The sequence below is a fragment of the Homo sapiens genome, chromosome 9 (assembly GCF_000001405.40).
Source record: "Homo sapiens chromosome 9, GRCh38.p14 Primary Assembly".
In the NCBI taxonomy this organism is placed as follows: domain Eukaryota; kingdom Metazoa; phylum Chordata; class Mammalia; order Primates; family Hominidae; genus Homo; species Homo sapiens.
The window spans coordinates 60,523,820-60,667,998 of NC_000009.12; positions in this window are offsets into that span (position 1 = coordinate 60,523,820).

The following is a 144,179-nucleotide window of genomic DNA, read 5'->3' on the forward strand; positions in this document are numbered from 1 at the left end:
GTTCTGGAACTCTGTGTGAGGGACAAAAATTCAGACCCTCATAGCAGTGTTCTGGAATCCTGTGTGAGGGACAAATATTCACAACAGGAGTGTTCTGGAATCCCCTGTAAGGAACAAACATTCAGAAGCTCGTGGCACTGTTCTGGAATCCTATGTGATGGACAGACATTTAGAGCCCAACAGCAGTGTTCTGGAATGCTATGTGAGGGACAAATATTCAGACCCTCCCAGTAGAGTTATGAAATCATATGTGAGGGAAAAACACTCAGAACCGAGAAGCATTGTTCTGGAACCCTATGTGAGGGAAAAACTTTCAGACCACAGCAGGATTGTACTGGAATCTTATGTGAGGAATAAACACTCAGAGCATGGCAGGAGTGTTTTGGAATCCTATGTGAGGGACAAACATTCAGACCCTAGTTGCAGTGTTCTGGGATCCAATGTGAGGGACAAACATTCAAACAACAGGGGTAGTGTTCCATGATCCTATGTTACAGACAAACATTCAGACCCTTGTTGCAGTATTCAGGAATCCTATATTAGGGAAAAACATTCAGACCCTCGTAGCACTGATCTGGAATCCTATGTGAGTGACAGACATTCAGACAATCATAGCAGTGTTCTGGAATCCTATGTGAGGGACAAACATCCAGACCCTCATAGGATCGTTCTGGAATCCTATGTGAGGGACAAACATTCAGACAATCGTAGCAGTGTTCTGGAATACTATGTGAGGGACAAAAACTCAGACCCCAGTAGCAGTGTTCTGGAATCCTATGTGAGGGACAAATATTCAAACAACTGCGAGAGTGTTCTGGAATGCTATGTTACTGAGAAACATTCAGTCCCTCGTCACAGTGTTCTGGAATTCTATGTGAGGGAGAAACATTCAGAACCCAGCAGCAGTGATCTGGAATCCTATGTGATAGCCATACATGTAGACCCCAGCAGCAATGTTCTGGAATCCTATGTAAGGGACAAATTTTCGGACCCCAGCAGCAGTGTTTTGCAATTCTATGTGTGTGACAAATATTCAGACCCTTGTAGCAGTGTTCTGGAATCCTATGTGAGGGACAAACACTGAGAATCTAGCAGCAGTGTTCTGCAACCCTATGTGAGGGACAGACATTCAGACCACAGCAGGAGTGTTCTGGAATCCTATGTGAGGGACAAACATTCAGACAATTGTAGCAGTGTTGGGGAATCCTACATGAGGGACGAACATTCAGACCCTCGTATCACTGTTCTGGATCCGAAGTGAGGAACAAATATTCAGACCACAGCAGAGTGTTCTGAAATCCAGAGTGAGGGACAAACTTTCAGACCCTCGTTGCAGTGTTCCGGAATCCTACGGAGTGACAAACATTCAGACAATCATAGCAGTGTTCTGGAATCCTATGTTAGGGAAAAACCTTCAGACTCAAGCAGCAGTGTTATGGAATCCTATGTGAGAAACAAACATTCAAACAACAGCGGGAGTCTTCTGGAATCCTAAGTTACGGACAAACATTCACACCCTCGTCACAGTCTTCTGGAATTCTATGTGAGGGAGGAACACTCAGAATCCTGCAGCATTGTTCTGGAATCCCATGTGACGGACATACATGTAGACCCCTGCAGCCGTGTTCTGGAATCCTATGTGAGGGACAAACATTCAGAACCCAGCAGCAGTGTTCTGGAGTCCCATGTGAGGGACCATCATTCAGACCATCATAGCAGTGTTCTGGAATTCTGTATGAGGGACAAACATTCAGACCCTCATAGCAATGTTCTGGAATTTTGTGTGAGGGACAAACATTCAGACCCTTGTAGCAGTGTTCTGGAATCCTGTGTGAGGAACAAACATTCAGGCCATGGTAGCAGTGTTCTGGAATCCTATGTGAGGGACAAACAAAAACAAGAGCGACAGTGTTCTGGAATCCTATGTTGCAGACAAACATTCAGACGCTCGTCACAATGTTCTGGAATTCTATGTGAGGGAGAAACAGTCAGAACCCAATAGCAGTGTTCTGGAATCCTATGTGACGGACATACATGTAGACCCCAGCAGCAGTGTTTTGGAATCCTATGTGAGGGACAGTCATTCAGACCCTCGTAGCAGTGTTCTGGAATTCTGTGTCAAGCACAAACATTCAGACCCCCATAGCAGTGTTCTGGAATCCTATGTGAGGGACAATCATTCAGGCCATAGCAGGAGTGTTCTGGAATCCCCTGTGAGGAATAAACGTTCAGACAGTCGTAGCAGTGTTCTGGAATGCTATGTGAGGGACAAACATTCAGACAATTGTAGCAGTGTTCCATAATCCTATGTGAGGGACAAACATTCAAACAACAGCGGGATTGTTCAGGAATCCTATGTTATGGACAAATATTCTGACCCTCATCGCAGTGTTCTGGAATTCTATGTGAGGGAGAAACACTCAGAAACCAAAAGCAGTGTTCTGGAATCCTATGTGATGGACATACCTGTAGACCCTAGCAGCAGTGTTCTGGAATCCTATGTGAGGGACAAACATTACGACCCCAGCGACAGTGTTCTGGAATCCTATGTGATGGCCAATCATTCAGACACTCGTGCCAGTGTTCTGGAATTCTGCATGACAGACAAACATTCTGACTCCCGTAGCAGTGTTCTGTAGGCCTGTGTGAGGGAAAAACATTGAGACCACAGCAGGAGTGTTCTGGAATCCCCTGTGAGGAACAGACATTCAGACCTTCTTAGGAGGGTTCTGGAATCCGGTGTGATGGACAAAAATCTAGACCCTAGCAGCAGTGTTCTGGGATCCTATGTGAGGGTCAAACATTCAGACCCTTGTAGGAGTGTTCTGGAATCCTATGTGAGGGAGAAACACTCAGAACCCAGCAGCAGTGTTCTGAAACCCTATGTGAGAGACAAACATTCTGACAACAGGAGGATAGTTTCTGGAATCCTAGGTGAGGGACAAACACTCAGAAAACAACAGGAGTGTTTTGGAATCCTAAATGAGGGACAATCATTCAGATCGTCATAGCAGTGTTCTGGAATTTTGTGTGAGGGACAAACATTCACACCCCAGCAGAAGTGTTGTGGAATTCTAAATGAGGGACAAACATTCAGACCCTCGTAGCAATGCTCTGGAATAGTGTGTGATGGAGAAACTTTTAGACCCCAGCAGCAGTGTTCTGTAATCCTTTGTAAGAGAAAAACAATCAGACCCTCATAGCTGTGTTCTGGAATCCCATGTGATGGACAAACACTCAGAACCCAGCAGCAGTGTTCTGTAACTATATGTGAGGGGCAAATATTCAGAACACAGCAGGATTGTTCTGGAATCCCATGTGAGGGACAATCATTCAGACCCTCGTGGCTGTGTTCTGGAATCCTAAGTGAGGGACAAACATTCAGACAATCATAGCAGTGTTCTGGAATCCCATGTGAGAGAAAAACATTCGGACCCTCCCAGCAGTGTTCTGGAATCCTATGTGAGGGACAAACATTCAGACAAACGTAGCAGTGTTCTGGAAACCTATGTAAGGGAAAAACATTCAAACAACACCGAGATTGTTCTGGAATCCTATGTAACGGACAACCATTAATAATCTCTTCACAGTGTTATGGAATTCTATGTGAGGGAGAAACACACAGAACCCAGCAGCAGTATTCTGGAAACCTATGTGAGGGACTCACATTCAGACCACGGCAGGATTGTTCTGGAATCCTATGTGAGGGACAAACACTCGGAACACAGCAGGAGTGTTTTGGAATCCTATGTGCGGAACAAACATTCAGAACCTCGTGACAGTGTTAGGGAATCCTATAGGAGGAACTAACATTCAGAACACAGCAGGAGTGTTCTGGAATCCTATGTGAAGAACAAACATTCAGACCCCCATAGCAATGTTTTGGAATCCTATGTGAAGGACAAACATTCAGACAATGGTAGCAGTGTTCTGGAATCCAATGTGAGGGACAAATATTTAAGCTACGGGGAGGGGGTTTCTGGAATCCTATGTTACAGACAAACATTCAGAACCTCGTCGCAGTGTTCTTGAATTCTATGTCAGGGAAAAACAGTCAGAACCCCGCAGCAGTGTTTTGGAATCCTATGTGACAGACACACATGTAGACCCCAGCAACAGTGTTCTAGGATCCTATGTGAGGGAAAAACATTCAGACCCCGGCAGCAGTGTTCTCGAATCCTATGTGAGGGGCAATCATTCAGACCGTCGTAGCAGTGTTCTGGAATTCTGTGTGAGGGACAATCATTCAGACTGTCGTAGCAGTGTTCTGGAATACTAAGTGTAGGACAAACATTCAGACAATCGTAGCAGTGATCTGGAAATCTATGTGAGGGACAAACATTCACACACTCTTAGGAGGGTTCTGGAATCCTATGTGAGGGACAAACATTCAGACAATAGTAGCAGTGTTCTGGAATCCTCTGTGAGGGACAAACATTCAGAATCCAACAGCAGTGTTCTGGAATCCAATGTGAGGGACAAACATTTAAACAACGGGCGGGGGGCGTTCTGGAATCCTATGTTACAGACAAACATTCAGAACCTCGTCGCAGTGCTATGGAATTCTATGAGAGGGAGAAACAGTCAGAACCCAGCAGCAGTGTTTTGGAATCCCACGTGACGGACATACATATAGACCCCAGCAGCAGTGTTCTGGGATCCTATGTGAGGGACAAACATTCAGACCCCAGCAGCAGTGTTCACGAATCCTATGTGAGGGACAATCATTCAGACCCCAAGGGCCCCAAATATGCACTTGCAGATTCTACTAAAAGAGTGTTTCCAAACTGCTCAATCAAAAGAATGGTTCAACTCTGTCAGATGAATGCACACATCAGAAAGAATTTTCTCAGATTGCTTCAGTCTAGATTTTATGTGAAGATATTTCCTTTTCTACCATAGGCAGCAAAGTGCTCCAAATGTCCACTTGCAGATTCTACAAACAGAAGCTTTCTAAACTGCTCGAGCAAAAGAAAAGTTTAACTCTGTGAGATGAATGCACACATCACAAAGAAGTTTCTCAGATTGCTTCTGTCTAGATTTTATGTGAAGATATTTCCTTACCACCATAGGCCTCAAAGCACTGAAAATGTCCACTTGCAGATTCTACAAAAAGAGTTTCAAAACTGCTCAATCAAAAGAAAGGTTTAACACTGTGAGATGAATGCACACATCACAAAAAAGTTTCTCAGAATTCTTCTCTCTAGTTTTTATGTGAAGATATTTCATTTTCCACCATAGGCCTCGAAGCATTCCAAATGTACTCTTGCAGATTCTGCAAAAAGAGAGTTTCAAAACTGCTCAATCAAAAGAAAGGTTTAACTCCGTGAGATGAATGCACAAGTCACAAAGAAGTTTCTCAGATTGCTTCTGTCTAGATTTTATGTGAAGATAATTCCTTTTCTACCATAGGCCACAAAGCACTCCGAACTTCCATTTGCAGGTTCTACAAAAAGAGTGTTTCCAAACTGCTCAATTGAAAGAAAAGTTCAACTCTGTGAGACAAATGCACACATCACAAAGAACTTTCTCAGAATTCTGTCCAGTTTTTATGTGAAGATATTTCCTTTCCACCATAGGCCTCAAAGCGCTAAAAATGTCCACTTGCAGATTCTACAAAAAGAGTTTTGAAACTGCTCAATCAAAAGAAAGGTTTAACTCTGTGACATGAGTGCACACATCCCAAAGAAATTTCTCAGAATTCTTCTGTCTAGTTTTTATGTGAAGATATTTCCTTTTCCACCATAGGCCGCGAACCTTTCCAAATGTACTCTTGCAGATTGTACAAAAAGAGAGTTTCAAAGCTGCTCAATCAAAAGAAAGGTTTAACTCTGTGAGATGAATGCACACATCGCAAAGAAGTTTCTCAGATTGCTTCTGTCTACATTTTATAGGAAGATATATCCTTTTCTACCGTAGGCCTCAAAGCGCACCAAATGTCCACTTGCAGTTTCTACAAAAAGAGTGTTTCCAAACTGCTCAATCAAAAGAAAAGTTGAACTCTGTGAGATGAAAGCACATATCACAAGGAAGTTTCTCAGAATTCTGTCTAGTTTTTATATGAAGATATTTCCTTTTCCACCATAGGCGTCAAAGCACTAAAAATGTCCACTTGCAGATTCTACAAAAAGAGAGTTTCAAAACTCAATGAAAAGAAATGTTTAACTCTGTGAGATGAATGCACACATCACAGGGAAGTTTCTCAGATTGTTTCTGTCTAGACTTTACGTGAAGATACTTCGTTTTCTTCCATAGGACCAAAAGCGCTCCAAATGTCCACTTGTAGATTCAACAAAAAGAGTGTTTCCAAACTGTTGAATCAAAATAAATTTTCAAATCTGTGAGTTGAAAGCACACATCACAAAGAAGTTTGTCAGGATTCTTCTATCTAGTTTTTATGTGAAGTTATTTCCTTTTCTACCACAGGCCGCAACATGCTCCAAATATCTACTTGCAGATTCTACAAAAAGAGTGTTTCCAAACTCCTCAATCAAAAGAAATGTTGAACTCTGTGAGATGAATGCACGTGTCACAAAGAAGTTTCTCAGATTGCTTCTGTCTAGATTCTATGTGAAGATATTTCCTTTTCTAGCAAAGGCTGCAAAGCGCTCCAAATGTCCACTTGCAGATTTTACAAAAAGAGTGTTTTCAAACTGCTCAATCAAAAGAAAGGCTCAAGTCTGTGAGATGAATGCACACATCACAAAGAATTGTCTCAGAATTCTTCTGTCTAGTTTTTAAGTGAAGATATTTCCTTTCCACCATAGGCCTGAAGGCGCTCCAAATGTCCACTTGCAGATTCTACAAAAAGAGAGTTTCAAAACGCCTCAATCAAAAGGAAGGGTTAACTCTGTGAGCTGAATGCACACATCACAAAGAAGTTTTTCATATTGCTTCTGTCTGGATTTTGTGTGAAGATATTTCCTTTTCTACAGTAGGCTGCAAATAGCTCTAACTGTCCAGTTGCAGATTCTACAAAAAGAGTGTTTCCAAACTGCTTAATAAAAAGAAAGCTTCAACTCTGTGAGATGAATGCACATATCACAATGAAGTTTCTCAGAATTCTTCTGTCTAGTTTTACATGAAGATATTTCCTTTTCCAGCTGAGGCCTCAAAGTGCTCAAATTGTCCACTTGCAGATACTACAAAAAGAGAGTTTCAAAACTGCTCAGTCAAAATAAAGGCTTAACTCTGTGAGATGGATGCACACATCACAAAGAAGTTTCACAGATTGCTTCTTTCTAGATTTTATGTGAAGATATTTCCTTTTCTACCATAGGCTGCAAAGTGTTCCAAATATCCACTTGCAGATTCTACAAACAGAGGCTTTCCAAACTGCTCAATAAAAAGAAAAGTTTAACTCTGTGAGATCAATGCACACATCACAAAGAAGTTTCTCAGAATTCTTCTGTCCAGTTTTTATGTGAAGATATTTCCTTTTCGGCCATAGGCCTCAAAGCGCTCCAAATGTCCACTTGCAGTTTCTACAAAAAGAGAGTTTCAAAACTGCTCAATCAAAAGAAAGGTTTAACTCTATGAGATGAATGCACACATCATAAAGAAGTTTCTCAGATTGCTTCTGTCTAGATTTTATGTGAAGATATTTCCCTTTCTACCACAGGCCCCAAAGCACTCCAAATGTCCACTTGCAGATTCTACAAAAAGAGTGATTCCAAACTGCTCAATCAAAAGAAAGGCTCAACTCTGTGAGACGAATGCACATATCACAGAGAAGTTTCTCAGAATTCTTCTGTCCAGTTTTTATGTGAAGATATTTACTTTTCCACCATAGGCCTCAAACCGCTCCAAATGTCCACTTGAAGATTCTACAGAAAGAGTTTCAGAACTGCTCAATCAAAAGAAAGGTTTAACTCTGTGAGTTGAATACACATATCACAAAGAAGTTTCTCAAATTTCTTCTGTCTAGGTTTTATGTGAAGGTATTTCCTTTTCTACTGTAGGCCACAGAGTGCACCAAATGTACACTAGTAGGTTGTACAAAAACAGTGTTTCCAAACTTCTGAATCAAAAGAAAAGTTCAACTCTGTGAGATGAACACACATATCACAAAGAAGTTTCTCAGAATTCTTCTGCCTAGTTTTTATGTGAAGATATTTCCTTTTCCACCATAGGCCTCAAAGGGCTCCAAATGTCCACTTGCAGATTCTGCAAAAAGAGAGTTTCAAAACTCCTCAATCAAAAGAAATGTTTAACTCTGTGAGATGAATGCACACATCACAGAAAAGTTTCTCAGATTGTTTCTGTCTGGTTTTTATGTGCAGATATTTCCTTTCCACGTTAGGCCTCAAAGCGCTCCAAATGTCAACTTGCAGATTCTACAAAAAGAGTGTTTCCAAACTGTTGAATAAAGAGAAATTTTCAAATCTGTGAGATGAAAGCACACATCACAAAGAAATTTGTCAGATTGCTTCTGTGTAGATTTTATGTGAAGGTATTTCCCTTTCTACCATAGGCCACAACATGCTCTAAATATCCACTTGCAGATTCTACAAATAGAGTGTTTCTAAACTGCTCAATCAAAAGAAAGGTTCAACTCTGTGAGATGAATGAACACGTCACAAACAAGTTTCTCAGAATTCTTCTGTCTAGTTTTTATGTGAAGATATTTCATTTTTCCACCATAGACTCAAGAAGCTCAAAATGTCCACTTGCAGATTCTACAAAAAGAGTGTTTTAAAGCTGGTCCAACAAAAGAAAGGTTCAACTCTGGGAGATGAATGCACACATCACAAAGAAGTTTCTCAGATTGCTTCTGTCTAGATTTTATGTGAAGATATTTCGTTTTCTACCACAGGCCACAAAGCACTCGAAATGTCCACTTGCAGATTCTACAAAAAGAGTGTCTCCAAACTGCTCAATCAAAAGAAAGTTTCAAATCTGTGAGATGAACACACACATCACAAAGAAGTTTCTCAGAATTCTTCTGTCTAGTTTTTATGTGAAGATATTTCCTTTTCCACCTTAGGCCTCTAAGCGCTCCAAATGTCCATTTGCAGATTCTATAAAAAGAGAGGTTCAAAACTGCTCCATCAAAAGAAAAGTTTAACTCTGGGAGATGAAGGCACACATCACAAAGAAGTTTCTCAGAATGCTTCCATCTAGTTTTTATGTGAAGTTATTTTCTTTCCACCATAGGCCTCAAAGTGCTAAAAATGTCCACTTGCAGATTCTACAAAAAGAGTTTTGAAACTGCTCAATCAAAAGAAAGGTTTAACTCTGTGAGATGAGTGCACACATCACAAAGAAATTTCTCAGAATTCTTCTGTCTACTTTTTATGTGATGATATTTCCTTTTCGACCATAGGTGTCAAAGCACTAAAAATGTCCACTTGCAGATTCTACAAAAAGAGAGTTTCAAAACTGCTCAATCAGAAGAAAGGCTTAACTTTGTGAGATGAATACACACATCACAAAGAAGTTTCTCAGATTGCTTCTGTCTAGATTGTATGTGAAGGTATTTCCTTTTCTACTGTAGGCCTCAAAGCACACAAAATGTCCACTCGAAGTTTCTACAAAAAGAGTGTTTCCAAACTGCTCAATCAAAAGAAAAGTTGAACTCTGTGAGATGAAAGCATATATCACAAAGAAGTTTCTCAGAATTCTTCTGTCTACTTTTTATATGAAGATATTTCCTTTTCCACCATAGGCATCAAAGCGTTAAAAATGTCCACTTGCAGATTCTACAAAAAGAGAGTTTCAAAACTCCTCAATAAAAAGAAACGTTTATCTCTGTGAGGTGAATGCACACATCACAGAGAAGTTTCTCAGATTTTTTCTGTCTAGATTTTATGTGAAGATACTTCATTTTATTCCATAGGATGAAAAGTGCTCCAGACGTCCATTTGTAGATTCAACAAAAAGAGTGTTTCCAAACTGATGAATCAAAAGAAATTTTCAAATCTGTGAGATGACAGCACACATCACAAAGAAGTTTGTCAGAATTCTTCTGTCTAGTTTTTATGTGAAGATATTTCCTTTCCACCGTAGGCGTCAAAGCACTCCAAATGTCTACTTGCAGATTCTACAAAAAGAGAGTTTCAAAACTACTCAATCAAAATGAAGGTTTAACTCTATGAGAAGAATGCACACATCACAAAGAAGTTTCTCAGATTGCTTCTGTCTAGATTTTATGTGAAGATATTTCCTTTTCTACCATAGGCTGCAAAGCGCTCTAAATGTCCACTTGCAGATTCAAAAAAAAAGTGTTTCCAAACTGCTCAATCAAAAGAAAGGTTCAACTCTGAGTGATGAATGCACACATTACAAAGAAGTTTCTCCAAATTCTTCAGTCTAGTTTTTGTGTGATGATATTTCCTTTTTAATCATAAGACTCAAAGCACTCCAAATGTCTACTAGCAGATTCTACAAAAAGAGTCTCAAAACTGCTCAATCAAGAGAAAGTGTTAACACTGTGAGATGAATGCACACATCACAAAGAAGTTTCTCAGATTCCTTCTGTCTAGATTTTATGTGAAGATATTTGCTTTTCTTCCATTGGTTGCAAAGCGCTACAAATCTCCACTTGCAGATTCTACAAAAAGAGTGTTTCCAGACTGCTCAATCAAAAGAAAGGTTCAACTCTGTGAGATGAATGCACACATCACAAGGACGTTTCTCAGAATTCTTCTGTCTAGTTTTTATGTGAAGATATTTCCTTTTTTACCATAGGTCTCAAAGCGCTCCAAATGTCCACTTGTAGATTATACAAAAAGAGTTTCAACACTGCTCTATCAAAAGAAAGGTTTAACTCTGTGAGATGAATGCATACACCAGAAAGAAGTTCCTCAGATTACTTCTGTCTGGATTTTATGTGAAGGTATTTGCTTTACTACCATAGGCCGCAAAGCGATCCTAATGTCCAATTGCAGATTCTATGAAAAGAGTGTCTCCAACCTGCCCAATCAAAGCAAAGTTTCAACACTGTGAGATGAACACACACATATCAATGAAGTTTCTCGGAATTCTTCTCTCTAGTTTTTATGTGAAGATATTTCCTTTTCTACCATAGGCCACAAAGTGCCGCAAATGTCGACATGCAGATTCTACAAAGAGTGTTTCCAAACTGCTCAATCAAAAGAAAAGTTCAACTCTGTGAGATGATCGCACACATCACAAAGTAGTTTGTCAGAATTCTTCTGTCTAGTTTTTATGTGAAGATATTTCCTTTTCCATAATATTCCTCAAAGCTCTCGAAATGTCCACTTGCAGATTCTACAAAAAGAGTGTTTCCAAACTGCTCGATCAAAAGAAACGTTTAACTCTGTGAGATGAATGCACACATCACAAAGAGATTTCTCAGACTGCTTCTGTCTAGATATTATTTGAAGATATTTCCTTTTCTACTGTAGGCCACAAAGAGCTCCAATTTCCACTTGTAGATTCTACAAAAAGTGTGTTTCCAAACTGCTCAATCCAAAGAAAGATTCAACTCTGTGAGATGAGCACATGCATCACAAAGAAGTTTCTCAGAATTCCTCTGTCTAGTTTTTAAGTGAAGATTTTTCATTGTCCAACATAGACCTCAGAACGCTCCAAATGTCCACTTGTGGATACTCCAAAAAGAGTGTTTCAAAACTGTTCAATCCAAAGAAAGTTTTACCTCTGTGAGATGAATGTACATATCAGAAAGAAGTTTCACAGATTGCTTTTGTCTAGATTTTATGTGAAGATATTTCCTTATCTACCATACATAGACCACAAAGCGCTCCAAATGTCCTCCTGCAGATACTACAAAAAGAGTGTTTCCAAACTGCCCAATCAAAAGAAAAGTTCAACTGTGTGAGATGAATGCACACATCACAAAGAAGTTTGTCAGAATTCTTCTGTCTAGTTTTCATATGAAGATATTAACTTTTTCACCATAGGCCACAAATTGATCCAAATGTCCACTTGCAGATTCTACAACAAGAGAGTTTCAAAACTCCTCTATCAAAAGAAAGGTTTAATACAGTGAGGTGAATGCACATATCACAAAGAAGTTTCTGAGATTGCTTCTGTCTAGATATTATGTGAAGATATTTCGTTCTCTACCATAGGCTGCAAAGCGCTCCAAATGTCCACTGACGGATTCTACAAAAAGAGTATTTCCAAACTGCTCAATCAAAGAAAGGTTCAACTCTGAGATGAATGCACACATCACAAAGATGTTGCTCAGAATTCTTCTGTCTAGTTTTTATGTGAAGTTATTTCCTTTTCCACAGCAGGCCTCAAACTCCTCCAAATGTCCACTTCCAGATCCTACAAAAAAAGAGTTTCAAAATTGCTCAATCAAAAGAAAGATTTAACGCTGTGAGATGAATGCACATATAAGATAGAAGTTTCTCAGATTGCTTTTGTCTAGATTTTATATGAAGATATTTCCTTTTCTACCTTAGGCCGCAAAGCGCTCCAAATGTCCACTTGCAGATTCCACAAAAAGAGTGTTTCCAAACTGCTCGATCAAAAGAAAAGTTCAACTCTGTGAGATGAATGCACACATCACAAAGAATTTTCTCAGAATTCTTCTGTCTAGCTTTAATGTGAAGATATTTCTTATGCCCCAATAGGCCCCACAACAGGCCTCGAAGCCCTCCAAATATCCACCTGCAGATTCCACAAAAAGAGTGCTTCCAACTGCTCAATCAAAAGAACGGTTCAACTCTGTGAGATGAATGCACACATCACAAAGAGGTTTCTCAGAATTCTTCTGTCTAGTTTTTATGTGAAGATATTTCCTCTTCCACTACAGGTCTCAAAGTGCCCCAAATGTCCACTTTCAGATTCTAGAAAAAGAGAATTTCAAAACTGCTGAATCAGAAGAGAGGTTTAACTCTGTGAGATGAATGCACACATCACAAAGAAGTTTCTCAGATTGCTTCTGTCTAGATTTTTTTGAAAATATTTAGTTTTCTTATGTAGGCCACAAAGCGCTAAAAATGTCCACTTGCAGATTCTACAAAATGAGTGTTTCCAATCTGCTCAATCAAAAGAAACTTTCATCTCTGTGTGATGAACACACACATCACAAAGAAGTTTCTCAGAATTCTTCTGTCTAGTTTTTATGTGAAGATATTTCCTTTTCCACCATAGGCCCCAAAGCACTACAAATGTCCACATGCAGATTGTACTAAAAGAGAGTTTCAAAACTGCTCAATCAAAGGAAACGTTAACTCTGTTAGATGAATGCACACATCACAAAGAAGTTTCTCAGATTGATTCTGTCTAGATTTTATGTGAAGATATTTCCTTTTCTCCCATAGGCTGCAAAGCCCTCCAAATGTCCATTTTCATATTTTACAAAAAGAGTGTTTCCAAACTGCTCAATCAAAAGAAAGATTCAACTCTGTGAGATGAACGTACACATCACAAAGTAGTTTCTCAGAATTTTTCTGTCTAGTTTTTAATTGAAGATATTTCCTTTTCCACCATAGGCCTCAAAGTGTTACAAATGTCCATTTGCAGATTCTATAAAAAGAGATTTTCAAAACTGATCAATGAAAAGAAAGGTTTAAGTCTATGAGATGAATGCACACATAATAAAAAATTTATAAGGTTGCTTCTGTCTAGATTTTATGTGAAGATGTTTCCTTTTCTACCATAAGCCACAAAGCACTCCAAATGTCCACTTACAGATTGTACAAAAACAGTGTTTCCAACAGCTCGATCAAAAGAAAAGTTCAACTCTGTGAGATGAATGGAAACATCACAGGCAATTTCTCAGAATGCTTCTGTTTCATTTTTATTTGAAGATATTTCCTTTTCCACAATAGTCCTGAAAGCGCTCCAAACATCCAATTGCAGATTCTACAAAAATAGTGTTTCAAAACTGCTCAATCAAAAGAAAGGTTCAACTCTGTGAGATTAATGCACACATCACAAAGAATTTTCTCAGAATTCTTCTGTCTAGCTTTAATGTGAAGATATTTCCTACTCCCCAATAAGCCCCACAATAGGCCTCAAAGCCCTCCACATATCCACCTGCAGATTCCACAAAAACAGTGCTTCCAAACTGCTCAATCAAAAGAAAGATTCAACCCTGTGAGATGAATGCACACATCACAAAGAGGTTTCTCAGAATACTTCTGTCTACTTTTTATGTGAAGATATTTCCTCTTCCACTAGAGGTCTCAAAGTGCCCCAAATGTCCACTTTCAGATTCTAGAAAAAGGGAGTTTCAAAACTGTTGAATCAGAAGAGAAGTTTAACTCTGTGAGATGAATGCACACATCACAAAATAGTTTCTCAGATTGCTTCTTTCTAGATTTCATGTGAAGATATTTCCTTTTCTACCATAGGCTGCAAAGCTTTCCAAATGTCCACTTGCAGATTCTACAAAACGAGTGTTTCCAAACTGCTCAATCAGAAGAATGATTCAACTCTGTGAGATGAACACACACATCACAAAGTTTCTGAGCATTCTTCTGTCTAGTTTTTATGTGAAGTTATTTCCTTTTCCACCATAGGCCTCTATGCGCTCCAAATGTCCACTTGCAGATTCCTGAAAAAGAGAGTTTCAAAACTGCTCAATCAAAAAAAGGTTTAACTCTGTGAGATGAATGCACACATAACAGAAATATTTCTCAGATTGCTTCTGTCTAGATTTTATATGAAGATATTTACTTTTCTACCATAGGCGACAAAGCGCACATTATGTTCACTTCCAAATACTCCAAAAAGAGTGTTTCCAAACTTCTCAATGAAAAGACAGTTTCAAATCTGAGAGATGAACGCTCACATCACAAAGAAGTTTCACAGAATTCTTCAGTGTAGTTTTTATGTGAAGATATTTCCTTTTCCATCACAGGTCTCAAAGCGCTCCAAATGTCCACTTGCAGATGCTACAAAAAGAGAGTTTCAAAACTCCTAAATCAAAAGAAAGGTTTTACTCTGTGAGATGAATGCACACATCAAAAAGAAGTTTCTCAGATTGCTTCTATCGAGATTTTATATGAAGATATTTCCTTTTCTACCATAGGCAGCAAATCGCTCCAAATGTCCACTTGCAGATTATACAAAGAGTGTTTCCAAACTGCTCAATAAGAAGAAAGGTTCAACTCTGTGAGATGAATGAGCACATCAGAAAGAAGTTTCTCAAAATTCTTCTGTCTAGTTCTTATGTGAAGATATTTATTCTTCCACCATAGGTCGCAAAACGCTCTAAATATCCACTTGTAGATTCTACAAAAAGAGTGTTTTCAAGTTGCTCAATCAAAAGAAAGGTTCAACTCTGTGGGAGGAATGCACACATCACAAAGAAGTTTCTCAGAATTCTTCTGTGTAGTTTTTATGTGAAGATGTTACCTTTTCCACCATAGGCCTCAAATCGCTCCAAATGTCCACTTGCAGATTCTACAAAAAGAGAGTTTCAAAACTGCTCAATAAAAAGAACAGTTTAACTCTGTGAGATATATGCACACATCACAAAGAAGTTTCTCAGATTGATTCTGTCTAGATTTTATGTGAAGATATTTCCTTTCCTACCATAGGCTGCAAAGCCCTCCAAATGTCCACTTGCAGGTTGTACAAAAAGAGTGTTTCCAAACTGCTCAATCAAAAGAAATGTTCAACTCTCTGAGATGAACGCACGCATCACAAAGAAGTTTCTTAGAATTCTTCTGTCTAGTTTTTATGTGAAGATATTTCCTTTTCCAAAATAGGCCTGAAAGCACTCCAAATGTTCACTTGCAGATTCTACAAAACGACAGTTTCAAAACTGCTTAATCAAAAGAAAGGTTTATCTCTCTGAGCTGAGTGCACACATCACAAAAAATTTCTCAGATTGCTTCTGTCTATATTTTATGTGAAGATGTTACCTTTTCTACCATAGGCTACAAAGCACTCCAAATGTCCACTTGCAGATTCTACAAAAAGAGTGTTTCCAACAGCTCAATCAAAAGAAAACTTCACCTCTGTGAGACCAATGAACACACCACAAGCAAGTTTCTCAGAATGCTTCTGTTTAGTTTTTATTTGAAGATATTTCCTTTTCCACAATAGTCCTGAAAGCGCTCCAAACATCCACTTGCAGATTGTACAAAAAGAGTGTTCCAAAACTGCTCAATCAAAAGAAAGGTTCAACTCTCTGAGATTAATGCACACATAACAAAGAAGATTCTCAGAATTCTTCTATCTAGTTTTAATGTGAAGATATCTCCTATTCCACAATAGGCCCCACAATAGGCATCAAAGCCCTCCAAATATCCTCCTGCAGATTCCACAAAAAGGATGTTTCAAAATTGCTCAATCAAAAGTAAGTTTCAACTGTGTGAGATGAATGCACATATCACAAAGAAGGTTGTCAGAATGCTTCGATCTAGTTTTTATCTGAAGATATCTCCTTTTCCACCATAGTCCTAAAAGTGCTCCAAATGTCCACTAGCACATTGTACAAAAAGAGCATTTCCAAACTGCTCAATGAAAAGAAAGGCTCAACTCTGTGAGATGAATGCACACATCACAAAGAAATTTGACAGAATGCTTCTGTTTAGTTTTTATGTGAAGATGTTTTCTTTTCCACCAGAGGCCTCAAAGTGCTCCCAATGTCCACTTGCAGATTTTATGAAAGGAGTGTTTCAAAGCTAATCCAACAACAGAAAGGTTCAACTCTGTGAGTTGAATGCACACATCACAAAGAAGTTTCTGAGAATGCTTCTGTCTAGTTATTATGGGAAGATATTTCGTTATCCACCATAGGCCTCAAAGCACTCCAGATGTCCACTTGCAGATTCTGCAAAAAGAGTGTTTCAAAACTGCTCAACTGAAAGTAAAATTCAACTCGGTGAGATGAATTCACACTTCACAAAGAAACATCTCAGAATCCTTCTGTCTAGTTCTTATGTGAAGGTATTTCGATTTCCACCATAGGCCTCAAAGCGCCCCTAATGTCCACTTGCAGATTCTACAAAAAGAGATTTTCATAATTGCTCAGTGAAAAGAAAAAGTTAACTCTGTGAGATGAATGCACATATCACAAAGAAGTTTTTCAGACTGCTTCAGTCTAGATGCTATATGAAGATATTTCCTTTTCTACCTTAGACAGCAAAGCGCTCCAAATGTCCAATTTCAGATTATGCAAAAACAGTGTTTCAAAACTGCTCAATCAAAAGAAAGGTTCAACACTGTGAGATGAACGCACACATCACAATGATGTTTCTCAGAATTCTTCTGTCTAGTTTTTATGTGAAGATATTTCCTTTTACACCATAGGCCTCAAAGTGCTAAAAATGTCAAATTGCATTTTCTACAAAAACAGAGTTTCAAAACTGCACAATCAGAAGAAAGGTTTAACTCTGTGAGATGAATAGACACATCACAAAAAGTTTCTCCGATTCCTTCTGTCTAGATTTTATGTGAAGATATTTTCTTTACTGCCATAGGCCACAAAGCGCTCCAAAGATCCACTAGCAGAATCATCAAAAAGATTGTTTCCAAAATGCTAAATAAAAGAAAGTTTCAACTCTGTGAGATGACCACACAAATCACAAAGAAGTTTCTCAGAATTCTTCTGTCTAGTTATTATGTTAAGATATTCCCTTTTCCAGGATAGGCCTCAAACCGCTCCAAAGGTCTACTTGCAGCTTCTACAAATGAGAGTTTCAAAACTGCTCAATCCAAAGAAAGGTTTAACATGGTGAGATAAATGCATACATCACAAAGAAGTTTCTCAGATTCCTTCTGTCTAGATTTTATGTGAAGATATTTCCTATTCTACCATAGCACGCAAAGCGCTTTAAATGTCCACTTGCAGATTCTTCAAAAAGAGTATTTCAAAACTGGTCTTTCAAAGGAAAGATTCAACTCTGGGAGGTGAATGCACACATCACAAAGAAGTTTCTCAGAATGCTTCTATCTAGTTTTTATATGAAGATATTACCTTTTCCACATTGGCCTCAAAGTGCTTGAAATGTCCACTTGCAGATTCTACAAAAAGAGTGTTTCCAAACTGCTCAATCAAAAGAAAGGTTCAACTCTGTGAGATGAACACACGCATCACAAATAAGTTTGTCATAATGCTTCTGTCTAGTTTTTATGTGAAGATATTTGATTTTCCATAATAGGCCTCAAAGTGCTCCAATGTCCACTTGCAGATTCTACAAAAAGAGTGTTTCAAAGCTGCTCAATGAAAAGAAAGTTACAATTCTGTGAGATGAATGCACACATCACAAAGAAGCTTGTCAGAATGCATCTGTCTAATTTTTATGTGAAAATATTCCCTTTTCCACCATAGGCCTCAAAGTGCTCCAAATGTCCACTTGCAGATTCTACAAAAAGCGTGTTTCAAAGCTGCTCGATCAAAAGAAAGGTTCACGTCTGGGAGATGAATGCACACATCACAAGGAAGTTTGTGAGAATGCTTCTGTCTAGTTTTCATGTGAAGATCTTTCCTTTTCCACCAGAGACCTCAAGGCGCTCCAAATGTCCACTTGCAGATTCTACAAAAAGAGAGATGCAAGACTGCTCAATGAAAAGTAACGTTCAATTCTGTGAGGTGAATGCACACATCAAAAAGAAGATTCTCAGAATTTTTCTGTGTAGTTTTTATGTGAAGATGTTTCATTTTCCACCATAGACCACAAGATGCTCGAATAGTCCACTTGCAGATTCTACAAAAAGATTGTTTCAAAGCTGCTCAAACAAAGGAAAGGTTCAACTCTCTGAGATGAAGGCACATGTCACATAGAAGTTTTTCAAAAAGCTTCTGTCTTGTTTTCATGTGAAGATAATTTCTTTTCCACCATGGACATCAAAGTGCTGCAAATGTCCGCTTCCAGATTCTACAGAAAGAGTGTTTCAAAGCTGCTCAATGAAAAGTAAGGTTCAACTCTGTGAGATGAATGCACACATCACAAAGAAGTTTGTCAGAATGCTTCTGTCTAGTTTTTATGTGAAGATATTTCCTTTTCCACCATAGGCCTCAAAGGGCTCCAAATGTCCACTTGCAGATTCTAGAAAAAGAGTGTTTCAAAACTGCTCAATGAAAAGTAGGTTTATACTCTGTGAGATGAGTACACACATTACAAAGTTTTTTGTCAGAATGCTTCTGTCTAGTTTTCATGTGAAGATATTTCCTTTTCCACCATAGACCTCAAAGCGCTCCAAATATCCATTTGCAGATTCTACAAAATGAGTGTTTCAAAACTGCTCAATGAAAAGAAAGGTTCACCTCTGTGAGATGAATGCACACATCCAAGAGAAGTTTTTCAGAATGCTTCTGTCTAGTTTTTATGTGAAGATATTTTCTTTTCCAACATAGGCATCAAAGCGCTCCTAATGTCCACTTGCACATTCTACAAAAAGAGTGTTTCAAAGCTGCTCAATGAAAAGTAAGGTTCAACTCTATGAGATGAATGCACAAATCACAAAGAAGTCTGTCAGAATGCTTCTGTCTAGGTTTTATGTGAACATATTTCCTTTTCCATGATAGGCCCCAAAGCGTTCCACAGGTCCAGTTGCAGATTCTACAGAAAGAGTGTTTCAAAGCTGCTCAATCAAAAGAAACGTTCATCTCTGTGACATGAATGCACAGATCACAATGAAGTTTATCAGAATGCTTCTGTCTATTTTTTTTGTGAAAATATTTCCTTTTCCACCATAGGCCTCAAAGTGCTCCAAATGTCCACTTGTAGATTCTACAAACAGAGTGTTTAAAAACTGCTAAATGAAAAGAAAGATTCAACTGTGAGATGAATACACACTTCATGAAGAAGTTTGTCAGAATGCTTCTGTCTAGTTTTTATATGATGATATGTCCTTTTCCACAATAGGCCAGAAAGTGCTCGAAATGTCCACTTGCAGATTCAACAAAAAGAGTGTTTCAAAGCTGCTCAATGAAAAGAAAGGTTCAACACTGTGAGCTGAATGCCCACATCTCAAAGAAGTTTGTAAGAATGCTTCTGTCTAGTTTTTATGTGAACATATTTCCTTTTCCACGGTAGGCCTCAAAGCTCTCCACATGGCCTCTTGCAGATTCTAAAAAAAGAGGGTTTCAAAGCTGCTCAATTAAAAGAACAGTTCAACTCTGTGTGAGATGAATGCAAACATCACAAAGAAGTTTCTCATAATGCTTCTGTCTAGTTTTGTTGTGAAGATATTTCCTTTTCCACCATAGGCCTCAAAGTTCTCCAAATGCACACTTGCAGATTCTACAAAAATGGTGTTTCAAAACTGACCAATCAAAAGTAAGGTTCAACTCTTTGAGATGAATGCAGACATCACAAAGTAGTTTTTCAGAATGCTTCTGTCCAGTTTTTATGTGAAGATAAGTCGTTTTCTACTATAGGCCTCAAAGCACTCGAAATGTACACTTGCAGATTCTAAAAAAAGTGTGTTTCAAAGCTGCTCAATCAAAAGAAAAGTTCAATTCTGTGAGATGAACGCATGCCTCATGAAGAATTTTGTCAGAATGCTTTTGTCTTTTTTTTTTTTTTGTGAGCAACAAGGCTGTTTATTTCACCTGGGTGCAGGTGGGCTGAGTCTGAAAAGAGAGCAAAGGGTGATCGGATTATCATTAGTTCTTATAGGTTTTGGGATAGGCAGTGGAGTTAGGAGCAATGTTTTGCCGGCAGGGGTTGGATCTCACAAAGTACATTCTCAAGGGTGGGGAGAATTACAAAGAACCTTCTCAAGGGTGAGGGAGATTACAAAGAACTTTCTTAAGGGTGGGGGAGATTACAAAGTACATCAGTTAGGGTGGGGCAGAAACAAATCACAATGGTGGAATGTCATCAGTTAAGGCTATTTTCACTTCTTTTGTGGATCTGGGACGTGAGGAGTGCCTCTGCCCGGCCGCCCCATCTGGGAAGTGAGGAGCTCCTCTGCCTGGCCACCCCGTCTGGGAAGTGAGGAGCGCCTCTGCCTGGCTGCCCCATCTGGGAAGTGAGGAGTGCCTCTGCCTGGCCACCCTGTCTGGGAGGTCTACCACGGAGGCCAGACGCAGTGTGGGGGCTGGACGTGGTGGCTCACGCCTGTAATCCCAGCACTCTGGGAGGCCAAGGCGGGTTGATCACTTGAGGCTAGGGGTTTGAGACCAGCCTGGCCAACATGGCAAAACATATGAAAATTACAACAAACCAACCAACCAACCAACCCAGCAACAACAAAACAGGTCTACCCTGGAGTCATACTCTAAGTTTTTCTATTTTCCTCCCTTTCTGATCCTTTATCCCACTTTCTTTTTCTTCCTCTTCCTTCTCCTTCTTTTCAAAGACATAGAGGATTGAGTTATTATCATTGATCAATACAAAGTCCCTCTCTCATTTATTTTCTTTCATTCCCACCCCCCATTTCTATTCCCCATCTTCCCATGTGCAACCTTCCTAATATGTTTGATATGCTTCTTTTTGTATATATTTTTAGAAAATGTTAAATAAAAAAATTTTTTTAAAAAGCCCTGCAAAGGCAGGAAAGCTGAACTGGCTGCTGAGCCCCTTCTGGTTGGCCACACAGTACCCACACCTGTAGCCCCTGGACTCCTAGTGTGGGCTAAGGTGGAGTGGACCCTCTGGCTTGGTCACAGCACAATGGGCCACCTGGAAACCATCCAAAAGAGAAGACCTACCAGCCCGTGCCCAAGGTGCAGCTGCCACCTGCACATCAGGCACCAGCAGCAATGGCCAGACCATCCCTGATTCTCCATGCCATCCCCATCCCCGCCCCAACAACAAGTACTCCCTGACAGGATGCTGCAGTAGTGGCTGTCGGGAAGTCGGCTGGGCAGGTGCATAACGATAAAGATAGACTCTCAGCCCCATCCCGATGGCCACGATGTGCTCATCCCCTGGCGGCTCCTCAGCCCTATCCTAGTGGCCATGGAGTGGCATGCAGGCAGCAGCCTTGGGAACCCTGATTGCCCCTCCTCACACGTGCCCATCACAAGACTTGGGCGACGGGGAGGTCAAGTCAGACTGTGGCCACAGCGGCACCACGAGGCCAAGAACCGGCACTCAGCCTCAACGCCATGGATGCAGGGTGCCAAGTGCCAGGTCCTGCACTCTGGGCATGGGTCAGGAGCAGCTGGCAAGGGCAGCGCAGCCTGTCGGGCCCTGGGGCATGGCCGGCCGCAGCTCCGGGAAGCCACTGCAGCTCTGGGAAGCCACGTTGGCCCACAGACACTGCAGCTGCAGCCGCCACCAGCACATGGAGCAGGGGTCGCTGAGGATTGGGAATCCGTGACCAGGCGAGCGCCTCCAGCCGCGCGGACCCCGGGGCCAGCCCGGCCTCAGCAAGTCAGGTAGTCTGCGGCAGGAGCGCCGGGCATGGGTTTTGGCCCGCGGTGCAGGAGGCATGCACACTCTGGCCAGATGGGCGGTGCACTCAGGGCCCAGGAGGCCATCCCAGGGGAACCCCGCCAGCCTCTGCCAGAGCCCGAGCTGCAGCTGCCACCTGCAAGTGGTGCACTGGCTGCAGCGGTGGCAACCCCTGATCCCATCCTCCCACCTCACTTCCATCAGCGCAGACCCCACGGGTGACGTAGTGACGAAGTAGGGCTGTGGGCCCAGTGGCAGCACCAGGCGGAGAAGCACCACTCAATCCCATCCCTGGGCTGCAGAGGGCCCAGCGTGGGGGGCTCCAAGCATCGGGAGCCAGTGGAAGAGGAGAAGAGCGCGTGGGCGACAGTCAAACAGGCCCTGGGGCAGGGTGTGCCTCATGCTCCAGGGAGCCCCGCCAGCCCGAGGCACCTGAGCAGAAATCGCCGCCTGCACTGGGCGCCACGAGAGAGTGTTAGGGCCGTTTCTCCACCTCGGGCCTGTTGCGCGGGGCCAGCTAAGGTGCACATGCTCACTGGTCCTAACCATTCTGTTGGGCATTTCTGCTGAGAGGCGGGCAGTGCTGAGTCTGTGCAAAGGTCCATGGGCAGACTGCATTGCTTGTTGTTGTGCTTCGGAGGTGGCGATCCCCGAAGGTGAGCTGAAATATGGCTGGAGCGTTCCCAGGCTACAATTTGCAGTGACAATTATGGAAGATGAGCCGGAGTGGTGGCCCACCCTCAGGGAGCACTTGTGTTCGGATGGCTTCTCATTTCCCCAGTACCACATTAAATCATCTCATCTGAGGAGGATCCACAGAGCTGTCTTCTGTGGTAATCTGGAGAAAGTGAACTACCTTTGTCTGAGTAGTTGTCGACCTTGTTTCCACATTAACTGGCTGTTTTGTTGTGGCTGCACTTCTGTTTCATTACCTTCATCTTGCAGGACGGAGTCTTGGCTGCAGACTCAGCCTGTACCTCACCCGTCTCCCACCGACTCTTGGTACTGGCCATGGCCATGCTGGGCAGCTCTATGGAGGCCTGGTGGGCTACCTTGGGGGTTCGGCCAGTGGTCCTTTCACAGCTGGGGAGTGGAGCCTGGGCCTGCGGTAGTGCTGTGCGCCTCCCGGCACCTGCGGCGGTGCTGTGCACCTCCCGGCGCCTGCGGCGGTGCTGTGCACCTCCTGGTGCCTGCGGCGGTGCTGTGCCTTTTGTCTACTTTTTATATGAAGATATTTCCTTTTCCACCGTAGGCGTCAAATTGCTCCAAATGTCCGCTTACAGATTCTACAAAAACAGTGTTTCAAAACTGATCAATGAAAAGTAAGGTTCAACTCTGTGAGATTAATGCACACATCACAAGGAAGTTTGTCAGAATGCTTCTGTCTCGTTTTTCTGTGAAGATATTTTCTTTTCTTCTATAACCTTCAAAGTGCTCCAAATGTCCACTTACAGATTCTCCAAAAAGAGTGTATCAAAGCTGTTCAATCTAAAGAAAGGTGCAACTCTGTGAGATGAATGCATACATCTCAAAGAAGTTTGTCAGAATGCTTCTGCTTAGTTTTTATGTGAAGATATTTCCTTTTCCACAATAAGGCTCAAGGCGCTCCAAATGTCCACCTCCAGATACTACAAAAATAGTGTTTCAAAACTGCTCAATGAAAAGTAAGGTTAAACTCTGTGAGAGGAATGCACACATCACAAAGAAGTTTGTCAGAATGCTTCTATCTAGTTTTTATTGTGAAGATATTTCCTTTTCCACCATAGGCCACAAAGTGCTCCAAATATCCACTTGCAGATTCTACAAAAAGAGTGTTTCAAATCTGATCAATCAAAACAAAGGATCAAATCTGTGAGATGAATGCAAATATCACAAATAAGTTTGTCAGAATGTTTCTGTCTAGTTTTTATCTGAAGCTGTTTCCTTTTCCACTATTGGCCTCAAAGTGTTCCAAATATGCCACTTGCCAATTCTACAAAAAGAGTGTTTCAAAACTGCTCAATGAAAAGTAAGGTTATAATCTGTGAGACGAATTCACACATCACAAAGAAGTTTGTCAGAATGCTTCTGTCTAGTTTTCATGTGAAGATATTTCCTTTTCCACCATAGGCCTCAAAGGGCTCCAAATGTCCGCTTGCAGATTCTACAAAAAGATTACAAAGCAGCTCGGTAAAAAGAAAGGTTCAACTCTGTGAGATGAATGCACACATCAAAAAGAAGATTGTCAGAATGTTTCTGTATTGTTTTTATGTGAAGATATTTCCTTTTCTACCATAGGTCTAAAAGCTTTCTAGCATCCACTTGCGGATTCTACAAAAAGAGTGTTTCAAAACTGCTCTATGAAAAGGAATGTTCAACTCAGTGAGTTAAATGCAAGCATCACAAAGAAGTTTCTGAGAATGCTTCTGTCTAGTTTTTATGTGAAGATATTCCCGTTTCCAATGAAAGCTTCAAAGCTATCCAAATATCCACTTGCAGATTCTACAAAAAGAGTGTTTCAAAACTGCTGTATCAATAGAAAGGTTCAACTCTGTGAGTTGAGTACACACATCAAAAAGAAGTTTCTGAGAATTCTTCTGTCTAGTTTTTATGCGAAGATATTTCCTTTTTCACCATAGGCCTCTAAGCGCTCCAAACGTCCCCTTACAGATTCTACAAAAAGAGTGTTTCAAAACTGCTCTATGAAAGGGAATGTTCAACTCTGTGAGTTGAATGCAAACGTCCAGAGGAAGTTTCTCAGAATGCTTCTGTCTAGTTTTATGTGAAAATATTCCCGTTTCTAACGAAATCCTCAATGCTCTCCTAATATCCACTTGTAAATTCTACAAGAAGAGTTTTTCAAAACTGCTGTATCAAAGGAAAGGTTTAACTCTGTTACCTGAGTACACACATCACGAAGTAGTTTCTGAGAATGCTTCTCTCTACTTTTCATGTGAAGATATTTCCTCTTTCACCATAGGAGTCAAATCGCTCAATATGTCCACTTGCAGATAATACAAAAGGAAAGTTTCAAAACTCCTCTATGAAAAGGAATGTTCAACTCGGTGAGTTGAATGCAAACATCACAAAGTAGTTTCTGAGAATGCTTCCGTTTAGTTTATATGTGAAGATATTCCCATTTCAAAGGAAATCCTCAAAGCTGTCATAATATCCACTTGTAAAACCTAGAAGAAGAGTATTTCAAAACAGCTCTATCTAAAGAAATGTTAAATTCTGTGAGTTGAGTACACACATCATAAAGAAGTTTCTGAGATTCATTCGGTCTAGTTTTTATGAGAAGATATTTCCTTTTTCACCATAGGCCTCAAAGTCCTCCAATTGTCCAATTCCAGATACTACAAAAAGAGTGTTTCAAAACTGCTCTATGAAAGGAAATGTTCAACTCTGGGAGTTGAATGAAAACATCCCAAGAAGTTTCTAAGAGTGATTTTGTGTTGTTTTTATGTGAAGATATTCCCGTTTCCAATGAAATCCTCAAAGCTATCCAAATATCCACTTGCAGATTCTACAGAAAGAGTGTTTCAAAACTGCTGTATCAAAAGAAAGGTTCAACTCTGTGAGTTCAGTACACACATCACAAGGAAGTTTCTGAGAATTCTTCTGTCTAGTTTTTATGGGAAGATATTTCCTTTTTCACCATAGGCCTCAAAGCGCTCCAAGTTTCCATTTACAGATTCTACAAAAAGAGTGTTCCAAAACTGCTCTATGAAAAGGAATGTGCAACTCATTGAGTTGAGTACACACATCAAAAACAAGTTTCTGAGAATGCCTCTGTCTAGTTTTTATGGGAAGATATTTCCTTTTTCACCATAGGCCTCAAAGAGCTCCATGTGTCCACTTTCAGATACTACAAAAAGAGTGTTTCAAACCTGCTCTATGAAAGCGAATGTTCAACTCTGTGACTTGTATGCAAACGTCACAAAGATGTTTCTGAGAATGCTTCTGTCTAGATTTTATATGATGATATTCCTGTTTCCAATGAAATCCTCAAAGCAATGCAAATATCCACTGCAGATTCTACAAAAAGAGTGTTTCAAAACTGCTCTATCAAAAGAAAGGTTCAACTCTGTTAGTTGAGTACACACGTCACAAACAAGTTTCTGAGAATGCTTCTGCCTAGTTTTTATGTGAGGATATTTCGTTTTTCACCATAGGCGTCAAAGTGACCCAAATGTCAACTACCAGATACAACAAAAATAGTGTTTCAAAACTTCTCTATCAAAAGGAATGTTCATCTCTGTGAGGTGAATGCAAACATCACACAGTAGTTTCTGAGAATGCTTCTGTCTGGTTTTATGTGTAGATATTCCCGTTTCCAACGAAATCCTCAAAGGTATCCAAATATCCACTTGCAGATTCAACAAAAAGTGTGATTCAAAACTGCTCTATGAAAAGAAAAGTTCAACTCTGTGAGTTGAGTACACACATCACAAAGAAGTTTCTGAGAATTCTTCTGTCTAGTTTTTATGGGAGGATATTACCTTTTTCACCATGGGCCTCAAAGAGCTCCAAGTTTCCACTTACACATTCTACAAAAGGAGTGTTTCCAAACTGCTCTATGAAAAGGAATGTTCAACTCAGTGAGTTGAATGCAAGCATCACAAAGAAGTTTCTCAGAATGCTTCTGTCTAGTTTTTATGTGAAGGTATTCCCGTTTCAAATGAAATACTCAAAGCTGTCCTAATATCCACTTGTAAAGACTACAAGAAGAGAGTTTCAAAACTGCTATATCAAAGGAAAGGTTTAACTCTGTGAGTTGAGTACACACCTCACAAAGTAGTTTCTGAGAATGCTTCTGTCCACTTTTTATGTGAAGGTATTTTGTTTTTCAGCACAGGTCTCAAATCACTCCAAATGTCCACTTGCAGATTTCACAAAAAGAGTGTTTCAAAACTGCTCTATGAAAGGGAATGTTCAAGTCTGTGAGTTGAATGCAAACATCACAAAGAAGTTTCTGAGAATGCTTCTGTCTAATTTTTATGTGAAGATATTCCCGTTTCCAACGAAAGCCTCAAAGCTATCAAAATATCCACTTGCAGATTCCACAAAAAGTGTGTTTCAAACCTGCTGTATCAAAAGAAATGTTAAACTCTGTGAGTTGAGTACACACATCACAAAGAAGTTTCTGAGAATGCTTCTGTCTCGTTTTTATGTGAGGAAATTTTGTTTTTCACCATAGGCTTCAAAGCGCTCAAAATGTCCACTTCCAGATACTACAAAAGAGTGTTTCAAAACTTCTCTATGGAAAGGAATGTTCAACTCTGTGAGTTGAATGCAAATACCACAAAGTAGTTTCTGAGAATGCTACTGCCTGGTTTTTATGTAAAGAAAATCCCGTTTCCAATGAAATCCTCCAAGCTATCCACATATCCACTTGCAGTTTCTACAAAAAGTGTTTCAAAACTGCTCGATCAATAGAATAGTTCAACTCTGTGAGTTGAGTACACACATCACAAGGAAGTTTCTGAGAATTCTGTCTATTTTTTATGCGAAGATATTTCCTTTTTCACCATAGGCTTCTAAGTGAACCAAATATCCACTTACAGAATCTACAAAAAGAGTGTTTCAAAACTGCTCTATGAAAAGGAATGTTCAACTCTCTGAGTTGAATGCAAGCAACACGAAGAAGTTTCTCAGAATGCTTCTGTCTAGTTTTATGTGAAAATAATCCCGTTTCCAATGAAACCCTCAATGCTCTCCTAAAACCCACTTGTAAAATCTACAAGAACAGTGTTCCAAAACTGCTCTATCTAAAGAAAGCTTCAACTCTGAGTTCAGTACACACAACACAAGGAAGTTTCTGAGAATGCTTCTGTCTGGTTTTTATGGCAAGATATTCCTTTTTTCACCATAGGCCTCAAAGCGCTCCACGTTTCCACTTACAGATTCTACCAAAAGAGTTTCAAAACAGCTCTAAGAAAAGCAATGTTCAAAACAGTGAGTTGAATGCAAACATCCGAAAGAAGTATCTGACAATGCTTCTGTCTAGTTTCTATGTGAAGATATTCCCGTTTCCAACGAAATCCTCAAAGCTGTCCTAATATCCACTTATAAATACTACAAGTAGAGTGCTTCAAAACTACTGTATGAAACGAAAGGTTTAACTCTGAGAGTTGAGTACACACATCACAAAGTAGTTTCTGAGATGCTTCTGTCTACTTTTTGTGTGAAGTTATCTCCTTTTTCACCATAGGTCTCAAATCGCACCAAATGTCCACTTGCACATTCTTCAAAAAGAGTGTTTCAAATCTGTTCTATGAAAAGGAATGTTCAACTCTGTGAGTTGAATGCAAACATCACAAAGAAGTTTCTGAGAATGCTTCTGTCTAGCTTTTATGTGAAGATATTCCCGTTTCCAACGAAAGCCTCAAAGCTATCCAAATATCCACTTGAAGATTCCACAAAAAGAGTGATTCAAAACTGCTCTATCAAAAGAAAGGTTCAACTCTGTTAGTTGAGTACATACATGACAAACAAGTTTCTGAGAATGCTTCTGTCTAGTTTTTATGGGAAGATATTTCCTTTTCACCACAGGGCCAAAGCGCTTCTAATGTCCACTTCCAGATACTACAAAAAGAGTGTTTCAAACCTGCTCCATGAAAGGCAATAATCAACTCCGTGACTTGAATGCAAACATCACAAAGACGTTTCTGAGAATGCTTCTGTGTAGATTTTATATGAAGATATTCCCATTTCCAAAGGAATCCTCAAAGATATCCAAATATCCATTTGCAGATTCTACAAAAGGACGATTTTAAAACTGCTCTATCAAAAGAAAGCTTCAACTCTGTTACTTGAGTACACTCATGACAAACAAGTTTCTGAGAATGCTTCTGTCTAGTTTTTATTTGAAGATATTTCCTTTCTCACCATAGGCCTGAAAGCGCTTGAAACGTCCGCTTGCAGATACTACAGAAAGAGTGTTTCAAACCTGCTCTATGAAAGGGAATGTTCAATTCTGTGACTTGAATGCAAACATCACAAAGAAGTTCCTGAGAATGCTTCTCTCTAGATTTTATATGTAATCCCGTTTCCAACGAAATCCTCAAAGCTATCCAAATATCCACTTTCAGATTCCACAAAAAGAGTGCTTTAAAACTGCTCTGTAAAAAGAAAGGTTCATCTCTGTTAGTTGAATACACACATCACAAACAAGTTTCTGAGAATGCTTCTGTCTGGTTTTTATGGGAAGATATTTCCTTTTTCAACGTAAGCCACAAAGCGCAACAAATGACCACTTTCAGATACTATAAAAAGAGTGTTTCAAACTTTCTCTATGAATGGGAATGTTCACCTCTGTGACTTGAATGCAAACATCACAAAGAAGTTTCTGAGAATGCTTCTGTGTAGATTTTATTTAAGATATTACCGTTTCCAACGAAATCCTCAAAGCTATCCAAATATCCACTAGCAGATTCTACCAAAAGACGGTTTCAAAACTGCTCTATCAAAAGAAAGGTTCAAACCTGTTACTTGAGTACACACATCAGAAACAAGTTTCTGAGAATGCTTCTGTCTAGTTTTTATGGGAAGATATTTCCTTTTTCACCATAGGCCACAAAGCGCTCCAAAAGTCATCTCAAGATACTACAAAAACAGTGTTTCAAACTTGCTCTCTGAAAGGGAATGTTCAACTCTCTGACTTGAAAGCAAACATCCAAAGATGTTTCTGAGAATGCTTCTCTCTAGATTTTATAAGAAGATATTCCCTTTTCCAAAGAAATCCTCAAAGATATCGAAATATCTACTTGCAGGTTCTTCAAAAAGAGTGTTTCAAAACTGCTCTATCAAAAGAAAGCTTCAAATCTGTTAGTTGAGTCCACACATCACAAACAAGTTTTTGAGAATGCTTCTGTCTAGTTTTTATGGGAAGATATTTCCCTTTTCACCATAGACCTCAAAGCACTCCAAATGTCCGGTTCCAGATAATACAAAAAGAGTTTTTCAAACCTGCTCTATGAATGGGAATGTTCAAATATGTGACTTGAATGCAAACATCATGAAGAAGTTTCTGAGAATGCTTCTGTCTATATTTTATACGAAGACATTCCCGTTTCCAACGAAATCCTCAAAGCTATCGAAATATCCACTGGCAAATTCTACAAAAGGAGTGTTTCAAAACTGCTATATCAATAGAAAGGTTCAACACTGTTTCTTGAGGAGATACAGCATAAACAAGTTTATGAGATTGCTTCTATCTCGTTTTCATGGGAAGATACTTCCTTTTTCACCATAGACCTCAAAGCACTCCAAATGTCCTCTTGCAGATACTACAAAAAGAGTGTTTCAAACCTGCTCTATGAAAGGGAATGTTCAACTCTGTGATTAGAATGCAAACATCACAAAGTAGTTTCTGAGAATTCTTCTGTCTGGTTTTTATATGAAGATATTCCCGTTTCCAATGAAATCCTGAAAGCTATCCAAATATACACTTGCAGATTCTACAAAAAGAGTGTTTCAAAAGTGCTCTATGAAAAGAAAGGTTCAACTCTGTTTGTTGAGTACACACATCACAAACATGATTCTGAGAATGCTTCTGTCTAGTTTTTATGAGAAGATATTTCCTTTTTCAACATAGGCCTCAAAGTGCTCCAAATGTCAACTTCCACATACTAAAAAAGACTGTTTCAAACCTCCTCTATGAAAGGGAATGTTCAATTCTGTGAGTTGAATACAAACATTACAAAGAAGTTTCTGAGAAGGCTTCTGTCTACTTTTTATATTGACATGCCCGTTTCGAAAGAAATCCTCAAAGCTATCCAAATATCCACTTGCAGGTTCTACAAAAAGACTGCTTTAAAACTGCTCTATCAAAACAAAGGTTCAACTCTGTTAGTTGGGTACATACATAACAAACAAGTTTCTGAGAATGATTCTTTCTAGTTTTTATGAGAAGATAGTTCCTTTTTCACCATAGTCCTCAAAGCGCTCCAGATGTCCACTTCCAGATACTATAAAAAGAGTGTGTCAAACCTGCTTTATGAAAGGCAATGTTCACCTCTGTGACTTGAATACAAACATTACAAAGAAGTTTCTGAGAATCCTTCTGTCTACTTTTTATATGGATATTCCCATTTGCAATGAAATCCTCAAAGCTATCCAAATACGCACTTGCAGATTCTACAAAAAGAGTGTTTCAAAACAGTTCTATCAAAAGAATGGTTCAACTCTCTTACTTGAGTACGCACATCACAATCAAGTTTTGAGAATGCTTCTGTCTAGTTTTAATGGGAAGATATTTGCTTTTTCACCATAGGCCTCAAATCACTCCAAATGTCCACTTCCAGATACTACAAAAAGAGAGTTTCAAACGTGCTCTAAGAAAGGGAATGTTCAGCTCTGTGATTTGAGTGCAAACATCACAAAGAAGTTTCTGAGAATGCTTCTGTCTAGATTTTATATGAAGATATCCCGTTTCCAAAGAAATCCTCAAAGGTATCCAAATATCTACTTCCAGATTCTACAAAAAGACTGTTTCAAAACGGCTCTGTCAAAAGGAAGGTTCAACTCTGTTACTTGAGTACACACATCACAAGGAAGTTTCTGAGAATGCTTCTGTCTGGTTTTTAGGAGAAGATATTACCTTTTTCAACATAGGCCTCAAAGCGCTGCAAATGCCCACTTCCAAATATTACAAAAAGAGTGTTTCAAACCTGCTCTATGAAGGGAAGTGTTCAAATCTATGAGTTGAATGCAAAAATCACAGAGAAGTTTCTGAGAATGCTTCTGTCTTGATTTTATATGAAGATATTCCCGTTTCCAACGAAACCTTCAAAGCTATCCAAATATCCACCTGCAGATTCTACAAAAAGAGTGTTTCCAAAATGTTGTATCAAAACAAAGGTTCAACTCTGTTAGTTGAGGACACACATCGCAAATAAGTTTCTGAGAATGCTTCTGTCTAGTTTTTATTTGAAGATATTTCCTTTCTCACCATAGGCCTGAAAGCGCTTGAAATGTCCGTTTGCAGATACTACAGAAAGAGTGTTTCAAACATGCTCTATGAAAGGGAATGTTCAGTTCTGTGACGTGACTGCAAACATCACAAAGAAGTTCCTGAGAATGCTTCTCTCTAGATTTTACATGTAATCCCGTTTCCAACGAAATCCTCAAAGCTATCCAAATATCCACTTTCAGATTCCACAAAAAGAGTGTTTCAAAACTGCTCTCTAAAAAGAAAGGTTCATCTCTGTTAGTTGAATACACACATCACAAACAAGTTTCTGAGAATGCTTCTGTCTAGTTTCTATGGGAAGATATTTCCTTTTTCAACATAGGCCTCAAAGCGCTCCAAATGTCCACTTCCAGGTAGTGCACAGAGTGTTTCAAACCTGCTCTATAAAAGGGAACATTCTACTCTGTGACTTGAATGAAGACATCACAAAGCAGTTTCTGAGAATGCTTCCGTCGAGATTTTATATGAAGATATTCCCGTTTCCAAGGAAATCTTCCTAGCTATCTAAATATCAACATGCAGATTCTACTAAAGGAATGTTTCCAAAATGCTGTATCCACACAAAGGTTCAACTCTGTTAATTGAGGACATACAGCACAAAGAAGTTTCTGAGAATGCTTCTGTCTAGATTTTATATGAAGATATCCCGTTTCCAAAGAAATCTTCAAAGGTATCCAAATATCTACTTCCAGATTCTACAAAAAGACTGTTTCAAAACGGCTCTGTCAAAAGTAAGGTTCAACTCTGTTACTTGAGTACACACATCACAAGGAAGTTCCTGAGAATGCTTCTGTCTGGTTTTTAGGAGAAGATATTTCCTTTTTCAACATAGGCCTCAAAGCGCTGCAAATGTCCACTTCCAAATATTACAAAAAGAGTGTTTCAAACCTGCTCTATGAAGGGAAGTGTTCAACTCTATGAGTTGAATGCAAACATCACAGAGAAGTTTCTGAGAATGCTTCTGTCTTGATTTTATATGAAGATATTCCCGTTTCCAACGAAACCTTCAAAGCTATCCAAATATCCACCTGCAGATTCTACAAAAAGAGTGTTTCCAACATGTTGTATCAAAACAAAGGTTCAAGTCTGTTAGTTGAGGACACACATCGCAAATAAGTTTCTGAGAATGCTTCTGTCTAGTTTTTATTTGAAGATATTTCCTTTCTCACCATAGGCCTGAAAGCGCTTGAAATGTCCGTTTGCAGATACTACAGAAAGAGTGTTTCAAACATGCTCTATGAAAGGGAATGTTCAGTTCTGTGACTTGAATGCAAACATCACAAAGAAGTTCCTGAGAATGCTTCTCCCTAGATTTCATATGTAATCCCGTTTCCAACGAAATCCTCAAAGTTATCCAAATATCCACTTTCAGATTCCACAAAAAGAGTGTTTCAAAACTGCTCTGTAAAAAGAAAGGTTCATCTCTGTTAGTTGAATACACACATCACAAACAAGTTTCTGAGAATGCTTCTGTCTAGTTTTTATGGGAAGATATTTCCTTTTTCACCATAGGCCACAAAGCGCTCCAAAAGTCATCTCAAGATACTACAAAAACAGTGTTTCAAACTTGCTCTCTGAAAGGGAATGTTCAACTCTCTGACTTGAAAGCAAACATCCAAAGATGTTTCTGAGAATGCTTCTCTCTAGATTTTATAAGAAGATATTCCCTTTTCCAAAGAAATCCTCAAAGATATCGAAATATCTACTTGCAGGTTCTTCAAAAAGAGTGTTTCAAAACTGCTCTATCAAAAGAAAGCTTCAAATCTGTTAGTTGAGTCCACACATCACAAACAAGTTTTTGAGAATGCTTCTGTCTAGTTTTTATGGGAAGATATTTCCCTTTTCACCATAGACCTCAAAGCACTCCAAATGTCCGGTTCCAGATAATACAAAAAGAGTTTTTCAAACCTGCTCTATGAATGGGAATGTTCAAATATGTGACTTGAATGCAAACATCATGAAGAAGTTTCTGAGAATGCTTCTGTCTATATTTTATACGAAGACATTCCCGTTTCCAACGAAATCCTCAAAGCTATCGAAATATCCACTGGCAAATTCTACAAAAGGAGTGTTTCAAAACTGCTATATCAATAGAAAGGTTCAACACTGTTTCTTGAGGAGATACAGCATAAACAAGTTTATGAGATTGCTTCTATCTCGTTTTCATGGGAAGATACTTCCTTTTTCACCATAGACCTCAAAGCACTCCAAATGTCCTCTTGCAGATACTACAAAAAGAGTGTTTCAAACCTGCTCTATGAAAGGGAATGTTCAACTCTGTGATTAGAATGCAAACATCACAAAGTAGTTTCTGAGAATTCTTCTGTCTGGTTTTTATATGAAGATATTCCCGTTTCCAATGAAATCCTCAAAGGTATCCAAATATCTACTTCCAGATTCTACAAAAAGACTTTTTCAAAACGGCTCTGTCAAAAGTAAGGTTCAACTCTGTTACTTGAGTACACACATCACAAGGAACTTTCTGAGAATGCTTCTGTCTGGTTTTTAGGAGAAGATATTTCCTTTTCCAACATAGGCCTCAAAGCGCTGCAAATGTCCACTTACAAATATTACAAAAAGAGTGTTTCAAACCTGCTCTATGAAGGGAAGTGTTCAACTCTATGAGTTGAATGCAAACATCACAGAGAAGTTTCTGAGAATGCTTCTGTCTTGATTTTATATGAAGATATTCCCGTTTCCAACGAAACCTTCAAAGCTATCCAAATATCCACCTGCAGATCCTACAAAAAGAGTGTTTCCAAAATGCTGTATCAAAACAAAGGTTCAACTCTGTTAGTTGAGAACACACATCGCAAATAAGTTTCTGAGAATGCTTCTGTCTAGTTTTTATTTGAAGATATTTCCTTTTTCACCACAGGCCTGAAAGCGCTTGAAACGTCCGCTTGCAGATACTACAGAAAGAGTGTTTCAAACCTGCTCTATGAAAGGGAATGTTCAGTTCTGTGACTTGAATGCAAACATCACAAAGAAGTTCCTGAGAATGCTTCTCCCTAGATTTTATATGTAATCCCGTTTCCAACGAAATCCTCAAAGCTATCCAAATATCCACTTTCAGATTCCACAAAAAGAGTGTTTCAAAACTGCTCTGTAAAAAGAAAGGTTCATCTCTGTTAGTTGAATACACACATCACAAACAAGTTTCTGAGAATGCTTCTGTCTAGTTTCTATGGGAAGATATTTCCTTTTTCAACATAGGCCTCAAAGCGCTCCAAATGTCCACTTCCAGGTAGTGCACAGAGTGTTTCAAACCTGCTCTATGAAAGGAAGTGTTCAACTCCATGAGTTGAATGCAAACATCACAGAGAAGTTTCTGAGAATGCTTCTGTCTTGATATTATATGAAGATATTCCCGTTTCCACGAAACCTTCAAAGCTATCCAAATATCCACTTGCAGATTCTACAAAAAGAGTGTTTCCGAAATGCTGTATCAAAACAAAGGTTCAACTCTGTTAGTTGAGAACACACATGGCAAATAAGTTTCTGAGAATGCTTCTGTCTAGTTTTTATTTGAAGATATTTCCTTTTTCACCATAGGCCTGAAAGCGCTTGAAACGTCCGCTTGCAGATACTACAGAAAGAGTGTTTCAAACATGCTCTATGAAAGGGAATGTTCAGTTCTGTGACTTGAATGCATACATCACAAAAAAGATCCTGAGAATGCTTCTCTCTAGATTTTATATGTAATCCCGTTTCCAACGAAATCCTCAAAGATATCCAAATATCCACTTTCAGATTCCACAAAAAGAGTGTTTCAAAACTGCTCTGTAAAAAGAAAGGTTCATCTCTGTTAGTTGAATACACACATCACAAACAAGTTTCTGAGAATGCTTCTGTCTAGTTTTTATGGGAGGATATTTCCTTTTTCAACATAGGCCTCAAAGCGCTCCAAATGTCCACTTCCAGGTAGTGCAGAAAGAGTGTTTCAAACCTGCTCTATAAAAGGGAATATTCAACTCTGTGTCTTGAATGCAAACATCACAAAACACTTTCTGAGAATGCTTCCGTCTAGATTTTATATGAAGATATTCCCGTTTCCAACGAAATCTTCCTAGCTATCTAAATATCAACTTGCAGATTCTACTAAAGGAATGTTTCCAAAATGCTGTATCGAAACAAAGGTTCAACTCTGTTAATTGAGGACATACATCACAAAGAAGTTTCTGAGAATGCTTCTGTCTAGATTTTATATGAAGATATCCCGTGTCCAACGAAATCCTCAAAGGTATCAAAATATCCACTTGCAGATTCTACAAAAAGAGTGCTTCAAAACTGCTCTGTCAAAAGGAAGGTTCAACTCTGTTACTTGACTACACACATCACAAGAAAGATTCTGAGAATGCTTCTGTCTGGTTTTTAGGGGAAGATATCTCTTTTTTCACCATAGGCTTCAAAGCGCTGCCAATGTCCACTTCCAAATATTACAAAAAGAGTATTTCAAACCACCTCTATGAAAGAAAGTGTTCAACTCTATGAGTTGAATGCAAACATCACAGAGAAGTTTCTGAGAATGTTTCTGTCTTGATTTTATATGAAGATATTCCCGTTTCCAACGAAACCTTCATAGCTATCCAAATATCCACTTGCAGATTCTACAAAAAGAGTGTTTCCAAAATGTTGTATCAAAACAAAGGTTCAACTCTGTTAGTTGAGGACACACATCGCAAATAAGTTTCTGAGAATGCTTCTGTCTAGTTTTTATTTGAAGATATTTCCTTTTTCACTACAGGCCTGAAAGCGCTTGAAACGTCCGCTTGCAGATACTACAGAAAGAGTGTTTCAAACCTGCTCTATGAAAGGGAATGTTCAGTTCTGTGACTTGAATGCAAACATCACAAAGAAGTTCCTGAGAATGCTTCTCCCTAGATTTTATATGTAATCCCGTTTCCAACGAAATGCTCAAAGCTATCCAAATATCCACTTTCAGATTCCACAAAAAGAGTGTTTCAAAACTGCTCTGTAAAAAGAAAGGTTCATCTCTGTTAGTTGAATACACACATCACAAACAAGTTTCTGAGAATGCTTCTGTCTAGTTTCTATGTGAAGATATTTCCTTTTTCATCATAGGCCTCAAAGCGCTCCAAATGTCCACTTCCAGGTAGTGCACAGAGTGTTTCAAACCTGCTCTATAAAAGGGAACATTCTACTCTGTGACTTGAATGAAGACATCACAAAGCATTTTCTCAGAATGCTTCCGTCTAGATTTTATATGAAGATATTCCCGTTTCCAAGGAAATCTTCCTAGCTATCTAAATATCAACATGCAGATTCTACTAAAGGAATGTTTCCAAAATGCTGTATCCACACAAAGGTTCAACTCTGTTAATTGAGGACATACAGCACAAAGAAGTTTCTGAGAATGCTTCTGTCTAGATTTTGTATGAAGATATCCCGTTTCCAAAGAAATCCTCAAAGGTATCCAAATATCTACTTCCAGATTCTACAAAAAGACTTTTTCAAAACGGCTCTGTCAAAAGTAAGGTTCAACTCTGTTACTTGAGTACACACATCACAAGGAACTTTCTGAGAATGCTTCTGTCTGGTTTTTAGGAGAAGATATTTCCTTTTCCAACATAGGCCTCAAAGCGCTGCAAATGTCCACTTACAAATATTACAAAAAGAGTGTTTCAAACCTGCTCTATGAAGGGAAGTGTTCAACTCTATGAGTTGAATGCAAACATCACAGAGAAGTTTCTGAGAATGCTTCTGTCTTGATTTTATATGAAGATATTCCCGTTTCCAACGAAACCTTCAAAGCTATCCAAATATCCACCTGCAGATTCTACAAAAAGAGTGTTTCCTGTATCAAAACAAAGGTTCAAGGCTGTTATTTGAGGACACACGTCGCAAATAAGTTTCTGAGAATGCTTCTGTTTAGTTTTTATTTGAAGATATTTCCTTTTTCACCACAGGCCTGAAAGCGCTTGAAACGTCCGCTTGCAGATACTACAGAAAGAGTGTTTCAATCCTGCTCTATGAAAGGGAATGTTCAGTTTTGTGACTTGAATGCAAACATCACAAAGAAGTTCCTGAGAATGCTTCTCCCTAGATTTTATATGTAATCCCGTTTCCAACGAAATCCTCAAAGCTATCCAAATATCCACTTTCAGATTCCACAAAAAGAGTGTTTCGAAACTGCTCTGTAAAAAGAAAGGTTCATCTCTGTTAGTTGAATACACACATCACAAACAAGTTTCTGAGATAACTTCTGTCTAGTTTCTATGGGAAGATATTTCCTTTTTCAACATAGGCCTCAAAGCGCTCCAAATGTCCACTTCCAGGTAGTGCACAGAGTGTTTCAAACCTGCTCTATAATAGGGAACATTCTACTCTGTGACTTGAATGAAGACATCACAAATCAGTTTCTGAGAATGCTTCCGTCAAGATTTTATATGAAGATATTCCCGTTTCCAAGGAAATCTTCCTAGCTATCTAAATATCAACTTGCAGATTCTACTAAAGGAATGTTTCCAAAATGCTGTATCCACACAAAGGTTCAACTCTGTTAATTGAGGACATACAGCACCAAGAAGTTTCTGAGAATGCTTCTGTCTAGATTTTTTATGAAGATATCCCGTTTCCAAAGAAATCCTCAAAGGTATCCAAATATCTACTTCCAGATTCTACAAAAAGACTGTTTCAAAACGGCTCTGTCAAAAGTAAGGTTCAACTCTGTTACTTGAGTACACACATCACAAGGAAGTTTCTGAGAATGCTTCTGTCTGGTTTTTAGGAGAAGATATTTCCTTTTTCAACATAGGCCTCAAAGCGCTGCAAATGTCCACTTCCAAATATTACAAAAAGAGTGTTTCAAACCTGCTCTATGAAAGGAAGTGTTCAACTCTATGAGTTGAATGCAAACATCACAGAGAAGTTTCTGAGAATGCTTCTGTCTTGATTTTATATGAAGATATTCCCGTTTCCAACGAAACCTTCTAAGCTATCCAAATATCCACCTGCAGATCCTACAAAAAGAGTGTTTCCAAAATGCTGTATCAAAACAAAGGTTCAACTCTGTTAGTTGAGAACACACATGGCAAATAAGTTTCTGAGAATGCTTCTGTCTAGTTTTTATTTGAAGATATTTCCTTTTTCACCACAGGCCTGAAAGCGCTTGAAACGTCCGCTTGCAGATACTACAGAAAGAGTGTTTCAAACCTGCTCTATGAAAGGGAATGTTCAGTTCTGTGACTTGAATGCAAACATCACAAAGAAGTTCCTGAGAATGCTTCTCCCTAGATTTTATATGTCATCCCGTTTCCAACGAAATCCTCAAAGCTATCCAAATATCCACTTTCAGATTCCACAAAAAGAGTGTTTCAAAACTGCTCTGTAAAAAGAAAGGTTCATCTGTGTTAGTTGAATACACACATCACAAACAAGTTTCTGAGAATGCTTCTGTCTAGTTTCTATGGGAAGATATTTCCTTTTTCAACATAGGCCTCAAAGCGCTCCAAATGTCCACTTCCAGGTAGTGCACAGAGTGTTTCAAACCTGCTCTATGAAAGGAAGTGTTCAACTCCATGAGTTGAATGCAAACATCACAGAGAAGTTTCTGAGAATGCTTCTGTCTTGATTTTATATGAAGATATTCCCGTTTCCAACGAAACCTTCTAAGCTATCCAAATATCCACCTGCAGATCCTACAAAAAGAGTGTTTCCAAAATGCTGTATCAAAACAAAGGTTCAACTTTGTTAGTTGAGAACACACATCGCAAATCAGTTTCTGAGAATGCTTCTGTCTAGTTTTTATTTGAAGATATTTCCTTTTTCACCACAGGCCTGAAAGCGCTTGAAACGTCCGCTTGCAGATACTACAGAAAGAGTGTTTCAAACCTGCTCTATGAAAGGGAATGTTCAGTTGTGTGACTTGAATGCAAACATCACAAAGAAGTTCCTGAGAATGCTTCTCCCTAGATTTTATATGTAATCCCGTTTCCAACGAAATCCTCAAAGCTATCCAAATATCCACTTTCAGATTCCACAAAAAGAGTGTTTCAAAACTGCTCTGTAAAAAGAAAGGTTCATCTCTGTTAGTTGAATACACACATCACAAACAAGTTTCTGAGAATGCTTCTGTCTAGTTTCTATGGGAAGATATTTCCTTTTTCAACATAGGCCTCAAAGCGCTCCAAATGTCCACTTCCAGGTAGTGCACAGAGTGTTTCAAACCTGCTCTATAAAAGGGAACATTCTACTCTGTGACTTGATTGAATACATCACAAAGCAGTTTCTGAGAATGCTTCCGTCTAGATTTTATATGAAGATATTCCCGTTTCCAAGGAAATCTTCCTAGCTATCTAAATATCAACTTGCAGATTTTACTAAAGGAATGTTTCCAAAATGCTGTATCCACACAAAGCTTCAACTCTGTTAATTGAGGACATACAGCACAAAGAAGTTTCTGAGAATGCTTCTGTCTAGATTTTTTATGAAGATATCCCGTTTCCGAAGAAATCCTCAAAGTTATCCAAATATCTACTTCCAGATTCTACAAAAAGACTTTTTCAAAACGGCTCTGTCAAAAGTAAGGTTCAACTCTGTTACTTGAGTACACACATCACAAGGAACTTTCTGAGAATGCTTCTGTCTGGTTTTTAGGAGAAGATATTTCCTTTTCCAACATAGGCCTCAAAGCGCTGCAAATGTCCACTTACAAATATTACAAAAAGAGTGTTTCAAACCTGCTCTGTGAAGGGAAGTGTTCAACTCTATGAGTTGAATGCAAACATCACAGAGAAGTTTCTGAGAATGCTTCTGTCTTGATTTTATATGAAGATATTCCCGTTTCCAACGAAACCTTCAAAGCTATCCAAATATCCACCTGCAGATCCTACAAAAAGAGTGTTTCCAAAATGCTGTATCAAAACAAAGGTTCAACTCTGTTAGTTGAGAACACACATCGCAAATAAGTTTCTGAGAATGCTTCTGTCTAGTTTTTATTTGAAGATATTTCCTTTCTCACCATAGGCCTGAAAGCGCTTGAAACGTCCGCTTGCAGATACTACAGAAAGAGTGTTTCAAACCTGCTCTATGAAACGGAATGTTCAGTTCTGTGACTTGAATGCAAACATCACAAAGAAGTTCCTGAGAATGCTTCTCCCTAGATTTTTTATGTAATCCCGTTTCCAACGAAATCCTCAAAGCTATCCAAATATCCACTTTCAGATTCCACAAAAAGAGTGTTTCAAAACTGCTCTGTAAAAAGAAAGCTTCATCTCTGTTAGTTGAATACACACATCACAAACAAGTTTCTGAGAATGCTTCTGTCTAGTTTTTATGGGAAGATATTTCCTTTTTCAACATAGGCCTCAAAGCGCTGTAAATGTCCACTTCCAAATATTACAAAAAGAGTGTTTCAAACCTGCTCTATGAAGGGAAGTGTTCAACTCTATGAGTTGAATGCAAACATCACAGAGAAGTTTCTGACAATGCTTCTGTCTTGATTTTATATGAAGATATTCCCGTTTCCAACGAAACCTTCAAAGCTATCCAAATATCCACATGCAGATCCTACAAAAAGAGTGTTTCCAAAATGCTGTATCAAAACAAAGGTTCAACTCTGTTAGTTGAGAACACACATCGCAAATAAGCTTCTGAGAATGCTTCTGTCTAGTTTTTATTTGAAGATATTTCCTTTTTCAACACAGGCCTGAAAGCGCTTGAAACGTCCGCTTGCAGATACTACAGAAAGAGTGTTTCAATCCTGCTCTATGAAAGGGAATGTTCAGTTCTGTGACTTGAATGCAAACATCACAAAGAAGTTCCTGAGAATGCTTCTCCCTAGATTTTATATGTAATCCCGTTTCCAACGAAATCCTCAAAGCTATCCAAATATCCACTTTCAGATTCCACAAAAAGAGTGTTTCAAAACTGCTCTGTAAAAAGAAAAGTTCATCTCTGTTAGTTGAATACACACATCACAAACAAGTTTCTGAGAATGCTTCTGTCTAGTTTTTATGGGAAGATATTTCCTTTTTCAACATAGGCCTCAAAGCGCTCCAAATGTCCACTTCCAGGTAGTGCACAGACTGTTTCAAACCTGCTCTATGAAAGGAAGTGTTCAACTCCATGAGTTGAATGCAAACATCACAGAGAAGTTTCTGAGAATGCTTCTGTCTTGATTTTATATGAAGATATTCCCGTTTCCAACGAAACCTTCTAAGCTATCCAAATATCCACCTGCAGATCCTACAAAAAGAGTGTTTCCAAAATGCAGTATCCAAACAAAGGTTCAACTCTGTTAGTTGAGAACACACATCGCAAATCAGTTTCTGAGAATGCTTCTGTCTAGTTTTTATTTGAAGATATTTCCTTTTTCACCACAGGCCTGAAAGCGCTTGAAACGTCCCCTTGCAGATACTACAGAAAGAGTGTTTCAAACCTGCTCTATGAAAGGGAATGTTCAGTTGTGTGACTTGAATGCAAACATCACAAAGAAGTTCCTGAGAATGCTTCTCCCTAGATTTTATATGTAATCCCGTTTCCAACGAAATCCTCAAAGCTATCCAAATATCCACTTTCAGATTCCACAAAAAGAGTGTTTCAAAACTGCTGTGTAAAAAGAAAGGTTCATCTCTGTTAGTTGAATACACACATCACAAACAAGTTTCTGAGAATGCTTCTGTCTAGTTTCTATGGGAAGATATTTCCTTTTTCATCATACGCCTCAAAGCGCTCCAAATGTCCACTTCCAGGTAGTGCACAGAGTGTTTCAAACCTGCTCTATAATAGGGAACATTCTACTCTGTGACTTGAATGAAGACATCACAAAGCAGTTTCTGAGAATGCTTCCGTCAAGATTTTATATGAAGATATTCCCGTTTCCAAGGAAATCTTCCTAGCTATCTAAATATCAACTTGCAGATTCTACTAAAGGAATGTTTCCAAAATGCTGTATCCACACAAGGGTTCAACTCTGTTAATTGAGGACATACAGCACAAAGAAGTTTCTGAGAATGCTTCTGTCTAGATTTTTTATGAAGATATCCCGTTTCCAAAGAAATCCTCAAAGGTATCCATATATCTACTTCCAGATTCTACAAAAAGACTGTTTCAAAACGGCTCTGTCAAAAGTAAGGTTCAACTCTGTTACTTGAGTACACACATCACAAGGAAGTTTCTGAGAATGCTTCTGTCTGGTTTTTAGGAGAAGATATTTCCTTTTTCAACATAGGCCTCAAAGCGCTGCAAATGTCCACTTCCAAATATTACAAAAAGAGTGTTTCAAACCTGCTCTATGAAGGGAAGTGTTCAACTCTATGAGTTGAATGCAAACATCACAGAGAAGTTTCTGAGAATGCTTCTGTCATGATTTTATATGAAGATATTCCCGTTTCCAACGAAACCTTCAAAGCTATCCAAATATCCACCTGCAGATCCTACAAAAAGAGTGTTTCCAAAATGCTGTATCAAAACAAAGGTTCAACTCTGTTAGTTGAGAACACACATCTCAAATAAGTTTCTGAGAATGCTTCTGTCTAGTTTTTATTTGAAGATATTTCCTTTTTCACCACAGGCCTGAAAGCGCTTGAAACGTCCGCTTGCAGATACTACAGATAGAGTGTTTCAAACCTGCTCTATGAAAGGGAATGTTCAGTTCTGTGACTTGAATGCAAACATCACAAAGAAGTTCCTGAGAATGCTTCTCCCTACATTTTATATGTAATCCCGTTTCCAACGAAATCCTCAAAGCTATCCAAATATCCACTTTCAGATTCCACAAAAAGAGTGTTTCAAAACTGCTCTGTAAAAAGAAAGGTTCATCTCTGTTAGTTGAATACACACATCACAAACAAGTTTCTGAGAATGCTTCTGTCTAGTTTTTATGGGAAGATATTTCCTTTTTCAACATAGGCCACAAAGCGCTCCAAATGTCCACTTCCAGATAGTGCACAAAGTGTGTCTCAAACCTGGTATATAAAAGGGAACATTCTACTCTGTGACTTGAATGAAAACATCACAAAGGAGTTTCTGAGAATGCTTCCGTCTAGATTTTATATGAAGATATTCCCGTTTCCAACGAAACCTTCAAAGCTATCCGAATATCCACCTGCAGATTCTACAAAAAGAGTGTTTCCAAAATGCCGTATCAAAACAAAGGTTCAACTCTGTTAGTTGAGAACACACATGGCAAATAAGTTTCTGAGAATGCTTCTGTCTAGTTTTTACTTGAAGATATTTCCTTTCTCACCATAGGCCTGAAAGCGCTTGAGACGTCCTCTTGCAGATACTACAGAAAGAGTGTTTCAAACCTGCTCTATGAAAGGGAATGTTCAGTTCTGTGACTTGAATGCAAACATCACAAAGAAGTTCCTGAGAATGCTTCTCTCTAGGTTTTATATGTAATCCCGTTTCCAACGAAATCCTCAAAGCTATCCAAATATCCACTTTCAGATTCCACAAAAAGAGTGTTTCAAAACTGCTCTGTAAAAAGAAAGGTTCATCTCTGTTAGTTGAATACACACATCACAAACAAGTTTCTGAGAATGCTTCTGTCTAGTTTTTATGGGAAGATATTTCCTTTTTCAACATAGGCCTCAAAGCGCTCCAAATGTGCACTTCCAGGTAGTGCAGAAAGAGTGTTTCAAACCTGCTCTATAAAAGGGAATATTCAACTCTGTGACTTGAATGCAAACATCACAAAGCACTTTCTGAGAATGCTTCCGTCTAGATTTTATATGAAGATATTCCCGTTTCCAAGGAAATCTTCCTAGCTATCTAAATATCAACTTGTAGATTCTACTAAAGGAATGTTTCCAAAATGCTGTATCGAAACAAAGGTTCAACTCTGTTAATTGAGGACATACAGCACAAAGAAGTTTCTGAGAATGCTTCTGTCTAGATTTTATATGAAGATATCCCGTGTCCAAAGAAATCCTCAAAGGTATCAAAATATCCACTTGCAGATTCTACAAAAAGAGTGCTTCAAAACTGCTCTGTCAAAAGGAAGGTTCAACTCTGTTACTTGAGTACACACATCACAAGAAAGATTCTGAGAATGCTTCTGTCTGGTTTTTACGAGAAGATATCCCCTTTTTCACCATAGGCTTCAAAGCGCTGCCAGTGTCCACTTCCAAATATTACAAAAAGAGTATTTCAAACCAGCTCTATGAAAGGAAGTGTTCAACTCTATGAGTTGAATGCAAACATCACAGAGAAGTTTCTGAGAATGCTTCTGTGTTGATTTTATATGAAGATATTCCCGTTTCCTACGAAACCTTCATAGCTATCCAAATATCCACCTGCAGATCCTACAAAAAGAGTGTTTCCAAAATGCTGTATCAAAACAAAGGTTCAACTCTGTTAGTTGAGAACACACATCGCAAATAAGTTTCTGAGAATGCTTCTGTCTAGTTTTTATTTGAAGATATTTCCTTTTTCACCACAGGCCTGAAAGCGCTTGAAACGTCCACTTGCAGATACTACAGAAAGAGTGTTTCAAAGCTGCTCTATGAAAGGGAATGTTCAGTTCTGTGACTTGAATGCAAACATCACAAAGAAGTTCCTGAGAATGCTTCTCCCTAGATTGTATATGTAATCCCGTTTCCAACGAAATCCTCAAAGCTATCCAAATATCCACTTTCAGATTCCACAAAAAGAGTGTTTCAAAACTGCTCTGTAAAAAGAAAGGTTCATCTCTGTTAGTTGAATACACACATCACAAACAAGTTTCTGAGAATGCTTCTGTCTAGTTTTTATGGGAAGATATTTCCTTTTTCAACATAGGCCTCAAAGCGCTCCAAATGTCCACTTCCAGGTAGTGCAGAAAGAGTGTCTCAAACCTGGTATATAACAGGGAACATTCTACTCTGTGACTTGAATGAAAACATCACAAAGCAGTTTCTGAGAATGCTTCCGTCTAGATTTTATATGAAGATATTCCCGTTTCCAACGAAATCTTCAAAGCTATCTAAATATCCACCTGCAGATTCTACAAAAAGAGTGTTTCCAAAATGCTGTATCCACACAAAGGTTCAACTCTGTTAATTGAGGACATACATGCACAAATAAGTTTCTGAGAATGCTTCTGTCTAGATTTTATATGAAGATATCCCGTGTCCAACGAAATCCTCAAAGCTATCAAAATATCCACTTGCAGATTCTACAAAAAGAGTGCTTCAAAACTGCTCTGTCCAAAGGAAGGTTCAACTCTGTTACTTGAGTACACACATCACAAGGAAGTTTCTGAGAATGCTTCTGTCTGCTTTTTAGGAGAAGATATTTCCTTTTTCAACATAGGCCTCAAAGCGCTGGAAATGTCCACTTCCAAATATTACAAAAAGAGTGTTTCAAACCTGCTCTATGAAGGGAAGTGTTCAACTCTATGAGTTGAATGCAAACATCACAGAGAAGTTTCTGAGAATGCTTCTGTCTTGATTTTATATGAAGATATTCCCGTTTCCAACGAAACCTTCAAAGCTATCCAAATATCCACTTGCAGATTCTACAAAAAGAGTGTTTCCAAAATGTTGTATCAAAACAAAGGTTCAACTCTGTTAGTTGAGAACACACATCGCAAATAAGTTTCTGAGAATGCTTCTGTCTAGTTTTTATTTGAAGATATTTCCTTTCTCACCATAGGCCTGAAAGCGCTTGAAACGTCCGCTTGCAGATACTACAGAAAGAGTGTTTCAAACCTGCTCTATGAAAGGGAATGTTCAGTTCTGTGACTTGAATGCAAACATCACAAAGAAGTTCCTGAGAATGCTTCTCCCTAGATTTTATATGTAATCCCGTTTCCAACGAAATCCTCAAAGCTATCCAAATATCCACTTTCAGATTCCACAAAAAGAGTGTTTCAAAACTGCTCTGTAAAAAGAAAGGTTCATCTCTGTTAGTTGAATACACACATCACAAACAAGTTTCTGAGAATGCTTCTGTCTAGTTTTTATGGGAAGATATTTCCTTTTTCAACATAGGCCTCAAAGCGCTGCAAATGTCCACTTCCAGGTAGTGTACAGAGTGTTTCAAACATGCTCTATGAAAGGAAGTGTTCAACTCTATGAGTTGAATGCAAACATCACAGAGAAGTTTCTGAGAATGCTTCTGTCTTGAGTTTATATGGGGTATTCCCGTTTCCAACGAAACCTTCAAAGCTATCCAAATATCCACTTGCAGATTCTACAAAAAGAGTGTTTCCGAAATGTTGTATCCAAACAAAGGTTCAACTCTTTTAGTTGAGAACACACATGGCAAATAAGTTTCTGAGAATGCTTCTGTCTAGTTTTTATTTGAAGATATTTCCTTTTTCACCACAGGCCTGAAAGCGCTTCAAACGTCCGCTTGCAGATACTACAGAAAGAGTGTTTCAAACCTGCTCTATGAAAGGGAATGTTCAGTTCTGTGACTTGAATGCAAACATCACAAAGAAGTTCCTGAGAATGCTTCTCCCTACATTTTATATGTAATCCCGTTTCCAACGAATTCCTCAAACCTATCCAAATATCCACTTTCGGATTCCACAAAAAGAGTGTTTCAAAACTACTCTGTAAAAAGAAAGGTTCATCTCTGTTAGTTGAATACACACATCACAAACAAGTTTCTGAGAATGCTTCTGTCTAGTTTTTATGGGAAGATATTTCCTTTTTCATCATAGGCCTCAAAGCGCTGCAAATGTCCACTTCCAAATATTACAAAAAGAGTGTTTCAAACCTGCTGTATGAAGGGAAGTGTTCATCTCTATGAGTTGAATGCAAACATCACAGAGAAGCTTCTGAGAATGCTTCTGTCTTGATTTTATATGAAGATATTCCCGTTTCCAATGAAACCTTCAAAGCTATCCAAATATCCAATTGCAGATTCCACAAAAAGAGTGTTTCCAAAATGTTGTATCAAAAGAAAGGTTCAACTCTGTTAGTTGAGGATACACATCGCAAATAAGTTTCTGAGAATGCTTCTGTCTAGTTTTTATTTGAAGATATTTCCTTTCTCACCATAGGCCTGAAAGCGTTTGAAATGTCCGTTTGCAGATACTACAGAAAGAGTGTTTCAAACATGCTCTATGAAAGGGAATGTCCAGTTCTGTGACGTGAATGCAAACATCACAAAGAAGTTCCTGAGAATGCTTCTCCCTAGATTTTATATGTAATCCCGTTTCCAACGAATTCCTCAAAGCTATCCAAATATCCACTTTAAGATTCCACAAAAAGAGTGTTTCAAAACTACTCTGTAAAAAGAAAGGTTCATCTCTGTTAGTTGAATACACTCATCACAAACAAGTTTCTGAGAATGCTTCCGTCTAGATTTTATATGAAGATATTCCCGTTTCCAACGAAACCTTCAAAGCTATCCGAATATCCACCTGCAGATTCTACAAAAAGAGTGTTTCCAAAATGCCGTATCAAAACAAAGGTTCAACTGTGTTAGTTGAGAACACACATGGCAAATAAGTTTCTGAGAATGCTTCTGTCTAGATTTTATATGAAGATATCCCGTGTCCAACGAAATCCTCAAAGGTATCAAAATATCCACTTGCAGATTCTACAAAAAGAGTGCTTCAAAACTGCTCTGTCAAAATGAAGGTTCAACTCTGTTACTTGAGTACACACATCACAAGAAAGATTCTGAGAATGCTTCTGTCTGGTTTTTAGGAGAAGATATCTCCTTTTTCACCATAGGCTTCAAAGCGCTGCCAATGTCCACTTCCAAATATTACAAAAAGAGTATTTCAAACCAGCTCTATGAAAGGAAGTGTTCAACTCTATGAGTTGAATGCAAGCATCACAGAGAAGTTTCTGAGAATGCTTCCGTCTAGATTTTATGTGAAGATATTCCCGTTTCCAAGGAAATCTTCCTAGCTATCTAAATATCAACTTGCAGATTCTACTAAAGGAGTGTTTCCAAAGTGCTGTATCCGGACAAAGGTTCAACTATGTTAATTGAGGACATACAGCACAAAGAAGTTTCTGAGAATGCTTCTGTCTAGATTTTATATGAAGATATCCCGTTTCCAAAGAAATCCTCAAAGCTATCCAAATATCTACATCCAGATTCTACAAAAAGACTGTTTCAAAACGGCTCTGTCAAAAGTAAGGTTCAACTCTGTTACTTGAGTACACACATCACAAGGAAGTTTCTGAGAATTCTTCTGTCTGGTTTTTAGGAGAAGATATTTCCTTTTTCAACATAGGCCTCAAAGCGCTCCAAATGTCCACTTCCAGGTAGTGCAGAAAGAGTGTTTCAAACCTGCTCTATAAAAGGGAATATTCAACTCTGTGACTTGAATGCAAACATCACAAAGCACTTTCTGAGAATGCTTCCGTCTAGATTTTATATGAAGATATTCCCGTTTCCAAGGAAATCTTCCTAGCTATCTAAATATCAACTTGCAGACTCTACTAAAGGAATGTTTCCAAAATGCTGTATCCACACAAAGGTTCAACTCTGTTAATTGAGGACATACAGCACAAAGAAGTTTCTGAGAATGCTTCTGTCTAGATTTTATATGAAGATATCCCGTGTCCAACGAAATCCTCAAAGGTATCAAAATATCCACTTGCAGATTCTACAAAAAGAGTGCTTCAAAACTGCTCTGTCAAAAGGAAGGTTCAACTCTGTTACTTGAGTACACACATCACAAGGAAGTTTCTGAGAATGCTTCTGTCTGGTTTTTAGGAGAAGATATTTCGTTCTTCAACATAGGCCTCAAAGCGCTGCAAATGTCCACTTCCAAATATTACAAAAAGAGTGTTTCAAACCTGCTGTATGAAGGGAAGTGTTCACCTCTATGAGTTGAATGTAAACATCACAGAAAAGTTTCTGAGAATGTTTCTGTCTTGATTTTATATGAAGATATTCCGGTTTCCAACGAAACCTTCAAAGCTAACCAAATATCCACTTGCAGATCCTACAAAAAGAGTGTTTCCAAAACGTTGTATCCAAACAAAGGTTCAACTCTTTTAGTTGAGAACACACATCGCAAATAAGTTTCTGAGAATGCTTCTGTCTAGTTTTTATTTGAAGATATTTCCTTTTTCACCACAGGCCTGAAAGCGCTTCAAACGTCCGCTTGCAGATACTACAGAAAGAGTGTTTCAAACCTGCTCTATGAAAGGGAATGTTCAGTTCTGTGACTTGAATGCAAACATCACAAAGAAGTTCCTGAGAATGCTTCTCCCTAGATTTTATATGTAATCCCGTTTCCAACGAAATCCTCAAAGCTATCCAAATATCCACTTTCAGATTCCACAAAAAGAGTGTTTCAAAACTGCTCTGTAAAAAGAAAGGTTCATCTCTGTTAGTTGAATACACACATCACAAACAAGTTTCTGAGAATGCTTCTGTCTAGTTTTTATGGGAAGATATTTCCTTTTTCAACATAGGCCTCAAAGCGCTGCAAATGTCCACTTCCAAATATTACAAAAAGAGTGTTTCAAACCTGCTGTATGAAGGGAAGTGTTCAACTCTATGAGTTGAATGCAAACATCACAGAGAAGTTTCTGAGAATGCTTCTGTCTTGATTTTATATGCAGATATTCCCGTTTCCAACGAAACCTTCAAAGCTATCCAAATATCCACTTGCAGATTCTACAAAAAAGTGTTTCCAAAATGTTGTATCAAAACAAAGGTTCAACTCTGTTAGTTGAGAACACACATGGCAAATTAGTTTCTGAGAATGCTTCTGTCTAGTTTTTACTTGAAGATATTTCCTTTCTCACCATAGGCCTGAAAGCGCTTGAAACGTCCGCTTGCAGATACTACAGAAAGAGTGTTTCAAACCTGCTCTATGAAAGGGAATGTTCAGTTCTGTGACTTGAATGCAAACATCACAAAGAAGTTCCTGAGAATGCTTCTCCCTAGATTTTATATGTAATCCCGTTTCCAACGAAATCCTCAAAGCTATCCAAATATCCACTTTCAGATTCCACAAAAAGAGTGTTTCAAAACTGCTCTGTAAAAAGAAAGGTTCATCTCTGTTAGTTGAATACACACATCACAAACAAGTTTCTGAGAATGCTTCTGTCTAGTTTCTATGGGAAGATATTTCCTTTTTCAACATAGGCCTCAAAGCGCTCCAAATGTCCACTTCCAGGTAGTGCACAGAGTGTTTCAAACCTGCTCTATAAAAGGGAACATTCTACTCTGTGACTTGAATGAAGACATCACAAAGCAGTTTCTGAGAATGCTTCCGTCTAGATTTTATATGAAGATATTCCCGTTTCCAAGGAAATCTTCCTAGCTATCTAAATATCAACTTGCAGATTCTACTAAAGGAATGTTTCCAAAATGCTGTATCCACACAAAGGTTCAACTCTGTTAATTGAGGACATACAGCACAAAGAAGTTTCTGAGAATGCTTCTGTCTAGATTTTATATGAAGATATCCCGTTTCCAAAGAAATCCTCAAAGGTATCCAAATATCTACTTCCAGATTCTACAAAAAGACTGTTTCAAAACGGCTCTGTCAAAAGTAAGGTTCAACTCTGTTACTTGAGTACACACATCACAAGGAAGTTTCTGAGAATGCTTCTGTCTGGTTTTGAGGAGAAGATATTTCCTTTTTCAACATAGGCCTCAAAGCGCTGCAAATGTCAACTTCCAAATATTACAAAAAGAGTGTTTCAAACCTGCTCTATGAAGGGAAGTGTTCAACTCTATGAGTTGAATGCAAACATCACAGAGAAGTTTCTGAGAATGCTTCTGTCTTGATTTTATATGAAGATATTCCCGTTTCCAACGAAATCTTCAAAGCTATCCAAATATCCACCTGCAGATTCTACAAAAAGAGTGTTTCCAAAATGTTGTATCCAAACAAAGGTTCAACTATGTTAGTTGAGGACACACATCGCAAATAAGTTTCTGAGAATCCTTCTGTCTAGTTTTTATTTGAAGATATTTCCTTTCTCACCATAGGCCTGAAATCGCTTGAAATGTCCGTTTGCAGATACTACAGAAAGAGTGTTTCAAACATGCTCTATGAAAGGGAATGTTCAGTTCTGTGACGTGAATGCAAACATCACAAAGAAGTTCCTGAGAATGCTTCTCTCTAGATTTTACATGTAATCCCGTTTCCAACGAAATCCTCAAAGCTATCCAAATATCCACTTTCAGATTCCACAAAAAGAGTGTTTCAAAACTGCTCTGTAAAAAGAAAGGTTCATCTCTGTTAGTTGAATACACACATCACAAACAAGTTTCTGAGAATGCTTCTGTCTAGTTTCTATGGGAAGATATTTCCTTTTTCAACATAGGCCTCAAAGCGCTCCAAATGTCCACTTCCAGGTAGTGCACAGAGTGTTTCAAACCTGCTCTATAAAAGGGAACATTCTACTCTGTGACTTGAATGAAGACATCACAAAGCATTTTCTCAGAATGCTTCCGTCTAGATTTTATATGAAGATATTCCCGTTTCCAAGGAAATCTTCCTAGCTATCTAAATATCAACATGCAGATTCTACTAAAGGAATGTTTCCAAAATGCTGTATCCACACAAAGGTTCAACTCTGTTAATTGAGGACATACAGCACAAAGAAGTTTCTGAGAATGCTTCTGTCTAGAATTTGTATGAAGATATCCCGTTTCCAAAGAAATCCTCAAAGGTATCCAAATATCTACTTCCAGATTCTACAAAAAGACTGTTTCAAAACGGCTCTGTCAAAAGTAAGGTTCAACTCTGTTACTTGAGTACACACATCACAAGGAAGTTTCTGAGAATGCTTCTGTCTGGTTTTTAGGAGAAGATATTTCCTGTTTCAACATAGGCCTCAAAGCGCTGCAAATGTCCACTTCCAAATATTACAAAAAGAGTGTTTCAAACCTGCTCTATGAAGGGAAGTGTTCAACTCTATGAGTTGAATGCAAACATCACAGAGAAGTTTCTGAGAATGCTTCTGTCTTGATTTTATATGAAGATATTCCCGTTTCCAACGAAACCTTCAAAGCTATCCAAATATCCACCTGCAGATTCTACAAAAAGAGTGTTTCCAAAATGTTGTATCAAAACAAAGGTTCAACTCTGTTAGTTGAGGACACACATCGCAAATAAGTTTCTGAGAATGCTTCTGTCTAGTTTTTATTTGAAGATATTTCCTTTCTCACCATAGGCCTGAAAGCGCTTGAAATGTCCGTTTGCAGATACTACAGAAAGAGTGTTTCAAACATGACTCTATGAAAGGGAATGTTCAGTTCTGTGACTTGAATGCAAACATCACAAAGAAGTTCCTGAGAATGCTTCTCCCTAGATTTTATATGTAATCCCGTTTCCAACGAAATCCTCAAAGCTATCCAAATATCCACTTTCAGATTCCACAAAAAGAGTGTTTCAAAACTGCTCTGTAAAAAGAAAGGTTCATCTCGGTTAGTTGAATACACACATCACAAACAAGTTTCTGAGAATGCTTCTGTCTAGTTTTTATGGGAAGATATTTCCTTTTTCAACATAGGCCACAAAGCGCTCCAAATGTCCACTTCCAGATAGTGCAGAAAGTGTGTCTCAAACCTGGTATATAAAAGGGAACATTCTACTCTGTGACTTGAATGAAAACATCACAAAGGAGTTTCTGAGAGTGCTTCCGTCTAGATTTTATATGAAGATATTCCCGTTTCCAACGAAACCTTCAAAGCTATCCGAATATCCACCTGCAGATTCTACAAAAAGAGTGTTTCCAAAATGCCGTATCAAAACAAAGTTTCAACTCTGTTAGTTGAGAACACACATGGCAAATAAGTTTCTGAGAATGCTTCTGTCTAGTTTTTACTTGAAGATATTTCCTTTCTCACCATAGGCCTGAAAGCGCTTGAAACGTCTGCTTGCAGATACTACAGAAAGAGTGTTTCAAACATGCTCTATGAAAGGGAATGTTCAGTTCTGTGACTTGAATGCATACATCACAAAAAAGATCCTGAGAATGCTTCTCTCTAGATTTTATATGTAATCCCGTTTCCAACGAAATCCTCAAAGATATCCAAATATCCACTTTCAGATTCCACAAAAAGAGTGTTTCAAAACTGCTCTGTAAAAAGAAAGGTTCATCTCTGTTAGTTGAATACACACATCACAAACAAGTTTCTGAGAATGCTTCTGTCTAGTTTTTATGGGAGGATATTTCCTTTTTCAACATAGGCCTCAAAGCGCTCCAAATGTCCACTTCCAGGTAGTGCAGAAAGAGTGTTTCAAACCTGCTCTATAAAAGGGAATATTCAACTCTGTGTCTTGAATGCAAACATCACAAAACACTTTCTGAGAATGCTTCCGTCTAGATTTTATATGAAGATATTCCCGTTTCCAACGAAATCTTCCTAGCTATCTAAATATCAACTTGCAGATTCTACTAAAGGAATGTTTCCAAAATGCTGTATCGAAACAAAGGTTCAACTCTGTTAATTGAGGACATACATCACAAAGAAGTTTCTGAGAATGCTTCTGTCTAGATTTTATATGAAGATATCCCGTGTCCAACGAAATCCTCAAAGGTATCAAAATATCCACTTGCAGATTCTACAAAAAGAGTGCTTCAAAACTGCTCTGTCAAAAGGAAGGTTCAACTCTGTTACTTGACTACACACATCACAAGAAAGATTCTGAGAATGCTTCTGTCTGGTTTTTAGGGGAAGATATCTCTTTTTTCACCATAGGCTTCAAAGCGCTGCCAATGTCCACTTCCAAATATTACAAAAAGAGTATTTCAAACCACCTCTATGAAAGAAAGTGTTCAACTCTATGAGTTGAATGCAAACATCACAGAGAAGTTTCTGAGAATGCTTCTGTCTTGATTTTATATGAAGATATTCCCGTTTCCAACGAAACCTTCATAGCTATCCAAATATCCACTTGCAGATTCTACAAAAAGAGTGTTTCCAAAATGTTGTATCAAAACAAAGGTTCAACTCTGTTAGTTGAGAACACACATCGCAAATAAGTTTCTGAGAATGCTTCTGTCTAGTTTTTATTTGAAGATATTTCCTTTCTCACCATAGGCCTGAAAGCGCTTGAAACGTCCGCTTGCAGATACTACAGAAAGAGTGTTTCAAAGCTGCTCTATGAAAGGGAATGTTCAGTTCTGTGACTTGAATGCAAACATCACAAAGAAGTTCCTGAGAATGCTTCTCCCTAGATTGTATATGTAATCCCGTTTCCAACGAAATCCTCAAAGCTATCCAAATATCCACTTTCAGATTCCACAAAAAGAGTGTTTCAAAACTGCTCTGTAAAAAGAAAGTTTCATCTCTGTTAGTTGAATACACACATCACAAACAAGTTTCTGAGAATGCTTCTGTCTAGTTTTTATGGGAAGATATTTCCTTTTTCAACATAGGCCTCAAAGCGCTCCAAACGTCCACTTCCAGGTAGTGCAGAAAGAGTGTCTCAAACCTGGTATATAACAGGGAACATTCTACTCTGTGACTTGAATGAAAACATCACAAAGCAGTTTCTGAGAATGCTTCCGTCTAGATTTTATATGAAGATATTCCCGTTTCCAACGAAACCTTCAAAGCTATCCGAATATCCACCTGCAGATTCTACAAAAAGAGTGTTTCCAAAATGCCGTATCAAAACAAAGGTTCAACTCTGTTAGTTGAGAACACACATGGCAAATAAGTTTCTGAGAATGCTTCTGTCTAGTTTTTACTTGAAGATATTTCCTTTCTCACCATAGGCCTGAAAGCGCTTGAAACGTCCGCTTGCAGATACTACAGAAAGAGTGTTTCAAACCTGCTCCATGAAAGGGAATGTTCAGTCCTGTGACTTGAAGGCCAACATCACAAAGAAGTTCCTGAGAATGCTTCTCTCTAGGTTTTATATGTAATCCCGTTTCCAACGAAATCCTCAAAGCTATCCAAATATCCACTTTCAGATTCCACAAAAAGAGTGTTTCAAAACTGCTCTGTAAAAAGAAAGGTTCATCTCTGTTAGTTGAATACACACATCACAAACAAGTTTCTGAGAATGCTTCTGTCTAGTTTTTATGGGAAGATATTTCCTTTTTCAACATAGGCCTCAAAGCGCTCCAAATGTCTACTTCCAGGTAGTGCAGAAAGAGTGTTTCAAACCTGCTCTATAAAAGGGAATATTCAACTCTGTGACTTGAATGCAAACATCACAAAGCACTTTCTGAGAATGCTTCCGTCTAGATTTTATATGAAGATATTCCCGTTTCCAAGGAAATCTTCCTAGCTATCTAAATATCAACTTGCAGATTCTACTAAAGGAATGTTTCCAAAATGCTGTATCCACACAAAGGTTCAACTCTGTTAATTGAGGACATACAGCACAAAAAAGTTTCTGAGAATGCTTCTGTCTAGATTTTATATGAAGATATCCCGTGTCCAACGAAATCCTCAAAGGTATCAAAATATCCACTTGCAGATTCTACAAAAAGAGTGCTTCAAAACTGCTCTGTCCAAAGGAAGGTTCAACTCTGTTACTTGAGTACACACATCACAAGGAAGTTTCTGAGAATGCTTCTGTCTGCTTTTTAGGAGAAGATATTTCCTTTTTCAACATAGGCCTCAAAGCGCTGCAAATGTCCACTTCCAAATATTACAAAAAGAGTGTTTCAAACCTGCTCTATGAAGGGAAGTGTTCAACTCTATGAGTTGAATGCAAACATCACAGAGAAGTTTCTGAGAATGCTTCTGTCTTGATTTTATATGAAGATATTCCCGTTTCCAACGAGACCTTCAAAGCTATCCAAATATCCACTTGCAGATTCTACAAAAAGAGTGTTTCCAAAATGTTGTATCAAAACAAAGGTTCAACTCTGTTAGTTGAGGACACACATCGCAAATAAGTTTCTGAGAATGCTTCTGTCTAGTTTTTATTTGAAGATATTTCCTTTCTTACCATAGGCCTGAAAGCGCTTGAAATGTCCGTTTGCAGATACTACAGAAAGAGTGTTTCAAACATGCTCTATGAAAGGGAATGTTCAGTTCTGTGACGTGAATGCAAACATCACAAAGAAGTTCCTGAGAATGCTTCTCTCTAGATTTTATATGTAATCCCGTTTCCAACGAAATCCTCAAAGCTATCCAAACATCCACTTTCAGATTCCACAAAAAGAGTGTTTCAAAACTGTTCTGTAAAAAGAAAGGTTCATCTCTGTTAGTTGAATACACACATCACAAAGAAGTTTCTGAGAATGCTTCTGTCTAGTTTTTATGGGAAGATATTTCCTTTTTCATCATAGGCCTCAAAGCGCTCCAAATGTCCACTTCCAGATAGTGCAGAAAGAGTGTCTCAAACCTGGTATATAAAAGGGAACATTCTACTCTGTGACTTGAATGAAAACATCACAAAGCAGTTTCTGAGAATGCTTCCGTCTAGATTTTATATGAAGATATTCCCGTTTCCAACGAAACCTTCAAAGCTCTCCGAATATCCACCTGCAGATTCTACAAAAAGAGTGTTTCCAAAATGCCGTATCAAAACAAAGGTTCAACTCTGTTAGTTGAGAACACACATGGCAAATAAGTTTCTGAGAATGCTTCTGTCTAGTTTTTAGTTGAAGATATTTCCTTTCTCACCATAGGCCTGAAAGCGCTTGAAACGTCCGCTTGCAGATACTACAGAAAGAGTGTTTCAAACATGCTCTATGAAAGGGAATGTTCAGTTTTGTGACTTGAATGCAAACATCACAAAGAAGTTCCTGAGAATGCTTCTCTCTAGATTTTATATGTAATCCCGTTTCCAACGAAATCCTCAAAGCTATCCACATATCCACTTTCAGATTCAACAAAAAGAGTGTTTCAAAACTGCTCTGTAAAAAGAAAGGTTCATCTCTGTTAGTTGAATACACACATCACAAACAAGTTTCTGAGAATGCTTCTGTCTAGTTTTTATGGGAAGATATTTCCTTTTTCATCATAGGCCTCAAAGCGCTCCAAATGTCCACTTCCAGATAGTGCAGAAAGAGTGTCTCAAACCTGGTATATAAAAGGGAACATTCTACTCTGTGACTTGAATGAAAACATCACAAAGCAGTTTCTGAGAATGCTTCCGTCTAGATTTTATATGAAGATATTCCCGTTTCCAACGAAACCTTCAAAGCTATCCGAATATCCACCTGCAGATTCTACAAAAAGAGTGTTTCCAAAATGCCGTATCAAAACAAAGGTTCAACTCTGTTAGTTGAGAACACACATGGCAAATAAGTTTCTGAGAATGCTTCTGTCTAGTTTTTACTTGAAGATATTTCCTTTCTCACCATAGGCCTGAAAGCGCTTGAAACGTCCGCTTGCAGATACTACAGAAAGAGTGTTTCAAACATGCTCTATGAAAGGGAATGTTCAGTTCTGTGACTTGAATGCAAACATCACAAAGAAGTTCCTGAGAATGCTTCTCTCTAGATTTTATATGTAATCCCGTTTCCAACGAAATCCTCAAAGCTATCCAAATATCCACTTTCAGATTCCACAAAAAGAGTGTTTCAAAACTGCTCTGTAAAAAGAAAGGTTCATCTCTGTTAGTTGAATACACACATCACAAACAAGTTTCTGAGAATGCTTCTGTCTAGTTTTTATGGGAAGATATTTCCTTTTTCAACATAGGCCTCAAAGCGCTCCAAATGTCCACTTCCAGGTAGTGCAGAAAGAGTGTTTCAAACCTGCTCTATAAAAGGGAATATTGAACTCTGTGACTTGAATGCAAACATCACAAAGCACTTTCTGAGAATGCTTCCGTCTAGATTTTATATGAAGATATTCCCATTTCCAAGGAAATCTTCCTAGCTATCTAAATATCAACTTGCAGATTCTACTAAAGGAATGTTTCCAAAATGCCGTATCCACACAAAGGTTCAACTCTGTTAATTGAGGACATACAGCACAAAGAAGTTTCTGAGAATGCTTCTGTCTAGATTTTATATGAAGATATCCCGTTTCCAAAGAAATCCTCAAAGGTATCCAAATATCTACTTCCAGATTCCACAAAAAGACTGTTTCAAAACTGCTCTGTAAAAAGAAAGGTTCATCTCTGTTAGTTGAATACACACATCACAAACAAGTTTCTGAGAATGCTTCTGTCTAGTTTTTATGGGAAGATATTTCCTTTTTCATCATAGGCCTCAAAGCGCTCCAAATGTCCACTTCCAGATAGTGCAGAAAGAGTGTCTCAAACCTGGTATATAAAAGGGAACATTCTACTCTGTGACTTGAATGAAAACATCACAAAGCAGTTTCTGAGAATGCTTCCGTCTAGATTTTATATGAAGATATTCCCGTTTCCAACGAAACCTTCAAAGCTATCCGAATATCCACCTGGAGATTCTACAAAAAGAGTGTTTCCAAAATGCCGTATCCAAACAAAAGTTCAACTCTGTTAGTTGAGAACACACATGGCAAATAAGTTTCTGAGAATGCTTCTGTCTAGTTTTTACTTGAAGATATTTCCTTTCTCACCATAGGCCTGAAAGCGCTTGAAACGTCCGCTTGCAGATACTACAGAAAGAGTGATTCAAACATGCTCTATGAAAGGGAATGTTCAGTTCTGTGACTTGAATGCAAACATCACAAAGAAGTTCCTGAGAATGCTTCTCTCTAGATTTTATATGTAATCCCGTTTCCAACGAAATCCTCAAAGCTATCCAAATATCCACTTTCAGATTCCACAAAAAGAGTGTTTCAAAACTGCTCTGTAAAAAGAAAGGTTCATCTCTGTTAGTTGAATACACACATCACAAACAAGTTTCTGAGAATGCTTCTGTCTAGTTTTTATGGGAAGATATTTCCTTTTTCAACATAGGCCTCAAAGCGCTCCAAATGTCCACTTCCCGGTAGTGCAGAAAGAGTGTTTCAAACCTGCTCTATAAAAGGGAATATTCAACTCTGTGACTTGAATGCAAACATCACAAAGCACTTTCTGAGAATGCTTCCGTCTAGATTTTATATGAAGATATTCCCGTTTCCAAGGAAATCTTCCTAGCTATCTAAATATCAACTTGCAGATTCTACTAAAGGTATGTTTCCAAAATGCTGTATCCACACAAAGGTTCAACTCTGTTAATTGAGGACATACAGCACAAAGAAGTTTCTGAGAATGCTTCTGTCTAGATTTTATATGAAGATATCCCGTTTCCAAAGAAATCCTCAAAGGTATCCAAATATCTACTTCCAGATTCTACAAAAAGACTGTTTCAAAACGGCTCTGTCAAAAGGAAGGTTCAACTCTGTTACTTGAGTACACACATCACAAGGAAGTTTCTGAGAATGCTTCTGTCTGGTTTTTAGGAGAAGATATTTCCTTTTTCAACATAGGCCTCAAAGCGCTGCAAATGTCCACTTCCAAATATTACAAAAAGAGTGTTTCAAACCTGCTCTATGAAGGGAAGTGTTCAACTCTATGAGTTGAATGCAAACATCACAGAGAAGTTTCTGAGAATGCTTCTGTCTTGATTTTATATGAAGATATTCCCGTTTCCAACGAAACCTTCAAAGCTATCCAAATATCCACTTGCAGATTCTACAAAAAGAGTGTTTCCAAAATGTTGTATCAAAACAAAGGTTCAACTCTGTTAGTTGAGGACACACATCGCAAATAAGTTTCTGAGAATGCTTCTGTCTAGTTTTTATTTGAAGATATTTCCTTTCTTACCATAGGCCTGAAAGCGCTTGAAATGTCCGTTTGCAGATACTACAGAAAGAGTGTTTCAAACATGCTCTATGAAAGGGAATGTTCAGTTCTGTGACTTGAATGCAAACATCACAAAGAAGTTCCTGAGAATGCTTCTCTCTAGATCTTAAATGTAATCCCGTTTCCAACGAAATCCTCAAAGCTATCCAAATATCCACTTTCAGATTCCACAAAAAGAGTGTTTCAAAACTGCTCTGTAAAAAGAAAGGTTCATCTCTGTTAGTTGAATACACACATCACAAACAAGTTTCTGAGAATGCTTCTGTCTAGTTTTTATGGGAAGATATTTCCTTTTTCATCATAGGCCTCAAAGCGCTCCAAATGTCCACTTCCAGATAGTGCAGAAAGAGTGTCTCAAACCTGGTATATAAAAGGGAACATTCTACTCTGTGACTTGAATGAAAACATCACAAAGCAGTTTCTGAGAATGCTTCCGTCTAGATTTTATATGAAGATATTCCCGTTTCCAACGAAACCTTCAAAGCTATCCGAATATCCACCTGCAGATTCTACAAAAAGAGTGTTTCCAAAATGCCGTATCCAAACAAAGGTTCAACTCTGTTAGTTGAGAACACACATGGCAAATAAGTTTCTGAGAATGCTTCTGTCTAGTTTTTACTTGAAGATATTTCCTTTCTCACCATAGGCCTGAAAGCGCTTGAAACGTCCGCTTGCAGATACTACAGAAAGAGTGTTTCAAACATGCTCTATGAAAGGGAATGTTCAGTTCTGTGACTTGAATGCAAACATCACAAAGAAGTTCCTGAGAATGCTTCTCTCTAGATTTTATATGTAATCCCGTTTCCAACGAAATCCTCAAAGCTATCCAAATATCCACTTTCAGATTCCACAAAAAGAGTGTTTCAAAACTGCTCTGTAAAAAGAAAGGTTCATCTCTGTTAGTTGAATACACACATCACAAACAAGTTTCTGAGAATGCTTCTGTCTAGTTTTTATGGGAAGATATTTCCTTTTTAAACATAGGCCTCAAAGCGCTCCAAATGTCCACTTCCAGGTAGTGCAGAAAGAGTGTTTCAAACCTGCTCTATAAAAGGGAATATTCAACTCTGTGACTTGAATGCAAACATCACAAAGCACTTTCTGAGAATGCTTCCGTCTAGATTTTATATGAAGATATTCCCATTTCCAAGGAAATCTTCCTAGCTATCTAAATATCAACTTGCAGATTCTACTAAAGGAATGTTTCCAAAATGCTGTATCCACACAAAGGTTCAACTCTGTTAATTGAGGACATACAGCACAAAGAAGTTTCTGAGAATGCTTCTGTCTAGATTTTATATGAAGATATCCCGTTTCCAAAGAAATCCTCAAAGGTATCCAAATATCTACTTCCAGATTCTACAAAAAGACTGTTTCAAAACGGCTCTGTCAAAAGTAAGGTTCAACTCTGTTACTTGAGTACACACATCACAAGGAAGTTTCTGAGAATGCTTCTGTCTGGTTTTTAGGAGAAGATATTTCCTTTTTCAACATAGGCCTCAAAGCGCTGCAAATGTCCACTTCCAAATATTACAAAAAGAGTGTTTCAAACCTGCTCTATGAAGGGAAGTGTTCAACTCTATGAGTTGAATGCAAACATCACAGAGAAGTTTCTGAGAATGCTTCTGTCTTGATTTTATATGAAGATATTCCCGTTTCCAACGAAACCTTCAAAGCTATCCAAATAACCACTTGCAGATTCTACAAAAAGAGTGTTTCCAAAATGTTGTATCAAAACAAAGGTTCAACTCTGTTAGTTGAGGACACACATCGCAAATAAGTTTCTGAGAATGCTTCTGTCTAGTTTTTACTTGAAGATATTTCCTTTCTCACCATAGGCCTGAAAGCGCTTGAAACGTCCGCTTGCAGATACTACAGAAAGAGTGTTTCAAACATGCTCTATGAAAGGGAATGTTCAGTTCTGTGACTTGCATGTAAACATCACAAAGAAGTTCCTGAGAATGCTTCTCTCTAGATTTTATATGTAATCCCGTTTCCAACGAAATCCTCAAAGCTATCCAAATATCCACTTTCAGATTCCACAAAAAGAGTGTTTCAAAACTGCTCTGTAAAAAGAAAGGTTCATCTCTGTTAGTTGAATACACACATCACAAACAAGTTTCTGAGAATGCTTCTGTCTAGTTTTTATGGGAAGATATTTCCTTTTTCAACATAGGCCTCAAAGCGCTCCAAATGTCCACTTCCAGGTAGTGCAGAAAGAGTGTTTCAAACCTGCTCTATAAAAGGGAATATTGAACTCTGTGACTTGAATGCAAACATCACAAAGCACTTTCTGAGAATGCTTCCGTCTAGATTTTATATGAAGATATTCCCGTTTCCAAGGAATTCTTCCTAGCTATCTAAATATCAACTTGCAGATTCTACTAAAGGAATGTTTCCAAAATGCCGTATCCACACAAAGGTTCAACTCTGTTAATTGAGGTCATACAGCACAAAGAAGTTTCTGAGAATGCTTCTGTCTAGATTTTATATGAAGATATCCCGTTTCCAAAGAAATCCTCAAAGGTATCCAAATATCTACTTCCAGATTCCACAAAAAGACTGTTTCAAAACTGCTCTGTAAAAAGAAAGGTTCATCTCTGTTAGTTGAATACACACATCACAAACAAGTTTCTGAGACTGCTTCTGTCTAGTTTTTATGGGAAGATATTTCCTTTTTCATCATAGGCCTCAAAGCGCTCCAAATGTCCACTTCCAGATAGTGCAGAAAGAGTGTCTCAAACCTGGTATATAAAAGGGAACATTCTACTCTGTGACTTCAATGAAAACATCACAAAGCAGTTTCTGAGAATGCTTCCGTCTAGATTTTATATGAAGATATTCCCGTTTCCAACGAAACCTTCAAAGCTATCCGAATATCCACCTGGAGATTCTACAAAAAGAGTGTTTCCAAAATGCCGTATCCAAACAAAAGTTCAACTCTGTTAGTTGAGAACACACATGGCAAATAAGTTTCTGAGAATGCTTCTGTCTAGTTTTTACTTGAAGATATTTCCTTTCTCACCATAGGCCTGAAAGCGCTTGAAACGTCCGCTTGCAGATACTACAGAAAGAGTGATTCAAACATGCTCTATGAAAGGGAATGTTCAGTTCTGTGACTTGAATGCAAACATCACAAAGAAGTTCCTGAGAATGCTTCTCTCTAGATTTTATATGTAATCCCGTTTCCAACGAAATCCTCAAAGCTATCCAAATATCCACTTTCAGATTCCACAAAAAGAGTGTTTCAAAACTGCTCTGTAAAAAGAAAGGTTCATCTCTGTTAGTTGAATACACACATCACAAACAAGTTTCTGAGAATGCTTCTGTCTAGTTTTTATGGGAAGATATTCCCTTTTTCAACATAGGCCTCAAAGCGCTCCAAATGTCCACTTCCAGGTAGTGCAGAAAGAGTGTTTCAAACCTGCTCTATAAAAGGGAATATTCAACTCTGTGACCTGAATGCAAACATCACAAAGCACTTTCTGAGAATGCTTCCGTCTAGATTTTATATGAAGATATTCCCGTTTCCAAGGAAATCTTCCTAGCTATCTAAATATCAACTTGCAGATTCTACTAAAGGAATGTTTCCAAAATGCTGTATCCACACAAAGGTTCAACTCTGTTAATTGAGGACATACAGCACAAAGAAGTTTCTGAGAATGCTTCTGTCTAGATTTTATATGAAGATATCCCGTTTCCAAAGAAATCCTCAAAGGTATCCAAATATCTACTTCCAGATTCTACAAAAAGACTTTTTCAAAACGGCTCTGTCAAAAGTAAGGTTCAACTCTGTTACTTGAGTACACACATCACAAGGAACTTTCTGAGAATGCTTCTGTCTGGTTTTTAGGAGAAGATATTTCCTTTTCCAACATAGGCCTCAAAGCGCTGCAAATGTCCACTTACAAATATTACAAAAAGAGTGTTTCAAACCTGCTCTATGAAGGGAAGTGTTCAACTCTATGAGTTGAATGCAAACATCACAGAGAAGTTTCTGAGAATGCTTCTGTCTTGATTTTATATGAAGATATTCCCGTTTCCAACGAAACCTTCAAAGCTATCCAAATATCCACCTGCAGATCCTACAAAAAGAGTGTTTCCAAAATGCTGTATCAAAACAAAGGTTCAACTCTGTTAGTTGAGAACACACATCGCAAATAAGTTTCTGAGAATGCTTCTGTCTAGTTTTTATTTGAAGATATTTCCTTTCTCACCATAGGCCTGAAAGCGCTTGAAACGTCCGCTTGCAGATACTACAGAAAGAGTGTTTCAAACCTGCTCTATGAAACGGAATGTTCAGTTCTGTGACTTGAATGCAAACATCACAAAGAAGTTCCTGAGAATGCTTCTCCCTAGATTTTTTATGTAATCCCGTTTCCAACGAAATCCTCAAAGCTATCCAAATATCCACTTTCAGATTCCACAAAAAGAGTGTTTCAAAACTGCTCTGTAAAAAGAAAGGTTCATCTCTGTTAGTTGAATACACACATCACAAACAAGTTTCTGAGAATGCTTCTGTCTAGTTTTTATGGGAAGATATTTCCTTTTTCAACATAGGCCTCAAAGCGCTGTAAATGTCCACTTCCAAATATTACAAAAAGAGTGTTTCAAACCTGCTCTATGAAGGGAAGTGTTCAACTCTATGAGTTGAATGCAAACATCACAGAGAAGTTTCTGAGAATGCTTCTGTCTTGATTTTATATGAAGATATTCCCGTTTCCAACGAAACCTTCAAAGCTATCCAAATATCCACATGCAGATCCTACAAAAAGAGTGTTTCCAAAATGCTGTATCAAAACAAAGGTTCAACTCTGTTAGTTGAGAACACACATCGCAAATAAGTTTCTGAGAATGCTTCTGTCTAGTTTTTATTTGAAGATATTTCCTTTTTCACCACAGGCCTGAAAGCGCTTGAAACGTCCGCTTGCAGATACTACAGAAAGAGTGTTTCAATCCTACTCTATGAAAGGGAATGTTCAGTTTTGTGACTTGAATGCAAACATCACAAAGAAGTTCCTGAGAATGCTTCTCCCTAGATTTTATATGTAATCCCGTTTCCAACGAAATCCTCAAAGCTATCCAAATATCCACTTTCAGATTCCACAAAAAGAGTGTTTCGAAACTGCTCTGTAAAAAGAAAGGTTCATCTCTGTTAGTTGAATACACACATCACAAACAAGTTTCTGAGATAACTTCTGTCTAGTTTCTATGGGAAGATATTTCCTTTTTCAACATAGGCCTCAAAGCGCTCCAAATGTCCACTTCCAGGTAGTGCACAGAGTGTTTCAAACCTGCTCTATAATAGGGAACATTCTACTCTGTGACTTGAATGAAGACATCACAAATCAGTTTCTGAGAATGCTTCCGTCAAGATTTTATATGAAGATATTCCCGTTTCCAAGGAAATCTTCCTAGCTATCTAAATATCAACTTGCAGATTCTACTAAAGGAATGTTTCCAAAATGCCGTATCCACACAAAGGTTCAACTCTGTTAATTGAGGACATACAGCACAAAGAAGTTTCTGAGAATGCTTCTGTCTAGATTTTATATGAAGATATCCCGTTTCCAAAGAAATCCTCAAAGGTATCCAAATATCTACTTCCAGATTCCACAAAAAGACTGTTTCAAAACTGGTCTGTAAAAAGAAAGGTTCATCTCTGTTAGTTGAATACACACATCACAAACAAGTTTCTGAGAATGCTTCTGTCTAGTTTTTATGGGAAGATATTTCCTTTTTCATCATAGGCCTCAAAGCGCTCCAAATGTCCACTTCCAGATAGTGCAGAAAGAGTGTCTCAAACCTGGTATATAAAAGGGAACATTCTACTCTGTGACTTCAATGAAAACATCACAAAGCAGTTTCTGAGAATGCTTCCGTCTAGATTTTCTATGAAGATATTCCCGTTTCCAACGAAACCTTCAAAGCTATCCGAATATCCACCTGCAGATTCTACAAAAAGAGTGTTTCCAAAATGCCGTATCCAAACAAAGGTTCAACTCTGTTAGTTGAGGACACACATGGCAAATAAGTTTCTGAGAATGCTTCTGTCTAGTTTTTACTTGAAGATATTCCCTTTCTCACCATAGGCCTGAAAGCGCTTGAAACGTCCGCTTGCAGATACTACAGAAAGAGTGTTTCAAACATGCTCTATGAAAGGGAATGTTCAGTTCTGTGACTTGAATGCAAACATCACAAAGAAGTGCCTGAGAATGCTTCTCTCTAGATTTTATATGTAATCCCGTTTCCAACGAAATCCTCAAAGCTATCCAAATATCCACTTTCAGATTCCACAAAAAGAGTGTTTCAAAACTGCTCTGTAAAAAGAAAGGTTCATCTCTGTTAGTTGAATACACACATCACAAACAAGTTTCTGAGAATGCTTCTGTCTAGTTTTTATGGGAAGATATTTCCTTTTTCAACATAGGCCTCAAAGCGCTCCAAATGTCCACTTCCAGGTAGTGCAGAAAGAGTGTTTCAAACCTGCTCTATAAAAGGGAATATTCAACTCTGTGACTTGAATGCAAACATCACAAAGCACTTTTCTGAGAATGCTTCCGTCTAGATTTTATATGAAGATATTCCCGTTTCCAAGGAAATCTTCCTAGCTATCTAAATATCAACTTGCAGATTCTACTAAAGGAATGTTTCCAAAATGCTGTATCCACACAAAGGTTCAACTCTGTTAATTGAGGACATACAGCACAAAGAAGTTTCTGAGAATGCTTCTGTCTAGATTTTATATGAAGATATCCCGTGTCCAACGAAATCCTCAAAGGTATCAAAATATCCACTTGCAGATTCTACAAAAAGAGTGCTTCAAAACTGCTCTGTCAAAAGGAAGGTTCAACTCTGTTACTTGAGTACACACATCACAAGGAAGTTTCTGAGAATGCTTCTGTCTGGTTTTTATGAGAAGATATTTCCTTTTTCAACATAGGCCTCAAAGCGCTGCAAATGTCCACTTCCAAATATTACAAAAAGAGTGTTTCAAACCTGCTCTATGAAGGGAAGTGTTCACCTCTATGAGTTGAATGCAAACATCACAGAGAAGTTTCTGAGAATGCTTCTGTCTTGATTTTATATGAAGATATTCCCGTTTCCAACGAAACCTTCAAAGCTATCCAAATATCCACCTGCAGATCCTACAAAAAGAGTGTTTCCAAAATGCTGTATCAAAACAAAGGTTCAACTCTATTAGTTGAGAACACACATCGCAAATAAGTTTCTGAGAATGCCTCTGTCTAGTTTTTATTTGAAGATATTTCCTTTTTCACCACAGGCCTGAAAGCGCTTGAAACGTCCGCTTGCAGATACTACAGAAAGAGTGTTTCAAACCTGCTCTATGAAAGGGAACGTTCAGTTCTGTGACTTGAATGCAAACATCACAAAGAAGTTCCTGAGAATGCTTCTCCCTAGATTTTATATGTAATCCCGTTTCCAACGAAATCCTCAAAGCTATCCAAATATCCACTTTCAGATTCCACAAAAAGAGTGTTTCAAAACTGCTCTGTAAAAAGAAAGGTTCATCTCTGTTAGTTGAATACACACATCACAAACAAGTTTCTGAGAATGCTTCTGTCTAGTTTCTATGGGAAGATATTTCCTTTTTCAACATAGGCCTCAAAGCGCTCCAAATGTCCACTTCCAGGTAGTGCACAGAGTGTTTCTAACCTGCTCTATAAAAGGGAACATTCTACTCTGTGACTTGAATGCAAACATCACAAAGCAGTTTCTGAGAATGCTTCCGTCTAGATTGTATATGAAGATATTCCCGTTTCCAAGGAAATCTTCCTAGCTATCTAAATATCAACTTGCAGATTCTACTAAAGGAATGTTTCCAAAATGCTGTATCCACACAAAGGTTCAACTCTGTTAATTGAGGACATACAGCACAAAGAAGTTTCTGAGAATGCTTCTGTCTAGATTTTATATGAAGATATCCCGTTTCCAAAGAAATCCTCAAATGTATCCAAATATCTACTTCCAGATTCTACAAAAAGACTGTTTCAAAACGGCTCTGTCAAAAGGAAGGTTCAACTCTGTTACTTGAGTACACACATCACAAGGAAGTTTCTGAGAATGCTTCTGTCTGGTTTTTAGGAGAAGATATTTCCTTTTTCAACATAGGCCTCAAAGCGCTGCAAATGTCCACTTCCAAATATTACAAAAAGTGTGTTTCAAACCTGCTCTATGAAGGGAAGTGTTCAACTCTATGAGTTGAATGCAAACATCACAGAGAAGTTTCTGAGAATGCTTCTGTCTTGATTTTATATGAAGATATTCCCGTTTCCAACGAGACCTTCAAAGCTATCCAAATATCCACTTGCAGATTCTACAAAAAGAGTGTTTCCAAAATGTTGTATCAAAACAAAGGTTCAACTCTGTTAGTTGAGGACACACATCGCAAATAAGTTTCTGAGAATGCTTCTGTCTAGTTTTTATTTGAAGATATTTCCTTTCTTACCATAGGCCTGAAAGCGCTTGAAATGTCCGTTTGCAGATACTACAGAAAGAGTGTTTCAAACATGCTCTATGAAAGGGAATGTTCAGTTCTGTGACGTGAATGCAAACATCACAAAGAAGTTCCTGAGAATGCTTCTCTCTAGATTTTATATGTAATCCCGTTTCCAACGAAATCCTCAAAGCTATCCAAATATCCACTTTCAGATTCCACAAAAAGAGTGTTTCAAAACTGCTCTGTAAAAAGGAAGGTTCATCTCTGTTAGTTGAATACACACATCACAAACAAGTTTCTGAGAATGCTTCTGTCTAGTTTTTATGGGAAGATATTTCCTTTTTCATCATAGGCCTCAAAGCGCTCCTAATGTCCACTTCCAGATAGTGCAGAAAGAGTGTCTCAAACCTGGTATATAAAAGGGAACATTCTACTCTGTGACTTGAATGAAAACATCACAAAGCAGTTTCTGAGAATGCTTCCGTCTAGATTTTATATGAAGATATTCCCGTTTCCAACGAAACCTTCAAAGCTATGCGAATATCCACCTGCAGATTCTACAAAAAGAGTGTTTCCAAAATGCCGTATCAAAACAAAGGTTCAACTCTGTTAGTTGAGAACACACATGGCAAATAAGTTTCTGAGAATGCTTCTGTCTAGTTTTTACTTGAAGGTATTTCCTTTCTCACCATAGGCCTGAAAGCGCTTGAAACGTCCGCTTGCAGATACTACAGAAAGAGTGTTTCAAACATGCTCTATGAAAGGGAATGTTCAGTTCTGTGACTTGAATGCAAACATCACAAAGAAGTTCCTGGAATGCTTCTCTCTAGATCTTATATGTAATCCCGTTTCCAACGAAATCCTCAAAGCTATCCAAATATCCACTTTCAGATTCCACAAAAAGAGTGTTTCAAAACTGCTCTGTAAAAAGAAAGGTTCATCTCTGTTAGTTGAATACACACATCACAAACAAGTTTCTGAGAATGCTTCTGTCTAGTTTTTATGGGAAGATATTTCCTTTTTCAACATAGGCCTCAAAGCGCTCCAAATGTCCACTTCCAGATAGTGCAGAAAGAGTGTCTCAAACCTGGTATATAAAAGGGAACATTCTACTCTGTGACTTGAATGAAAACATCACAAAGCAGTTTCTGAGAATGCTTCCGTCTAGATTTTATATGAAGATATTCCCGTTTCCAACGAAACCTTCAAAGCTATCCGAATATCCACCTGCAGATTCTACAAAAAGAGTGTTTCCAAAATGCCGTATCAAAACAAAGGTTCAACTCTGTTAGTTGAGAACACACATGGCAAATAAGTTTCTGAGAATGCTTCTGTCTAGTTTTTACTTGAAGATATTTCCTTTCTCACCATAGGCCTGAAAGCGCTTGAAACGTCCGCTTGCAGATACTACAGAAAGAGTGTTTCAAACATGCTCTATGAAAGGGAATGTTCAGTTTTGTGTCTTGAATGCAAACATCACAAAGAAGTTCCTGAGAATGCTTCTCTCTAGATTTTATATGTAATCCCGTTTCCAACGAAATCCTCAAAGCTATCCACATATCCACTTTCAGATTCCACAAAAAGAGTGTTTCAAAACTGCTCTGTAAAAAGAAAGGTTCATCTCTGTTAGTTGAATACACACATCACAAACAAGTTTCTGAGCATGCTTCTGTCTAGTTTTTATGGGAAGATATTTCCTTTTTCAACATAGGCCTCAAAGCGCTCCTAATGTCCACTTCCAGGTAGTGCAGAAAGAGTGTTTCAAACATGCTCTATAAAAGGGAATATTCAACTCTGTGACTTGAATGCAAACATCACAAAGCACTTTCTGAGAATGCTTCCTTCTAGATTTTATATGAAGATATTCCCGTTTCCAAGGAAATCTTCCTAGCTATCTAAATATCAACATGCAGATTCTACTAAAGGAATGTTTCCAAAATGCTGTATCCACACAAAGGTTCAACTCTGTTAATTGAGGACATACAGCACAAAGAAGTTTCTGAGAATGCTTCTGTCTAGATTTTATATGAAGATATCCCGTTTCCAAAGAAATCCTCAAAGGTATCCAAATATCTACTTCCAGATTCTACAAAAAGACTGTTTCAAAACGGCTCTGTCAAAAGTAAGGTTCAACTGTGTTACTTGAGTACACACATCACAAGGAAGTTTCTGAGAATGCTTCTGTCTGGTTTTTAGGAGAAGATATTTCCTTTTTCAACATAGGCCTCAAAGAGCTGCAAATGTCCACTTCCAAATACTACAAAAAGAATGTTTCAAACCTGCTCTATGAAGGGAAGTGTTCAACTCTATGAGTTGAATGCAAACATCACAGAGAAGTTTCTGAGAATGCTTCTGTCTTGATTTTATATGAAGATATTCCCGTTTCCAACGAAACCTTCAAAGCTATCCAAATATCCACTTGCAGATTCTACAAAAAGAGTGTTTCCAAAATGTTGTATCAAAACAAAGGTTCAACTCTGTTAGTTGAGGACACACATCGCAAATAAGTTTCTGAGAATGCTTCTGTCTAGTTTTTATTTGAAGATATTTCCTTTCTTACCATAGGCCTGAAAGCGCTTGAAATGTCCGTTTGCAGATACTACAGAAAGAGTGTTTCAAACATGCTCTATGAAAGGGAATGTTCAGTTCTGTGACGTGAATGCAAACATCACAAAGAAGTTCCTGAGAATGCTTCTCTCTAGATTTTATATGTAATCCCGTTTCCAACGAAATCCTCAAAGCTATCCAAATATCCACTTTCAGATTCCACAAAAAGAGTGTTTCAAAACTGCTCTGTAAAAAGAAAGGTTCATCTCTGTTAGTTGAATACACACATCACAAACAAGTTTCTGAGAATGCTTCTGTCTAGTTTTTATGGGAAGATATTTCCTTTTTCATCATAGGCCTCAAAGCGCTCCAAATGTCCACTTCCAGATAGTGCAGAAAGAGTGTCTCAAACCTGGTATATAAAAGGGAACATTCTACTCTGTGACTTGAATGAAAACATCACAAAGCAGTTTCTGAGAATGCTTCCGTCTAGATTTTATATGAAGATATTCCCGTTTCCAACGAAACCTTCAAAGCTATCCGAATATCCACCTGCAGATTCTACAAAAAGAGTGTTTCCAAAATGCCGTATCAAAACAAAGGTTCAACTCTGTTAGTTGAGAACACACATGGCAAATAAGTTTCTGAGAATGCTTCTGTCTAGTTTTTACTTGAAGATATTTCCTTTCTCACCATAGGCCTGAAAGCGCTTGAAACGTCCGCTTGCAGATACTACAGAAAGAGTGTTTCAAACATGCTCTATGAAAGGGAATGTTCAGTTCTGTGACTTGAATGCAAACATCACAAAGAAGTTCCTGAGAATGCTTCTCTCTAGATTTTATATGTAATCCCGTTTCCAACGAAATCCTCAAAGCTATCCAAATATCCACTTTCAGATTCCACAAAAAGAGTGTTTCAAAACTGCTCTGTAAAAAGAAAGGTTCATCTCTGTTAGTTGAATACACACATCACAAACAAGTTTCTGAGAATGCTTCTGTCTAGTTTTTATGGGAAGATATTTCCTTCTTCAACATAGGCCTCAAAGCGCTCCAAATGTCCACTTCCAGGTAGTGCAGAAAGAGTGTTTCAAACCTGCTCTATAAAAGGGAATATTCAACTCTGTGACTTGAATGCAAACATCACAAAGCACTTTCTGAGAATGCTTCCGTCTAGATTTTATATGAAGATATTCCCGTTTCCAAGGAAATCTTCCTAGCTATCTAAATATCAACTTGCAGATTCTACTAAAGGAATGTTTCCAAAATGCCGTATCCACACAAAGGTTCAACTCTGTTAATTGAGGACATACAGCACAAAGAAGTTTCTGAGAATGCTTCTGTCTAGATTTTATATGAAGATATCCCGTTTCCAAAGAAATCCTCAAAGGTATCCAAATATCTACTTCCAGATTCCACAAAAAGACTGTTTCAAAACTGCTCTGTAAAAAGAAAGGTTCATCTCTGTTAGTTGAATACACACATCACAAACAAGTTTCTGAGAATGCTTCTGTCTAGTTTTTATGGGAAGATATTTCCTTTTTCATCATAGGCCTCAAAGCGCTCCAAATGTCCACTTCCAGATAGTGCAGAAAGAGTGTCTCAAACCTGGTATATAAAAGGGAACATTCTACTCTGTGACTTGAATGAAAACATCACAAAGCAGTTTCTGAGAATGCTTCCGTCTAGATTTTATATGAAGATATTCCCGTTTCCAACGAAACCTTCAAAGCTATCCGAATATCCACCTGCAGATTCTACAAAAAGAGTGTTTCCAAAATGCCGTATCAAAACAAAGGTTCAACTCTGTTAGTTGAGAACACACATGGCAAATAAGTTTCTGAGAATGCTTCTGTCTAGTTTTTACTTGAAGATATTTCCTTTCTCACCATAGGCCTGAAAGCGCTTGAAACGTCCGCTTGCAGATACTACAGAAAGAGTGTTTCAAACATGCTCTATGAAAGGGAATGTTCAGTTCTGTGACTTGAATGCAAACATCACAAAGAAGTTCCTGAGAATGCTTCTCTCTAGATTTTATATGTAATCCCGTTTCCAACGAAATCCTCAAAGCTATCCAAATATCCACTTTCAGATTCCACAAAAAGAGTGTTTCAAAACTGCTCTGTAAAAAGAAAGGTTCATCTCTGTTAGTTGAATACACACATCACAAACAAGTTTCTGAGAATGCTTCTGTCTAGTTTTTATGGGAAGATATTTCCTTTTTCAACATAGGCCTCAAAGCGCTCCAAATGTCCACTTCCAGGTAGTGCAGAAAGAGTGTTTCAAACCTGCTCTATAAAAGGGAATATTCAACTCTGTGACTTGAATGCAAACATCACAAAGCACTTTCTGAGAATGCTTCCGTCTAGATTTTATATGAAGATATTCCCATTTCCAAGGAAATCTTCCTAGCTATCTAAATATCAACTTGCAGATTCTACTAAAGGAATGTTTCCAAAATGCTGTATCCACACAAAGGTTCAACTCTGTTAATTGAGGACATACAGCACAAAGAAGTTTCTGAGAATGCTTCTGTCTAGATTTTATATGAAGATATCCCGTTTCCAAAGAAATCCTCAAAAGTATCCAAATATCTACTTCCAGATTCTACAAAAAGACTGTTTCAAAACGGCTCTGTCAAAAGTAAGGTTCAACTCTGTTACTTGAGTACACACATCACAAGGAAGTTTCTGAGAATGCTTCTGTCTGGTTTTTAGGAGAAGATATTTCCTTTTTCAACATAGGCCTCAAAGCGCTGCAAATGTCCACTTCCAAATATTACAAAAAGAGTGTTTCAAACCTGCTCTATGAAGGGAAGTGTTCAACTCTATGAGTTGAATGCAAACATCACAGAGAAGTTTCTGAGAATGTTTCTGTCTTGATTTTATATGAAGATATTCCCGTTTCCAACGAAACCTTCAAAGCTATCCAAATATCCACTTGCAGATTCTACAAAAAGAGTGTTTCCAAAATGTTGTATCAAAACAAAGGTTCAACTCTGTTAGTTGAGGGCACACATCGCAAATAAGTTTCTGAGAATGCTTCTGTCTAGTTTTTATTTGAAGATATTTCCTTTCTTACCATAGGCCTGAAAGCGCTTGAAATGTCCGTTTGCAGATACTACAGAAAGAGTGTTTCAAACATGCTCTATGAAAGGGAATGTTCAGTTCTGTGACGTGAATGCAAACATCACAAAGAAGTTCCTGAGAATGCTTCTCTCTAGATTTTATACGTAATCCCGTTTCCAACGAAATCCTCAAAGCTATCCAAATATCCACTTTCAGATTCCACAAAAAGAGTGTTTCAAAACTGCTCTGTAAAAAGAAAGGTTCATCTCTGTTAGTTGAATACACACATCACAAACAAGTTTCTGAGAATGCTTCTGTCTAGTTTTTATGGGAAGATATTTCCTTTTTCATCATAGGCCTCAAAGCGCTCCAAATGTCCACTTCCAGATAGTGCAGAAAGAGTGTCTCAAACCTGGTATATAAAAGGGAACATTCTACTCTGTGACTTGAATGAAAACATCACAAAGCAGTTTCTGAGAATGCTTCCGTCTAGATTTTATATGAAGATATTCCCGTTTCCAACGAAACCTTCAAAGCTATCCGAATATCCACCTGCAGATTCTACAAAAAGAGTGTTTCCAAAATGCCGTATCAAAACAAAGGTTCAACTCTGTTAGTTGAGAACACACATGGCAAATAAGTTTCTGAGAATGCTTCTGTCTAGTTTTTACTTGAAGGTATTTCCTTTCTCACCATAGGCCTGAAAGCGCTTGAAACGTCCGCTTGCAGATACTACAGAAAGAGTGTTTCAAACATGCTCTATGAAAGGGAATGTTCAGTTCTGTGACTTGAATGCAAACATCACAAAGAAGTTCCTGAGAATGCTTCTCTCTAGATTTTATATGTAATCCCGTTTCCAACGAAATCCTCAAAGCTATCCAAATATCCACTTTCAGATTCCACAAAAAGAGTGTTTCAAAACTGCTCTGTAAAAAGAAAGGTTCATCTCTGTTAGTTGAATACACACATCACAAACAAGTTTCTGAGAATGCTTCTGTCTAGTTTTTATGGGAAGATATTTCCTTTTCAAACATAGGCCTCAAAGCGCTCCAAATGTCCACTTCCAGGTAGTGCAGAAAGAGTGTTTCAAACCTGCTCTATAAAAGGGAATATTCAACTCTGTGACTTGAATGCAAACATCACAAAGCACTTTCTGAGAATGCTTCCGTCTAGATTTTATATGAAGATATTCCCATTTCCAAGGAAATCTTCCTAGCTATCTAAATATCAACTTGCATATCCTACTAAAGGAATGTTTCCAAAATGCTGTATCCACACAAAGGTTCAACTCTGTTAATTGAGGACATACAGCACAAAGAAGTTTCTGAGAATGCTTCTGTCTAGATTTTATATGAAGATATCCCGTTTCCAAAGAAATCCTCAAAGGTGTCCAAATATCTACTTCCAGATTCTACAAAAAGACTGTTTCAAAACGGCTCTGTCAAAAGTAAGGTTCAACTCTGTTACTTGAGTACACACATCACAAGGAAGTTTCTGAGAATGCTTCTGTCTGCTTTTTAGGAGAAGATATTTCCTTTTTCAACATAGGCCTCAAAGCGCTGCAAATGTCCACTTCCAAATATTACAAAAAGAGTGTTTCAAACCTGCTCTATGAAGGGAAGTGTTCAACTCTATGAGTTGAATGCAAACATCACAGAGAAGTTTCTGAGAATGCTTCTGTCTTGATTTTATATGAAGATATTCCCGTTTCCAACGAAACCTTCAAAGCTATCCAAATATCCACTTGCAGATTCTACAAAAAGAGTGTTTCCAAAATGTTGTATCAAAACAAAGGTTCAACTCTGTTAGTTGAGGACACACATCGCTAATAAGTTTCTGAGAATGCTTCTGTCTAGTTTTTATTTGAATATATTTCCTTTCTTACCATAGGCCTGAAAGCGCTTGAAATGTCCGTTTGCAGATACTACAGAAAGAGTGTTTCAAACATGCTCTATGAAAGGGAATGTTCAGTTCTGTGACGTGAATGCAAACATCACAAAGAAGTTCCTGAGAATGCTTCTCCCTAGATTTTATATGTAATACCGTTTCCAACGAAATCCTCAAAGCTATCCAAATATCCACTTTCAGATTCCACAAAAAGAGTGTTTCAAAACTGCTCTGTAAAAAGAAAGGTTCATCTCTGTTAGTTGAATACACACATCACAAACAAGTTTCTGAGAATGCTTCTGTCTAGTTTCTATGGGAAGATATTTCCTTTTTCAACATAGGCCTCAAAGCGCTCCAAATGTCCACTTCCAGGTAGTGCACAGAGTGTTTCAAACCTGCTCTATAAAAGGGAACATACTACTCTGTGACTTGAATGAAGACATCACAAAGCAGTTTCTGAGAATGCTTCCGTCTAGATTTTATATGAAGATATACCCTTTTCCAAGGAAATCTAATTAGCTATCTAAATATCAACTTGCAGATTCTACTAAAGGAATGTTTCCAAAATGCTGTATCCACACAAAGGTTCAACTCTGTTAATTGAGGACATACAGCACAAAGAAGTTCCTGAGAATGCTTCTGTCTAGATTTTATATGAAGATATCCCGTTTCCAAAGAAATCCTCAAAGGTATCCAAATATCTAGTTCCAGATTCTACAAAAAGACTGTTTCAAAACGGCTCTGTCAAAAGTAAAGTTCAACTCTGTTACTTGAGTACACACATCACAAGGAAGTTTCTGAGAATGCTTCTGTCTGGTTTTTAGGAGAAGATATTTCCTTTTTCAACATAGGCCTCAAAGCGCTGCAAATGTCCACTTCCAAATATTACAAAAAGAGTGTTTCAAACCTGCTGTATGAAAGGAAGTGTTCAACTCTATGAGTTGAATGCAAACATCACAGAGAAGTTTCTGAGAATGCTTCTGTCTTGATTTTATATGAAGATATTCCCGTTTCCAACGAAACCTTCAAAGCTATCCAAATATCCACTTGCAGATTCTACAAAAAGAGTGTTTCCAAAATGTTGTATCAAAAGAAAGGTTCAACTCTGTTAGTTGAGGACACACATCGCAAATAAGTTTCTGAGAATGCTTCTGTCTAGTTTTTATTTGAAGATATTTCCTTTTTCACCACAGGCCTGAAAGCGCTTGAAACGTCAGCTTGCAGATACTACAGAAAGAGTGTTTCAAACCTGCACTATGAAAGGGAATGTTCAGTTCTGTGACTTGAATGCAAACATCACAAAGAAGTTCCTGAGAATGCTTCTCCCTAGATTTTATATGTAATCCCGTTTCCAACGAAATCCTCAAAGCTATCCAAATATCCACTTTCAGATTCCACAAAAAGAGTGTTTCAAAACTACTCTGTAAAAAGAAAGGGTCATCTCTGTTAGTTGAATACACACATCACAAACAAGTTTCTGAGAATGCTTCTGTCTAGTTTCTATGGGAAGATATTTCCTTTTTCAACATAGGCATCAAAGCGCTCCAAATGTCCACTTCCAGGTAGTGCACAGAGTGTTTCAAACCTGCTCTATAAAAGGGAACATTCTACTCTGTGACTTGAATGAAGACATCACAAAGCAGTTTCTGAGAATGCTTCCGTCTAGATTTTATATGAAGATGTTCCCTTTTCCAAGGAAATCTTATTAGCTATCTAAATATCAACTTGCAGATTCTACTAAAGGAATGTTTCCAAAATGCTGTATCCACACAAAGGTTCAACTCTGTTAATTGAGGACATACAGCACAAAGAAGTTCCTGAGAATGCTTCTGTCTAGATTTTATATGAAGATATCCCGTTTCCAAAGAAATCCTCAAAAGTATCCAAATATCTACTTCCAGATTCTACAAAAAGACTGTTTCAAAACGGCTCTGTCAAAAGTAAGGTTCAACTCTGTTACTTGAGTACACACATCACAAGAAAGTTTCCGAGAATGCTTCTGTCTGGTTTTTAGGAGAAGATATTTCCTTTTTCAACATAGGCCTCAAAGCGCTGCAAATGTCCACTTCCAAATATTACAAAAAGAGTGTTTCAAACCTGCTGTATGAAGGGAAGTGTTCAACTCTATGAGTTGAATGCAAACATCACAGAGAAGTTTCTGAGAATGTTTCTGTCTTGATTTTATATGCAGATATTCCCGTTTCCAACGAAACCTTCAAAGCTATCCAAATATCCACTTGCAGATTCTACAAAAAGAGTGTTTCCAAAATGTTGTATCAAAACAAAGGTTCAACTCTGTTAGTTGAGGACACACATCGCAAATAAGTTTCTGAGAATGCTTCTGTCTAGTTTTTATTTGAAGATATTTCCTTTCTCACCATAGGCCTGAAAGCGTTTGAAATGTCCGTTTGCAGATACTACAGAAAGAGTGTTTCAAACATGCTCTATGAAAGGGAATGTTCAGTTCTGTGACGTGAATGCAAACATCACAAAGAAGTTCCTGAGAATGCTTCTCCCTAGATTTTATATGTAATCCCGTTTCCAACGAAATCCTCAAAGCTATCCAAATATCCACTTTCAGATTCCACAAAAAGAGTGTTTCAAAACTGCTCTGTAAAAAGAAAGGTTCATCTCTGTTAGTTGAATACACACATCACAAACAAGTTTCTGAGAATGATTCTGTCTAGTTTTTATGGGAAGATATTTCCTTTTTCATCATAGGCCTCAAAGCGCTCCAAATGTCCACTTCCAGGTAGTGCAGAAAGAGTGTCTCAAACCTGGTATATAACAGGGAACATTCTACTCTGTGACTTGAATGAAAACATCACAAAGCAGTTTCTGAGAATGCTTCCGTCCAGATTTTATATGAAGATATTCCCGTTTCCAACGAAACCTTCAAAGCTATCCAAATATCCACCTGCAGATCCTACAAAAAGAGTGTTTCCAAAATGCTGTATCAAAACAAAGGTTCAACTCTGTTAGTTGAGAACACACATCGCAAATAAGTTTCTGAGAATGCTTCTGTCTAGTTTTTATTTGAAGATATTTCCTTTCTCACCATAGGCCTGAAAGCGCTTGAAACGTCCGCTTGCAGATACTACAGAAAGAGTGTTTCAAACCTGCTCTATGAAACGGAATGTTCAGTTCTGTGACTTGAATGCAAACATCACAAAGAAGTTCCTGAGAATGCTTCTCCCTAGATTTTATATGTAATCCCGTTTCCAACGAAATCCTCAAAGCTATCCAAATATCCACTTTCAGATTCCACAAAAAGAGTGTTTCAAAACTGCTCTGTAAAAAGAAAGGTTCATCTCTGTTAGTTGAATACACACATCACAAACAAGTTTCTGAGAATGTTTCTGTCTAGTTTATATGGGAAGATATTTCCTTTTTCAACATAGGCCTCAAAGCGCTCCAAATGTCCACTTCCAGGTAGTGCACAGAGTGTTTCAAACCTGCTCTATGAAAGGTAGTGTTCAACTCTATGAGTTGAATGCAAACATCACAGAGAAGTTTCTGAGAATGCTTCTGTCTTGATTTTATATGAAGATATTCCCGTTTCCAACGAAACCTTCGAAGCTATCCAAATATCCACTTGCAGATTCTACAAAAAGAGTGTTTCCAAAATGTTGTATCCAAACAAAGGTTCAACACTGTTAGTTGAGAACACACATCGCAAATAAGTTTCTGAGAATGCTTCTGTCTAGTTTTTATTTGAAGATATTTCCTTTTTCACCACAGGCCTGAAAGCGCTTGAAACGTCAGCTTGCAGATACTACAGAAAGAGTGTTTCAAACCTGCTCTATGAAAGGGAATGTTCAGTTCTGTGACGTGAATGCAAACATCACAAAGAAGTTCCTGAGAATGCTTCTCCCTAGATTTTATATGTAATCCCGTTTCCAACGAAATCCTCAAAGCTATCCAAATATCCACTTTCAGATTCCACAAAAAGAGTGTTTCAAAACTGCTCTGTAAAAAGAAAGGTTCATCTCTGTTAGTTGAATACACACATCACAAACAAGTTTCTGAGAATGCTTCTGTCTAGTTTTTATGGGAAGATATTTCCTTTTTCAACATAAGCCTCAAAGCGCTCCAAATGTCCACTTCCAGATAGTGCACTGAGAGTTTCACACCTGCTCTATAAAAGGGAACATTCTACTCTGTGACTTGAATGAAGACATCACACAGCAGTTTCTGAGAATGCTTCCGTCTAGATTTTATGTGAAGATATTCCCGTTTCCAAGGAAATCTTCCTAGCTATCTAAATATCAACTTGCAGATTCTACTAAAGGAATGTTTCCAAAATGCTGTATCCACACAAAGGTTCAACTCTGTTAATTGAGGACATACAGCACAAAGAAGTTTCTGAGAATGCTTCTGTCTAGATTTTATATGAAGATATCCCGTGTCCAACGAAATCCTCAAAGGTATCAAAATATCCACTTGCAGATTCTACAAAAAGAGTGCTTCAAAACTGCTCTGTCAAAAGGAAGGTTCAACTCTGTTACTTGAGTACACACATCACAAGGAAGTTTCTGAGAATGCTTCTGTCTGGTTTTTAGGAGAAGATATATCCTTTTTCAACATAGGCCTCAAAGCGCTGCCAATGTCCACTTCCAAATATTACAAAAAGAGTGTTTCAAATCTGCTGTATGAAGGGAAGTGTTCAACTCTATGAGTTGAATGCAAATATCACAGAGAAGTTTCTGAGAATTCTTCTGTCTTGATTTTATATGAAGATATTCCCGTTAACAACGAAACCTTCAAAGCTATCCAAATATCCACTTGCAGATTCTACAAAAAGAGTGTTTCCAAAATGTTGTATCCAAACAAAGGTTCAACTCTGTTAGTTGAGAACACACATCACAAATAAGTTTCTGAGAGTGCTTCTGTCTAGTTTTTATTTGAAGATATTTCCTTTTTCACCACAGGCCTGAAAGCGCTTGAAACGTCAGCTTGCAGATACTACAGAAAGAGTGTTTCAAACCTGCACTATGAAAGGGAATGTTCAGTTCTGTGACTTGAATGCAAACATCACAAAGAAGTTCCTGAGAATGCTTCTCCCTAGATTTTATATGTAATCCCGTTTCCAACGAAATCCTCAAAGCTATCCAAATATCCAATTTCAGATTCCACAAAAAGAGTGTTTCAAAACTACTCTGTAAAAAGAAAGGTTCATCTCTGTTAGTTGAATAAACACATCACAAACAAGTTTCTGAGAATGCTTCTGTCTAGTTTCTATGGGAAGATATTTCCTTTTTCAACATAGGCTTCAAAGCGCTCCAAATGTCCACTTCCAGGTAGTGCACAGAGTGTTTCAAACCTGCTCTATAAAAGGGAACATTCTACTCTGTGACTTGAATGAAGACATCACAAAGCAGTTTCTGAGAATGCTTCCGTCTAGATTTTATATGAAGATATTCCCTTTTCCAAGGAAATCTTATTAGCTATCTAAATATCAACTTGCAGATTCTACTAAAGGAATGTTTCCAAAATGCTGTATCCACACAAAGGTTCAACTCTGTTAATTGAGGACATACAGCACAAAGAAGTTCCTGAGAATGCTTCTGTCTAGATTTTATATGAAGATATCCCGTTTCCAAAGAAATCCTCAAAGGTATCCAAATATCTAGTTCCAGATTCTACAAAAAGACTGTTTCAAAACGGCTCTGTCAAAAGTAAAGTTCAACTCTGTTACTTGAGTACACACATCACAAGGAAGTTTCTGAGAATGCTTCTGTCTGGTTTTTAGGAGAAGATATTTCGTTTTTCAACATAGGCCTCAAAGCGCTGCAAATGTCCACTTCCAAATATTACAAAAAGAGTGTTTCAAACCTACTGTATGAAAGGAAGTGTTCAACTCTATGAGTTGAATGCAAACATCACAGAGAAGTTTCTGAGAATGCTTCTGTCTTGATTTTATATGAAGATATTCCCGTTTCCAACGAAACCTTCAAAGCTATCCAAATATCCACTTGCAGATTCTACAAAAAGAGTGTTTCCAAAATGTTGTATCAAAAGAAAGGTTCAACTCTGTTAGTTGAGGACACACATCGCAAATAAGTTTCTGAGAATGCTTCTGTCTAGTTTTTATTTGAAGATATTTCCTTTTTCACCACAGGCCTGAAAGCGCTTCAAACGTCCGCTTGCAGATACTACAGAAAGAGGGTTTCAAACCTGCTCTATGAAAGGGAATGTTCAGTTCTGTGACTTGAATGCAAACATCACTAAGAAGTTCCTGAGAATGCTTCTCCCTAGATTTTATATGTAATCCCGTTTCCAACGAAATCCTCAAAGCTATCCAAATATCCACTTTCGGATTCCACAAAAAGAGTGTTTCAAAACTACTCTGTAAAAAGAAAGGTTCATCTCTGTTAGCTGAATACACACATCACAAACAAGTTTCTGAGAATGCTTCTGTCTAGTTTCTATGGGAAGATATTTCCTTTTTCAACATAGGCCTCAAAGCGCTCCAAATGTCCACTTCCAGGTAGTGCACAGAGTGTTTCAAACCTGCTCTATAAAAGGGAACATTCTACTCTGTGACTTGAATGAAGACATCACAAAGCAGTTTCTGAGAATGCTTCCGTCTAGATTTTATATGAAGATATTCCCGTATCCAAGGAAATCTTATTAGCTATCTAAATATCAACTTGCAGATTCTACTAAAGGAATGTTTCCAAAATGCTGTATCCACACAAAGGTTCAACTCTGTTAATTGAGGACATATAGCACAAAGAAGTTCCTGAGAATGCTTCTGTCTAGATTTTATTTGAAGATATCCCGTTTCCAAAGAAATCCTCAAAGGTATCCAAATATCTAGTTCCAGATTCTACAAAAAGACTGTTTCAAAACGGCTCTGTCAAAAGTAAAGTTCAACTCTGTTACTTGAGTACACACATCACGAGGAAGTTTCTGAGAATGCTTCTGTCTGGTTTTTAGGAGAAGATATTTCCTTTTTCAACATAGGCCTCAAAGCGCTGCAAATGTCCACTTCCAAATATTACAAAAAGAGTGTTTCAAACCTGCTGTATGAAAGGAAGTGTTCAACTCTATGAGTTGAATGCAAACATCACAGAGAAGTTTCTGAGAATGCTTCTGTCTTGATTTTATATGAAGATATTCCCGTTTCCAACGAAACCTTCAAAGCTATCCAAATATCCACTTGCAGATTCTACAAAAAGAGTGTTTCCAAAATGTTGTATCAAAACAAAGGTTCAACTCTGTTAGTTGAGGACACACATCGCAAATAAGTTTCTGAGAATGCTTCTGTCTAGTTTTTATTTGAAGATATTTCCTTTCTTACCGTAGGCCTGAAAGCGCTTGAAATGTCCGTTTGCAGATACTACAGAAAGAGTGTTTCAAACATGCTCTATGAAAGGGAATGTTCAGTTCTGTGACGTGAATGCAAACATCACAAAGAAGTTCCTGAGAATGCTTCTCTCTAGATTTTATATGTAATCCCGTTTCCAACGAAATCCTCAAAGCTATCCAAATATCCACTTTCGGATTCCACAAAAAGAGTGTTTCAAAACTACTCTGTAAAAAGAAAGGTTCATCTCTGTTAGTTGAATACACACATCACAAACAAGTTTCTGAGAATGCTTCTGTCTAGTTTTTATGGGAAGATATTTCCTTTTTCAACATAGGCCTCAAAGCGCTCCAAATGTCCACTTCCAGGTAGTGCACAGAGTGTTTCAAACCTGCTCTATGAAAGGAAGTGTTCAACTCTATGAGTTGAATGCAAACATCACAGAGAAGTTTCTGAGAATGCTTCTGTCTTGATTTTATATGAGGATATTCCCGTTTCCAACGAAACCTTCAAAGCTATCCAAATATCCACCTGCAGATCCTACAAAAAGTGTGTTTCCAAAATGCTGTATCAAAACAAAGGTTCAACTCTGTTAGTTGAGAACACACATCGCAAATTAGTTTCTGAGAATGCTTCTGTCTAGTTTTTATTTGAAGATATTTCCTTTTTCACCACAGGCCTGAAAGCGCTTGAAACTTCCGCTTGCAGATGCTACAGAAAGAGTGTTTCAAAGCTGCTCTATGAAAGGGAATGTTCAGTTCTGTGACTTGAATGCAAACATCACAAAGAAGTTCCTGAGAATGCTTCTACCTAGATTTTATATGTAATCCCGTTTCCAACGAAATCCTCAAAGCTATCCAAATATCCACTTTCAGATTCCACAAAAAGAGTGTTTCAAAACTGCTCTGTAAAAAGAAAGGTTCATCTCTGTTAGTTGAATACACACATCACAAACAAGTTTCTGAGAATGCTTCTGTCTAGTTTCTATGGGAAGATATTTCCTTTTTCAACATAGGCCTCAAAGCGCTCCAAATGTCCACTTCCAGGTAGTGCACTGAGTGTTTCAAACCTGCTCTATAAAAGGGAACATTCTACTCTGTGACTTGAATGAAGACATCACAAAGCAGTTTCTGAGAATGCTTCCGTCTAGATTTTATGTGAAGATATTCCCGTTTCCAAGGAAATCTTCCTAGCTATCTAAATATCAACTTGCAGATTCTACTAAAGGAGTGTTTCCAAAATGCTGTATCCACACAAAGGTTCAACTCTGTTAATTGAGGACATACAGCACAAAGAAGTTTCTGAGAATGCTTCTGTCTAGATTTTATATGAAGATATCCCGTTTCCAAAGAAATCCTCAAAGGTATCCAAATATCTACTTCCAAATTCTACAAAAAGACTGTTTCAAAACGGCTCTGTCAAAAGTAAGGTTCAACTCTGTTACTTGAGTACACACATCACAAGGAAGTTTCTGAGAATGCTTCTGTCTGGTTTTTAGGAGAAGATATTTCCTTTTTCTACATAGGCCTCAAAGCGCTGCAAATGTCCACTTCCAAATATTACAAAAAGAGTGTTTCAAACCTGCTGTATGAAGGGAAGTGTTCAACTCTATGAGTTGAATGCAAACAACACAGAGAAGTTTCTGAGAATGCTTCTGTCTTGATTTTATATAAAGATATTCCCGTTTCCAACGAAACCTTCAAAGCTATCCAAATATCCACCTGCAGATCCTACAAAAAGAGTGTTTCCAACATGCTGTATCAAAACAAAGGTTCAACTCTGTTAGCTGAGAACACACATCGCAAATAAGTTTCTGAGAATGCTTCTGTCTAGTTTTTATTTGAAGATATTTCCTTTTTCACCACAGGCCTGAAAGCGCTTGAAACGTCCGCTTGCAGATACTACAGAAAGAGTGTTTCAAACCTGCTCTATGAAAGGGAATGTTCAGTTCTGTGACTTGAATGCAAACATCACAAAGAAGTTCCTGAGAATGCTTCTCCCTAGATTTTATAAGTAATCCCGTTTCCAACGAAATCCTCAAAGCTATCCAAATATCCACTTTCAGATTCCACAAAAAGAGTGTTGCAAAACTGCTCTGTAAAAAGAAAGGTTCATCTCTGTTAGTTGAATACACACATCACAAACAAGTTTCTGAGAATGCTTCTGTCTAGTTTTTATGGGAAGATATTTCCTTTTTCAACATAGGCCTCAAAGCGCTCCAAACGTCCACTTCCAGGTAGTGCAGAAAGAGTGTCTCAAACCTGGTATATAACAGGGAACATTCTACTCTGTGACTTGAATGAAAACATCACAAAGCAGTTTCTGAGAATGCTTCCGTCTAGATTTTATATGAAGATATTCCCGTTTCCAACGAAACCTTCAAAGCTATCCGAATATCCACCTGCAGATTCTACAAAAAGAGTGTTTCCAAAATGCCGTATCAAAACAAAGGTTCAACTCTGTTAGTTGAGAACACACATGGCAAATAAGTTTCTGAGAATGCTTCTGTCTAGTTTTTACTTGAAGATATTTCCTTTCTCACCATAGGCCTGAAAGCGCTTGAAACGTCAGCTTGCAGATACTACAGAAAGAGTGTTTCAAACCTGCTCCATGAAAGGGAATGTTCAGTCCTGTGACTTGAAGGCCAACATCACAAAGAAGTTCCTGAGAATGCTTCTCTCTAGGTTTTATATGTAATCCCGTTTCCAACGAAATCCTCAAAGCTATCCAAATATCCACTTTCAGATTCCACAAAAAGAGTGTTTCAAAACTGCTCTGTAAAAAGAAAGGTTCATCTCTGTTAGTTGAATACACACATCACAAACAAGTTTCTGAGAATGCTTCTGTCTAGTTTTTATGGGAAGATATTTCCTTTTTCAACATAGGCCTCAAAGCGCTCCAAATGTCTACTTCCAGGTAGTGCAGAAAGAGTGTTTCAAACCTGCTCTATAAAAGGGAATATTCAACTCTGTGACTTGAATGCAAACATCACAAAGCACTTTCTGAGAATGCTTCCGTCTAGATTTTATATGAAGATATTCCCGTTTCCAAGGAAATCTTCCTAGCTATCTAAATATCAACTTGCAGATTCTACTAAAGGAATGTTTCCAAAATGCTGTATCCACACAAAGGTTCAACTCTGTTAATTGAGGACATACAGCACAAAGAAGTTTCTGAGAATGCTTCTGTCTAGATTTTATATGAAGATATCCCGTGTCCAACGAAATCCTCAAAGGTATCAAAATATCCACTTGCAGATTCTACAAAAAGAGTGCTTCAAAACTGCTCTGTCCAAAGGAAGGTTCAACTCTGTTACTTGAGTACACACATCACAAGGAAGTTTCTGAGAATGCTTCTGTCTGCTTTTTAGGAGAAGATATTTCCTTTTTCAACATAGGCCTCAAAGCGCTGGAAATGTCCACTTCCAAATATTAGAAAAAGAGTGTTTCAAACCTGCTGTATGAAGGGAAGTGTTCAACTCTATGAGTTGAATGCAAACATCACAGAGAAGTTTCTGAGAATGCTTCTGTCTTGATTTTATATGTAGATATTCCCGTTTCCAACGAAACCTTCAAAGCTATCCAAATATCCACTTACAGATTCTACAAAAAGAGTGTTTCCGAAATGTTGTATCCAAACAAAGGTTCAACTCTTTTAGTTGAGAACACACATCGCAAATAAGTTTCTGAGAATGCTTCTGTCTAGTTTTTATTTGAAGATATTTCCTTTTTCACCACAGGCCTGAAAGAGCTTCAAACGTTCGCTTGCAAATACTACAGAAAGAGTGTTTCAAACCTGCTCTATGAAAGGGAATGTTCAGTTCTGTGACTTGAATGCAAACATCACAAAGAAGTTCCTGAGAATGCTTCTCCCTAGATTTTATATGTAATCCCGTTTCCAACGAAATCCTCAAAGCTATCCAAATATCCACTTTCGGATTCCACAAAAAGAGTGTTTCAAAACTACTCTGTAAAAAGAAAGGTTCATCTCTGTTAGTTGAATACACACATCACAAACAAGTTTCTGAGAATGCTTCTGTCTAGTTTTTATGGGAAGATATTTCCTTTTTCAACATAGGCCTCAAAGCGCTCCAAATGTCCACTTCCAGGTAGTGCAAAAAGAGTGTTTCAAACCTGCTCTATAAAAGGGAATATTCAACTCTGTGACTTGAATGCAAACATCACAAAGCACTTTCTGAGAATGCTTCCGGCTAGATTTTATATGAAGATATTCCCGTTTCCAAGGAAATCTTCCTAGCTATCTAAATATCAACTTGCAGATTCTACTAAAGGAATGTTTCCAAAATGCTGTATCGACACAAAGGTTCAACTCTGTTAATTGAGGACATACAGCACAAAGAAGTTTCTGAGAATGCTTCTGTCTAGATTTTATATGAAGATATCCCGTGTCCAACGAAATCCTCAAAGGTATCAAAATATCCACTTGCAGATTCTACAAAAAGAGTGCTTCAAAACTGCTCTGTCAAAATGAAGGTTCAACTCTGTTACTTGAGTACACACATCACAAGAAAGATTCTGAGAATGCTTCTGTCTGGTTTTTAGGAGAAGATATCTCCTTTTTCACCATAGGCTTCAAAGCGCTGCCGATGTCCACTTCCAAATATTACAAAAAGAGTATTTCAAACCAGCTCTATGAAAGGAAGTGTTCAACTCTATGAGTTGAATGCAAACATCACAGAGAAGTTTCTGAGAAGGCTTCTGTGTTGATTTTATATGAAGATATTCGCCTTTCCAACGAAATCTTCAAAGCTATCCAAATATCCACCTGCAGATCCTACAAAAAGAGTGTTTCCAAAATGCTGTATCAAAACAAAGGTTCAACTCTATTAGTTGAGAACACACATCGCAAATAAGTTTCTGAGAATGCCTCTGTCTAGTTTTTATTTGAAGATATTTCCTTTTTCACCACAGGCCTGAAAGCGCTTGAAACGTCCGCTTGCAGATACTACAGAAAGAGTGTTTCAAACCTGCTCTATGAAAGGGAACGTTCAGTTCTGTGACTTGAATGCAAACATCACAAAGAAGTTCCTGAGAATGCTTCTCCCTAGATTTTATATGTAATCCCGTTTCCAACGAAATCCTCAAAGCTATCCAAATATCCACTTTCAGATTCCACAAAAAGAGTGTTTCAAAACTGCTCTGTAAAAAGAAAGGTTCATCTCTGTTAGTTGAATACACACATCACAAACAAGTTTCTGAGAATGCTTCTGTCTAGTTTTTATGGGAAGATATTTCCTTTTTCAACATAGGCCTCAAAGCGCTGCAAATGTCCACTTCCAGGTAGTGTACAGAGTGTTTCAAACCTGCTCTATGAAAGGAAGTGTTCAACTCTATGAGTTGAATGCAAACATCACAGAGAAGTTTCTGAGAATGCTTCTGTCTTGATTTTATATGAAGATATTCCCGTTTCCAACGAAACCTTCAAAGCTATCCAAATATCCACTTGCAGATTCTACAAAAAGAGTGTTTCCGAAATGTTGTATCCAAACAAAGGTTCAACTCTTTTAGTTGAGAACACACATGGCAAATAAGTTTCTGAGAATGCTTCTGTCTAGTTTTTATTTGAAGATATTTCCTTTTTCACCACAGGCCTGAAAGCGCTTCAAACGTCCGCTTGCAGATACTACAGAAAGAGTGTTTCAAACCTGCTCTATGAAAGGGAATGTTCAGTTCTGTGACTTGAATGCAAACATCACAAAGAAGTTCCTGAGAATGCTTCTCCCTACATTTTATATGTAATCCCGTTTCCAACGAATTCCTCAAAGCTATCCAAATATCCACTTTCGGATTCCACAAAAAGAGTGTTTCAAAACTACTCTGTAAAAAGAAAGGTTCATCTCTGTTAGTTGAATACACACATCACAAACAAGTTTCTGAGAATGCTTCTGTCTAGTTTTTATGGGAAGATATTTCCTTTTTCATCATAGGCCTCAAAGCGCTGCAAATGTCCACTTCCAAATATTACAAAAAGAGTGTTTCAAACCTGCTGTATGAAGGGAAGTGTTCATCTCTATGAGTTGAATGCAAACATCACAGAGAAGCTTCTGAGAATGCTTCTGTCTTGATTTTATATGAAGATATTCCCGTTTCCAATGAAACCTTCAAAGCTATCCAAATATCCAATTGCAGATTCCACAAAAAGAGTGTTTCCAAAATGTTGTATCAAAAGAAAGGTTCAACTCTGTTAGTTGAGGATACACATCGCAAATAAGTTTCTGAGAATGCTTCTGTCTAGTTTTTATTTGAAGATATTTCCTTTCTCACCATAGGCCTGAAAGCGCTTGAAATGTCCGTTTGCAGATACTACAGAAAGAGTGTTTCAAACATGCTCTATGAAAGGGAATGTTCAGTTCTGTGACTTGAATGCAAACATCACAAAGAAGTTCCTGAGAATGCTTCTCCCTAGATTTTATATGTAATCCCGTTTCCAACGAAATCCTCAAAGCTATCCAAATATCCACTTTCAGATTCCACAAAAAGAGTGTTTCAAAACTGCTCTGTAAAAAGAAAGGTTCATCTCTGTTAGTTGAATACACACATCACAAACAAGTTTCTGAGAATGCTTCTGTCTAGTTTTTATGGGAAGATATTTCCTTTTTCATCATAGGCCTCAAAGCGCTCCAAATGTCCACTTCCAGATAGTGCAGAAAGAGTGTCTCAAACCTGGTATATAAAAGGGAACATTCTACTCTGTGACTTGAATGAAAACATCACAAAGCAGTTTCTGAGAATGCTTCCGTCTAGATTTTATATGAAGATATTCCCGTTTCCAACGAAACCTTCAAAGCTCTCCGAATATCCACCTGCAGATTCTACAAAAAGAGTGTTTCCAAAATGCCGTATCAAAACAAAGGTTCAACTCTGTTAGTTGAGAACACACATGGCAAATAAGTTTCTGAGAATGCTTCTGTCTAGTTTTTAGTTGAAGATAGTTCCTTTCTCACCATAGGCCTGAAAGCGCTTGAAACGTCCGCTTGCAGATACTACAGAAAGAGTGTTTCAAACATGCTCTATGAAAGGGAATGTTCAGTTTTGTGACTTGAATGCAAACATCACAAAGAAGTTCCTGAGAATGCTTCTCTCTAGATTTTATATGTAATCCCGTTTCCAACGAAATCCTCAAAGCTATCCACATATCCACTTTCAGATTCCACAAAAAGAGTGTTTCAAAACTGCTCTGTAAAAAGAAAGGTTCATCTCTGTTAGTTGAATACACACATCACAAACAAGTTTCTGAGAATGCTTCTGTCTAGTTTTTATGGGAAGATATTTCCTTTTTCAACATAGGCCTCAAAGCGCTCCAAATGTCCACTTCCAGGTAGTGCAGAAAGAGTGTTTCAAACATGCTCTATAAAAGGGAATATTCAACTCTGTGACTTGAATGCAAACATCACAAAGCACTTTCTGAGAATGCTTCCTTCCAGATTTTATATGAAGATATTCCCGTTTCCAAGGAAATCTTCCTAGCTATCTAAATATCAACTTGCAGATTCTACTAAAGGAATGTTTCCAAAATGCTGTATCCACACAAGGGTTCAACTCTGTTAATTGAGGACATACAGCACAAAGAAGTTTCTGAGAATGCTTCTGTCTAGATTTTTTATGAAGATATCCCGTTTCCAAAGAAATCCTCAAAGGTATCCATATATCTACTTCCAGATTCTACAAAAAGACTTTTTCAAAACGGCTCTGTCAAAAGTAAGGTTCAACTCTGTTACTTGAGTACACACATCACAAGGAAGTTTCTGAGAATGCTTCTGTCTGGTTTTTAGGAGAAGATATTTCCTTTTTCAACATAGGCCTCAAAGCGCTGCAAATGTCCACTTCCAAATATTACAAAAAGAGTGTTTCAAACCTGCTCTATGAAGGGAAGTGTTCAACTCTATGAGTTGAATGCAAACATCACAGAGAAGTTTCTGAGAATGCTTCTGTCTTGATTTTATATGAAGATATTCCCGTTTCCAACGAAACCTTCAAAGCTATCCAAATATCCACCTGCAGATCCTACAAAAAGAGTGTTTCCAAAATGCTGTATCAAAACAAAGGTTCAACTCTGTTAGTTGAGAAGACACATCGCAAATAAGTTTCTGAGAATGCTTCTGTCTAGTTTTTATTTGAAGATATTTCCTTTTTCACCACAGGCCTGAAAGCGCTTGAAACGTCCGCTTGCAGATACTACAGAAAGAGTGTTTCAAACCTGCTCTATGAAAGGGAATGTTCAGTTCTGTGACTTGAATGCAAACATCACAAAGAAGTTCCTGAGAATGCTTCTCCCTAGATTTTATATGTCATCCCGTTTCCAACGAAATCCTCAAAGCTATCCAAATATCCACTTTCAGATTCCACAAAAAGAGTGTTTCAAAACTGCACTGTAAAAAGAAAGGTTCATCTCTGTTAGTTGAATACACACATCACAAACAAGTTTCTGAGAATGCTTCTGTCTAGTTTCTATGGGAAGATATTTCCTTTTTCAACATAGGCCTCAAAGCGCTCCAAATGTCCACTTCCAGGTAGTGCACAGAGTGTTTCAAACCTGCTCTATAAAAGGGAACATTCTACTCTGTGACTTGATGGAAGACATCACAAAGCAGTTTCTGAGAATGCTTCCGTCTAGATTTTATATGAAGCTATTCCCGTTTCCAAGGAAATCTTCCTAGCTATCTAAATATCAACTTGCAGATTCTACTAACGGAATGTTTCCAAAATGCTGTATCCACACAAAGGTTCAACTCTGTTAATTGAGGACATACAGCACAAAGAAGTTTCTGAGAATGCTTCTGTCTAGATTTTATATGAAGATATCCGGTGTCCAACGAAATCCTCAAAGGTATCAAAATATCCACTTGCAGATTCTACAAAAAGAATGTTACAAAAATGCTCTGTCAAAAGGAAGGTTCAACTCTGTTACTTGAGTACACACATCACAAGGAAGTTTCTGAGAATGCTTCTGTCTGGTTTTTAGGAGAAGATATCTCCTTTTTCACCATAGGCCTCAAAGCGCTGCCAATGTCCACTTCCAAATATTACAAAAAGAGTGTTTCAAACCAGCTCCATGATAGGAAGTGTTCAACTCTATGAGTTGAATGCAAACATCACAGAGAAGTTTCTGAGAATGCTTCTGTCTTGATTTTATATGAAGATATTCCCGTTTCCAACGAAACCTTCAAAGCTATCCAAATATCCACCTGCAGATCCTGCAAAAGAGTGTTTCCAAAATGCTGTATCAAAACAAAGGTTCAACACTGTTATTTGAGAACACACATCGCAAATAAGTTTCTGAGAATTCTTCTGTCTACTTTTTATTTGAAGATATTTCCTTTTTCACCAGAGGCCTGAAAGCGCTTGAAACGTCCGCTTGCAGATACTACGGAAAGAGTGTTTCAAACCTGCTCTATGAAAGGGAATGTTCAGTTCTGTGACTTGAATGCAAACATCACAAAGAAATTCCTGAGAGTGCTTCTCCCTAGATTTTATATGTAATCCCGTTTCCAACGAAATCCTCAAAGCTATCAAATATCCACTTTCAGATTCCACAAAAAGAGTGTTTCAAAACTGCTCTGTAAAAAGAAAGGTTCATCTCTGTTAGTTGAATACACACATCACAAACAAGTTTCTGAGAATGCTTCTGTCTAGTTGTTATGGGAAGATATTTCCTTTTTCATCATAGGTCTCAAAGCGCTCCAAATGTCCACTTCCAGATAGTGCAGAAAGAGTGTCTCAAACCTGGTATATAAAAGGGAACATTCTACTCTGTGACTTGAATGAAAACATCACAAAGCAGTTTCTGAGAATGCTTCCGTCTAGATTTTATATGAAGTTATTCCCGTTTCCAACGAAACCTTCAAAGCTATCCGAATATGCACCCGCAGATTCTACAAAAAGAATGTTTCCAAAATGCCGTATCAAAACAAAGGTTCAACTCTGTTAGTTGAGAACACACATGGCAAATAAGTTTCTGAGAATGCTTCTGTCTAGTTTTTACTTGAAGATATTTCCTTTCTCACCATAGGCCTGAAAGCGCTTGAAACGTCCGCTTGCAGATACTACAGAAGGAGTGTTTCAAACATGCTCTATGAAAGGGAATGTTCAGTTCTGTGACTTGAATGCAAACATCACAAAGAAGTTCCTGAGAATGCTTCTCTCTAGATTTTATATGTAATCCCGTTTCCAACGAAATCCTCAAAGCTATCCAAATATCCACTTTCAGATTCCACAAAAAGAGTGCTTCAAAACTGCTCTGTAAAAAGAAAGGTTCATCTCTGTTAGTTGAATACACACATCACAAACAAGTTTCTGAGAATGCTTCTGTCTAGTTTTTATGGGAAGATATTTCCTTTTTCAACATAGGCCTCAAAGCGCTCCAAATGTCCACTTCCAGGTAGTGCAGAAAGAGTGTTTCAAACCTGCTCTATAAAAGGGAATATTCAACTCTGTGACTTGAATGCAAACATCACAAAGCACTTTCTGAGAATGCTTCCGTCTAGATTTTATATGAAGATATTCCCGTTTCCAAGGAAATCTTCCTAGCTATCTAAATATCAACTTGCAGATTCTACTAAAGGTATGTTTCCAAAATGCTGTATCCACACAAAGGTTCAACTCTGTTAATTGAGGACATACATCGCAAATAAGTTTCTGAGAATGCTTCTGTCTAGATTTTATATGAAGATATTCCGTTTTCACCACAGGCCTGAAAGCGCTTGAAACGTCCGATTGCAGATACTACAGAAAGAGTGTTTCAAACCTGCTCTATGAAAGGGAATGTTCAGTTCTGTGACTTGAATGCAAACATCACAAAGAAGTTCCTGAGAATGCTTCTCCCTAGATTTTATATGTCATCCCGTTTCCAACGAAATCCTCAAAGCTATCCAAATATCCACTTTCAGATTCCACAAAAAGAGTGTTTCGAAACTGCTCTGTAAAAAGAAAGGTTCATCTGTGTTAGTTGAATACACACATCACAAACAAGTTTCTGAGAATGCTTCTGTCTAGTTTCTATGGGAAGATATTTCCTTTTTCAACATAGGCCTCAAAGCGCTCCAAATGTCCACTTCCAGGTAGTGCACAGAGTGTTTCAAACCTGCTCTATAAAAGGGAACATTCTACTCTGTGACTTGATTGAAGACATCACAAAGCAGTTTCTGAGAATGCTTCCGTCTAGATTTTATATGAAGATATTCCCGTTCCCAAGGAAATCTTCCTAGCTATCTAAATATCAACTTGCAGATTCTACCAAAGGAATGTTTCCAAAATGCTGTATCCACACAAAGCTTCAACTCTGTTAATTGAGGACATACAGCACAAAGAAGTTTCTGAGAATGCTCCAGTCTAGATTTTTTATGAAGATATCCCGTTTCCAAAGAAATCCTCAAAGGTATCCAAATATCTACTTCCAGATTCTACAAAAAGACTTTTTCAAAACGGCTCTGTCAAAAGTAAGGTTCAACTCTGTTACTTGAGTACACACATCACAAGGAACTTTCTGAGAATGCTTCTGTCTGGTTTTTAGGAGAAGATATTTCCTTTTCCAACATAGGCCTCAAAGCGCTGCAAATGTCCACTTACAAATATTACAAAAAGAGTGTTTCAAACCTGCTCTGTGAAGGGAAGTGTTCAACTCTATGAGTTGAATGCAAACATCACAGAGAAGTTTCTGAGAATGCTTCTGTCTTGATTTTATATGAAGATATTCCCGTTTCCAACGAAACCTTCAAAGCTATCCAAATATCCACCTGCAGATCCTACAAAAAGAGTGTTTCCAAAATGCTGTATCAAAACAAAGGTTCAACTCTGTTAGTTGAGAACACACATCGCAAATAAGTTTCTGAGAATGCTTCTGTCTAGTTTTTATTTGAAGATATTTCCTTTCTCACCATAGGCCTGAAAGCGCTTGAAACGTCCGCTTGCAGATACTACAGAAAGAGTGTTTCAAACCTGCTCTATGAAACGGAATGTTCAGTTCTGTGACTTGAATGCAAACATCACAAAGAAGTTCCTGAGAATGCTTCTCCCTAGATTTTTTATGTAATCCCGTTTCCAACGAAATCCTCAAAGCTATCCAAATATCCACTTTCAGATTCCACAAAAAGAGTGTTTCAAAACTGCTCTGTAAAAAGAAAGCTTCATCTCTGTTAGTTGAATACACACATCACAAACAAGTTTCTGAGAATGCTTCTGTCTAGTTTTTATGGGAAGATATTTCCTTTTTCAACATAGGCCTCAAAGCGCTGTAAATGTCCACTTCCAAATATTACAAAAAGAGTGTTTCAAACCTGCTCTATGAAGGGAAGTGTTCAACTCTATGAGTTGAATGCAAACATCACTGAGAAGTTTCTGAGAATGCTTCTGTCTTGATTTTATATGAAGATATTCCCGTTTCCAACGAAACCTTCAAAGCTATCCAAATATCCACATGCAGATCCTACAAAAAGAGTGTTTCCAAAATGCTGTATCAAAACAAAGGTTCAACTCTGTTAGTTGAGAACACACATCGCAAATAAGTTTCTGAGAATGCTTCTGTCTAGTTTTTATTTGAAGATATTTCCTTTTTCACCACAGGCCTGAAAGCGCTTGAAACGTCCGCTTGCAGATACTACAGAAAGAGTGTTTCAAACCTGCTCTATGAAAGGGAATGTTCAGTTGTGTGACTTGAATGCAAACATCACAAAGAAGTTCCTGAGAATGCTTCTCCCTAGATTTTATATGTAATCCCGTTTCCAACGAAATCCTCAAAGCTATCCAAATATCCACTTTCAGATTCCACAAAAAGAGTGTTTCAAAACTGCTCTGTAAAAAGAAAGGTTCATCTCTGTTAGTTGAATACACACATCACAAACAAGTTTCTGAGAATGCTTCTGTCTAGTTTTTATGGGAAGATATTTCCTTTTTCAACATAGGCCTCAAAGCGCTCCAAATGTCCACTTCCAGGTAGTGCACAGAGTGTTTCAAACCTGCTCTATAAAAGGGAACATTCTACTCTGTGACTTGAATGAATACATCACAAAGCAGTTTCTGAGAATGCTTCCGTCTAGATTTTATATGAAGATATTCCCGTTTCCAAGGAAATCTTCCTAGCTATCTAAATATCAACATGCAGATTCTACTAAAGGAATGTTTCCAAAATGCTGTATCCACACAAAGGTTCAACTCTGTTAATTGAGGACATACAGCACAAAGAAGTTTCTGAGAATGCTTCTGTCTAGAATTTGTATGAAGATATCCCGTTTCCAAAGAAATCCTCAAAGGTATCCAAATATCTACTTCCAGATTCTACAAAAAGACTGTTTCAAAACGGCTCTGTCAAAAGTAAGGTTCAACTCTGTTACTTGAGTACACACATCACAAGGAAGTTTCTGAGAATGCTTCTGTCTGGTTTTTAGGAGAAGATATTTCCTGTTTCAACATAGGCCTCAAAGCGCTGCAAATGTCCACTTCCAAATATTACAAAAAGAGTGTTTCAAACCTGCTCTATGAAGGGAAGTGTTCAACTCTATGAGTTGAATGCAAACATCACAGAGAAGTTTCTGAGAATGCTTCTGTCTTGATTTTATATGAAGATATTCCCGTTTCCAACGAAACCTTCAAAGCTATCCAAATATCCACCTGCAGATTCTACAAAAAGAGTGTTTCCAAAATGTTGTATCAAAACAAAGGTTCAACTCTGTTAGTTGAGGACACACATCGCAAATAAGTTTCTGAGAATGCTTCTGTCTAGTTTTTATTTGAAGATATTTCCTTTCTCACCATAGGCCTGAAAGCGCTTGAAATGTCCGTTTGCAGATACTACAGAAAGAGTGTTTCAAACATGACTCTATGAAAGGGAATGTTCAGTTCTGTGACTTGAATGCAAACATCACAAAGAAGTTCCTGAGAATGCTTCTCCCTAGATTTTATATGTAATCCCGTTTCCAACGAAATCCTCAAAGCTATCCAAATATCCACTTTCAGATTCCACAAAAAGAGTGTTTCAAAACTGCTCTGTAAAAAGAAAGGTTCATCTCTGTTAGTTGAATACACACATCACAAACAAGTTTCTGAGAATGCTTCTGTCTAGTTTCTATGGGAAGATATTTCCTTTTTCAACATAGGCCTCAAAGCGCTCCAAATGTCCACTTCCAGGTAGTGCACAGAGTGTTTCAAACCTGCTCTATAAAAGGGAACATTCTACTCTGTGACTTGAATGAAGACATCACAAAGCAGTTTCTGGGAATGCTTCCGTCTAGATTGTATATGAAGATATTCCCGTTTCCAAGGAAATCTTCCTAGCTATCTAAATATCAACTTGCAGATTCTAGTAAAGGAATGTTTCCAAAATGCTGTATCCACACAAAGGTTCAACTCTGTTAATTGAGGACATACAGCACAAAGAAGTTTCTGAGAATGCTTCTGTCTAGATTTTATATGAAGATATCCCGTTTCCAAAGAAATCCTCAAAGGTATCCAAATATCTACTTCCAGATTCTACAAAAAGACTGTTTCAAAACGGCTCTGTCAAAAGTAAGGTTCAACTCTGTTACTTGAGTACACACATCACAAGGAAGTTTCTGAGAATGCTTCTGTCTTGTTTTTAGGAGAAGATATTTCCTTTTTCAACATAGGCCTCAAAGCGCTGCAAATGTCCACTTCCAAATATTACAAAAAGAGTGTTTCAAACCTGCTCTATGAAGGGAAGTGTTCAACTCTATGAGTTGAATGCAAACATCACAGAGAAGTTTCTGAGAATGCTTCTGTCTTGATTTTATATGAAGATATTCCCGTTTCCAACGAAACCTTCAAAGCTATCCAAATATCCACTTGCAGATTCTACAAAAAGAGTGTTTCCAAAATGTTGTATCAAAACAAAGGTTCAACTCTGTTAGTTGAGGACACACATCGCAAATAAGTTTCTGAGAATGCTTCTGTCTAGTTTTTATTTGAAGATATTTCCTTTCTTACCATAGGCCTGAAAGCGCTTGAAATGTCCGTTTGCAGATACTACAGAAAGAGTGTTTCAAACATGCTCTATGAAAGGGAATGTTCAGTTCTGTGACGTGAATGCAAACATCACAAAGAAGTTCCTGAGAATGCTTCTCTCTAGATTTTATATGTAATCCCGTTTCCAACGAAATCCTCAAAGCTATCCAAATATCCACTTTCAGATTCCACAAAAAGAGTGTTTCAAAACTGTTCTGTAAAAAGAAAGGTTCATCTCTGTTAGTTGAATACACACATCACAAACAAGTTTCTGAGAATGCTTCTGTCTAGTTTTTATGGGAAGATATTTCCTTTTTCATCATAGGCCTCAAAGCGCTCCAAATGTCCACTTCCAGATAGTGCAGAAAGAGTGTCTCAAACCTGGTATATAAAAGGGAACATTCTACTCTGTGACTTGAATGAAAACATCACAAAGCAGTTTCTGAGAATGCTTCCGTCTAGATTTTATATGAAGATATTCCCGTTTCCAACGAAACCTTCAAAGCTATCCGAATATCCACCTGCAGATTCTACAAAAAGAGTGTTTCCAAAATGCCGTATCAAAACAAAGGTTCAACTCTGTTAGTTGAGAACACACATGGCAAATAAGTTTCTGAGAATGCTTCTGTCTAGTTTTTACTTGAAGATATTTCCTTTCTCACCATAGGCCTGAAAGCGCTTGAAACGTCCGCTTGCAGATACTACAGAAAGAGTGTTTCAAACATGCTCTAAGAAAGGGAATGTTCAGTTCTGTGACTTGAATGCAAACATCACAAAGAAGTTCCTGAGAATGCTTCTCTCTAGATTTTATATGTAATCCCGTTTCCAACGAAATCCTCAAAGCTATCCAAATATCCACTTTCAGATTCCACAAAAAGAGTGTTTCAAAACTGCTCTGTAAAAAGAAAGGTTCATCTCTGTTAGTTGAATACACACATCACAAACAAGTTTCTGAGAATGCTTCTGTCTAGTTTTTATGGGAAGATATTCCCTTTTTCAACATAGGCCTCAAAGCGCTCCAAATGTCCACTTCCAGGTAGTGCAGAAAGAGTGTTTCAAACCTGCTCTATAAAAGGGAATATTCAACTCTGTGACTTGAATGCAAACATCACAAAGCACTTTCTGAGAATGCTTCCGTCTAGATTTTATATGAAGATATTCCCGTTTCCAAGGAAATCTTCCTAGCTATCTAAATATCAACTTGCAGATTCTACTAAAGGAATGTTTCCAAAATGCTGTATCCACACAAAGGTTCAACTCTGTTAATTGAGGAAATACAGCACAAAGAAGTTTCTGAGAATGCTTCTGTCTAGATTTTATATGAAGATATCCCGTTTCCAAAGAAATCCTCAAAGGTGTCCAAATATCTACTTCCAGATTCTACAAAAAGACTGTTTCAAAACGGCTCTGTCAAAAGTAAGGTTCAACTCTGTTACTTGAGTACACACATCACAAGGAAGTTTCTGAGAATGCTTCTGTCTGGTTTTTAGGAGAAGATATTTCCTTTTTCAACATAGGCCTCAAAGCGCTGCAAATGTCCACTTCCAAATATTACAAAAAGAGTGTTTCAAACCTGCTCTATGAAGGGAAGTGTTCAACTCTATGAGTTGAATGCAAACATCACAGAGAAGTTTCTGAGAATGCTTCTGTCTTGATTTTATATGAAGATATTCCCGTTTCCAACGAAACCTTCAAAGCTATCCAAATATCCACTTGCAGATTCTACAAAAAGAGTGTTTCCAAAATGTTGTATCAAAACAAAGGTTCAACTCTGTTAGTTGAGGACACACATCGCAAATAAGTTTCTGAGAATGCTTCTGTCTAGTTTTTATTTGAAGATATTTCCTTTCTTACCATAGGCCTGAAAGCGCTTGAAATGTCCGTTTGCAGATACTACAGAAAGAGTGTTTCAAACATGCTCTATGAAAGGGAATGTTCAGTTCTGTGACGTGAATGCAAACATCACAAAGAAGTTCCTGAGAATGCTTCTCTCTAGATTTTATATGTAATCCCGTTTCCAACGAAATCCTCAAAGCTATCCAAATATCCACTTTCAGATTCCACAAAAAGAGTGTTTCAAAACTGCTCTGTAAAAAGAAAGGTTCATCTCTGTTAGTTGAATACACACATCACAAACAAGTTTCTGAGAATGCTTCTGTCTAGTTTTTATGGGAAGATATTTCCTTTTTCATCATAGGCCTCAAAGCGCTCCAAATGTCCACTTCCAGATAGTGCAGAAAGAGTGTCTCAAACCTGGTATATAAAAGGGAACATTCTACTCTGTGACTTGAATGAAAACATCACAAAGCAGTTTCTGAGAATGCTTCCGTCTAGATTTTATATGAAGATATTCCCGTTTCCAACGAAACCTTCAAAGCTATCCGAATATCCACCTGCAGATTCTACAAAAAGAGTGTTTCCAAAATGCCGTATCAAAACAAAGGTTCAACTCTGTTAGTTGAGAACACACATGGCAAATAAGTTTCTGAGAATGCTTCTGTCTAGTTTTTACTTGAAGATATTTCCTTTCTCACCATAGGCCTGAAAGCGCTTGAAACGTCCGCTTGCAGATACTACAGAAAGAGTGTTTCAAACATGCTCTATGAAAGGGAATGTTCAGTTCTGTGACTTGAATGCAAACATCACAAAGAAGTTCCTGAGAATGCTTCTCTCTAGATTTTATATGTAATCCCGTTTCCAACGAAATCCTCAAAGCTATCCAAATATCCACTTTCAGATTCCACAAAAAGAGTGTTTCAAAACTGCTCTGTAAAAAGAAAGGTTCATCTCTGTTAGTTGAATACACACATCACAAACAAGTTTCTGAGAATGCTTCTGTCTAGTTTTTATGGGAAGATATTTCCTTTTTCAACATAGGCCTCAAAGCGCTCCAAATGTCCACTTCCAGGTAGTGCAGAAAGAGTGTTTCAAACCTGCTCTATAAAAGGGAATATTCAACTCTGTGACTTGAATGCAAACATCACAAAGCACTTTCTGAGAATGCTTCCGTCTAGATTTTATATGAAGATATTCCCGTTTCCAAGGAAATCTTCCTAGCTATCTAAATATCAACTTGCAGATTCTACTAAAGGAATGTTTCCAAAATGCTGTATCCACACAAAGGTTCAACTCTGTTAATTGAGGACATACAGCACAAAGAAGTTTCTGAGAATGCTTCTGTCTAGATTTTATATGAAGATATCCCGTTTCCAAAGAAATCCTCAAAAGTATCCAAATATCTACTTCCAGATTCTACAAAAAGACTGTTTCAAAACGGCTCTGTCAAAAGTAAGGTTCAACTCTGTTACTTGAGTACACACATCACAAGGAAGTTTCTGAGAATGCTTCTGTCTGGTTTTTAGGAGAAGATATTTCCTTTTTCAACATAGGCCTCAAAGCGCTGCAAATGTCCACTTCCAAATATTACAAAAAGAGTGTTTCAAACCTGCTCTATGAAGGGAAGTGTTCAACTCTATGAGTTGAATGCAAACATCACAGAGAAGTTTCTGAGAATGCTTCTGTCTTGATTTTATATGAAGATATTCCCGTTTCCAACGAAACCTTCAAAGCTATCCAAATATCCACTTGCAGATTCTACAAAAAGAGTGTTTCCAAAATGTTGTATCAAAACAAAGGTTCAACTCTGTTAGTTGAGGACACACATCGCAAATAAGTTTCTGAGAATGCTTCTGTCTAGTTTTTATTTGAAGATATTTCCTTTCTTACCATAGGCCTGAAAGCGCTTGAAATGTCCGTTTGCAGATACTACAGAAAGAGTGTTTCAAACATGCTCTATGAAAGGGAATGTTCAGTTCTGTGACGTGAATGCAAACATCACAAAGAAGTTCCTGAGAATGCTTCTCTCTAGATTTTATACGTAATCCCGTTTCCAACGAAATCCTCAAAGCTATCCAAATATCCACTTTCAGATTCCACAAAAAGAGTGTTTCAAAACTGCTCTGTAAAAAGAAAGGTTCATCTCTGTTAGTTGAATACACACATCACAAACAAGTTTCTGAGAATGCTTCTGTCTAGTTTTTATGGGAAGATATTTCCTTTTTCATCATAGGCCTCAAAGCGCTCCAAATGTCCACTTCCAGATAGTGCAGAAAGAGTGTCTCAAACCTGCTCTATAAAAGGGAATATTCTACTCTGTGACTTCAATGAAAACATCACAAAGCACTTTCTGAGAATGCTTCCGTCTAGATTTTATATGAAGATATTCCCGTTTCCAACGAAATCTTCCTAGCTATCTGAATATGCACCCGCAGATTCTACAAAAAGAATGTTTCCAAAATGCCGTATCAAAACAAAGGTTCAACTCTGTTAGTTGAGAACACACATGGCAAATAAGTTTCTGAGAATGCTTCTGTCTAGTTTTTACTTGAAGATATTTCCTTTCTCACCATAGGCCTGAAAGCGCTTGAAACGTCCGCTTGCAGATACTACAGAAAGAGTGTTTCAAACATGCTCTATGAAAGGGAATGTTCAGTTCTGTGACTTGAATGCAAACATCACAAAGAAGTGCCTGAGAATGCTTCTCTCTAGATTTTATATGTAATCCCGTTTCCAACGAAATCCTCAAAGCTATCCAAATATCCACTTTCAGATTCCACAAAAAGAGTGTTTCAAAACTGCTCTGTAAAAAGAAAGGTTCATCTCTGTTAGTTGAATACACACATCACAAACAAGTTTCTGAGAATGCTTCTGTCTAGTTTTTATGGGAAGATATTTCCTTTTTCAACATAGGCCTCAAAGCGCTCCAAATGTCCACTTCCAGGTAGTGCAGAAAGAGTGTTTCAAACCTGCTCTATAAAAGGGAATATTCAACTCTGTGACTTGAATGCAAACATCACAAAGCACTTTCTGAGAATGCTTCCGTCTAGATTTTATATGAAGATATTCCCGTTTCCAAGGAAATCTTCCTAGCTATCTAAATATCAACTTGCAGATTCTACTAAAGGAATGTTTCCAAAATGCCGTATCCACACAAAGGTTCAACTCTGTTAATTGAGGACATACAGCACAAAGAAGTTTCTGAGAATGCTTCTGTCTAGATTTTATATGAAGATATCCCGTTTCCAAAGAAATCCTCAAAGGTATCCAAATATCTACTTCCAGATTCTACAAAAAGACTGTTTCAAAACTGCTCTGTAAAAAGAAAGGTTCATCTCTGTTAGTTGAATACACACATCACAAACAAGTTTCTGAGAATGCTTCTGTCTAGTTTTTATGGGAAGATATTTCCTTTTTCATCATAGGCCTCAAAGCGCTCCAAATGTCCACTTCCAGATAGTGCAGAAAGAGTGTCTCAAACCTGGTATATAAAAGGGAACATTCTACTCTGTGACTTCAATGAAAACATCACAAAGCAGTTTCTGAGAATGCTTCCGTCTAGATTTTATATGAAGATATTCCCGTTTCCAACGAAACCTTCAAAGCTATCCGAATATCCACCTGCAGATTCTACAAAAAGAGTGTTTCCAAAATGCCGTATCAAAACAAAGGTTCAACTCTGTTAGTTGAGAACACACATCGCAAATAAGTTTCTGAGAATGCTTCTGTCTAGTTTTTATTTGAAGATATTTCCCTTTTCACCACAGGCCTGAAAGCGCTTGAAACGTCCGCTTTCAGATACTACAGAAAGAGTGTTTCAAACCTGCCCTATGAAAGGGAATGTTCAGTTCTGTGACTTGAATGCAAACATCACAAAGAAGTTCCTGAGAATGCTTCTCCCTAGATTTTATAAGTAATCCCGTTTCCAACGAAATCCTCAAAGCTATCCAAATATCCACTTTCAGATTCCACAAAAAGAGTGTTGCAAAACTGCTCTGTAAAAAGAAAGGTTCATCTCTGTTAGTTGAATACACACATCACAAACAAGTTTCTGAGAATGCTTCTGTCTAGTTTTTATGGGAAGATATTTCCTTTTTCAACATAGGCCTCAAAGCGCTCCAAATGTCCACTTCCAGGTAGTGCAGAAAGAGTGTTTCAAACCTGCTATATAACAGGGAATATTCTACTCTGTGACTTGAATGAAAACATCACAAAGCACTTTCTGAGAATGCTTCCGTCTAGATTTTATATGAAGATATTCCCGTTTCCAACGAAATCTTCCTAGCTATCTGAATATCCACTTGCAGATTCTACTAAAAGAATGTTTCCAAAATGCTGTATCAAAACAAAGGTTCAACTCTGTTAGTTGAGGACACACATCGCAAATAAGTTTCTGAGAATGCTTCTGTCTAGTTTTTATTTGAAGATATTTCCTTTCTCACCATAGGCCTGAAAGCGCTTGAAATGTCCGTTTGCAGATACTACAGAAAGAGTGTTTCAAACATGCTCTATGAAAGGGAATGTTCAGTTCTGTGACGTGAATGCAAACATCACAAAGAAGTTCCTGAGAATGCTTCTCTCTAGATTTTACATGTAATCCCGTTTCCAACGAAATCCTCAAAGCTATCCAAATATCCACTTTCAGATTCCACAAAAAGAGTGTTTCAAAACTGCTCTGTAAAAAGAAAGGTTCATCTCTGTTAGTTGAATACACACATCACAAACAAGTTTCTGAGAATGCTTCTGTCTAGTTTCTATGGGAAGATATTTCCTTTTTCAACATAGGCCTCAAAGCGCTCCAAATGTCCACTTCCAGGTAGTGCACAGAGTGTTTCAAACCTGCTCTATAAAAGGGAACATTCTACTCTGTGACTTGAATGAAGACATCACAAAGCATTTTCTCAGAATGCTTCCGTCTAGATTTTATATGAAGATATTCCCGTTTCCAAGGAAATCTTCCTAGCTATCTAAATATCAACATGCAGATTCTACTAAAGGAATGTTTCCAAAATGCTGTATCCACACAAAGGTTCAACTCTGTTAATTGAGGACATACAGCACAAAGAAGTTTCTGAGAATGCTTCTGTCTAGAATTTGTATGAAGATATCCCGTTTCCAAAGAAATCCTCAAAGGTATCCAAATATCTACTTCCAGATTCTACAAAAAGACTGTTTCAAAACGGCTCTGTCAAAAGTAAGGTTCAACTCTGTTACTTGAGTACACACATCACAAGGAAGTTTCTGAGAATGCTTCTGTCTGGTTTTTAGGAGAAGATATTTCCTTTTTCAACATAGGCCTCAAAGCGCTGCAAATGTCCACTTCCAAATATTACAAAAAGAGTGTTTCAAACCTGCTCTATGAAGGGAAGTGTTCAACTCTATGAGTTGAATGCAAACATCACAGAGAAGTTTCTGAGAATGCTTCTGTCTTGATTTTATATGAAGATATTCCCGTTTCCAAAGAAACCTTCAAAGCTATCCAAATATCCACCTGCAGATTCTACAAAAAGAGTGTTTCCAAAATGTTGTATCAAAACAAAGGTTCAAGTCTGTTAGTTGAGGACACACATCGCAAATAAGTTTCTGAGAATGCTTCTGTCTCGTTTTTATTTGAAGATATTTCCTTTCTCACCATAGGCCTGAAAGCGCTTGAAATGTCCGTTTGCAGATACTACAGAAAGAGTGTTTCAAACATGCTCTATGAAAGGGAATGTTCAGTTCTGTGACGTGAATGCAAACATCACAAAGAAGTTCCTGAGAATGCTTCTCTCTAGATTTTACATGTAATCCCGTTTCCAACGAAATCCTCAAAGCTCTCCAAATATCCACTTTCAGATTCCACAAAAAGAGTGTTTCAAAACTGCTCTGTAAAAAGAAAGGTTCATCTCTGTTAGTTGAATACACACATCACAAACAAGTTTCTGGGAATGCTTCTGTCTAGTTTCTATGGGAAGATATTTCCTTTTTCAACATAGGCCTCAAAGCGCTCCAAATGTCCACTTCCAGGTAGTGCACAGAGTGTTTCAAACCTGCTCTATAAAAGGGAACATTCTACTCTGTGACTTGAATGAAGACATCACAAAGCATTTTCTCAGAATGCTTCCGTCTAGATTTTATATGAAGATATTCCCGTTTCCAAGGAAATCTTCCTAGCTATCTAAATATCAACATGCAGAATCTACTAAAGGAATGTTTCCAAAATGCTGTATCCACACAAAGGTTCAACTCTGTTAATTGAGGACATACAGCACAAAGAAGTTTCTGAGAATGCTTCTGTCTAGAATTTGTATGAAGATATCCCGTTTCCAAATAAATCCTCAAAGGTATCCAAATATCTACTTCCAGATTCTACAAAAAGACTGTTTCAAAACGGCTCTGTCAAAAGTAAGGTTCAACTCTGTTACTTGAGTACACACATCACAAGGAAGTTTCTGAGAATGCTTCTGTCTGGTTTTTAGGAGAAGATATTTCCTGTTTCAACATAGGCCTCAAAGCGCTGCAAATGTCCACTTCCAAATATTACAAAAAGAGTGTTTCAAACCTGCTCTATGAAGGGAAGTGTTCAACTCTATGAGTTGAATGCAAACATCACAGAGAAGTTTCTGAGAATGCTTCTGTCTTGATTTTATATGAAGATATTCCCGTTTCCAACGAAACCTTCAAAGCTATCCAAATATCCACCTGCAGATCGTACAAAAAGAGTGTTTCCAAAATGCTGTATCAAAACAAAGGTTCAACTCTGTTACTTGAGTACACACATCACAAGGAAGTTTCTGAGAATGCTTCTGTCTGGTTTTTAGGAGAAGATATTTCCTTTTTCAACATAGGCCTCAAAGAGCTGCAAATGTCCACTTCCAAATATTACAAAAAGAGTGTTTCAAACCTGCTCTATGAAGGGAAGTGTTCAACTCTATGAGTTGAATGCAAACATCACAGAGAAGTTTCTGAGAATGCTTCTGTCTTGATTTTATATGAAGATATTCCCGTTTCCAACGAAACCTTCAAAGCTATCCAAATATCCACTTGCAGATTCTACAAAAAGAGTGTTTCCAAAATGTTGTATCAAAACAAAGGTTCAACTCTGTTAGTTGAGGACACACATCGCAAATAAGTTTCTGAGAATGCTTCTGTCTAGTTTTTATTTGAAGATATTTCCTTTCTTACCATAGGCCTGAAAGCGCTTGAAATGTCCGTTTGCAGATACTACAGAAAGAGTGTTTCAAACATGCTCTATGAAAGGGAATGTTCAGTTCTGTGACTTGAATGCAAACATCACAAAGAAGTTCCTGAAAATGCTTCTCTCTAAATTTTATATGAAATCCCGTTTCCAACGAAATCCTCAAAGCTATCCAAATATCCACTTTCAGATTCCACAAAAAGAGTGTTTCAAAACTGCTCTGTAAAAAGAAAGGTTCATCTCTGTTAGTTGAATACACACATCACAAACAAGTTTCTGAGAATGCTTCTGTCTAGTTTTTATGGGAAGATATTTCCTTTTTCAACATAGGCCTCAAAGCGCTGCAAATGTCCACTTCCAGGTAGTGCAGAAAGAAGTGTCTCAAACCTGCTCTATGAAAGGAAGTGTTCAACTCTATGAGTTGAATGCAAACATCACAGAGAAGTTTCTGAGAATGCTTCTGTCTTGATTTTATATGAAGATATTCCCGTTTCCAACGAAACCTTCAAAGCTATCCAAATATCCACTTGCAGATTCTACAAAAAGAGTGTTTCCGAAATGTTGTATCAAAACAAAGGTTCAATCTCTGTTAGTTGAATACACACATCACAAACAAGTTTCTGAGAATGCTTCTGTCTAGTTTTTATGGGAAGATATTTCCTTTTTCAACATAGGCCTCAAAGCGCTTCAAATGTCCACTTCCAGATACTACAGAAAGAGTGTTTCAAACCTGGTATATAAAAGGGAACATTCAACTCTGTGACTTGAATGAAAACATCACAAAGCAGTTTCTGAGAATGCTTCCGTCTAGATTTTATATGAAGATATTCCCGTTTCCAACGAAACCTTCAAAGCTATCCGAATATCCACCTGCAGATTCTACAAAAAGAGTGTTTCCAAAATGCCGTATCAAAACAAAGGTTCAACTCTGTTAGTTGAGAACACACATGGCAAATAAGTTTCTGAGAATGCTTCTGTCTAGTTTTTACTTGAAGATATTTCCTTTCTCACCATAGGCCTGAAAGCGCTTGAAACGTCCGCTTGCAGATACTACAGAAAGAGTGTTTCAAACATGCTCTATGAAAGGGAATGTTCAGTTCTGTGACTTGAATGCAAACATCACAAAGAAGTTCCTGAGAATGCTTCTCTCTAGATTTTATATGTAATCCCGTTTCCAACGAAATCCTCAAAGCTATCCAAATATCCACTTTCAGATTCCACAAAAAGAGTGTTTCAAAACTGCTCTGTAAAAAGAAAGGTTCATCTCTGTTAGTTGAATACACACATCACAAACAAGTTTCTGAGAATGCTTCTGTCTAGTTTTTATGGGAAGATATTTCCTTTTTCAACATAGGCCTCAAAGCGCTCCAAATGTCCACTTCCAGGTAGTGCAGAAAGAGTGTTTCAAACCTGCTCTATAAAAGGGAATATTCAACTCTGTGACTTGAATGCAAACATCACAAAGCACTTTCTGAGAATGCTTCCGTCTAGATTTTATATGAAGATATTCCCGTTTCCAAGGAAATCTTCCTAGCTATCTAAATATCCACTTGCAGATTCTACTAAAGGAATGTTTCCAAAATGCCGTATCAAAACAAAGGTTCAACTCTGTTAGTTGAGAACACACATGGCAAATAAGTTTCTGAGAATGCTTCTGTCTAGTTTTTACTTGAAGATATTTCCTTTCTCACCATAGGCCTGAAAGCGCTTGAAACGTCCGCTTGCAGATACTACAGAAAGAGTGTTTCAAACATGCTCTATGAAAGGGAATGTTCAGTTTTGTGACTTGAATGCAAACATCACAAAGAAGTTCCTGAGAATGCTTCTCTCTAGATTTTATATGTAATCCCGTTTCCAACGAAATCCTCAAAGCTATCCACATATCCACTTTCAGATTCCACAAAAAGAGTGTTTCAAAACTGCTCTGTAAAAAGAAAGGTTCATCTCTGTTAGTTGAATACACACATCACAAACAAGTTTCTGAGAATGCTTCTGTCTAGTTTTTATGGGAAGATATTTCCTTTTTCAACATAGGCCTCAAAGCGCTCCAAATGTCCACTTCCAGGTAGTGCAGAAAGAGTGTTTCAAACATGCTCTATAAAAGGGAATATTCAACTCTGTGACTTGAATGCAAACATCACAAAGCACTTTCTGAGAATGCTTCCTTCCAGATTTTATATGAAGATATTCCCGTTTCCAAGGAAATCTTCCTAGCTATCTAAATATCAACTTGCAGATTCTACTAAAGGAATGTTTCCAAAATGCTGTATCCACACAAAGGTTCAACTCTGTTAATTGAGGACATACAGCAGAAAGAAGTTTCTGAGAATGCTTCTGTCTATATTTTATATGAAGATATCCCGTTTCCAAAGAAATCCTCAAAGGTATCCAAATATCTACTTCCAGATTCTACAAAAAGACTGTTTCAAAACGGCTCTGTCAAAAGTAAGGTTCAACTCTGTTACTTGAGTACACACATCACAAGGAAGTTTCTGAGAATGCTTCTGTCTGGTTTTTAGGAGAAGATATTTCCTTTTTCAACATAGGCCTCAAAGAGCTGCAAATGTCCACTTCCAAATACTACAAAAAGAATGTTTCAAACCTGCTCTATGAAGGGAAGTGTTCAACTCTATGAGTTGAATGCAAACATCACAGAGAAGTTTCTGAGAATGCTTCTGTCTTGATTTTATATGAAGATATTCCCGTTTCCAACGAAACCTTCAAAGCTATCCAAATATCCACTTGCAGATTCTACAAAAAGAGTGTTTCCAAAATGTTGTATCAAAACAAAGGTTCAACTCTGTTAGTTGAGGACACACATCGCAAATAAGTTTCTGAGAATGCTTCTGTCTAGTTTTTATTTGAAGATATTTCCTTTCTTACCATAGGCCTGAAAGCGCTTGAAATGTCCGTTTGCAGATACTACAGAAAGAGTGTTTCAAACATGCTCTATGAAAGGGAATGTTCAGTTCTGTGACGTGAATGCAAACATCACAAAGAAGTTCCTGAGAATGCTTCTCTCTAGATTTTATATGTAATCCCGTTTCCAACGAAATCCTCAAAGCTATCCAAATATCCACTTTCAGATTCCACAAAAAGAGTGTTTCAAAACTGCTCTGTAAAAAGAAAGGTTCATCTCTGTTAGTTGAATACACACATCACAAACAAGTTTCTGAGAATGCTTCTGTCTAGTTTTTATGGGAAGATATTTCCTTTTTCATCATAGGCCTCAAAGCGCTCCAAATGTCCACTTCCAGATAGTGCAGAAAGAGTGTCTCAAACCTGGTATATAAAAGGGAACATTCTACTCTGTGACTTGAATAAAAACATCACAAAGCAGTTTCTGAGAATGCTTCCGTCTAGATTTTATATGAAGATATTCCCGTTTCCAACGAAACCTTCAAAGCTATCCGAATATCCACCTGCAGATTCTACAAAAAGAGTGTTTCCAAAATGCCGTATCAAAACAAAGGTTCAACTCTGTTAGTTGAGAACACACATGGCAAATAAGTTTCTGAGAATGCTTCTGTCTAGTTTTTACTTGAAGATATTTCCTTTCTCACCATAGGGCTGAAAGCGCTTGTAACGTCCGCTTGCAGATACTACAGAAGGAGTGTTTCAAACATGCTCTATGAAAGGGAATGTTCAGTTCTGTGACTTGAATGCAAACATCACAAAGAAGTTCCTGAGAATGCTTCTCTCTAGATTTTATATGTAATCCCGTTTCCAACGAAATCCTCAAAGCTATCCAAATATCCACTTTCAGATTCCACAAAAAGAGTGTTTCAAAACTGCTCTGTAAAAAGAAAGGTTCATCTCTGTTAGTTGAATACACACATCACAAACAAGTTTCTGAGAATGCTTCTGTCTAGTTTTAATGGGAAGATATTTCCTTTTTCAACATAGGCCTCAAAGCGCTCCAAATGTCCACTTCCAGGTAGTGCAGAAAGAGTGTTTCAAACCTGCTCTATAAAAGGGAATATTCAACTCTGTGACTTGAATGCAAACATCACAAAGCACTTTCTGAGAATGCTTCCGTCTAGATTTTATATGAAGATATTCCCGTTTCCAAGGAAATCTTCCTAGCTATCTAAATATCAACTTGCATATCCTACTAAAGGAATGTTTCCAAAATGCTGTATCCACACAAAGGTTCAACTCTGTTAATTGAGGACATACAGCACAAAGAAGTTTCTGAGAATGCTTCTGTCTAGATTTTATATGAAGATATCCCGTTTCCAAAGAAATCCTCAAAGGTATCCAAATATCTACTTCCAGATTCTACAAAAAGACTGTTTCAAAACGGCTCTGTCAAAAGTAAGGTTCAACTCTGTTACTTGAGTACACACATCACAAGGAAGTTTCTGAGAATGCTTCTGTTTGGTTTTTAGGAGAAGATATTTCCTTTTTCAACATAGGCCTCAAAGAGCTGCAAATGTCCACTTCCAAATATTACAAAAAGAGTGTTTCAAACCTGCTCTATGAAGGGAAGTGTTCAACTCTATGAGTTGAATGCAAACATCACAGAGAAGTTTCTGAGAATGCTTCTGTCTTGATTTTATATGAAGATATTCCCGTTTCCAACGAAACCTTCAAAGCTATCCAAATATCCACTTGCAGATTCTACAAAAAGAGTGTTTCCAAAATGTTGTATCAAAACAAAGGTTCAACTCTGTTAGTTGAGGACACACATCGCAAATAAGTTTCTGAGAATGCTTCTGTCTAGTTTTTATTTGAAGATATTTCCTTTCTTACCATAGGCCTGAAAGCGCTTGAAATGTCCGTTTGCAGATACTACAGAAAGAGTGTTTCAAACATGCTCTATGAAAGGGAATGTTCAGTTCTGTGACTTGAATGCAAACATCACAAAGAAGTTCCTGGAATGCTTCTCTCTAGATCTTATATGTAATCCCGTTTCCAACGAAATCCTCAAAGCTATCCAAATATCCACTTTCAGATTCCACAAAAAGAGTGTTTCAAAACTGCTCTGTAAAAAGAAAGGTTCATCTCTGTTAGTTGAGAACACACATGGCAAATAAGTTTCTGAGAATGCTTCTGTCTAGTTTTTACTTGAAGATATTTCCTTTCTCACCATAGGCCTGAAAGCGCTTGAAACGTCCGCTTGCAGATACTACAGAAAGAGTGTTTCAAACATGCTCTATGAAAGGGAATGTTCAGTTCTGTGACTTGAATGCAAACATCACAAAGAAGTTCCTGAGAATGCTTCTCTCTAGATTTTATATGTAATCCCGTTTCCAACGAAATCCTCAAAGCTATCCAAATATCCACTTTCAGATTCCACAAAAAGAGTGTTTCAAAACTGCTCTGTAAAAAGAAAGGTTCATCTCTGTTAGTTGAATACACACATCACAAACAAGTTTCTGAGAATGCTTCTGTCTAGTTTTTATGGGAAGATATTTCCTTTTTCAACATAGGCCTCAAAGCGCTCCAAATGTCCACTTCCAGGTAGTGCAGAAAGAGTGTTTCAAACCTGCTCTATAAAAGGGAATATTCAACTCTGTGACTTGAATGCAAACATCACAAAGCACTTTCTGAGAATGCTTCCGTCTAGATTTTATATGAAGATATTCCCATTTCCAAGGAAATCTTCCTAGCTATCTAAATATCAACTTGCAGATTCTACTAAAGGAATGTTTCCAAAATGCTGTATCCACACAAAGGTTCAACTCTGTTAATTGAGGACATACAGCACAAAGAAGTTTCTGAGAATGCTTCTGTCTAGATTTTATATGAAGATATCCCGTTTCCAAAGAAATCCTCAAAGGTATCCAAATATCTACTTCCAGATTCTACAAAAAGACTGTTTCAAAACGGCTCTGTCAAAAGTAAGGTTCAACTCTGTTACTTGAGTACACACATCACAAGGAAGTTTCTGAGAATGCTTCTGTCTGGTTTTTAGGAGAAGATATTTCCTTTTTCAACATAGGCCTCAAAGCGCTGCAAATGTCCACTTCCAAATATTACAAAAAGAGTGTTTCAAACCTGCTCTATGAAGGGAAGTGTTCAACTCTATGAGTTGAATGCAAACATCACAGAGAAGTTTCTGAGAATGCTTCTGTCTTGATTTTATATGAAGATATTCCCGTTTCCAACGAAACCTTCAAAGCTATCCAAATATCCACTTGCAGATTCTACAAAAAGAGTGTTTCCAAAATGTTGTATCAAAACAAAGGTTCAACTCTGTTAGTTGAGGACACACATCGCAAATAAGTTTCGGAGAATGCTTCTGTCTAGTTTTTATTTGAAGATATTTCCTTTCTTACCATAGGCCTGAAAGCGCTTGAAATGTCCGTTTGCAGATACTACAGAAAGAGTGTTTCAAACATGCTCTATGAAAGGGAATGTTCAGTTCTGTGACTTGAATGCAAACATCACAAAGAAGTTCCTGAGAATGCTTCTCTCTAGATCTTAAATGTAATCCCGTTTCCAACGAAATCCTCAAAGCTATCCAAATATCCACTTTCAGATTCCACAAAAAGAGTGTTTCAAAACTGCTCTGTAAAAAGAAAGGTTCATCTCTGTTAGTTGAATACACACATCACAAACAAGTTTCTGAGAATGCTTCTGTCTTGTTTTTATGGGAAGATATTTCCTTTTTCATCATAGGCCTCAAAGCGCTCCAAATGTCCACTTCCAGATAGTGCAGAAAGAGTGTCTCAAACCTGGTATATAAAAGGGAACATTCTACTCTGTGACTTGAATGAAAACATCACAAAGCAGTTTCTGAGAATGCTTCCGTCTAGATTTTATATGAAGTTATTCCCGTTTCCAACGAAACCTTCAAAGCTATCCGAATATCCACCTGCAGATTCTACAAAAAGAGTGTTTCCAAAATGCCGTATCAAAACAAAGGTTCAACTCTGTTAGTTGAGAACACACATGGCAAATAAGTTTCTGAGAATGCTTCTGTCTAGTTTTTACTTGAAGATATTTCCTTTCTCACCATAGGCCTGAAAGCGCTTGAAACGTCCGCTTGCAGATACTACAGAAAGAGTGTTTCAAACCTGCTCTATGAAAGGGAATGTTCAGTTCTGTGACTTGAATGCAAACATCACAAAGAAGTTCCTGAGAATGCTTCTCTCTAGATCTTATATGTAATCCCGTTTCCAACGAAATCCTCAAAGCTATCCAAATATCCACTTTCAGATTCCACAAAAAGAGTGTTTCAAAACTGCTCTGTAAAAAGAAAGGTTCATCTCTGTTAGTTGAATACACACATCACAAACAAGTTTCTGAGAATGCTTCTGTCTAGTTTTTATGGGAAGATATTTCCTTTTTCAACATAGGCCTCAAAGCGCTCCAAATGTCCACTTCCAGATAGTGCAGAAAGAGTGTCTCAAACCTGCTCTATAAAAGGGAATATTCAACTCTGTGACTTGAATGCAAACATCACAAAGCACTTTCTGAGAATGCTTCCGTCTAGATTTTATATGAAGATATTCCCGTTTCCAAGGAAATCTTCCTAGCTATCTAAATATCAACTTGCATATCCTACTAAAGGAGTGTTTCCAAAATGCTGTATCCACACAAAGGTTCAACTCTGTTAATTGAGGACATACAGCACAAAGAAGTTTCTGAGAATGCTTCTGTCTAGATTTTATATGAAGATATCCCGTTTCCAAAGAAATCCTCAAAGGTGTCCAAATATCTACTTCCAGATTCTACAAAAAGACTGTTTCAAAACGGCTCTGTCAAAAGTAAGGTTCAACTCTGTTACTTGAGTACACACATCACAAGGAAGTTTCTGAGAATGCTTCTGTCTGGTTTTTAGGAGAAGATATTTCCTTTTTCAACATAGGCCTCAAAGCGCTGCAAATGTCCACTTCCAAATATTACAAAAAGAGTGTTTCAAACCTGCTCTATGAAGGGAAGTGTTCACCTCTATGAGTTGAATGCAAACATCACAGAGAAGTTTCTGAGAATGCTTCTGTCTTGATTTTATATGAAGATATTCCCGTTTCCAACGAAACCTTCAAAGCTATCCAAATATCCACTTGCAGATTCTACAAAAAGAGTGTTTCCAAAATGTTGTATCAAAACAAAGGTTCAACTCTGTTAGTTGAGGACACACATCGCAAATAAGTTTCTGAGAATGCTTCTGTCTAGTTTTTATTTGAAGATATTTCCTTTCTTACCATAGGCCTGAAAGCGCTTGAAATGTCCGTTTGCAGATACTACAGAAAGAGTGTTTTAAACATGCTCTATGAAAGGGAATGTTCAGTTCTGTGACGTGAATGCAAACATCACAAAGAAGTTCCTGAGAATGCTTCTCTCTAGATTTTATATGTAATCCCGTTTCCAACGAAATCCTCAAAGCTATCCAAATATCCACTTTCAGATTCCACAAAAAGAGTGTTTCAAAACTGCTCTGTAAAAAGAAAGGTTCATCTCTGTTAGTTGAATACACACATCACAAACAAGTTTCTGAGAATGCTTCTGTCTAGTTTTTATGGGAAGATATTTCCTTTTTCATCATAGGCCTCAAAGCGCTCCAAATGTCCACTTCCAGATAGTGCAGAAAGAGTGTCTCAAACCTGGTGTATAAAAGGGAACATTCTACTCTGTGACTTGAATGAAAACATCACAAAGCAGTTTCTGAGAATGCTTCCGTCTAGATTTTCTATGAAGATATTCCCGTTTCCAACGAAACCTTCAAAGCTATCCGAATATCCACCTGCAGATTCTACAAAAAGAGTGTTTCCAAAATGCCGTATCCAAACAAAGGTTCAACTCTGTTAGTTGAGAACACACATGGCAAATAAGTTTCTGAGAATGCTTCTGTCTAGTTTTTACTTGAAGATATTTCCTTTCTCACCATAGGCCTGAAAGCGCTTGAAACGTCCGCTTGCAGATACTACAGAAAGAGTGTTTCAAACATGCTCTAAGAAAGGGAATGTTCAGTTCTGTGACTTGAATGCAAACATCACAAAGAAGTTCCTGAGAATGCTTCTCTCTAGATTTTATATGTAATCCCGTTTCCAACGAAATCCTCAAAGCTATCCAAATATCCACTTTCAGATTCCACAAAAAGAGTGTTTCAAAACTGCTCTGTAAAAAGAAAGGTTCATCTCTGTTAGTTGAATACACACATCACAAACAAGTTTCTGAGAATGCTTCTGTCTAGTTTTTATGGGAAGATATTTCCTTTTTCAACATAGGCCTCAAAGCGCTCCAAATGTCCACTTCCAGGTAGTGCAGAAAGAGTGTTTCAAACCTGCTCTATAAAAGGGAATATTCAACTCTGTGACTTGAATGCAAACATCACAAAGCACTTTCTGAGAATGCTTCCGTCTAGATTTTATATGAAGATATTCCCGTTTCCAAGGAAATCTTCCTAGCTATCTAAATATCAACTTGCAGATTATACTAAAGGAATGTTTCCAAAATGCTGTATCCACACAAAGGTTCAACTCTGTTAATTGAGGACATACAGCACAAAGAAGTTTCTGAGAATGCTTCTGTCTAGATTTTATATGAAGACATCCCGTTTCCAAAGAAATCCTCAAAGGTGTCCAAATATCTACTTCCAGATTCTACAAAAAGACTGTTTCAAAACGGCTCTGTCAAAAGTAAGGTTCAACTCTGTTACTTGAGTACACACATCACAAGGAAGTTTCTGAGAATGCTTCTGTCTGGTTTTTAGGAGAAGATATTTCCTTTTTCAACATAGGCCTCAAAGCGCTGCAAATGTCCACTTCCAAATATTACAAAAAGAGTGTTTCAAACCTGCTCTATGAAGGGAAGTGTTCAACTCTATGAGTTGAATGCAAACATCACAGAGAAGTTTCTGAGAATGCTTCTGTCTTGATTTTATATGAAGATATTCCCGTTTCCAACGAAACCTTCAAAGCTATCCAAATATCCACTTGCAGATTCTACAAAAAGAGTGTTTCCAAAATGTTGTATCAAAACAAAGGTTCAACTCTGTTAGTTGAGGACACACATCGCAAATAAGTTTCTGAGAATGCTTCTGTCTAGTTTTTATTTGAAGATATTTCCTTTCTTACCATAGGCCTGAAAGCGCTTGAAATGTCCGTTTGCAGATACTACAGAAAGAGTGTTTTAAACATGCTCTATGAAAGGGAATGTTCAGTTCTGTGACGTGAATGCAAACATCACAAAGAAGTTCCTGAGAATGCTTCTCTCTAGATTTTATATGTAATCCCGTTTCCAACGAAATCCTCAAAGCTATCCAAATATACACTTTCAAATTCCACAAAAAGAGTGTTTCAAAACTGCTCTGTAAAAAGAAAGGTTCATCTCTGTTAGTTGAATACACACATCACAAACAAGTTTCTGAGAATGCTTCTGTCTAGTTTTTATGGGAAGATATTTCCTTTTTCATCATAGGCCTCAAAGCGCTCCAAATGTCCACTTCCAGATAGTGCAGAAAGAGTGTCTCAAACCTGGTATATAAAAGGGAACATTCTACTCTGTGACTTGAATGAAAACATCACAAAGCAGTTTCTGAGAATGCTTCCGTCTAGATTTTATATGAAGATATTCCCGTTTCCAACGAAACCTTCAAAGCTATCCGAATATCCACCTGCAGATTCTACAAAAAGAGTGTTTCCAAAATGCCGAATCCAAACAAAGGTTCAACTCTGTTAGTTGAGAACACACATGGCAAATAAGTTTCTGAGAATGCTTCTGTCTAGTTTTTACTTGAAGATATTTCCTTTCTCACCATAGGCCTGAAAGCGCTTGAAACGTCCGCTTGCAAATACTAACAGAAAGAGTGTTTCAAACTGCTCTATAAAAGGGAATGTTCAGTTCTGTGACTTGAATGCAAACATCACAAAGAAGTTCCTGAGGAATGCTTCTCCCTAGATTTTATATGTAATCCCGTTTCCAACGAAATCCTCAAAGCTATCCAAATATCCACTTTCAGATTCCACAAAAAGAGTGTTTTAAAACTGCTCTGTAAAAAGAAAGGTTCATCTCTGTTAGTTGAATACACACATCACAAACAAGTTTCTGAGAATGCTTCTGTCTAGTTTTTATGGGAAGATATTTCCTTTTTCAACATAGGCCTCAAAGCGCTCCAAATGTCCACTTCCAGGTAGTGCACAGACTGTTTCAAACCTGCTCTATGAAAGGAAGTGTTCAACTCCATGAGTTGAATGCAAACATCACAGAGAAGTTTCTGAGAATGCTTCTGTCTTGATTTTATATGAAGATATTCCCGTTTCCAACGAAACCTTCTAAGCTATCCAAATATCCACCTGCAGATCCTACAAAAAGAGTGTTTCCAAAATGCTGTATCAAAACAAAGGTTCAACTCTGTTAGTTGAGAACACACATCGCAAATAAGTTTCTGAGAATGCTTCTGTCTAGTTTTTATTTGAAGATATTTCCTTTTTCACCACAGGCCTGAAAGCGCTTGAAACGTCCGCTTGCAGATACTACAGAAAGAGTGTTTCAAACCTGCTCTATGAAAGGGAATGTTCAGTTCTGTGACTTGAATGCAAACATCACAAAGAAGTTCCTGAGAATGCTTCTCCCTAGATTTTATATGTCATCCCGTTTCCAACGAAATCCTCAAAGCTATCCAAATATCCACTTTCAGATTCCACAAAAAGAGTGTTTCAAAACTGCTCTGTAAAAAGAAAGGTTCATCTCTGTTAGTTGAATACACACATCACAAACAAGTTTCTGAGAATGCTTCTGTCTAGTTTCTATGGGAAGATATTTCCTTTTTCAACATAGGCCTCAAAGCGCTCCAAATGTCCACTTCCAGGTAGTGCACAGAGTGTTTCAAACCTGCTCTATGAAAGGGAACGTTCTACTCTGTGACTTGAATGAAGACATCACAAAGCAGTTTCTGAGAATGCTTCTGTCTAGATTTTATATGAAGATATTCCCGTTTCCAATGAAATCCTCAAAGCAATGCAAATATCCACTGCAGATTCTACAAAAAGAGTGTTTCAAAACTGCTCTATCAAAAGAAAGGTTCAACTCTGTTAGTTGAGTACACACGTCACAAACAAGTTTCTGAGAATGCTTCTGCCTAGTTTTTATGTGAGGATATTTCGTTTTTCACCATAGGCGTCAAAGTGACCCAAATGTCAACTACCAGATACAACAAAAATAGTGTTTCAAAACTTCTCTATCAAAAGGAATGTTCATCTCTGTGAGGTGAATGCAAACATCACACAGTAGTTTCTGAGAATGCTTCTGTCTGGTTTTATGTGTAGATATTCCCGTTTCCAACGAAATCCTCAAAGGTATCCAAATATCCACTTGCAGATTCAACAAAAAGTGTGATTCAAAACTGCTCTATGAAAAGAAAAGTTCAACTCTGTGAGTTGAGTACACACATCACAAAGAAGTTTCTGAGAATTCTTCTGTCTAGTTTTTATGGGAGGATATTACCTTTTTCACCATGGGCCTCAAAGAGCTCCAAGTTTCCACTTACACATTCTACAAAAGGAGTGTTTCCAAACTGCTCTATGAAAAGGAATGTTCAACTCAGTGAGTTGAATGCAAGCATCACAAAGAAGTTTCTCAGAATGCTTCTGTCTAGTTTTTATGTGAAGGTATTCCCGTTTCAAATGAAATACTCAAAGCTGTCCTAATATCCACTTGTAAAGACTACAAGAAGAGAGTTTCAAAACTGCTATATCAAAGGAAAGGTTTAACTCTGTGAGTTGAGTACACACCTCACAAAGTAGTTTCTGAGAATGCTTCTGTCCACTTTTTATGTGAAGGTATTTTGTTTTTCAGCACAGGTCTCAAATCACTCCAAATGTCCACTTGCAGATTTCACAAAAAGAGTGTTTCAAAACTGCTCTATGAAAGGGAATGTTCAAGTCTGTGAGTTGAATGCAAACATCACAAAGAAGTTTCTGAGAATGCTTCTGTCTAATTTTTATGTGAAGATATTCCCGTTTCCAACGAAAGCCTCAAAGCTATCAAAATATCCACTTGCAGATTCCACAAAAAGTGTGTTTCAAACCTGCTGTATCAAAAGAAATGTTAAACTCTGTGAGTTGAGTACACACATCACAAAGAAGTTTCTGAGAATGCTTCTGTCTCGTTTTTATGTGAGGAAATTTTGTTTTTCACCATAGGCTTCAAAGCGCTCAAAATGTCCACTTCCAGATACTACAAAAGAGTGTTTCAAAACTTCTCTATGGAAAGGAATGTTCAACTCTGTGAGTTGAATGCAAATACCACAAAGTAGTTTCTGAGAATGCTACTGCCTGGTTTTTATGTAAAGAAAATCCCGTTTCCAATGAAATCCTCCAAGCTATCCACATATCCACTTGCAGTTTCTACAAAAAGTGTTTCAAAACTGCTCGATCAATAGAATAGTTCAACTCTGTGAGTTGAGTACACACATCACAAGGAAGTTTCTGAGAATTCTGTCTATTTTTTATGCGAAGATATTTCCTTTTTCACCATAGGCTTCTAAGTGAACCAAATATCCACTTACAGAATCTACAAAAAGAGTGTTTCAAAACTGCTCTATGAAAAGGAATGTTCAACTCTCTGAGTTGAATGCAAGCAACACGAAGAAGTTTCTCAGAATGCTTCTGTCTAGTTTTATGTGAAAATAATCCCGTTTCCAATGAAACCCTCAATGCTCTCCTAAAACCCACTTGTAAAATCTACAAGAACAGTGTTCCAAAACTGCTCTATCTAAAGAAAGCTTCAACTCTGAGTTCAGTACACACAACACAAGGAAGTTTCTGAGAATGCTTCTGTCTGGTTTTTATGGCAAGATATTCCTTTTTTCACCATAGGCCTCAAAGCGCTCCACGTTTCCACTTACAGATTCTACCAAAAGAGTTTCAAAACAGCTCTAAGAAAAGCAATGTTCAAAACAGTGAGTTGAATGCAAACATCCGAAAGAAGTATCTGACAATGCTTCTGTCTAGTTTCTATGTGAAGATATTCCCGTTTCCAACGAAATCCTCAAAGCTGTCCTAATATCCACTTATAAATACTACAAGTAGAGTGCTTCAAAACTACTGTATGAAACGAAAGGTTTAACTCTGAGAGTTGAGTACACACATCACAAAGTAGTTTCTGAGATGCTTCTGTCTACTTTTTGTGTGAAGTTATCTCCTTTTTCACCATAGGTCTCAAATCGCACCAAATGTCCACTTGCACATTCTTCAAAAAGAGTGTTTCAAATCTGTTCTATGAAAAGGAATGTTCAACTCTGTGAGTTGAATGCAAACATCACAAAGAAGTTTCTGAGAATGCTTCTGTCTAGCTTTTATGTGAAGATATTCCCGTTTCCAACGAAAGCCTCAAAGCTATCCAAATATCCACTTGAAGATTCCACAAAAAGAGTGATTCAAAACTGCTCTATCAAAAGAAAGGTTCAACTCTGTTAGTTGAGTACATACATGACAAACAAGTTTCTGAGAATGCTTCTGTCTAGTTTTTATGGGAAGATATTTCCCTTTTCACCATAGACCTCAAAGCACTCCAAATGTCCGGTTCCAGATAATACAAAAAGAGTTTTTCAAACCTGCTCTATGAATGGGAATGTTCAAATATGTGACTTGAATGCAAACATCATGAAGAAGTTTCTGAGAATGCTTCTGTCTATATTTTATACGAAGACATTCCCGTTTCCAACGAAATCCTCAAAGCTATCGAAATATCCACTGGCAAATTCTACAAAAGGAGTGTTTCAAAACTGCTATATCAATAGAAAGGTTCAACACTGTTTCTTGAGGAGATACAGCATAAACAAGTTTATGAGATTGCTTCTATCTCGTTTTCATGGGAAGATACTTCCTTTTTCACCATAGACCTCAAAGCACTCCAAATGTCCTCTTGCAGATACTACAAAAAGAGTGTTTCAAACCTGCTCTATGAAAGGGAATGTTCAACTCTGTGATTAGAATGCAAACATCACAAAGTAGTTTCTGAGAATTCTTCTGTCTGGTTTTTATATGAAGATATTCCCGTTTCCAATGAAATCCTGAAAGCTATCCAAATATACACTTGCAGATTCTACAAAAAGAGTGTTTCAAAAGTGCTCTATGAAAAGAAAGGTTCAACTCTGTTTGTTGAGTACACACATCACAAACATGATTCTGAGAATGCTTCTGTCTAGTTTTTATGAGAAGATATTTCCTTTTTCAACATAGGCCTCAAAGTGCTCCAAATGTCAACTTCCACATACTAAAAAAGACTGTTTCAAACCTCCTCTATGAAAGGGAATGTTCAATTCTGTGAGTTGAATACAAACATTACAAAGAAGTTTCTGAGAAGGCTTCTGTCTACTTTTTATATTGACATGCCCGTTTCGAAAGAAATCCTCAAAGCTATCCAAATATCCACTTGCAGGTTCTACAAAAAGACTGCTTTAAAACTGCTCTATCAAAACAAAGGTTCAACTCTGTTAGTTGGGTACATACATAACAAACAAGTTTCTGAGAATGATTCTTTCTAGTTTTTATGAGAAGATAGTTCCTTTTTCACCATAGTCCTCAAAGCGCTCCAGATGTCCACTTCCAGATACTATAAAAAGAGTGTGTCAAACCTGCTTTATGAAAGGCAATGTTCACCTCTGTGACTTGAATACAAACATTACAAAGAAGTTTCTGAGAATCCTTCTGTCTACTTTTTATATGGATATTCCCATTTGCAATGAAATCCTCAAAGCTATCCAAATACGCACTTGCAGATTCTACAAAAAGAGTGTTTCAAAACAGTTCTATCAAAAGAATGGTTCAACTCTCTTACTTGAGTACGCACATCACAATCAAGTTTTGAGAATGCTTCTGTCTAGTTTTAATGGGAAGATATTTGCTTTTTCACCATAGGCCTCAAATCACTCCAAATGTCCACTTCCAGATACTACAAAAAGAGAGTTTCAAACGTGCTCTAAGAAAGGGAATGTTCAGCTCTGTGATTTGAGTGCAAACATCACAAAGAAGTTTCTGAGAATGCTTCTGTCTAGATTTTATATGAAGATATCCCGTTTCCAAAGAAATCCTCAAAGGTATCCAAATATCTACTTCCAGATTCTACAAAAAGACTGTTTCAAAACGGCTCTGTCAAAAGGAAGGTTCAACTCTGTTACTTGAGTACACACATCACAAGGAAGTTTCTGAGAATGCTTCTGTCTGGTTTTTAGGAGAAGATATTACCTTTTTCAACATAGGCCTCAAAGCGCTGCAAATGCCCACTTCCAAATATTACAAAAAGAGTGTTTCAAACCTGCTCTATGAAGGGAAGTGTTCAAATCTATGAGTTGAATGCAAAAATCACAGAGAAGTTTCTGAGAATGCTTCTGTCTTGATTTTATATGAAGATATTCCCGTTTCCAACGAAACCTTCAAAGCTATCCAAATATCCACCTGCAGATTCTACAAAAAGAGTGTTTCCAAAATGTTGTATCAAAACAAAGGTTCAACTCTGTTAGTTGAGGACACACATCGCAAATAAGTTTCTGAGAATGCTTCTGTCTAGTTTTTATTTGAAGATATTTCCTTTCTCACCATAGGCCTGAAAGCGCTTGAAATGTCCGTTTGCAGATACTACAGAAAGAGTGTTTCAAACATGCTCTATGAAAGGGAATGTTCAGTTCTGTGACTTGAATGCAAACATCACAAAGAAGTTCCTGAGAATGCTTCTCTCTAGATTTTACATGTAATCCCGTTTCCAACGAAATCCTCAAAGCTATCCAAATATCCACTTTCAGATTCCACAAAAAGAGTGTTTCAAAACTGCTCTCTAAAAAGAAAGGTTCATCTCTGTTAGTTGAATACACACATCACAAACAAGTTTCTGAGAATGCTTCTGTCTAGTTTCTATGGGAAGATATTTCCTTTTTCAACATAGGCCTCAAAGCGCTCCAAATGTCCACTTCCAGGTAGTGCACAGAGTGTTTCAAACCTGCTCTATAAAAGGGAACATTCTACTCTGTGACTTGAATGAAGACATCACAAAGCAGTTTCTGAGAATGCTTCCGTCGAGATTTTATATGAAGATATTCCCGTTTCCAAGGAAATCTTCCTAGCTATCTAAATATCAACATGCAGATTCTACTAAAGGAATGTTTCCAAAATGCTGTATCCACACAAAGGTTCAACTCTGTTAATTGAGGACATACAGCACAAAGAAGTTTCTGAGAATGCTTCTGTCTAGATTTTATATGAAGATATCCCGTTTCCAAAGAAATCTTCAAAGGTATCCAAATATCTACTTCCAGATTCTACAAAAAGACTGTTTCAAAACGGCTCTGTCAAAAGTAAGGTTCAACTCTGTTACTTGAGTACACACATCACAAGGAAGTTCCTGAGAATGCTTCTGTCTGGTTTTTAGGAGAAGATATTTCCTTTTTCAACATAGGCCTCAAAGCGCTGCAAATGTCCACTTCCAAATATTACAAAAAGAGTGTTTCAAACCTGCTCTATGAAGGGAAGTGTTCAACTCTATGAGTTGAATGCAAACATCACAGAGAAGTTTCTGAGAATGCTTCTGTCTTGATTTTATATGAAGATATTCCCGTTTCCAACGAAACCTTCAAAGCTATCCAAATATCCACCTGCAGATTCTACAAAAAGAGTGTTTCCAACATGTTGTATCAAAACAAAGGTTCAAGTCTGTTAGTTGAGGACACACATCGCAAATAAGTTTCTGAGAATGCTTCTGTCTAGTTTTTATTTGAAGATATTTCCTTTCTCACCATAGGCCTGAAAGCGCTTGAAATGTCCGTTTGCAGATACTACAGAAAGAGTGTTTCAAACATGCTCTATGAAAGGGAATGTTCAGTTCTGTGACTTGAATGCAAACATCACAAAGAAGTTCCTGAGAATGCTTCTCCCTAGATTTCATATGTAATCCCGTTTCCAACGAAATCCTCAAAGTTATCCAAATATCCACTTTCAGATTCCACAAAAAGAGTGTTTCAAAACTGCTCTGTAAAAAGAAAGGTTCATCTCTGTTAGTTGAATACACACATCACAAACAAGTTTCTGAGAATGCTTCTGTCTAGTTTTTATGGGAAGATATTTCCTTTTTCACCATAGGCCACAAAGCGCTCCAAAAGTCATCTCAAGATACTACAAAAACAGTGTTTCAAACTTGCTCTCTGAAAGGGAATGTTCAACTCTCTGACTTGAAAGCAAACATCCAAAGATGTTTCTGAGAATGCTTCTCTCTAGATTTTATAAGAAGATATTCCCTTTTCCAAAGAAATCCTCAAAGATATCGAAATATCTACTTGCAGGTTCTTCAAAAAGAGTGTTTCAAAACTGCTCTATCAAAAGAAAGCTTCAAATCTGTTAGTTGAGTCCACACATCACAAACAAGTTTTTGAGAATGCTTCTGTCTAGTTTTTATGGGAAGATATTTCCCTTTTCACCATAGACCTCAAAGCACTCCAAATGTCCGGTTCCAGATAATACAAAAAGAGTTTTTCAAACCTGCTCTATGAATGGGAATGTTCAAATATGTGACTTGAATGCAAACATCATGAAGAAGTTTCTGAGAATGCTTCTGTCTATATTTTATACGAAGACATTCCCGTTTCCAACGAAATCCTCAAAGCTATCGAAATATCCACTGGCAAATTCTACAAAAGGAGTGTTTCAAAACTGCTATATCAATAGAAAGGTTCAACACTGTTTCTTGAGGAGATACAGCATAAACAAGTTTATGAGATTGCTTCTATCTCGTTTTCATGGGAAGATACTTCCTTTTTCACCATAGACCTCAAAGCACTCCAAATGTCCTCTTGCAGATACTACAAAAAGAGTGTTTCAAACCTGCTCTATGAAAGGGAATGTTCAACTCTGTGATTAGAATGCAAACATCACAAAGTAGTTTCTGAGAATTCTTCTGTCTGGTTTTTATATGAAGATATTCCCGTTTCCAATGAAATCCTGAAAGCTATCGAAATATCCACTGGCAAATTCTACAAAAGGAGTGTTTCAAAACTGCTATATCAATAGAAAGGTTCAACACTGTTTCTTGAGGAGATACAGCATAAACAAGTTTATGAGATTGCTTCTATCTCGTTTTCATGGGAAGATACTTCCTTTTTCACCATAGACCTCAAAGCACTCCAAATGTCCTCTTGCAGATACTACAAAAAGAGTGTTTCAAACCTGCTCTATGAAAGGGAATGTTCAACTCTGTGATTAGAATGCAAACATCACAAAGTAGTTTCTGAGAATTCTTCTGTCTGGTTTTTATATGAAGATATTCCCGTTTCCAATGAAATCCTGAAAGCTATCCAAATATACACTTGCAGATTCTACAAAAAGAGTGTTTCAAAAGTGCTCTATGAAAAGAAAGGTTCAACTCTGTTTGTTGAGTACACACATCACAAACATGATTCTGAGAATGCTTCTGTCTAGTTTTTATGAGAAGATATTTCCTTTTTCAACATAGGCCTCAAAGTGCTCCAAATGTCAACTTCCACATACTAAAAAAGACTGTTTCAAACCTCCTCTATGAAAGGGAATGTTCAATTCTGTGAGTTGAATACAAACATTACAAAGAAGTTTCTGAGAAGGCTTCTGTCTACTTTTTATATTGACATGCCCGTTTCGAAAGAAATCCTCAAAGCTATCCAAATATCCACTTGCAGGTTCTACAAAAAGACTGCTTTAAAACTGCTCTATCAAAACAGAGGTTCAACTCTGTTAGTTGGGTACATACATAACAAACAAGTTTCTGAGAATGATTCTTTCTAGTTTTTATGAGAAGATAGTTCCTTTTTCACCATAGTCCTCAAAGCGCTCCAGATGTCCACTTCCAGATACTATAAAAAGAGTGTGTCAAACCTGCTTTATGAAAGGCAATGTTCACCTCTGTGACTTGAATACAAACATTACAAAGAAGTTTCTGAGAATCCTTCTGTCTACTTTTTATATGGATATTCCCATTTGCAATGAAATCCTCAAAGCTATCCAAATACGCACTTGCAGATTCTACAAAAAGAGTGTTTCAAAACAGTTCTATCAAAAGAATGGTTCAACTCTCTTACTTGAGTACGCACATCACAATCAAGTTTTGAGAATGCTTCTGTCTAGTTTTAATGGGAAGATATTTGCTTTTTCACCATAGGCCTCAAATCACTCCAAATGTCCACTTCCAGATACTACAAAAAGAGAGTTTCAAACGTGCTCTAAGAAAGGGAATGTTCAGCTCTGTGATTTGAGTGCAAACATCACAAAGAAGTTTCTGAGAATGCTTCTGTCTAGATTTTATATGAAGATATCCCGTTTCCAAAGAAATCCTCAAAGGTATCCAAATATCTACTTCCAGATTCTACAAAAAGACTGTTTCAAAACGGCTCTGTCAAAAGGAAGGTTCAACTCTGTTACTTGAGTACACACATCACAAGGAAGTTTCTGAGAATGCTTCTGTCTAGTTTTTATGGGAAGATATTTCCTTTTTCATCATAGGCCTCAAAGCGCTCCAAATGTCCACTTCCAGATAGTGCAGAAAGAGTGTCTCAAACCTGGTATATAAAAGGGAACATTCTACTCTGTGACTTCAATGAAAACATCACAAAGCAGTTTCTGAGAATGCTTCCGTCTAGATTTTATATGAAGATATTCCCGTTTCCAACGAAACCTTCAAAGCTATCCGAATATCCACCTGCAGATTCTACAAAAAGAGTGTTTCCAAAATGCCGTATCAAAACAAAGGTTCAACTCTGTTAGTTGAGAACACACATGGCAAATAAGTTTCTGAGAATGCTTCTGTCTAGTTTTTACTTGAAGATATTTCCTTTCTCACCATAGGGCTGAAAGCGCTTGTAACGTCCGCTTGCAGATACTACAGAAGGAGTGTTTCAAACATGCTCTATGAAAGGGAATGTTCAGTTCTGTGACTTGAATGCAAACATCACAAAGAAGTTCCTGAGAATGCTTCTCTCTAGATTTTATATGTAATCCCGTTTCCAACGAAATCCTCAAAGCTATCCAAATATCCACTTTCAGATTCCACAAAAAGAGTGTTTCAAAACTGCTCTGTAAAAAGAAAGGTTCATCTCTGTTAGTTGAATACACACATCACAAACAAGTTTCTGAGAATGCTTCTGTCTAGTTTTTATGGGAAGATATTTCCTTTTTCAACATAGGCCTCAAAGCGCTCCAAATGTCCACTTCCAGGTAGTGCAGAAAGAGTGTTTCAAACCTGCTCTATAAAAGGGAATATTCAACTCTGTGACTTGAATGCAAACATCACAAAGCACTTTCTGAGAATGCTTCCGTCTAGATTTTATATGAAGATATTCCCGTTTCCAAGGAAATCTTCCTAGCTATCTAAATATCAACTTGCATATCCTACTAAAGGAATGTTTCCAAAATGCTGTATCCACACAAAGGTTCAACTCTGTTAATTGAGGACATACAGCACAAAGAAGTTTCTGAGAATGCTTCTGTCTAGATTTTATATGAAGATATCCCGTTTCCAAAGAAATCCTCAAAGGTATCCAAATATCTACTTCCAGATTCTACAAAAAGACTGTTTCAAAACGGCTCTGTCAAAAGGAAGGTTCAACTCTGTTACTTGAGTACACACATCACAAGGAAGTTTCTGAGAATGCTTCTGTCTGGTTTTTAGGAGAAGATATTTCCTTTTTCAACATAGGCCTCAAAGCGCTGCAAATGTCCACTTCCAAATATTACAAAAAGAGTGTTTCAAACCTGCTCTATGAAGGGAAGTGTTCAACTCTATGAGTTGAATGCAAACATCACAGAGAAGTTTCTGAGAATGCTTCTGTCTTGATTTTATATGAAGATATTCCCGTTTCCAACGAAACCTTCAAAGCTATCCAAATATCCACTTGCAGATTCTACAAAAAGAGTGTTTCCAAAATGTTGTATCAAAACAAAGGTTCAACTCTGTTAGTTGAGGACACACATCGCAAATAAGTTTCTGAGAATGCTTCTGTCTAGTTTTTATTTGAAGATATTTCCTTTCTTACCATAGGCCTGAAAGCGCTTGAAATGTCCGTTTGCAGATACTACAGAAAGAGTGTTTCAAACATGCTCTATGAAAGGGAATGTTCAGTTCTGTGACGTGAATGCAAACATCACAAAGAAGTTCCTGAGAATGCTTCTCTCTAGATTTTATATGTAATCCCGTTTCCAACGAAATCCTCAAAGCTATCCAAATATCCACTTTCAGATTCCACAAAAAGAGTGTTTCAAAACTGTTCTGTAAAAAGAAAGGTTCATCTCTGTTAGTTGAATACACACATCACAAAGAAGTTTCTGAGAATGCTTCTGTCTAGTTTTTATGGGAAGATATTTCCTTTTTCAACATAGGCCTCAAAGCGCTCCAAATGTCCACTTCCAGGTAGTGCACAGAGTGTTTCAAACCTGCTCTATGAAAGGTAGTGTTCAACTCTATGAGTTGAATGCAAACATCACAGAGAAGTTTCTGAGAATGCTTCTGTCTTGATTTTATATGAAGATATTCCCGTTTCCAACGAAACCTTCGAAGCTATCCAAATATCCACTTGCAGATTCTACAAAAAGAGTGTTTCCAAAATGTTGTATCCAAACAAAGGTTCAACACTGTTAGTTGAGAACACACATCGCAAATAAGTTTCTGAGAATGCTTCTGTCTAGTTTTTATTTGAAGATATTTCCTTTTTCACCACAGGCCTGAAAGCGCTTGAAACGTCAGCTTGCAGATACTACAGAAAGAGTGTTTCAAACCTGCTCTATGAAAGGGAATGTTCAGTTCTGTGACGTGAATGCAAACATCACAAAGAAGTTCCTGAGAATGCTTCTCCCTAGATTTTATATGTAATCCCGTTTCCAACGAAATCCTCAAAGCTATCCAAATATCCACTTTCAGATTCCACAAAAAGAGTGTTTCAAAACTGCTCTGTAAAAAGAAAGGTTCATCTCTGTTAGTTGAATACACACATCACAAACAAGTTTCTGAGAATGCTTCTGTCTAGTTTCTATGGGAAGATATTTCCTTTTTCAACATAGGCGTCAAAGCGCTCCAAATGTCCACTTCCAGGTAGTGCACTGAGTGTTTCAAACCTGCTCTATAAAAGGGAACATTCTAGTCTGTGACTTGAATGAAGACATCACAAAGCAGTTTCTGAGAATGCTTCCGTCTAGATTTTATGTGAAGATATTCCCGTTTCCAAGGAAATCTTCCTAGCTATCTAAATATCAACTTGCAGATTCTACTAAAGGAATGTTTCCAAAATGCTGTATCCACACAAAGGTTCAACTCTGTTAATTGAGGACATACAGCACAAAGAAGTTTCTGAGAATGCTTCTGTCTAGATTTTATATGAAGATATCCCGTGTCCAACGAAATCCTCAAAGGTATCAAAATATCCACTTGTAGATTCTACAAAAAGAGTGCTTCAAAACTGCTCTGTCAAAATGAAGGTTCAACTCCGTTACTTGAGTACACACATCACAAGAAAGATTCTGAGAATGCTTCTGTCTGGTTTTTAGGGGAAGATATCTCCTTTTTCACCATAGGCTTCAAAGCGCTGCAAATGTCCACTTCCAAATATTACAAAAAGAGTATTTCAAACCAGCTCTATGAAAGGAAGTGTTCAACTCTATGAGTTGAATGCAAACATCACAGAGAAGTTTCTGAGAATGCTTCTGTGTTGATTTTATATGAAGATATTCCCGTTTCCAACGAAACCTTCAAATCTATCCAAATATCCACCTGCAGATCCTACAAAAAGAGTGTTTCCAAAATGCTGTATCAAAACAAAGGTTCAACTCTGTTAGTTGAGAACACACATCGCAAATAAGTTTCTGAGAATGCTTCTGTCTAGTTTTTATTTTAAGATATTTCCCTTTTCACCACAGGCCTGAAAGCGCTTGAAACGTCCGCTTTCAGATACTACAGAAAGAGTGTTTCAAACCTGCTCTATGAAAGGGAATGTTCAGTTCTGTGACTTCAATGCAAACATCACAAAGAAGTTCCTGAGAATGCTTCTCCCTAGATTTTATATGTAATCCCGTTTCCAACGAAATCCTCAAAGCTATCCAAATATCCACTTTCAGATTCCACAAAAAGAGTGTTTCAAAACTGCTCTGTAAAAAGAAAGGTTCATCTCTGTTAGTTGAATACACACATCACAAACAAGTTTCTGAGAATGCTTCTGTCTAGTTTTTATGGGAAGATATTTCCTTTTTCAACATACGCCTCAAAGCGCTCCAAATGTCCACTTCCAGGTAGTGCACAGAGTGTTTCAAACCTGCTCTATGAAAGGAAGTGTTCAACTCTATGAGTTGAATGCAAGCATCACAGAGAAGTTTCTGAGAAGGCTTCTGTGTTGATTTTATATGAAGATATTCGCCTTTCCAACGAAATCTTCAAAGCTATCCAAATATCCACCTTCAGATCCTACAAAAAGAGTGTTTCCAAAATGCTGTATCAAAACAAAGGTTCAACTCTATTAGTTGAGAACACACATCGCAAATAAGTTTCTGAGAATGCCTCTGTCTAGTTTTTATTTGAAGATATTTCCTTTTTCACCACAGGCCTGAAAGCGCTTGAAACGTCCGCTTGCAGATACTACAGAAAGAGTGTTTCAAACCTGCTCTATGAAAGGGAATGTTCAGTTCTGTGACTTGAATGCAAACATCACAAAGAAGTTCCTGAGAATGCTTCTCCCTAGATTTTATATGTAATCCCGTTTCCAACGAAATCCTCAAAGCTATCCAAATATCCACTTTCAGATTCCACAAAAAGAGTGTTTCAAAACTGCTCTGTAAAAAGAAAGGTTCATCTCTGTTAGTTGAATACACACATCACAAACAAGTTTCTGAGAATGCTTCTGTCTAGTTTTTATGGGAAGATATTTCCTTTTTCAACATAGGCCTGAAAGCGCTGCAAATGTCCACTTCCAGGTAGTGTACAGAGTGTTTCAAACCTGCTCTATGAAAGGAAGTGTTCAACTCTATGAGTTGAATGCAAACATCACAGAGAAGTTTCTGAGAATGCTTCTGTCTTGAGTTTATATGGGGATATTCCCGTTTCCAACGAAACCTTCAAAGCTATCCAAATATCCACTTGCAGATTCTACAAAAAGAGTGTTTCCGAAATGTTGTATCCAAACAAAGGTTCAACTCTTTTAGTTGAGAACACACATGGCAAATAAGTTTCTGAGAATGCTTCTGTCTAGTTTTTATTTGAAGATATTTCCTTTTTCACCACAGGCCTGAAAGCGCTTCAAACGTCCGCTTGCAGATACTACAGAAAGAGTGTTTCAAACCTGCTCTATGAAAGGGAATGTTCAGTTCTGTGACTTGAATGCAAACATCACAAAGAAGTTCCTGAGAATGCTTCTCCCTACATTTTATATGTAATCCCGTTTCCAACGAATTCCTCAAAGCTATCCAAATATCCACTTTCGGATTCCACAAAAAGAGTGTTTCAAAACTACTCTGTAAAAAGAAAGGTTCATCTCTGTTAGTTGAATACACACATCACAAACAAGTTTCTGAGAATGCTTCTGTCTAGTTTTTATGGGAAGATATTTCCTTTTTCATCATACGCCTCAAAGCGCTGCAAATGTCCACTTCCAAATATTACAAAAAGAGTGTTTCAAACCTGCTGTATGAAGGGAAGTGTTCATCTCTATGAGTTGAATGCAAACATCACAGAGAAGCTTCTGAGAATGCTTCTGTCTTGATTTTATATGAAGATATTCCCGTTTCCAATGAAACCTTCAAAGCTATCCAAATATCCAATTGCAGATTCCACAAAAAGAGTGTTTCCAAAATGTTGTATCAAAAGAAAGGTTCAACTCTGTTAGTTGAGGATACACATCGCAAATAAGTTTCTGAGAATGCTTCTGTCTAGTTTTTATTTGAAGATATTTCCTTTCTCACCATAGGCCTGAAAGCGTTTGAAATGTCCGTTTGCAGATACTACAGAAAGAGTGTTTCAAACATGCTCTATGAAAGGGAATGTTCAGTTCTGTGACGTGAATGCAAACATCACAAAGAAGTTCCTGAGAATGCTTCTCCCTAGATTTTATATGTAATCCCGTTTCCAACGAATTCCTCAAAGCTATCCAAATATCCACTTTAAGATTCCACAAAAAGAGTGCTTCAAAACTACTCTGTAAAAAGAAAGGTTCATCTCTGTTAGTTGAATACACACATCACAAACAAGTTTCTGAGAATGCTTCCGTCTAGATTTTATATGAAGATATTCCCGTTTCCAACGAAACCTTCAAAGCTATCCGAATATCCACCTGCAGATTCTACAAAAAGAGTGTTTCCAAAATGCCGTATCAAAACAAAGGTTCAACTGTGTTAGTTGAGAACACACATGGCAAATAAGTTTCTGAGAATGCTTCTGTCTAGATTTTATATGAAGATATCCCGTGTCCAACGAAATCCTCAAAGGTATCAAAATATCCACTTGCAGATTCTACAAAAAGAGTGCTTCAAAACTGCTCTGTCAAAATGAAGGTTCAACTCTGTTACTTGAGTACACACATCACAAGAAAGATTCTGAGAATGCTTCTGTCTGGTTTTTAGGAGAAGATATCTCCTTTTTCACCATAGGCTTCAAAGCGCTGCCAATGTCCACTTCCAAATATTACAAAAAGAGTATTTCAAACCAGCTCTATGAAAGGAAGTGTTCAACTCTATGAGTTGAATGCAAGCATCACAGAGAAGTTTCTGAGAATGCTTCCGTCTAGATTTTATGTGAAGATATTCCCGTTTCCAAGGAAATCTTCCTAGCTATCTAAATATCAACTTGCAGATTCTACTAAAGGAGTGTTTCCAAAGTGCTGTATCCGGACAAAGGTTCAACTATGTTAATTGAGGACATACAGCACAAAGAAGTTTCTGAGAATGCTTCTGTCTAGATTTTATATGAAGATATCCCGTTTCCAAAGAAATCCTCAAAGCTATCCAAATATCTACATCCAGATTCTACAAAAAGACTGTTTCAAAACGGCTCTGTCAAAAGTAAGGTTCAACTCTGTTACTTGAGTACACACATCACAAGGAAGTTTCTGAGAATTCTTCTGTCTGGTTTTTAGGAGAAGATATTTCCTTTTTCAACATAGGCCTCAAAGCGCTCCAAATGTCCACTTCCAGGTAGTGCAGAAAGAGTGTTTCAAACCTGCTCTATAAAAGGGAATATTCAACTCTGTGACTTGAATGCAAACATCACAAAGCACTTTCTGAGAATGCTTCCGTCTAGATTTTATATGAAGATATTCCCGTTTCCAAGGAAATCTTCCTAGCTATCTAAATATCAACTTGCAGACTCTACTAAAGGAATGTTTCCAAAATGCTGTATCCACACAAAGGTTCAACTCTGTTAATTGAGGACATACAGCACAAAGAAGTTTCTGAGAATGCTTCTGTCTAGATTTTATATGAAGATATCCCGTGTCCAACGAAATCCTCAAAGGTATCAAAATATCCACTTGCAGATTCTACAAAAAGAGTGCTTCAAAACTGCTCTGTCAAAAGGAAGGTTCAACTCTGTTACTTGAGTACACACATCACAAGGAAGTTTCTGAGAATGCTTCTGTCTGGTTTTTAGGAGAAGATATTTCGTTCTTCAACATAGGCCTCAAAGCGCTGCAAATGTCCACTTCCAAATATTACAAAAAGAGTGTTTCAAACCTGCTCTATGAAGGGAAGTGTTCACCTCTATGAGTTGAATGTAAACATCACAGAGAAGTTTCTGAGAATGTTTCTGTCTTGATTTTATATGAAGATATTCCGGTTTCCAACGAAACCTTCAAAGCTATCCAAATATCCACTTGCAGATCCTACAAAAAGAGTGTTTCCAAAACGTTGTATCCAAACAAAGGTTCAACTCTTTTAGTTGAGAACACACATCGCAAATAAGTTTCTGAGAATGCTTCTGTCTAGTTTTTATTTGAAGATATTTCCTTTTTCACCACAGGCCTGAAAGCGCTTCAAACGTCCGCTTGCAGATACTACAGAAAGAGTGTTTCAAACCTGCTCTATGAAAGGGAATGTTCAGTTCTGTGACTTGAATGCAAACATCACAAAGAAGTTCCTGAGAATGCTTCTCCCTAGATTTTATATGTAATCCCGTTTCCAACGAAATCCTCAAAGCTATCCAAATATCCACTTTCAGATTCCACAAAAAGAGTGTTTCAAAACTGCTCTGTAAAAAGAAAGGTTCATCTCTGTTAGTTGAATACACACATCACAAACAAGTTTCTGAGAATGCTTCTGTCTAGTTTTTATGGGAAGATATTTCCTTTTTCAACATAGGCCTCAAAGCGCTGCAAATGTCCACTTCCAAATATTACAAAAAGAGTGTTTCAAACCTGCTGTATGAAGGGAAGTGTTCAACTCTATGAGTTGAATGCAAACATCACAGAGAAGTTTCTGAGAATGCTTCTGTCTTGATTTTATATGCAGATATTCCCGTTTCCAACGAAACCTTCAAAGCTATCCAAATATCCACTTGCAGATTCTACAAAAAAGTGTTTCCAAAATGTTGTATCAAAACAAAGGTTCAACTCTGTTAGTTGAGAACACACATGGCAAATTAGTTTCTGAGAATGCTTCTGTCTAGTTTTTACTTGAAGATATTTCCTTTCTCACCATAGGCCTGAAAGCGCTTCAAACGTCCGTTTGCAGATACTACAGAAAGAGTGTTTCAAACATGCTCTATGAAAGGGAATGTTCAGTTCTGTGACGTGAATGCACACATCACAAAGAAGTTCCTGAGAATGCTTCTCTCTAGATTTTATATGTAATCCCGTTTCCAACGAAATCCTCAAAGCTATCCAAATATCCACTTTCAGATTCCACAAAAAGAGTGTTTCAAAACTGCTCTGTAAAAAGAAAGGTTCATCTCTGTTAGTTGAATACACACATCACAAACAAGTTTCTGAGAATGCTTCTGTCTAGTTTTTATGGGAAGATATTTCCTTTTTCAACATAGGCCTCAAAGCGCTCCAAATGTCCACTTCCAGGTAGTGCACAGAGTGTTTCAAACCTGCTCTATGAAAGGTAGTGTTCAACTCTATGAGTTGAATGCAAACATCACAGAGAAGTTTCTGAGAATGCTTCTGTCTTGATTTTATATGAAGATATTCCCGTTTCCAACGAAACCTTCGAAGCTATCCAAATATCCACTTGCAGATTCTACAAAAAGAGTGTTTCCAAAATGTTGTATCCAAACAAAGGTTCAACTCTGTTAGTTGAGAACACACATCGCAAATAAGTTTCTGAGAATGCTTCTGTCTAGTTTTTATTTGAAGATATTTCCTTTTTCACCACAGGCCTGAAAGCGCTTGAAACGACAGCTTGCAGATACTACAGAAAGAGTGTTTCAAACCTGCTCTATGAAAGGGAATGTTCAGTTCTGTGACGTGAATGCAAACATCACAAAGAAGTTCCTGAGAATGCTTCTCCCTAGATTTTATATGTAATCCCGTTTCCAACGAAATCCTCAAAGCTATCCAAATATCCACTTTCAGATTCCACAAAAAGAGTGTTTCAAAACTGCTCTGTAAAAAGAAAGGTTCATCTCTGTTAGTTGAATACACACATCACAAACAAGTTTCTGAGAATGCTTCTGTCTAGTTTCTATGGGAAGATATTTCCTTTTTCAACATAGGCCTCAAAGCGCTCCAAATGTCCACTTCCAGGTAGTGCACAGACTGTTTCAAACCTGCTCTATGAAAGGAAGTGTTCAACTCCATGAGTTGAATGCAAACATCACAGAGAAGTTTCTGAGAATGCTTCTGTCTTGATTTTATATGAAGATATTCCCGTTTCCAACGAAACCTTCTAAGCTATCCAAATATCCACCTGCAGATCCTACAAAAAGAGTGTTTCCAAAATGCAGTATCCAAACAAAGGTTCAACTCTGTTAGTTGAGAACACACATCGCAAATCAGTTTCTGAGAATGCTTCTGTCTAGTTTTTATTTGAAGATATTTCCTTTTTCACCACAGGCCTGAAAGCGCTTGAAACGTCCGCTTGCAGATACTACAGAAAGAGTGTTTCAAACCTGCTCTATGAAAGGGAATGTTCAGTTGTGTGACTTGAATGCAAACATCACAAAGAAGTTCCTGAGAATGCTTCTCCCTAGATTTTATATGTAATCCCGTTTCCAACGAAATCCTCAAAGCTATCCAAATATCCACTTTCAGATTCCACAAAAAGAGTGTTTCAAAACTGCTGTGTAAAAAGAAAGGTTCATCTCTGTTAGTTGAATACACACATCACAAACAAGTTTCTGAGAATGCTTCTGTCTAGTTTCTATGGGAAGATATTTCCTTTTTCAACATACGCCTCAAAGCGCTCCAAATGTCCACTTCCAGGTAGTGCACAGAGTGTTTCAAACCTGCTCTATAATAGGGAACATTCTACTCTGTGACTTGAATGAAGACATCACAAAGCAGTTTCTGAGAATGCTTCCGTCAAGATTTTATATGAAGATATTCCCGTTTCCAAGGAAATCTCCCTAGCTATCTAAATATCAACTTGCAGATTCTACTAAAGGAATGTTTCCAAAATGCTGTATCCACACAAGGGTTCAACTCTGTTAATTGAGGACATACAGCACAAAGAAGTTTCTGAGAATGCTTCTGTCTAGATTTTTTATGAAGATATCCCGTTTCCAAAGAAATCCTCAAAGGTATCCATATATCTACTTCCAGATTCTACAAAAAGACTTTTTCAAAACGGCTCTGTCAAAAGTAAGGTTCAACTCTGTTACTTGAGTACACACATCACAAGGAAGTTTCTGAGAATGCTTCTGTCTGGTTTTTAGGAGAAGATATTTCCTTTTTCAACATAGGCCTCAAAGCGCTGCAAATGTCCACTTCCAAATATTACAAAAAGAGTGTTTCAAACCTGCTCTATGAAGGGAAGTGTTCAACTCTATGAGTTGAATGCAAACATCACAGAGAAGTTTCTGAGAATGCTTCTGTCTTGATTTTATATGAAGATATTCCCGTTTCCAACGAAACCTTCAAAGCTATCCAAATATCCACCTGCAGATCCTACAAAAAGAGTGTTTCCAAAATGCTGTATCAAAACAAAGGTTCAACTCTGTTAGTTGAGAAGACACATCGCAAATAAGTTTCTGAGAATGCTTCTGTCTAGTTTTTATTTGAAGATATTTCCTTTTTCACCATATGCCTGAAAGCGCTTGAAACGTCCGCTTGCAAATACTACAGAAATATTGTTTCAAACATGCTCTATGAAAAGTAATGTTCAGTTCTGTGATTTGAATGCAAACATCACAAAGAAGTTCCTGAGAATGCTTCTCCCTAAATTTTTTATGTAATCCCGTTTCCAAAGAAATCCTCAAAGGTATCCAAATATCCACTTTCAGATTCCACAAAAAGAGTGTTTCAAAACTGCTCTGTAAAAAGAAAGGTTCATCTCTGTTAGTTGAATACACACATCACAAACAAGTTTCTGAGAATGCTTCTGTCTAGTTTTTATGGGAAGATATTTCCTTTTTCAACATAGGCCTCAAAGCGCTGTAAATGTCCACTTCCAAATATTACAAAAAGAGTGTTTCAAACCTGCTCTATGAAGGGAAGTGTTCAACTCTATGAGTTGAATGCAAACATCACTGAGAAGTTTCTGAGAATGCTTCTGTCTTGATTTTATATGAAGATATTCCCGTTTCCAACGAAACCTTCAAAGCTATCCAAATATCCACATGCAGATCCTACAAAAAGAGTGTTTCCAAAATGCTGTATCAAAACAAAGGTTCAACTCTGTTAGTTGAGAACACACATCGCAAATAAGTTTCTGAGAATGCTTCTGTCTAGTTTTTATTTGAAGATATTTCCTTTTTCACCACAGGCCTGAAAGCGCTTGAAACGTCCGCTTGCAGATACTACAGAAAGAGAGTTTCAATCCTACTCTATGAAAGGGAATGTTCAGTTTTGTGACTTGAATGCAAACATCACAAAGAAGTTCCTGAGAATGCTTCTCCCTAGATTTTATATGTAATCCCGTTTCCAACGAAATCCTCAAAGCTATCCAAATATCCACTTTCAGATTCCACAAAAAGAGTGTTTTAAAACTGCTCTGTAAAAAGAAAGGTTCATCTCTGTTAGTTGAATACACACATCACAAACAAGTTTCTGAGAATGCTTCTGTCTAGTTTTTATGGGAAGATATTTCCTTTTTCAACATAGGCCTCAAAGCGCTCCAAATGTCCACTTCCAGGTAGTGCACAGACTGTTTCAAACCTGCTCTATGAAAGGAAGTGTTCAACTCCATGAGTTGAATGCAAACATCACAGAGAAGTTTCTGAGAATGCTTCTGTCTTGATTTTATATGAAGATATTCCCGTTTCCAACGAAACCTTCTAAGCTATCCAAATATCCACCTGCAGATCCTACAAAAAGAGTGTTTCCAAAATGCTGTATCAAAACAAAGGTTCAACTCTGTTAGTTGAGAACACACATCGCAAATAAGTTTCTGAGAATGCTTCTGTCTAGTTTTTATTTGAAGATATTTCCTTTTTCACCACAGGCCTGAATGCGCTTGAAACGTCCGATTGCAGATACTACAGAAAGAGTGTTTCAAACCTGCTCTATGAAAGGGAATGTTCAGTTCTGTGACTTGAATGCAAACATCACAAAGAAGTTCCTGAGAATGCTTCTCCCTAGATTTTATATGTCATCCCGTTTCCAACGAAATCCTCAAAGCTATCCAAATATCCACTTTCAGATTCCACAAAAAGAGTGTTTCGAAACTGCTCTGTAAAAAGAAAGGTTCATCTCTGTTAGTTGAATACACACATCACAAACAAGTTTCTGAGAATGCTTCTGTCTAGTTTCTATGGGAAAATATTTCCTTTTTCAACATAGGCCTCAAAGCGCTCCAAATGTCCACTTCCAGGTAGTGCAGAAAGAGTGTTTCAAACATGCTCTATAAAAGGGAATATTCAACTCTGTGACTTGAATGCAAACATCACAAAGCATTTTCTGAGAATGCTTCCTTCCAGATTTTATATGAAGATATTCCCGTTTCCAAGGAAATCTTCCTAGCTATCTAAATATCAACTTGCAGATTCTACTAAAGGAATGTTTCCAAAATGCTGTATCCACACAAAGGTTCAACTCTGTTAATTGAGGACATACAGCACAAAGAAGTTTCTGAGAATGCTTCTGTCTAGATTTTATATGAAGATATCCCGTTTCCAAAGAAATCCTCAAAGGTATCCAAATATCTACTTCCAGATTCTACAAAAAGACTGTTTCAAAACGGCTCTGTCAAAAGTAAGGTTCAACTCTGTTACTTGAGTACACACATCACAAGGAAGTTTCTGAGAATGCTTCTGTCTGGTTTTTAGGAGAAGATATTTCCTTTTTCAACATAGGCCTCAAAGCGCTGCAAATGTCCACTTCCAAATATTACAAAAAGAGTGTTTCAAACCTGCTCTATGAAGGGAAGTGTTCAACTCTATGAGTTGAATGCAAACATCACAGAGAAGTTTCTGAGAATGCTTCTGTCTTGATTTTATATGAAGATATTCCCGTTTCCAACGAAACCTTCAAAGCTATCCAAATATCCACTTGCAGATTCTACAAAAAGAGTGTTTCCAAAATGTTGTATCAAAACAAAGGTTCAACTCTGTTAGTTGAGGACACACATCGCAAATAAGTTTCTGAGAATGCTTCTGTCTAGTTTTTATTTGAAGATATTTCCTTTCTTACCATAGGCCTGAAAGCGCTTGAAATGTCCGTTTGCAGATACTACAGAAAGAGTGTTTCAAACATGCTCTATGAAAGGGAATGTTCAGTTCTGTGACGTGAATGCAAACATCACAAAGAAGTTCCTGAGAATGCTTCTCTCTAGATTTTATATGTAATCCCGTTTCCAACGAAATCCTCAAAGCTATCCAAATATCCACTTTCAGATTCCACAAAAAGAGTGTTTCAAAACTGCTCTGTAAAAAGAAAGGTTCATCTCTGTTAGTTGAATACACACATCACAAACAAGTTTCTGAGAATGCTTCTGTCTAGTTTTTATGGGAAGATATTTCCTTTTTCATCATAGGCCTCAAAGCGCTCCAAATGTCCACTTCCAGATAGTGCAGAAAGAGTGTCTCAAACCTGGTATATAAAAGGGAACATTCTACTCTGTGACTTGAATGAAAACATCACAAAGCAGTTTCTGAGAATGCTTCCGTCTAGATTTTATATGAAGATATTCCCGTTTCCAACGAAACCTTCAAAGCTATCCGAATATCCACCTGCAGATTCTACAAAAAGAGTGTTTCCAAAATGCCGTATCAAAACAAAGGTTCAACTCTGTTAGTTGAGAACACACATGGCAAATAAGTTTCTGAGAATGCTTCTGTCTAGTTTTTACTTGAAGATATTTCCTTTCTCACCATAGGCCTCAAATCACTCCAAATGTCCGCTTGCAGATACTACAAAAAGAGAGTTTCAAACGTGCTCTAAGAAAGGGAATGTTCAGCTCTGTGATTTGAGTGCAAACATCACAAAGAAGTTTCTGAGAATGCTTCTGTCTGGTTTTTAGGAGAAGATATTACCTTTTTCAACATAGGCCTCAAAGCGCTGCAAATGCCCACTTCCAAATATTACAAAAAGAGTGTTTCAAACCTGCTCTATGAAGGGAAGTGTTCAAATCTATGAGTTGAATGCAAAAATCACAGAGAAGTTTCTGAGAATGCTTCTGTCTTGATTTTATATGAAGATATTCCCGTTTCCAACGAAACCTTCAAAGCTATCCAAATATCCACCTGCAGATTCTACAAAAAGAGTGTTTCCAAAATGTTGTATCAAAACAAAGGTTCAACTCTGTTAGTTGAGGACACACATCGCAAATAAGTTTCTGAGAATGCTTCTGTCTAGTTTTTACTTGAAGATATTTCCTTTCTCACCATAGGCCTGAAAGCGCTTGAAACGTCCGCTTGCAGATACTACAGAAAGAGTGTTTCAAACATGCTCTATGAAAGGGAATGTTCAGTTTTGTGACTTGAATGCAAACATCACAAAGAAGTTCCTGAGAATGCTTCTCTCTAGATTTTATATGTAATCCCGTTTCCAACGAAATCCTCAAAGCTATCCACATATCCACTTTCAGATTCAACAAAAAGAGTGTTTCAAAACTGCTCTGTAAAAAGAAAGGTTCATCTCTGTTAGTTGAATACACACATCACAAACAAGTTTCTGAGAATGCTTCTGTCTAGTTTTTATGGGAAGATATTTCCTTTTTCAACATAGGCCTCAAAGCGCTCCAAATGTCCACTTCCAGGTAGTGCAGAAAGAGTGTTTCAAACATGCTCTATAAAAGGGAATATTCAACTCTGTGACTTGAATGCAAACATCACAAAGCACTTTCTGAGAATGCTTCCTTCCAGATTTTATATGAAGATATTCCCGTTTCCAAGGAAATCTTCCTAGCTATCTAAATATCAACTTGCAGATTCTACTAAAGGAATGTTTCCAAAATGCTGTATCCACACAAAGGTTCAACTCTGTTAATTGAGGACATACAGCAGAAAGAAGTTTCTGAGAATGCTTCTGTCTAGATTTTATATGAAGATATGCCGTTTCCAAAGAAATCCTCGAAGGTATCCAAATATCTACTTCCAGATTCTACAAAAAGACTGTTTCAAAACGGCTCTGTCAAAAGTAAGGTTCAACTCTGTTACTTGAGTACACACATCACAAGGAAGTTTCTGAGAATGCTTCTGTCTGGTTTTTAGGAGAAGATATTTCCTTTTTCAACATAGGCCTCAAAGAGCTGCAAATGTCCACTTCCAAATATTACAAAAAGAGTGTTTCAAATCTGCTCTATGAAGGGAAGTGTTCAACTCTATGAGTTGAATGCAAACATCACAGAGAAGTTTCTGAGAATGCTTCTGTCTTGATTTTATATGAAGATATTCCCGTTTCCAACGAAACCTTCAAAGCTATCCAAATATCCACTTGCAGATTCTACAAAAAGAGTGTTTCCAAAATGTTGTATCAAAACAAAGGTTCAACTCTGTTAGTTGAGGACACACATCGCAAATAAGTTTCTGAGAATGCTTCTGTCTAGTTTTTACTTGAAGATATTTCCTTTCTTACCATAGGCCTGAAAGCGCTTGAAATGTCCGTTTGCAGATACTACAGAAAGAGTGTTTCAAACATGCTCTATGAAAGGGAATGTTCAGTTCTGTG